General features: G+C 35.2%; 10 protein-coding genes and 1 long non-coding RNA gene across 17 annotated transcripts; 5 read left to right on the top strand and 6 right to left on the bottom strand.

Moving 5' to 3' along the window:
• Positions 1–8,157: 8,157 nt before the first annotated feature.
• Positions 8,158–14,717, top strand: LOC104894101 (WRKY transcription factor 72B). The gene is made up of 5 exons (XM_010680272.4): positions 8,158–8,506; positions 8,697–8,795; positions 12,105–12,767; positions 13,000–13,113; positions 13,521–14,717. Exons 1-5 carry the CDS (start codon positions 8,372–8,374, stop codon positions 14,364–14,366), a joined length of 1,857 nt encoding a protein of 618 aa, XP_010678574.1. The 5' UTR covers positions 8,158–8,371; the 3' UTR covers positions 14,367–14,717.
• An 11,144-nt stretch (positions 14,718–25,861) lies between these two features.
• LOC104894373 (uncharacterized) lies at positions 25,862–26,323 on the bottom strand. Its single transcript, XM_010680595.1, has one exon. The coding sequence runs from the start codon at positions 26,321–26,323 to the stop codon at positions 25,862–25,864; it is 462 nt and encodes a 153-aa protein (XP_010678897.1).
• Positions 26,324–29,134: 2,811 nt separating this feature from the next.
• Positions 29,135–31,799, top strand: LOC104894372 (uncharacterized). The gene is made up of 4 exons (XM_048645313.1): positions 29,135–29,690; positions 29,886–30,823; positions 30,995–31,323; positions 31,397–31,799. The coding sequence occupies exons 1-4, from the start codon at positions 29,135–29,137 to the stop codon at positions 31,797–31,799; spliced, it is 2,226 nt and encodes a 741-aa protein (XP_048501270.1).
• A 14,834-nt stretch (positions 31,800–46,633) lies between these two features.
• On the bottom strand, positions 46,634–47,233 carry LOC104894370 (uncharacterized). Its single transcript, XM_010680592.1, has one exon. It carries the CDS (start codon positions 47,231–47,233, stop codon positions 46,634–46,636), a length of 600 nt encoding a protein of 199 aa, XP_010678894.1.
• Positions 47,234–49,707: 2,474 nt separating this feature from the next.
• LOC104894100 (hypothetical protein) lies at positions 49,708–53,189 on the bottom strand. Its single transcript, XM_010680270.4, has 6 exons — positions 53,037–53,189; positions 52,839–52,935; positions 51,289–51,649; positions 50,328–50,796; positions 50,183–50,238; positions 49,708–50,032 (listed from the first exon to the last, which is right to left on the bottom strand). Exons 1-6 carry the CDS (start codon positions 53,077–53,079, stop codon positions 49,988–49,990), a joined length of 1,071 nt encoding a protein of 356 aa, XP_010678572.1. The 5' UTR covers positions 53,080–53,189; the 3' UTR covers positions 49,708–49,987.
• A 3,200-nt stretch (positions 53,190–56,389) lies between these two features.
• LOC104894099 (protein IQ-DOMAIN 31) lies at positions 56,390–66,548 on the bottom strand. Of its 6 annotated transcripts, none has more exons than XM_048644239.2 (10): positions 66,216–66,548; positions 66,040–66,071; positions 65,579–65,659; positions 65,394–65,500; positions 63,050–63,162; positions 61,743–62,039; positions 61,138–61,353; positions 59,170–59,247; positions 57,704–58,760; positions 56,390–56,736 (listed from the first exon to the last, which is right to left on the bottom strand). In XM_048644239.2, the coding sequence occupies exons 4-10, from the start codon at positions 65,422–65,424 to the stop codon at positions 56,705–56,707; spliced, it is 1,824 nt and encodes a 607-aa protein (XP_048500196.1). In that variant the 5' UTR covers positions 65,425–65,500; positions 65,579–65,659; positions 66,040–66,071; positions 66,216–66,548; the 3' UTR covers positions 56,390–56,704. The 6 variants fall into 6 exon arrangements, with proteins under 6 accessions (XP_048500196.1, XP_048500198.1, XP_010678567.1 ...); XM_048644241.2 differs by having other exon boundaries at positions 59,170–59,253; positions 61,153–61,353; XM_010680265.4 differs by having other exon boundaries at positions 61,153–61,353; positions 66,216–66,543.
• Positions 66,549–72,285: 5,737 nt separating this feature from the next.
• On the top strand, positions 72,286–74,393 carry LOC130591469 (uncharacterized). Its single transcript, XM_057394798.1, has 4 exons — positions 72,286–72,465; positions 72,824–72,992; positions 73,223–73,377; positions 73,464–74,393. The coding sequence occupies exons 1-4, from the start codon at positions 72,286–72,288 to the stop codon at positions 74,391–74,393; spliced, it is 1,434 nt and encodes a 477-aa protein (XP_057250781.1).
• A 3,824-nt stretch (positions 74,394–78,217) lies between these two features.
• On the top strand, positions 78,218–79,391 carry LOC130591545 (uncharacterized). The gene is made up of 2 exons (XR_008969303.1): positions 78,218–78,526; positions 78,773–79,391. It is a non-coding gene; the product is annotated as an uncharacterized LOC130591545 (long non-coding RNA).
• Positions 79,392–85,580: 6,189 nt separating this feature from the next.
• Positions 85,581–92,891, top strand: LOC104894098 (uncharacterized WD repeat-containing protein C25H1.08c). 2 transcript variants are annotated; one of them, XM_010680262.4, is made up of 13 exons: positions 85,581–85,923; positions 86,307–86,454; positions 86,759–86,812; positions 88,869–88,922; positions 89,146–89,265; positions 89,492–89,640; positions 89,727–89,874; positions 90,012–90,092; positions 90,458–90,570; positions 91,892–91,950; positions 92,144–92,234; positions 92,407–92,596; positions 92,733–92,891. In XM_010680262.4, the coding sequence occupies exons 2-13, from the start codon at positions 86,337–86,339 to the stop codon at positions 92,801–92,803; spliced, it is 1,248 nt and encodes a 415-aa protein (XP_010678564.1). In that variant the 5' UTR covers positions 85,581–85,923; positions 86,307–86,336; the 3' UTR covers positions 92,804–92,891. The 2 variants fall into 2 exon arrangements, with proteins under 2 accessions (XP_010678564.1, XP_048500202.1); XM_048644245.2 differs by having other exon boundaries at positions 85,586–85,923; positions 92,407–92,891.
• A 42,930-nt stretch (positions 92,892–135,821) lies between these two features.
• Positions 135,822–136,316, bottom strand: LOC104894367 (uncharacterized). The gene has a single exon (XM_010680589.1). It carries the CDS (start codon positions 136,314–136,316, stop codon positions 135,822–135,824), a length of 495 nt encoding a protein of 164 aa, XP_010678891.1.
• A 2,668-nt stretch (positions 136,317–138,984) lies between these two features.
• LOC104894366 (uncharacterized) lies at positions 138,985–140,226 on the bottom strand. Its single transcript, XM_010680588.1, has one exon. It carries the CDS (start codon positions 140,224–140,226, stop codon positions 138,985–138,987), a length of 1,242 nt encoding a protein of 413 aa, XP_010678890.1.
• Between the last annotated feature and the right edge of the window lie 3,953 nt (positions 140,227–144,179).

Below are 144,179 nucleotides of genomic sequence, written 5' to 3'. Positions count from 1 at the left end.
TCTCCTTCGTTCTCCCCAACGTGAAGTGAGTAAAACTAAAAAGAAACGAGAGGGATTACATTTTTGTAATAACTACAACTCAACGAGTTAGTCTGCCAAGTTATCGCATCACTTGATGCGTGCAATGTGACACATGGAAGGCTATAATTCTCACCCATGCGTTTTAATAGTATATAGGGTTGTTTCTAAGAGAAATCTCTTATGGTGAGAGCCTTGAGCACATCAACATCAAGCTTGTAAAAAGGAAATGGAGGGGCAGGGATTCCGTCACTTTTGGCATAGTGGGCCTCGCGTCGGGGGTCTGTAAGATGTGCTAACCTTACTAGGGCTTGGCATATGCCACGAATACTGATAGGTTGTTGTACACCTATCAAAAATAATTCCTAGCAAAACCTTCTAACAATGTAGTAGGGTAAGTAGGGTTGAATCTATAGAAAGATGCCCCTTTTAATCCAACTTCTAATGAAATGGGAAAACTAAACAAAATCAGAAATATGAGAATTAAGATTCTAAACTAATAAATAAGAAAATCAAACAAAAAACATCTAGGATAATTGTTCACCATGTTCATACTCATAATCTATCAGAATATCATCAATAACTCAATTAATATCTAGAGCACATGTTAATCCTAAAGTCGGGTCTTAACGCTCTCAAATCAACATATGCAGTATCGTCGCTGGTAAACCAGATTTGCTAATTGTAGGTAAGACTCTAAAGAGTACTATATTTCGATCTATGACTCGATATTAGCAAGATTAATTAGACAATTTATCGGGTTGCAAAATTAACAAAATAAACCTAATCAATTAGACATATCAATGACTAATCAAACCATCAATTACATAAATCAAGATTCATAACATATAAAGATGGATATCCAAACCCTAGAAAATAATAGTACTCAATCATGAAATAAATAATAAAATCTAAATATACAAAAGAAAACATGATTAATGAAATCAATGAAAGAAAGAAAATAAAATCATGAATTAATGAAGAAGAAAAAAAACCAGGGTTTACAAAAAAAACCTAGAGATGAAAAAGAAGAATAAAACTAAAACTAGAACTAAGAATAAAAATAATGTGTGAGAGAGAGAGAGTTCATCACAATAAGTGAATCTTGATCTAAATAATACTAAGTAACTTGATATAACTAGAAAAGTAAGTTACAACGAACATAAGAAAAGTCGAATAAATCATTAAATGAGCGGTTTTAACTCATTACGCACGTACAATAGCAGATTCCAATAAAAATAGTGTGAACTTCGAAAAGACATAACTCCTTGAGTATAAGTCTACTCGTGGCATGCCACCTATCGTTGGAAAGATCTTTAACTATAATTTTTGAATCCAGTGGAATTATTCAATTATCACAAGCACATCAAAAGTTATGGTTTAGTAGACATGACTCCTTTTCCACATTTCATCTACTGATTTTTTTGATTTGTTTTCGCTCAAACTCGTACTATAACATATCCAAATGATCCATAGGCAATGCACCTTCCTTCCAATCCTTCCAAATGATCCTAAACCTCAAGCTCAACTAATTATTCTCCAAATGCGTTCTTAATACCTGAAATTCATCAAAAACACAAAAAAATATACCAAATATGAATAAAAAAGCATAATAACGTAAGAAAATAATGTAATATAAACCTAAATATGAAACTAAATGCTTTAAAATGTAACCTATATACAACTAAAAACTATATAAAAAATGATATATCAAATACACGCGCACACAAGTCAAATCATCCTTCCTTGGTAAAGGTTAAGGAGTTCCATTTTCATTTCTTACTCTCTCAACTTTGACCTTATCTATAGTAAGAGGCCAATTTAGATTAAGGGGGTGTTTTCTTAATATAGATTTTCTTGAATTTGTTTGAACTGTACTTATCTAATCTAGACTAAACTTATATGAAATTATTGAAATTTATTTTATAAGATATAAAAACTTATTTGAACTTCTTGAAGCTCTTATAAGGTGTACGTAAAAGATTATCTGAACATATCTAAATTTAACTGAACTTATTAAAGTTCATTTTTTAAGATGTAAAAACTTATCTGAACTTATTTAAACTTATCAAAACTTAATAAAACTTGTTTGAACTTATCAAAACTTCTTAAAACTTATTAAAGTTCATTTTATTAAGTGTAAAAACTTATTCGAACATATGTGAACTTATCTTAAAAGTTGTATTAATTGTCGATATTGCTACTCTAAAATTACCAGTCTCATAACTTATCACTGACATCTCAACACTAAAATCCTAGGTCCCTCATTGCTTCCATACCTATAGTGTCTATAGTAGTAGGTCCCTTAAAATATAGGATAAATTTATTTAAAAAAACTCCAATAATAATTAATTCCCACCCTTTTACCAATAGATTCTGTAACCTATTTATCTCTATTATATAAGCCAAAGGAGGAGGTGTGGTGGCCTCCTTTAAAATGACTAGAATAGCCTCTAATAATTTAAAACAACGTTTTCTTTTTTATAGAAAAATAAAAAATGAGAATCAATGTAACTTGGCATATAGAATAAGTCAAAAAAAGAATGTGCAATCACCATTAATAATTACTTGACAAAATAGATTAACACAATCAATTTACAAAATTAATTAAAATCTTCAATAAAAGAAGTAACATATTCAGAAAACATAATAATTCATATTTACAAAGTTAAACCAATATCGTTTTAATATTTATAATCGTTAAAGAACTATAATAAATCGCTGACAAGAAATTATTAAATCATCGACCAAATTTTTCAGTGACGGTATTAAACAGTTAAAAACAGGTCAACTTCAATTTTAAAAAATAATTTCTATAAAGAACCTCAATAATTGAAATTACTACCAAAATAATTTTTGATTGAAAAAACATGCTCATTCATATATATAACTACATAAGGTTGTTGACGCACACATCGCGTGCATGTACGACTAGTATTTAATATTATAAGACCTTAACTATTACAATCAATTTTTATAATAAAAAGAAATATCTATAAAACCTATAACTAGACCTGTTAAAAACTAGATGCCCAAATCTAGTTTGGTATTTATATTGGGAAGGACTAACAAGGGGTATTTTTCATGTGTTTCTTGCTTTTCGCTAAAACATTTAATATAAATATAAAAATATTAATAACAAATTTTTTTTTTGATTCATATGAGCCACGAAGGCGGTACAAAGTACATTAATAACAAATAAGTGTGTTGTAAATAAGTGTTTTCAAGGCTAAATGTAGAACAAGAGAACAATCAAAATTTATGAAAGTTGTTGTGCTGTGGTAAACAAACCAGTGCTTTGAAAACGAGATTCGGTGCAACCTCGGTGCACAATTGAATTCATCGATTCATTCCCTAAGGTTTACAGAACTCTCAACCCACAATGACACTGTTAGGTGTGAGATAGAGTTACTAGAACTTACGCCCAAATAGAGGAAAGGAAGAAGAAGATAAGAGAGTGATGTGTATATATTACAAATTAGAAAAATGGTATTTATAGGAATAGAGGAAGAGATAAACCATCCAAAGAAATCAAAGGACTCAAAGAAATCCAATGACTTTATTCAATCCAATTAAACTAATGATAATAATGAAGGATTGATAACCCCCATAATCATGAGTGTAAGTTCTATTAACTATCAATCTAAGAATAATATCAAACAATAATAGAATATCAAATAATAAAGTAGGAAAGAACACACCAGAAATTTTACGTGGAAACCAAGAACTGGAGAAAAACCACGAATCTGCACTAGGAATCGATGAATATTAAGAAAGATTACAAAAGCACTCAAGAATTTCTCTTTACAGCTTTTTCTCTCTCAAATATGTGTTTGAGATGATGAATTTTATAATCATAATTAGGGCACTATTTATACCTCATTAAACAAACGAAAACCCGGAAAATCGAAAACCCGCAGCTCGACATCCTGCGGGCGCAGGGTCCTAGCCCGCGGGCGGACAGAACACTGATGAAACTCGTCAGTTTCGTCAGTTCTTCATAAAACCGTCATAACTTTCTCGTTCTCACCGGAATTGGACATTATGACCTATCATTGGAAAGCGCGCTCTCGGAACAAGCTATCACCTCCACTTTGAATCACCTCAAAATCATTTATAGATTGAAAGATATGTTCATTCAAAGTTAGCCTTATGTCCCAAATAACGTTTTCCTTCTACGCAACCTCATCTCCACACCCATACACCTCCATGAGCTTCATATACTACCATATACCCAACAATGAGAACTAACGGACTAACATAAATCAAATAATAATATCCATAAACCACAATTAAAAGGGGGTTCCCAAGAAGAAATCCAATGAGAAATCAAATTCGGAGACTTTCGACCTCCGCCCGGTCGACTAGGCGAGCTCGCTTGGTCGGGCACGAGGGCATTTTATCCTCGGCGCAACTCGAATGGTCAGGCGCGAGGGCATTTTCTTCTCGCTGCAACTCGCCCGATCGGGAGAATTTCGCCCAATCGGACTCAATAACTCTTTTTCGAGCTGTAATTCCAATAAAGGGCGCCGAATACAAATAGAAAATCTTTAAGGGAACGAGAGAGTATATTATCTCAAAGCACAAAATTAATTTCCACATAGCATGTGCAGAGAAGACCTTATGTTAGATCTTGAAAACCTCATTCCTTTTCCAATTTAGAAGGGCCGCCAAATATGGAAAAGATCAATAAGAGAAAGGCAAAATTTTATCAATGTATAATACTATAATATAAGATGTATAGAGTTGCCTTTAGATCACAAGGCAAAATGGCTTAAGATATTTGAAGACGGAATATTGAAGTTGAAGTTTGACCTTAAAATTAATATTGGGCTTCCTTCTCTCTCGGTTCCATGTGACTTCTGTCATGTACGAAACTTCAACGCTCTATCTTACAGAAAGTCTCCTCTCAGTACTAATTTATTATTGTTTAGTAGTATAAACCATTTTTTTCTTTGCTAAATACCCTTTCTCTCTCTAAGCTTACCGAATTTCAACTCTGATGTAAAGGATAATTGAAGCATAGCATTATCTTAAAATCGTTGAATAGGAGTTAATTGAATTATTCTAGCTGGAATTAATTTTCGATCATGCCAAACAACTTTTGAAAGGATTATTTAATTTATGAAGAAGCAACCAGTTCATAACACTTACAAACGCTTGTCATTTATAACAAGATAAAAGTAGTACTTCTTTTTTTAATAAAATTTGCAGCTTTAAAGGTAATATATATATATATATATATATATATATATAATATATATATATATATATATATATATATATATATATATATATATATATAGGCAAGATCACATGAAATGCTCCTTAATGAGAATGAAGAATGAATTCAACCAACGATTGGTTTAGAGTTACAAACTTATTCATTAGAGTTTATCCTCTAAAAATTTTGAACTCAAAAAAAAATTGTTTTTTTTTTTTCAATATTTATTTTTGGAGTTACATCACTTTTTTATTAGAGTTACATCACTTATTCATAAGAGTTATAACGTGTAAAATTCATTCTTATTTCTCATATAACTATGCATTCTCATATGAACTCATTTATATATATATATATATATATATATATATATATATATATATATATATATATATAATATATAATATATATATATATATAATATATATATATATATATATATATTATTGTTATGATTCAAAATAGTACCATCTTTTTAGAAGGGATCTTTGGCCTTTTCACAATGTTTACCAAATTATAATATAAACGAATTATGTATACGTATATATAAGAGCTATAAACTAGGCAATGCTCATTATATATGTAGTTTCATATAACTTTTGAAATCTCAAAAACATAATTCATAAATTGGAATTGAGCTTGAGATTGGGCTTGTATTGGCCTTCTAGAACTTAGGAAATAACCTCTAGCACAGAAACAACCCGAATCTCACTAAAAAAATTATAATTATGACCTGTGAGATAGTCTTATACAAGATTCTATACAAAATTGATGATTAATTACTTTGTAATAATATATTTACATATGGGTATACTATGATGACATAATATTGTTGTTGCTGAATTTAAACAAATTAAAGCAAGAAATGTGTTGTCGATCTATTACTTTTTGTTTAGGTAAAAGGCTTATGTATATGGAGTGTGGACCTGATGTTACTTGTTAGTACATGTAATTTATGAAAAAAAGTTATTATGTTAAAAAATATATATATAAAAGAGGAGTATGTGTATATTGTAAAGGGTGATTATGTGATAAAACATTATTTCTATGCTATATAAAATGAAATTTCACCATAAATCAATGTAAGAAGTAGGGCTGATTAACAGAGTGGTTCGGGTCGGGTTCGGGTTAACCCAAACCTAACCCGTTTATTAAACGTGTTGCAAAACTCAATCTTGACCCGACCTGTTTATTAAGCGGGTTACCCATATAACCCGTTTAACCCATTTACGTATTTATTACTACTAAATTTTTTATTAAAATTTATCAGTTTTCGACAATAGTAAATTCACATAAAAGTATGCATGATTAGATTTTCTTTTCAATTTTTGTATTATGCAATTAGTATTTTTAAAATTTTCACCAACTTTTCCACAACTTGTTAGTAAATTTGTATTTTAATGAGTTAAACATGCGGGTCAAAGCAGGTTGATTTCGGGCTAAAAATTACAACATTAAGCTAATTTATTTAATTAAATGGGTAAATCGTATCAATCCATTTACTTAAATAGCCCGAAAATCTCAACCCAAACTCGCTTATTTAAAGTTGGGTTCGGTAAACGGGTTGGGTTAGTTTTTAGTAAGAAGTGGACACTATATCATAAATTATTGTCACTATGATAGATACTAATAAATAAGTGTAAATTTAAGATTTTAGAAGATTACTATATGAAAAAAAAAAACACTATGTCATATAGGTGACTTTGGTCTACTAATACTATTAGGGCCTGTTCTCCCCAACTTATTTTCAGTTCAGTTCAGCTCCAATCAGTTCAGTTCAGTTCAGCTCAGCTCCATTTTTTTATAACCATTTTGTTAAATATTATTATTATGTTGGTATAATATATTTTACTAATTATTATTATTATTATTATTATTATTATTATTATTATTATTGTTATTATCATCATTATTATTATTATTTATTTTTATATCATTATTATTAAGTATTATTATTATTATTGTTGTTGTTGTTGTTTCTATATATTATTTTGTTTATTATAGCTCTACTCATTATTATTACTATTATTATTAGGATGAACATGATTTAGGTCAAAGCATAAATAAACCCACGTTTTTTAGCCCTTAAATCAATCAAACCCCGTCAAGACGGTTTATGATGTATTTTTCGCGGTCCAACCCAATCATTATTTTTATTACTAAATATTATTATATTATTAAATCTAATTATTAAAATAGTAATATTGATTTAATTCTTAGATATTATTGTTATTATATATCATCATCAAGTATTAATATATTAATACAAATAATATAAAATAATAATTATTAATTATCATTATTATCATTTATTATTATTATTATTAATATTATTTATTTATAACTATCATTGAAAAATATCCAAATTACTATTATTCATTATTCATTATTATTACTCATCGTTATAATAATTATTTAATATTCATATTATTATTATTTAAATATTATTTATATATTTATTACATTCAATTTAATTCAATTCAATACAATTTAGTTCAGTTCAGTTCAACTCCAATCAGTTCAGCTCTAATCAGTTCAGTTCAGTTCAGCTGTTTTATGCCGAAGAGAACAGGCCCTAGTGTATACCATGTCCACAGGAGACTAAATCTTTGTTTAGTGGGTCCATCTAATTGTCAATTACTTCACAATAAATAAGTAGTTAAAAGAGTTTGAAAACATATCTTGACTTGTAATTTATTAGTAGTAAAAAAAAATTCAAAGAAATACAGTATGTTATTGATTCCTTTGGAAATAGACAAATAAAATCTAAAAGACTAATATTTATATAATAATAATTATAAGGAAAATAAGAAAAAGAAAAGTAAATAAAAGGGAAGTGGGAGGGTAGTGTTGACATGTAAGATGTTAGTTAATAAGATGGGGAGTTTTTTAAGGCCATAAAGCTTATTTTATATACTTAGTCGATAATGTTATATATTAGTAAAAATCTAGTTGCAATTATAATAATTTTAAGTCAAACAGTTGAGGCTTCCTTGCTTTGCTTGCCTCTATTTTAAAAGGAGCAACTGGTACAAGCACAGAATTTACAGTTTGAACAAGACAAATTAAGAAGAGACAGAGAGAGAAAAGAAAAGAGAAGCTAGCTAATTAATTAAGTGCATAACGATTATGGAGGAGCAAGGAAGAGCCTCAACCAACTCTTCTCATGAAGAAAATAACAAGAAAGAGAAGGATCATAATCATCATCGTAAAATGGTGGAATCATCTCCTAGTACTAATAGTTTCAATGATGAAGCACAAAAGGTATACATATATATATATGTACATTTATTTCTATGTAATTCTCTATAGTTTTCTATATATGTATAAGAAAATACATGAACCCACCTTATGAGTAAATAACCTAGCTAATCAATATGTAATATTGTAAAAATTGTGACTGTTGTTATGATTTGTTAAGTGTATAATATATGGTTTCTTTTTATGATCACAGAGTGGAGGTGAGAATGGAAAAGATGATGGAAATGATAATTTGACACCATCTGCTTCTGAGAATGATAATAATAATAAGGTTTCAAATGGTTTGAAACAGGTAAGTCCTATTGATTTATATTATCACATTCGTAATACATATCTGTGAATTACTCCTGTAGTAGTATATATATATGTACTGTACGTTGGTGTTTTTTTGCAATCATCTTTCTTTTATGCAAATAATATGTTGGTCTAGTAGTTTGGTTTGTATCTCACAATCTCAAGATTGTGGGATTAAAATTCATTAGAGGCACTTTAGGAGTGGGAATTTCCTCTTACTGTTCCCTTTATTTCCAAGAGGCTTTGCCTGCAAATCCGGACCGAGTTGACCTATGAGAGATTCCGGTCGAGGCGCCTTCTTCTACCTTCAAAAAAAATAAAAATAATATGTTTTAATTTTTTTTCTTTATTATGTATTGCTATTTTTATCCATAATCTTACTTTAATTTCTTCCCTATATTTAATATTTCTAGCGCAGTATCGATCCTACCTCGTTCTCCAACTTACCAAGTACATTCATGCCTCGATTGCCACTATTTTTTTTGAAGTAATTATAATTATCTTTTAAAAGATAATCTACTTTTTCGTGAGGGAGGTGTTACATCTTCGGAGGACCACATGATACAAAGAAAGTGGGACTTAGAAATTGGTTATAGAAAAAAAAAAGAGACGTCTTTCAAGAGAAATCTTGCCTAAGACTACTCGTACAATAAGATATATGGATGCCTTATGTTAATAGACTTTACTGAAAGGGCAAAAATATTGAGGATTTTGTCCCAAATTTGATGTGAAATAGGAGTAATAGAGTTACTTTTGCTTGGAATTTTATTTAGAAGACGAGATTTGAGACCATATATCACATGATAGAAAAAGCAAAGTGATAAAGAATAGGGTCCTTAAAAGTTTTGCTTCTTAAAGGAAATAGAAAAGTCTTGTGTACGATCAATTTACTCTTACCTCATAATATCTTTTTCCCAAGTGTATCTTATATTAATCATCAATATCTCAAACTTAATTAAATCTAATTGTTAGTTTCCAATTAAGAGAAGTAACTTTTATTATATAACCATCTATTTTGTATAGCAACATGTGAATTTAGACACTACTATTCACACACTACCATTTCACCATCAATTGTGATTTTTATATATGGAAAAATTAAATAAAGTCATGTGGGGTCTTATAAAATTCATCTTAATATATATATCTAATATATTAATATTTTATATTTTTACTAAAAGATAATTAAAGATATTAGTAGTTAAAGTTGTGCATTGTCAAGCGCAAATACTCATATATTATAACAAAAATAGAATGGAGAAAATTTTATTTTAACTAGCTCATTGAAGGAAAATTAAGATGACGATAATATAATTTATGGGTCTTGTTTTACTGCTTTATGTTCCTTATTGACGTTCTCAGTTTGGCTTGCACATTTGTCAATGCAAATTTTCGACTCTAAATATATGTAATTACGTATTAGTAATATATTATAAAATTCAATTTGATATTATTAAAGTACTCATTGAGACGAATTAATAAAATCCCACATGACTATGTTTTTTTTTCTTAAATATTAAAAAATGCCAAGATTCCAAGTAGAAAAGTTAATAAGGAACGGAGAGAGTATATAATAAGATTTTGATGGCATAAATATTATAATTGTAAGGAGAGGAGGGAATTATTAGCAAAAGATGAGTTTTTATTTGGCTTTTGGTAGAAAAGAGTTTGTTGATTGGAAACATAACTTTAATTTGTAAAAGTAAGTATATATATAGGATCACGTGAAAACCCTTGCTTATGTTGAAAACTACAACATAAAATGAGCAAAAGTTTCTTAAAATGAGCGAAAATCTGCAAAATGAGCAAAAAAGTCGTTTCCAGTGGATCCTATATATATATATATATATATATATATATATATATATATATATATATAATGGTCGGGATCCGGTGAGAATAAGTCCCTATGTGAGAATGAATCTCATCCGTAGGTTTAGGCTTAATCAAGTGGCTCACGATTTTTCAAACAATATAAACTAATCTCATTTTCTCTCTCCTCCAAAATAGTCGGCTCAAGCAACTTTTTTTCTTTCTCTCACATGTTCATTTCTCTCTCTCTCTCTCTCACTCACGTTCATCTCTCTCTCTCTCTCTCTCACTCACGTTCATCTCTCTCCTCCTAGAAACCTGATTCAAGAACTAACAAAGAAGATCCAACTTCCATATCTGAAAGAAAACAAAATACTAATTAACCTAAAATTGAAGAAGATTACTAAGAGGAAAACGACATTGAGCAACTAAGCCTGCAAAACTATGAAAAAATATCATAGTGACCATGTGTTACATCATAATAACCCATCTACTATTTCCATATCATGGTGACCCCCTGCTATATCATAGTGACCCTATGCTGTATCATAGTAACCAACACAACCCTCTGCTATATATCATATATAGTGACCCTATGCTGTATCATAGTAACCACCACAACCCTCTGCTATATATCATAGTGACCCTCGCTCTGTTGTATCATAGTAACCAACACAATTTCTGGAAAAAATAGTGTGGAATCCGCAAATAATCGAACTAAAACTTTGAAGAACTAAAACTCCATGAACGACGATACAGAGGAGAGAGAAAGAGAAGATAGAGAGAGAAAAAAGTAGCGTGAAAGGGGTGGAGAAGAAGGGGGGTAAGGGTTAAACTAAATTACGAAAATGGCATTACTCATAAGTGTATTTAGGATGGTTAGATTAGATTAGATTAGATCCAAAGGTCCATATTTGTTCTCACACAAAAAAGTGTTCTCACATAGAGGAGGTGTTCTCACAAGAGCCCTCCTCTATATATATATATATATATATATATATATATATATATATATATATATATATATATATATATATATATATATATATAATATATATATATATATATATATATATATATATATATATATATATATATATATATATCAGCGTACTATTATTGATTTCGAATAAACTACCAAAACCTAATTTTGAATACCTCGTCGTTACACTTGGATATATAAGAATTTAAGCTTTTCATGATATAAATCACAAGTTAGAGTTCATTCATTATATACATAGGTGTATCATGTGTATTGTACACTCAAGACTAATTTTTGCTCATTTATAACTCTTCTTTTTTAGTATATTTGCTCATTTTTGGATGATTCCAAATGAACAATGAGTAAAAAGATAGCCTTAGGTGTATCATGATCATGGTACTCCCGAGTGTATGATAAATTTTCTGCTCAAGTCTAGTCCTTTATTACAACCATAAAAAGTGATTTTAATAAAAAGATATATTGATTAATAATAAGCTGCTGTATATTGTGAAGGTACCAATTATCACTACGGAAGAGAGAATCCAAGTGAAGCACAATTCACCAGAAAAGAGAGAGGAACTTGAATCAACAAAAGCTGAAATAGGTGAAGTTATGGAAGAAAATCAAAGACTTAAGCAATACCTAAATCAAATCACGAAGGATTATCAATTATTACAAAAGAAACTCCATGATATATCCGAACAAGACTCCAAACAAATTAAAAATGTCGAAACAACAATTCCACCTCTTCAAGTACTCTCAAGGTATGATGAGGATGATGAAGAAGCAGATCTTGTTTCCCTCAGTTTAGGAAGATCATCGAGTCTCGATTCGAAGAAGAGCAATATTAAGCCAAGTATTGATACAACAACTAGTTCACCTAATAATAAGCGTAAAAATGTTGATGAAGAAGCCAAGGAAAGAAGCTTGGATCTTGGATTAGAGTGTAATAAATTCAAAGCATCAAGTATGGTTGATCATCCACAAACCCTAATTCCAAGTTCAAGTACTCCAGATAATAGTTTTGATGAGATAAAAGATGGTGGAGAGGAAACTTGGAGCCCAAGTAATAAAGTTCTTAATAAGAGTAGTACTAGTGGAGATGATGAAGTGGTACAACAACCCCCTATGAAGAAAGCTAGGGTTTCTGTAAGAGTTAGATGTGACACCCCTACTGTAAGTAAAATACCGTATGCTATAACATTATTATATATACTTCTTCAGTAACAGAAAGAATGCAACAATTGGGTATTATTTGTGAGGTATAAAATATTCTATTGTTGCATTCTTTCTGTTACAAGAAAGTACCTAAGTTTTATGTTAGTTTTACACTTTTACTACATCATCTCAATAAAGTAGATATATTATGTTGAATAATCTGATCAATTGTATTTGTTTAATTATGTAGATGAATGATGGGTGCCAATGGAGGAAGTATGGGCAGAAAATTTCAAAGGGGAACCCATGCCCTAGGGCATACTATCGTTGCACTGTTGCACCATCTTGTCCAGTAAGAAAACAGGTACTGCCATTGTTGCAATATTTACCTTAAAATCGGAACATATATATATGAAAATCTAAATTATATTAAAAGAGCTAGTTTTTTTTTTTTGTCTATATTATTTTTCAAAATAAACAAACATGATTTGTATGAGCATGACTAGTGTAAAGTTCATAGGCAATATTTATCTCATGATAACTTAAAATCTTAAAAACAAAAATTGAAATGTAGCAGTTTCGATAAGGTCCTAAAATAACGAGTTTTAGTTAACTGTATACATGTATGAATTGAAAGTTTCCAATAAAGTTTATGATTATTAATAGTTTTTGAACCAACTTATTAATGATGTAGCTAGTATAATCTTCATTTTTTCTACCTTTACTACTCGATAGATAATATTAACCATGCAAGTTGATAACAAAATATAGGTGCAAAGATGCGCTGAGGACATGTCCATCTTGATCACCACATATGAAGGTACACACAACCATCCACTCCCCGTCTCAGCATCCGCCATGGCTTCCACCACCTCCGCCGCGGCCTACATGTTATTGTCTAAATCATCAACATCTTCAAATCCAGGATCACATCCTTCTACAACAACAATGACAACACCCATTGAAACTAATGGCCTTAACTTCAACATCCTTGAAAATAATTCCAACCCAAAACCATTTTATAATTTCCCTAACCCTTCTTCATATTCCACTACCCCTACACACCCAACAATAACCCTAGACCTTACTACCACTAACTTACCTTCCACAAACCAATTTAATAGGGTATCTTCAAATTTAACTCCAAGAAACCTCACTTTTAATTTTTCAGATAATAATTCTAATAATAATAGTAATTCCCCTTTACTCAATTGGTCAAATGGGCTGATGTCTAGCTATGGCACTCAATCCTACATGAACAAAACCCAAAATAGTTCACTAAACATAGGTTCATCATCAAGACCACCAACTTCTTATCCAACTAATCATAATTACTCTTCTAATCATGACTTACCCGACACAATTGCTCATGCAGCCAAAGTTCTTACTTCAGACCCAAGTTTCCAATCCATTCTAACTGCTACATTGACATCCTTCATTAGTGGCAATAATGGCAATGTTAATAGTGGAAATGTTGGAAGTAACACCAATAATCCTTATGAAGGAGAAGGTAATGTCAACAGTAGAAGATTTATGGAAAATATTAAATGGGGTGGCCTTAATACATCTTCTTCTGCAAATTCATCATTCCAATCTTCAAGCAAGGAGACACATTGATGATCTAGCTAGCTAGCTACTTCTAACTTGTTGAGCAATGTTTCTTCGGTGTCGAATTCGAAACCAGCAGGAAGCCTATTAATGTTTCTTTCTCTTCCATTGGTTTCTTCTACTTGGTGATCAATATTAATAGTAATTCTCTTGATAATCAACTTGATCATTTTAAAAAAATATCATAACATATTTGTAGTCGTGTAGATAAATAAAAAGCAAAAGATGGTTTGGTAGATTATGATTTTTGTGGCTAGTAAATAATTCTAGGGTTTCTTGTTTTCTCTTTTATCTTATGTATCTATCATATATACTTTCCTTAATTGATATCTCTTTTAAGATTTAAGTGATACTACTACATTCTTTATCCATCTTTTTAATTTTTCTGTAACTGAATGTAGTGCTATTTGTAAAGTTAATTGCAAACAGATTAATGCATAACAATTTGTTTTTTTTTTATCCATATGAGCCACGAAAGCAGTTAAAGTACAAATAAGGGGAGGGGGGATTCGAACCTGTGACCTACCATTCACAGCACCTCAATCTTAAACACTAGGCTAAGACATCCTTGGTAATGCATAACAAATTGTTGATAGAAAATAAGATTTATTATCTATCAAAAGGTTCCTAAATACAAATGCGTCAGTATTCTTTTTTTTTTTTTATGGAAATTAATTGACAGATATAGGGTAGTTGGAGATGAAAATTAACATACAAGTATCGTATGTAGTAAACATGATCCTAGGATTCCGCGGTGTTGTGGGCCTGTGGCCTGATCTTTCCAGTTTTGATTTTAGGCCACATTAGTTATGGCCCAAGGCCCCATATCGAGATCACCAAGATATTGGGCTTGGCCAACTATTCGCCAAGTTTTTGTTGGCACTGTTTGTTGATAAGAAATGAATCATTGTTGATAATTGAATCCAAATGCCAAGATATTTAAATGGATCCTCATGCAAGTGAATTTTGCATTATTTCTTAAGTTTATTTTTTGAAATTCCAAACAATTTTCCAAATTAGTTGAGCTTCAAATAGAGCTCCAACGAGTTTGGCACAAGTTTTAAAGTTCAAGCTTTTACATAGTGATGATGGCAAAGACATGACATGAACAGACACGAGATCTCAGAGTTAATGCTTTTTGACTTATTTATCTAAGGCTATGTTCAATTAGGATTTTTAATTTTGTAGTAAAGTCTCTCTCTAAGGTTCTCTAGGGTTTGAGTGGCAAGTTTTGGTTTTCCATCAGGATTTCTCGATTGTTCGGGTGGTGAATCCCTCTTTGGGGATTATTGTCAGCTCTAATGACTGATGATATAGCATCTAGGGTATTGAGTTTGCAAATTATCGAAGAAAAAGATGCGATCGTTAACTTAATTAGCCTTGAAACCTCAGATAATAATCTCAATCTTGAACTGGCGCTTGTAGGCAAGGTGATAACAATCCGAAACTTCAATTTTGAGGCTTTAATGAGGACATTAAACCAAATTCGGGAGATCTCCTCTGCTGCGTTGTTTCGTCCTATAGAAAATGGATTGTTCGCAATTCAGTTTACGTGCGGTCGTGATAAAGAAAAGGTTATGCATGGTCGTACATGGACGTTCGATAAAAACCTTGTTATGCTACAAGAAATCAATGATTCCACGCAACCTTCGAATATCCAACTTAATCGCTGCCCTTTCTGGGCCCGATTATACAACTTACCGATGGGGTGTCGAACAGAGGGTCATATTCGAAGGGTGGGAGGATGCTTGTGGGCGATGTTATGGAGGTGAATTCTGATGGCGTGCAGTGAGATACGTCGGCCCGAGTTCGAATTCTTATGGGTGTCAAGAAACCCTTGAGAAGAGTGCAGCGAGTATCGGTGAAGAAAGGGGTTTCGGTCCTCATCGAATTTAAATATGAAAGATAGCCCACCTACTATTATGGGTGTGGTTTGATCGGTCATATCAAACGCGATTGTCAGGTGAATCAAGAAGAGGATAGTAGGGAGGAGAAACAGTGGGGGGCTTGGCTTATGGCTTCACCAAGAAAACGGAGGCTGAGGTTAATGGAGGAGACACGATAATTTTTGAAACATGCTCGTCACCCGAGCTTTGACGAACCCTTAGCAACGGGGAAGGAGGTTCCCGATAACTCGCTGATACGGGCCGAGACTGAGATGCCTTCATCAAATGATATGGTGCAGCAGTAAGTAGTGATGGCAGATTCCGAATCGAGCATGGAGGAGGTTCACGAGAAGAGTGCTTCCATAACAGTTCCTCAGGAGCCAGGACCAAACCATTTTACATGTGATTAGTCTCTTTCTAATTTTTCCTTCACTGCATCTAAGGATAAGGGGGTTGGTAAATGCAAATAAATGAAAGTGAAAATTCATAAAACAAAGATGGCCCATGTTGATAAGCCACCTGGATTTAGTAAACCGGTGCATGGGGGGAACGGTGGAGAGAAAAGGAAGTGGCCTGACCCAATGATTGTAAATGAGGGCATTTGTGATGATGTGGAAAAATAACGTTTTAAAGGTGCAGGTGATGTTGATGTTGACAGTGTTTCTCAAACTGTTAAGGTGGTGGTTGGTAGTGACCAACCCGACTGGCGTTATGAACATTTTATGTTGGAACTATCGGGGAATGGGTAACCCCTAGACAGTTCGTCAACTCAGAATATGGAATTCTTCTGCTACCCCGACATATTGTTTATGATAAAAAAAGAGATTGCAGAACAAGTGAAGGATTGCATTGACTTTTCAAATGCTTTTGGTGTGTCGAGTGTGGGACGATCTGGAGGGTTGTGTATTTACTGGAAAAATGATATTATAGAATTCTCGTTGGTGTCATTTTCCCAGCATCATATTTGTGGAGATGTGGTTAGTAGAGGCAGTGTTAGGTGGCGGATTTGTGGAATTTAGGTCGGATGAGTCGAATAAGCACCTGACATAGGAGCTTATACGGCGTTTATGTCTGAATTCGATGGTCCAATAGTTTTTAGAGGGGATTTCATGAGATTTTGGCGTACAGGGAGAAAGAAGGTGGTGCAGAGAGAGGAAGAAGGGCAATGAGGGGTTTTCGAGAGGTTATAGATGACTGTGATTTGCATGATTTACACTTTGTTGGTCAATGGTATGCATGGGAGAGAGGTGATAGCCCAAAAACAAAGATTAGAGGGAGACTGGATCATTTTTTGGTATCTCAAACATGGGTGCAGTTATTCCCGGAGGCTTATATCGAGCATCTTGAAAGATATAGATCAGATCATGCTGCAATTATGCTTAAAAGTGTGGTGCCTGGTCCTCCTAAGCATCGAGAGAGATGTTTTAAATCTAAGATAAGATGGCTTCTTGAGGAGGGTTGTGAAGATATTGTTCAAGAGGCTTGGGGGGGGGGGGGGGGTTCAATTGGTGAGACAATTCAGGGATGGTTGGTGGTTGTTGCTCGCGGGTTAGTAGGCTGGAACAAGGAAGGGGCTCGTAGTCTGGCAAAAAGAGTCGATAAAGTCGAGGAAGAGCTTCATAATGCTCAAAAGGAGGGGATTTCAGAGAGGAACTGCAAGAAATATGGTCAGCTTGAAGGAGAGCTTGAAAGTTTAAATGCGAAATTAGAAGCACATTTAATTGATACATGAGATTGAGGGTGGTTGAAATAAAAGATGGGGACCGCAACACAACATATTTCCATCATAAAGCATCGCAGAGGAAGAAACAAAATAAAATTCATGGCCTTTATGATCCCCATGGCACATGGCGAATTGAAGAGGGGGAAATTGAGACGGAGATTGAAAATTATTTTCGAAACATTTTCTCGTCGACTGAGCCTTAATATGCATGAAGTGTTACAACATGTTAAAAGTTCACGAGATTCATTGGGCGAGGTTCTTTTTGTGGGTGTTCGAAGGCAGTGGGCTTGGTGGCCCCCAGATGTTGCTGAATGTAAGGTTATCTTGTTCGCAACTCGTCTTGCTAGATCTCATGGTCTATCTGATGTTATAGTTGAGTCAGATGCTCTCGTAGTTATTTCCAGACTGTCTCTATGTTTTTCAGATTTAGATTCTATTCTAGGGGATGTCATTTTTTTGAGTAAGAACTTTAAGTCCATTAGTTTAGTCATGTCAAGAGAGATGGGAATGTTGTTGCCTATAATCTTGCTAGAGTTGTGTCATTTGGTGTGGAGCAGTATTTGGAGAACCATTGCCTAAGGGAAGTTGCACCTTATTTGATGGACGTTTTGTCCCTTGATTAATGCATATCTCTTTTTCCCTCAAAAAAAAAAAAATTATAAGGCTATGATCAGTTCACCTTATTTTTAATTATTTCAAATTAGATCATATTAAAAAAATAAGTTCAGATCAAATCAGGTAAGTTCAGATCAAATCAAATCAGATAAGTTCAGATCATCAGATCAAATCAGATAAGTTCAGATCAGATCAGATAAGTTCAGATTATGTTTATATTTAAAAATTTACTATTATTGTTATTATTATCATGATTATTATGATTATTAGTATTACTAATGTTATCATTGTTGTTGTAATTATAATAATAATAATAATTATTATTATTATTATTATTATTATTATTATTACTATTATTAATATTAAGTTATATGATTATATTACTATCTACTAGTATATTTGTTCAAAAGGATTATTATTGTATTTTTTGTATTTATTTATTATTAATGTCATTGCTATTATTATAAAAGACATTGATATCACTATTTGAAACTCTTTGTGTTCAAGAACAATAATGTGTTTTTTGACATTTGTACGTGTTCTTTTTTATATTTGTTCTAATTAATAATTTTGATATGTGATATTCTTTTAGATGTCGTATATGTAACAAACATGACAATAGTATATGATGTTTATTTTTAAAACAATTTTGGCAGAAAAATATAAATTATGTGTTACTAGTTTATATAAAACATGAGCAGCATGGGATAACCTAATGGCGTTGGCATCACATTCAAAAAAATTCCTCAAAAGATTTCAACTTATATTTAAAAATAAAGTTTATATATAAAATAAGACAATAATATAAGAAGAATAGTTAACTATTTTGTTCAAGATCATATGATTATATATTTTTATAGGTTTATTTATATAAAAAAAAATAACAATTTATTGATATAACAAAGAACATGTTGTTAGTTAAATCTAAACATATCATCAATATAAAAAGTATATGCTCTTTTTTTTAATATCATTATATGGTGTTTTCATTACTACCTAAATTCTTATTATAAACGTACCTTGAACATGAACAATATGTTCTCTTTACCATGAACAATATATTTTTTTTCACCTAAAATAGGTGTTCTTTAATTTTTAATTGTATGTTCATAACTAATGTGTTGTTTTTCAAAAAAAAAAAAACTAATTATGCTATTATAAATTATTATATTATCTACATTATTATTATTATTTAATTGTTATTATAATATTATTTATATTATTATTATATATTATTATTATATATTATTATTATCATTATTATTATTATCATTATTAAAATTTGTGCATAGTAATAAAACGATAGTAATAGTAATACTAGTAATCAAATACAAACTAATAATAATATTAGTAATAATATTTTTTATAAAAGGTAAGTTTAGACCAGTTCAGATCAGATAAAAAAAAAAGGTTAAGATCAGATCAAATCAAATATATTTAGATCAATAAATTTAAGTTGAACTAAACATAGCCTAAGTATATGAATTTAGTTATGAAAATATGGGTGGTCTTAGTATTGGGAAGTTCAACTAAAACTTGCACTTTTTTACCTCCTAAAGTGAAACATTTACTAAAATTTAAATTTTTGCACAATGAGAAGGTTAGAATAATACAATTAATTATTTGAGATTTTAGTGTAGACTAGAGTTATGAATTTTTTCCTTGAATAATGCAAAAGTGGGTTTTAATTCCCAAAATATGCCCAAAAAAATTAAAATTCCCTACGTACCGTCCACGTAGGACGGCACGCGAGAATTTTTTTTTTTTGTTTTAACCCACGGAAACCGCTACTCAAAGTAGCGGTTTAATTTTAAAATAAACCGCTACTCTGAATAGCGGTTTATAAATATAAACCGCTACTCTGAGTAGCGGTGTATAAATATAAACCGCTACTCTGAGTAATGGTTTACCTGCGCAAAATATGGTAAGCAGATATCAGTTTTCATAATAAACCGCTACTCGGATTAGCAGTTTACAAAAAAAAAAAAAAAAAAAAATTTTTTTTTTTTTTGTAAACCGCTACTCCGAGTAGAAGTTTTACCTAAGTTGAAAAAAAAAAAATTCTCGGCACTTGTAAACCGCTACTGCAAGTAGCGGTTTTACTAAAAAAAAAATTTCTCGCGTGCCGTCCTACGTGGACGGTACGCAGGGAATTTTAATTTTTTTGGGCATATTTTGGGAATTAAAACCCACTTTTGCATTATCCAAGGAAAAAATTCCTAGAGTTACGCCTCCCCAATTTAAAATTTACACCCTCTGTTTTTTTTTTTTTTTTATCTTTCTTACTTTTATGTGCATATCTCCCAATGCACATCTTTGAACTTAAATATCTTTCATTATATAATAGTAAAAATTATGATGATTGAAAATTAATAATGTACTAATTAAGACGAATCAAACAAGACCCCACATGACTATATTTTTCCTTATAAAGTGAAAAAATTTAAGAAGATTCTATCTAAGTATGAATAGTGACAAGATTCTAATTAGTAACAACGATAAAAAAAAAACAGAGGGAGTATATCCTAAAGTAATACATGTCCACCTTAAGCGACCTCTTAAATAATCATATACTAGCCTTTTGTGCACGCGATGCGTGCAATGATATTTTTAAACCTAACTAAGTAGTAAACAAACCGAAAATGCAAGTTAGTATTTAAGTTCACCTTCATTTTTGTGAATAAGATTCTTTCATGTTCTTTTTATGTTGTTATTCATTTTTGTGATTTTGAATAGTTTTTTGTTTCTCAAGTCTTATATGCACATGTTCTTTTATAATTAGTATGATGTCCTTTACTAAATATCGTCATGTTCTTTAATTTTTTTTTTGATTTTATTCATTTTTGTAATTTATAATAGTTTTTGATATGGATTTCAGTAATTTCTCTATGATCCTAAAATTGTAACCGCAAAGTATAATACAATTTCATTTTTTTTTCCTTGTTTAACTTCTAAATTCTGATTTCACAAATTGATATTTAAGAATTTTCATCATTTTAATTTTTCTCCTTTTCTAAATGTTCACACTTTGAGTTTCAATTATATTTGAAAGGAATTTTAAGTTTTTCATACACAATCTAATTTCCAATGAAATTGTCATTTTTAATTTTTCTCCTTTTCTAAATTTGAACACTTTGAGTTTCAATTATAGGTGAAATGAAATTTCAAATTTTTCATACACAATCTGATATCGTATGAAATGGTTTTCGCAAATCAATGTAAAATTTTTTTTCTGAAAATGGATTTTTGCAAAAGTTGTTCGCAAAAAGGTTTGATATTGTTTTGTTTTTCAAATTTTATTTCTGAACATGGATATTCTGCAAAAATTTTGGGCAAAAATTTTATGTTGGAATTTTAAAAAAAGAACTAAATTTGTAACTTTTTCATCAGTGTCATAAATGAATCAAATTTCAGACACAACTTATTTTCTGACTTTATATGAAAAAGAATCAAATTTAAGTCTAATTATATAAAAACCCTTTTCAACTAATTGCTATTATCTCCATTTTTTCAACTACATAACAGTCGGCTAATGTGAAATAACTTTGAAGATTAGAAGAAATGTACCTATTTGAAAGTTCGCAAATTGCCGATGGACGAATGCGTGATATCACTGTCAAAATCTTATGTTTTTCTTAAATTTGTGTTTATAGGTAATTTTTGTGAGTACGTAATTGTGAATGGTTATTAAAAACAATGATTTGTAAGTGAATTTTGTGCATGTTTTTGTATGTATTGACGTCCTATAGTATATTAGTTTTAGTTTTTTTTTTTTTGATAATAAAGGTTGCTTGTATTTATTTAAACCAAAGAAGGTACACTACAAGTTTCCCACTGGAGGCAGTGGGTATTACATGATATCACCAATACAAGAAACTTATTACTTGCGTGCTTATTGAAATACAAGCTACTGCCACTATTATAGCCAGGCTAGAAATTCATTCTCCCTCTTGAGTCCTTGTTTTGCGAGTGCATCCTCGACCATGTTAGATTCCCTTCCCTTGTGTATTATCCGGAAGTTCAGATGAGATGATCTAGCTGTCCTTATGAAATTTAACATAAAGTTTAGTTGCCAGGGGCCTCCATTTGATGCATTACACCATTTCACGGCATTTGATGAGTCGGATTCAATGACGAAATGATTGTTGCTGTTATTCTCCCATTATAAGGAGATCTTTATTGCTCTGAAAATGGCAAAAACTTCTGCAGAGTTTATTTCCATTGGTGGTATGGGAGATGAGAATACGCATCTAAAAAAGCCGAATTCATTTCTCATAACTCCACCTACTGCACTTTTATTGCGAAGAGGGTCCACGCTTGCATCAACGTTCCATTTCATACATGAGGTAGGGGGTGGACTCCAAAAACTTGGTGTTCTGTTCACCTAACGGGGGCCAGGCAGAGTTTGTTTTGAGTTCCATCTCAAGCATGGAGGATATCGAAGGATTTGCTCAGGTGTGTATGGGAATTTATCTCCCTACCCCTTTATCCACCAACCTAGTCTCAATAAAATCAAATCATGAATCTGGGATGGAGTACTAGTATTGCCACTGAAAATTCGAGCATTCCGCTCCTTCCATATAGTCCACAAGATGATGAAAAAAGATGCCAGCCACACCTTTTTGAAAAAGGGATCAGCTTCACGAAAATCCCATTGGAAGAAGATGTCGCGCAGAGAGTGTGGCAAACACCATGAAAGTTCCCATATAGCCAACCACCAAGTCCATATTTCCCATGCAAAGCTACAGTGAAGAAACAAGTGATCTTCAGTTTCTATGTGTAAATTGCAAAATATACACGTTGCTTCATCGGGAGAGATGATCCCAATTCTCGCGAGCTTAGCGCGGGAGTTAAGTTTGCCCATGATCGCGAACCAAACAAAGAGCTCTATCCGGTGGGGTACTAGGTTTTGCCAAACCTTTTTCAAGTTATATGCAGGAATATATGCAGAGCTTTTATCAAGCTCTAAGGATAATGACTTCACGGAGAAGGTTCCCTTCTTGCAAGGTGTCCACACGAAATTATCTTGACAACTACTATCCAGCGATACCTGATTGAGAATGTCCATGAGATGATTTAAATCTTCAATATCTCTGGTGCGCAAATCTCTCTTCCAAGCCAAGGTCCATGCCCATGAAAGATCCATTCCGGAAGCCCATTGAGGAGATAGTGGCATTTGGATATCTTGATATTAAGAAGAGCCGTGGGTATATTGATTTGAGTGGAGAGTCACCTACCCATACTTCGTGCCAAAAAAAGGTGGTGGTACCATCACCCAACCACTTCCGTACACATTTTGAAGCAAGGGATTTTGCCCCATTATTTTGTAGAATAGCAGAGCAGATACTTCTCCAAGGTCCCCCTTTTTGTGGGATTACAATGTCGCTCAAAGAGAAAGGAGGAGAATATCCATATTTGTCTTGAATGATTTTCCGCCATAACGCATTTGGTTCCACCAAAAAACGCCACCACCACTTGAAAAGCAATGCAATGTTTCGGTTATAAAGATTACCAACACCCATCCCCCCGTATTGCTTCGAGAGCTCGATTAAATTCCACGAAACAAGCGGGAAATATACTTCCTGGTCAAACAAAGCTCAATTAGTTTTTGTAAAGTTTCCTGATCATTTGAGTGGTTTGCGTAATTTTTACAACGTGATTTTCTCAATTCTATGAGTGATTTGTAAAGCTTCCTCATATAAGTGATTTTTGAGTGATTGTTAAAAATTAATTTTCGTTGGCTTTGTTTGACCCCCATTTTGATATTCAAATTCCTTTTGTAATTTAGAAAGGGAAGGGGAGCAAAATAGTCAGTTCAAAAGATGACACCGTTGCTCCCCTTCCCTTATGTAATAGAGATTATCCACTATATCATGTAAAGAAGAATTACATAATCACCACAAATGACCTTCTTATTCCTGAATCGTCCTTAACTTCTCCGTATTCTCATGATACTGAGACTCTAACATCTTTGACTTTGACTCGAATTCACCATTATCCTCTATATCTATTGTGATTTTATTTTTATTTATGGCATAATTATGTTTCAAACCCAAACAATTAATGTATAGGCTTAATTATTAAGAAATAACTAATATACTTCCTCCATTTTAATTTATTTTAACTTTTGCAACGTACATGTAATTTGTTGATACATATTTAAAAGGCTATGTGAAGATGAAAAACAAAAAAGAGAAACCTATACTATATATATAATGGAAGAGATAGGGACGATGACTCATTAACCAAATCTTGTAACATTGTGATTGATATAATCCTTCATAATTAGTAAGAAAAATTACAATAGAAAAAAGGAAGTAATATATTCTATGTAATTGTTGTTATAGTACTACACTCTTTTTCTTTCCTATAGGGGAAATATCGTTGCATAAAAAAAAAGGGAAATACTACACTTGAATCCTATCTGTAGAGGTGTTCAACGGGTCGGGGGGAATTTTTAGCCTTCACCCGACCCATTTGTAGGAGGCTTTGGAGGGTCGGGCTAAAAAAGGATAATGCTGAAAATGGATTGTGTAGGAAATAAATGGGGTGAGCCGAAAATGAGGTTAAAGACGGTTGAAAATGTGTGATTTCTTTTAACCTCATACAATTCTTATACATATAAATTCATGGACAAAATCCTCCACCCTCACTTTCTCTCTCTCCCCTCCCCAAATTTGTTCAACTCAAAATTTCTATAGCAGTAGCAACGGGAAGGAAATTAAAGACGAAGAAAAATTTCCATTTCGTTCTCACTTTCTACAAGCACTCCCCCATTCCTACACCTTATCCATACGTTTAAAGACGAAGATCATGAAAGCATCAACAATGGCATAAAAAAATGTGAAGAAGATTTGATTTATATAATTACTGAACACAACCTAGGAAATCATGGAGTGATCTTCAAATCCAAAATAATCATGGTGAAACACATGTTGTATTCACTGATCTTCAAATCCAAAATATAATATGTGAAAGAGAAAGCGATGAAATGGAAAAAAATAGAGGATGGGGGAAGAGTCAGAGTGAGTTTGTGGAAAATTGTACTAATTATTGACTATTCAATTTTAACATTATATCACCCGTTCAAAACACTGCAAAAACAAAAGAAATTTTATAAGTTATTTAACGGGCCAGGTTGAGCGGCCTTGTAGGATCATGCTCCAGCCCAGCCCGTTTAACTTCTGTATGTGGCCCAGCCCGGCCTGGTAAATTAAGGCTCAGCCCGACCCGGCCCGTCGTGCAGATCTAAGTCATTGTTCATATGTAATGTAAGATCCCTATTCGAGCCCTTCAATCAACTCTTGAAACCCATCGACGAACTGTTGAAACCAACCACCCTCCTCCTCGTCCTCCTCCTCCTCCTCCTCCTCTTCACTGCTATTCTCCTCCCCTTCACCCTCCTCTTCCTCCTTACTACTACTACGACGTCTTCTTTTTTTTCGCTTCTTTTTATACGCTTTCCTTGCTGCCAACAAGCCAGCACCTATTGCCACACACTGCTTCTTTTTATCCATTGTTTTTTTCCCTTCTGCGTCAACAGCCAGTGCATCATCTTTATCATCCTTTCTCTGCATAAACTCCTTAGCCTTCTTCAAATACGCCCTGTAACCGCCTCCGCCGCCATTGGCAGCCTCATCAATGCTCTTAGTAATGGTTGATCCATCTGAACCATGATGTTTTTTAAGGTATTTCTCAGCTTTCTCTATCAGCTTACTATATTTGTCTTTGTTGCCTTCCATTCAGACTTCAAAGGACCATGTACATGCATCTATCAGAATTTTTATATCATATATTTGAAATGCCTCATTTAAATTATGTGAAGTTGTAAACTTGAATTCATTGTTAGAGTAAATCTAGGAACACCACAAATATGATGTATGGTAGGAGAGAATTTAGCGGATTTGAGGTTTATTAATAGACATTCTTATTATTTTCCTAGCTTTTATTTCTCAACTATTATAAATTATACTCCCTCTGATTCATTTTAATTGTTATGACATTTTACCTTATTCACAAATTGCATTTTGACCCTCGTTTGTGATTTATACATGAATAGAACATATATAGTAATGTGGATCTTGTTAGATTCGTGTTAGTATGTATTTTATTAATATGTACTTTTTATAAGTTTTACAAATACAAAACTAGATCGTCAAAGTTTTGCATTGGCATGCGTGAAAAGTGTAAGTGTAACAATTAAATAACTTACAATATGAATGTGGAATAAAAGAAGTTTTTACATTTAGGAGAAAAACTAATTAATGAAACAAAAAATTACATTAGCGATTATATAATATGAAAGGGAGAGAGTAATGTAAATTAGATATCAAATATAATACGTGGATTGCACATACCATAGTTTTACCGATATTAGTAATCAAAGGGTAGTACAATGAGATAACAAACTAAAAAAGTCAAAACATATATTGATTATTACTAATACAAGTATACATCAATGAATGTAACAAACATACAAGTACTTGGATCGATCAATATTGTTGTTGCAACATAAGAAAAAGGGCCATCAAATTAGTTATCCATATTTATGCTTTATTCTTCAAAGGCCTCTTGGATGCCTTCCAATAACTCAGTAAACCAACAACCTTCATCTTCATCCTCAGCATGTTGTTCCTCAATCTCATCTTCATCCTGAGCATGTTGTTCCTCACTATTACTACCTTGATTTCCATTATTATGTCGTCCTTTATGTTTCTTAATTTTCTTCAACATGGCATGAGCCAACTTTAGATGCTCTTTATAATCATGTTGACCATCAAAATCAGCATTATCTTCAACATCCTTTTTATTCTTGTTATCCTTTTTGTTCAAATGATCTTGTGCCTTTTTCAAAAACTCTATATGACGGCTGCCACCACTATCACCTCTACCAGTACTAGTGACAGCAGACGAACCCGAGGCCGTGGCCGAGGCCGAGGACGAGTGCATCGCTTGATACTTATGGAGATAGCCCTCAGCCTTCGCCAAGAACCTCTCATATGATCGCTTCGAGCTTGACTTTACATCGGGACCCAAGTCCATTATGATCAAGGTTGTGGTTCTCACTTCTGACCTGTTGGGGGAAAGAGAAAGAGGACTTGTATAAGCTTAAAGGAGAAATAATGTAGCTAGGGTGTGATAACTGATATGAGGGTATATATTGTGAGAGATTTGCAAGTTAAATTTAAATGGGGTGATGATAGAGAGAACCTTTGATCCGATGAATGTATATATAGAGTTATGTTGACTACTCACTGAGTCACTGTCATTGGGAAGCCAGGGAAATTAAAGCCTGATCAATTCATCAACTACAACTTGTATCAAGTAGGGAAGATGTATGCACGTATTACGAATACTGAAAATATATACCCACCTTTTGGTGGTACTAATTGTCTGATTATGTCAATCTCTCATCATTTTTATTACAAAAAAGAAGAGAAAATAATTTATGCGAATTCTGTACAAAGAAGGGGAGGGAGGATTCGGACCTGTGACCTATCGTTCACAATACCTCAATCTTAACCATTAGGCCAAGACATCCTTGGTAGGTTGTTAATTATATATAAATAAGTTTTTATAGTGTTTTCCAAAGTCATATAGCTAGAAAAGGTGGGCTCTATGATAAGCCTATTTTCCTCTCTTGTTTTTAGTTTTTAGTTTGTTTTCTTGTTTTGTCGAATATTTTAGTCTCTTTTTAGAATTTCTCGTAGACATAAAAAAATTATTAAGTGCCACATTATTTTTTATTTGACCCATTAAAGTAACTTGTTGGCTATTATTTAAGGAAACATTGATATGAATAATCCCAACTTTCATCAGTCTTCTTACAATAATCCCAACTTTGAATTATTATAGAATAATCCCTACTTTAGGAGGTACCTTCTAAAAATAATCCGAACTATTAATTTTTAACATATTATAAACCTAAAATGGATTGGTGCAGGCAAGAAAAAAGATAGCTTGGATTATCTTGAGAAGGTCCTCTTAAAAGTTGGGCTTATTTTAGAATAATCCAAAATCGGGATTATTTTGAGAGCACAGATGTAAGTTGGGATTATTCATGTGAATTTTTGATATGGGTCATTCTGTTAATAATAACCAACTTGTAAATCTGTTAGAGTTAGTTAGGAATAATGGTGCCGAAATCAGTTAGTTGTTTTGTAACTAACTAATACATGGGTATTCAGCTGATTGAAAAAGAATACCTATATATACTAGATTTAAGCTGTAAGAGAAGATCATCCAGAGAATTAAATACATTCTTCCCTTCTCTATCTTCTCTCTATATCTCTCTCTCTCTTTATCTCTTTCTATTTCCTTCTTTATCTCTCAATATCTCTCTATCTTCAGTCTAGAACATCTATCAACTTAGTTGTAATATCATGAGTAAAGCTCCTACATCAGTGGTATCAGAGCATGTTTTTCGTTCCTCCCTTAAACAAATAGAAACTGGTAGCAATGTTATAGAGACATTGCATTAAAGGTGTTCGATAAGAAAGCTAGTTGTTCATAAGAAAGATCTGCATATGCCTGCAACGAGAAGAGCTCAAATTATGGAAGAACATGTTAAGAGCTTGGAAAGGAAGTTAGAAGAGCAAGCAAAAACAATGCAGGAATTGATGCAGATGGTCAGGGAGATGAAGGAATCTAGCAATTCTTCTTATGCAAGTCCAAGAACACCTGTTAACACCAATTTCAGACAGCAAGGTATGAATCCAAAACTTGAATTTCCCAAGTTTGATGGATCTAATCCAAGAAATTGGTTAAAGAAGTATTGTAGATACTCTGCACTATGTAGAGTACCTGATGAACAGAAGGTTAATCCAGCCTCATTGTATATGGTGGATAGAGCTGAAAGCTGGGTTACTAGTTACTTGACAGTAAGGGCAAATGTAGAGTGGGATGATTTCATAATTGACTTGGTAGCAAGATTCAAAGACACTAAAAGTCTGAATGTGGTAGAACAGTTTAATAAACTGAATCAATCAGGAACTTTGGAGGATTATATTGATGAATTTGAAAGTTTGAAAGCCATTATGATGCAGAGTGGTCATATATTACCTGATTCCTATTTGCTAGAGAGTTTTGTGGGAGGGTTAAAAGATTCCAGTAAACCATTTGTTAGAGCCTTTAAACCTAACAACATAGTTGAAGCCATTGAGCATGCTAGACTATCTGAGGAACAGTTTGCCTTGTTGAATCACAAACCATACTATAAACCCATTACAGCCAAACCATTACAAGCAGTTCCTTTCACCTAGAATGCAAACAAACCTCCTTTATTACCTACACCTCCAAATACAGACAAGTCTCTCATTAAATACCAACCTAAACCATTTAAACACATACCAGCTGATGTGAGAGCTGCAAAAATAGCTAAAGGGTTGTGTTATTACTACGATCAACCCTATGAAAGAGGTCATAAATGTCAATTTAAAGAACCTCGGCTATTTACTGTGGAGTTTCTAGAAGAAGGTGACAAGCAAGAGAATCGGTTAGGGAATGATGATGTGGAAGAAGAACAGCAATTGTCCCCACAGATTTCAGTCAATGCCTTGTCTGGAAATCAAAGTTACCATACCATGAGAGTCCAAGGCTTGGTGAATGGGAAGCCTTTACACATTCTCATTGATTCAGGGAGTACTCACAACTTCCTTGATACTGATGTTGCCAAGAAGTTAGGGTGTCCTATAAGTGCAATAGACCCTCAGTCAGTAGCTGTGGCTGATGGAAATCATATAGCCTGCACACACATGAGTAAAGAATTTCAGTGGAGTTTGTTGAGCAAGAATTTTGTTACTGATGCTCTATTGATTTCTTTAGGCAGTTGTGATATGGTATTAGGGGTGCAATGGTTGAGTACTCTAGGACCTATTAGTTGGGATTTCAAGAATCTGGTAATGGAATTTATAATAGAAGATAGGAAGGTTACTTTGAGGGGTATTTCACCTAGTAAGCTGAAGATAGTAGAAGGTGAACCTTCTGGTAAACTATTAGCTACAGCAGCTCATATTTGTTTGCTTCTAAAACTGGAAACTTCTTGTTGTTCTATTAAGGTTACATCAACACATTCTGTGACCTATCCTGAATTAGAAGCTTTGAAGCAGAAATACAAGAAGATTTTTGCAGATCCAGTAGACTTACCCCCTAGTAGAGGTGTTTTTGATCATAGGGTGGTGTTGGAAGAAGGCAAAGGTCCTATAAACATTAGGCCATATAGGTATCCTTTGAAGCAAAGGGATGTGATTAACAATTGGTGCAAGAGATGCTTGATAGGGGCATCATTTAGAATAGCTCTAGCCCATTTGCTTCTCCTGTAGTTCTAGTAGGGAAGAAAGATGGCACTTGGAGGCTCTGTATAGACTACAGAGAGTTGAACAGGAGGACCATCAAGAATAAGTTCCCTATTCCAGCTAGATGAACTTATTGATGAACTTTCAGGAGCTAAGGTCTTTACTAAGTTAGACCTTACAGCTGGCTATCACCAACTCAGAATGCATGATGGAGATGTGTTTAAAACAGCTTTTAAGACACATACTGGCCACTATGAATTCTCAGTGATGCCATTTGGCCTCACAAATGCTCCAGCTTCTTTCCAAGGGTGGATGAATCAGGTTTTTAAACCATTGCTTAGAAAGAGTGTCTTGGTATTCTTTGACGATATTTTAATATACAGTGGGTCACTTGAAGATCATTGGAGACACTTGGAAGATGTTTTTGCATTAATGGAGAAGAATCAAATGTATATTAAAGCTAGCAAATGCACCTTTGCTACTGACAGGGTGGAATTAATACTTGGGGCATTTCATCTCCAGCAAGGGTGTAGAAACAGATCCTGAAAAGGTGGCAGTCATAGCCAGTTGGCCTACCCCTACTTCTGTTAAGGAGCTGCGCAGTTTTCTTGCCTTAGCAGGATACTACAGGAAATTTGTCAAAGGATTTGCACTTATTAGCAAACCTTTAACAAATCTACTTAAGAAAGGAGCTTTTCAGTGGACAGAAGAGTCTCAACATGCTCTAGAATCTTTAAAAATTGCTTTAACTACTGCACCTATCTTAGCTGTTCCTGATTTTAACAAAGTGTTTGTTGTTGAAACAGATGCATCTAAATATGGTATTGGTGCAGTGCTTATGCAGGAGAATCATCCCATAGCTTTATCAGCAGAACACTGGGTCCTAGATGGCAATCTCTCTCTGTGTATGAAAAGGAACTATTAGCCATAGTCTTTTCAGTACAAAAATGGGAGCAGTACTTGATGAGCAACCAATTTGTGATCAAAACTGATCAAAAGAGCTTGAAGTGGATATTACAACAAAATATCTCCACACCTTTCCAGCAATTCTAGTTGTCCAAGCTTATGGGTTTCAATTATAAAATTCAGTATAAGTGTGGGAAGGAAAATTTGGCAGCTGATGCCTTATCTAGAGTCCCTAGCTCTGAAATTCTTTGTATGGCCATTTCTCTCATTTCTTCTGACCTGAAATCTCTTATTCAAGCTAGCTACCAGACAGATCCATTGTTGAGTGATGTCCTTGCTACAATACATCAAGGAAATTCAGTTGATAAGTATGCCTTGGTAGATGGATTGCTTAGAAGAGATACCAAGATTGTAGTAGGTTCAGACCCTATATTACAAGCTAAGATTCTCCTATGGCAGCACTCTTCTCCTGAAAGTGGCCATGTTGGAAGTGAAGCTACTCTAAAGAAGCTTAAAAGCCTTTTCTTTTAGAAGGGCATGACAAAATCTGTGAGACAGTTTGTCAAAGATTGTACTACTTGTCAAGCTTCTAAGTATGATAGTGCAGCAAAACCAGGTCTCCTACAGCCTTTACCTATACCTGAAGAAGTCTGGGTAGACATCTCTATGAACTTTATTACTGGCTTACCTAAATCCATGGGCAAGGAAGTCATCTTTGTGGTGGTGGACAGGTTTAGCAAAGCAGCCCATTTCATGGCTTTAAGTCATCCATTTACAGCAATCCAAGTGGCTCAATCCTACCTTGATCATGTATTCAAGCTCCATGTGTGGCCTAAGTCCATTGTTAGTGACAGGGATTCTGTATTCCTTAGCAACTTTTGGAAGGGTTTGTTCTCTCTTCATGGCACTGAGTTTCCGTTGTCCTCGGCTTATCACCCTGAAACAGATGGCCAGACTGAAGTGGTCAATAGATGTTTGGAAACATATTACTTGAGGTGTATGTGTGGAGATTCACCCAAGGATTGGTGTATGTGGTTGCCAGTAGCTGAATGGTGGTACAATACACACTTCCACACCTCCCTTCAACTGACTCCCTATGAAGTTGTTTATAACCAATGCAAGCCCCTCCTATGCATCTGCCTTATTTAGCTGGAGATTCACCTAATGCTGAGGTAGATAGAAGTTTAGTAAGAAGGGAAACCATGATAGCCTTGGTTAAATTTCACTTAGCACGTGCTCAATGTCGAATGAAGAATTTGGCTGATCAACACAGAACTAAGAGAAGTTTTAACAGTGGTGATTGGGTATGGTTAAAATTACAACCTTATAGACAGCTGACTATCAAACAAAGACCTAATCAGAAGCTTAGTCCTAAGTATTATGGGCCCTTTCAAGTCATAGATGCAGTGGGAAAAGTTGCTTATAAGTTGAAGCTCCCTACAGATGCCAGAGTACATAATGTTTTTCATGTTTCTCAATTAAAACGCTTTCAGGGAACTCTTCCTATGGCTGCCCATATTCCTTCTTGGTTTCAAGGCCAAGCTTCTTCTGCTCCTGTCCTTCCCGCTGCTATATTAGAACATAGAACAGTCCACATTCAAGGCAAAGATCAGCTTCAATATTTGGTTCATTGGAAAGACTTTCCCTCACATGAAACTACTTGGGAGAATGCTACTGATTTTGTTACTCAGTTTCCTACTTTTGTTGTCTGATTGTTCTTGTGAATTTAGACTTGGGGTCAAGTCTTTTTCAAGGGGGAAGGTATGATATGGGTCATTTTGTTAATAATAACTAACTTGTAAATCTGTTAGAGTTAGTTAGGAATGGCGCCAAAATCAGTTAGTTGTTTTGTAACTAACTAATACATGGGTATTCAGCTGATTAAAAAAAGAATACCTATATATACTAGCTTTAAGCTGTAAGAGAAGATCATCCAGAGAATTAAATACATTCTTCCCTTCTCTATCTTCTCTCTATATATCTCTCTCTCTTTATCTCTTTCTATTTCTTTCTCTATCTCTCTATCTTCAGTCTAGAACATCTATCAACTTAGTGTTGGAACATTTATAGGGTAATGGGTTTGAAACTCATAAGGGTATGTACTAGAAGAGGAGGAGGTCTAGTATGCAAAAGGCTAGAGTGCATCAAGTGGCAAAACGCATTGATAAACCAAGGGAGACAGAAGACTGGCCGCGAGTCGCGACAACCGTCGCGAGTCGCGACCAGTGGCCCGTCGCGAGTCGCGACAAGCGTCGCGGGTCGCGACCAGCGCCTCGCGACTCGCGAGCTTCTTCGCGAGTCGCGACGTGTCTTCTGCCTTGGAATGCGAAAAGATGCCTTGACGGTTTTATGTCCGTTGTGATGTTATGGCCTCATTTTAATGACCTTTAAGGTCCTTAAATCAGCTGATTAAAGGCCTTTGATGGGTGATTAAAATGGGGGTTATGGTTAACTACTCTAGTCAATGAAAGGTTTATTCTTCCTATATAAACCTTGGGATTCCTATGAGTGAAGGGTTGAAGAAAATCAGAATTTTCTATTCTATACTCTCTCAAATACTTCTTGCTTAGCTTAAGAGAAAACTTGCAATCTTCTCTTGAGTGTTCTTCACAAACACAAAACACAAGTTCTTGTTGATTCACTTAGAAGACATCTAAGTGGATTGTTTCTCTCCATTGTATCTCATTAGTTATTTCGTGTTAACCCGGTGATCCTAGAGGGGCGAAATTAAACTAATAGGAAAGCGTAGTTTCCGTGCCTTGGAGTGGATATCCGGTTCTCTCATTGATCACACCTAACAATCTATTAGTTTAATTTCTTTCTTTTCGGATATGGCTCAATCACTCAAGGACATGACTATGAACTTCCAAAAGTTGGATAAGTTTGAGGGGGTGGGCTATCGGAGGTGGCAAAAGAAGATGCACTTCTTGTTGACCGCCTTGAATGTGGTGTATGTTTCAACTCCTATGCCACCACTCCCGGAAGATGGAGAGGAAGAGCCTCTTGAGACTACTAGGAAGAGGATAAAGTGGGAGAATGATGACTACATTTGTCGTGGTCATATTCTCAACTCTCTCACCGACCCGTTGTTTGATCTCTACCAAAATGTGGAGAGTGCAAAGGAACTTTGGGAGCTCTTGAGGCCAAGTACATTTCGGAAGATGCTTCAAGTAAGAAATTCCTTGTTAGTAATTTTAATTCTTTTAAAATGACTAATGATCGGCCTATTATGGAGCAATTCCATGAGGTTCATCATATTTTGAACCAAATAAGATCACATGGTATGGTGATGGATGAGGCAATTGCGGTTGCCTCAATCATTGACAAATTACCAAATTCTTGGAAAGATACAAAACATCTTTTAAAACATAAAAAGGAAGACATGTCCATGGAGCAATTAGGAACTCATCTTCGTATTGAAGAGGGGATCCGGGCTCAAGATGGGGTTAAGGATACTACTCCTAGTATTCCTAAATCTACCGTTAATTTGGTAGAGGTTGGTGGGTCTAGTAAGACCAAGAAATCCAACAACAACAACAACAACAACAACATAACAAAACCAATGTTGCAAACAAGAAGAGGAAGACCCTCTCTTGTTGGATATGCAATGGTCCTCATCTTAAGAGGGATTGTCCTTCTAACAACAAGAAGAAGACAAAGAACACCAACCTAGTGTTGTTCAAAACCAAGGTAACAATGCACATGTTAATGTAATTGAAGAAATGCATTTTGTTGCTATGATTTCTGAAATTATGTGTGTGCAGGTTGATGATTCTTGGTGGATAGATTCGGGAGCCTCTAGACATGTGTGCAATAACAAGGATTTCTTCAAGTCTTTGAAAGATTTGGATGATGGTCCAATCTTGTATATGGGGAATGATTCTACGGTAAAGGCTAGAGGTAGGCCAAGTAGAATTGTTGTTAACCTCGGGAAAGACTTTAACTCTCCGGGATGTTGTGTATGTACCGGAAGTTAGGAAGAATCTTGTGTCAGGAGGTCTCTTGAATAAGTATGGTTTTAAAGTTGTTTTTGAGTCGGATAAATTTGTACTTTCCAAGGGTGGTATTTTTGTTGGACAAGGTTTCTTTTGTAATGGAATGTTTAAATTTAGTATTGATAATAAAATTGGTACTAGTTCTATTTACATGCTTGATGTTTCTTCTCTATGGCACAATCGTTTATGTCATGTGAATTATCGTAGATTATATGACATGTCTAAAATGGGGTTATACCTCCTTTCGATTTAAAGTTAGAGAAGTGTCACACTTGCGTGCTAAATAAAATTACAAAAAATCCTTATCCTAGTGTGACTAGACAAACGGTATTGCTTGAATTGGTGCATAGTGACTTGTGTGACTTTCATAGTTCACCTTCTTTAGGAAATAAAAATATTTGTAACTTTTATTGATGATTTTTCAAGGTTTTGTTACATATATTTATTATTTACTAAAGATGAAGCACTAGAAAAGTTTAAGACCTTTAAAATCGAAGTGGAACTCCAACTTAATCAAAAGATTAAAAGACTTCGAACGGATAGGGGTGGTGAATATTATAATCCAAGTTATTTTAGTTCCATTGGTGTAATTCATGAAACAACCGCCCCATACTCACCTCAAAGTAATGGTATAGCGGAAAGGAAAAATAGGGTCCTAAAAGAAATGGTTAATACCATGCTTTCTAATTCGGGTCTTAATGACGGTTTTTGGGGTGATGCAATTTTAACTGCATGTTACATTTTAAATCGAGTTCCTAATAAAAGGAATAAGACTACCCCTTATGAACTTTGGTGTAATAAAAAGCCTAATCTCAATTACCTTAAGGTATGGGGTTGTAGGGCAATTGTCAAATTGACGGAACCTAAAAGGAAAACTTTAGGTGAAAAAGGAATTGATTGCATTTTTATAGGCTATGCGGTACATAGCAAAGCCTATAGGTTTTATGTCATTGAGCCCAATGACTTTGTCTCTATTCACTCCGTAATAGAGTCAAGGGATGCAATATTTGATGAGACTAGATTCTCATCGATTCCAAGACCAAAGGACATGATACCTAGTACTAGTTCCAATGTTGTAGATGACATTTCAAATGATCATGATACTACAACACCGGAAATTAGGAAAAGTAAACGAATTAGAAAAGAGAAATCTTTTGGACCGGATTTTCAACTATATTTAGTTGAAGGGTCAAGGGAGTCAATTTCGACTCAAATTTCATATTGTTACAATATGGAGGAGGATCCTAGGTCCTTTGATGAGGCTATGAAGTCTCATGATTCTGCTTTCTGGAAAGAGGCAGTGAATGATGAAATGGATTCTATAATGGGTAATCACACTTGGATTTTAGCTAATTTACCTCCCGGTTGCAAACCCCTAGGTTGTAAATGGATTTTTGTAAGGAAAAAGAAAATCGATGGAACCATACTAAAACATAAGGCCCGGTTAGTGGTCCAAGGTTTTAGGCAAAGATATGGTATCGATTACTTTGATACTTATGCTCCAGTAGCTAGAATAGCTACTATTAGACTATTGATAGCATTAGCTGCGATTCATGGTCTAGTAATTCACCAAATGGATGTAAAAACTGCTTTTCTTAATGGTGAATTGGAGGAGGAAGTGTACATGAATCAACCTGAAGGGTTTGTGGTTAAAGGTCAAGAAACTAAAGTTTGAAATTGTTAGATCTTTGTATGGTCTTAAACAAGCACCTAAGCAATGGCATCAAAAATTTGATGAAGTTGTGTTGTCTAGTGGGTTCAAAATAAATCAGTCCGATAAGTGTGTATATAGCAAATTTGATAATAACGGTAAAGGAGTTATAATTTGCTTATATGTTGATGATATGCTTATTTTTGGGACTGATTTGGAACAAGTGGAAAAGACCAAAGTCTTCCTTTCCTCTAGCTTCTCCATGAAAGATTTGGGTGAAGCGGATGTTATTCTAGGTATTAGAATAATAAGAGGGAAAGGGTCGTTTTCTTTATCACAATCTCATTATATTGAGAAAGTGGTCAAGAGGTATAATGAGTCAAATTCGACTCATTTTGCTACTCCTATGGATCCTAGTATTCACTTGGTTCCGAGTAGTGGTACTCCAATTTCACAATTGGAGTATGCAAGCTTAATTGGAAGCTTGATGTATGCTATGACTAGCACTCGGCCGGATATAGCCTTTGCTATTGGCAAGCTCAGTAGGTATACTAGTAATCCTAGTATGTTGCATTGGCAAGCATTGAGAAGAGTGTTAAGGTACTTGAATAAGACCTTGGATTATGTCATAACATACAAAGAGAACCTTCTATCTTAGAAGGTTACTCGGATGCTAGTTGGATTTCGAATAAGGAAGATTATTCATCCACTAGTGGTTGGGTGTTTCTTCTTGGAGGAGGTGCCATTTCATGGGCTTCCAAGAAGCAAACATGTATAACGGATTCCACTATGGCATCGGAATTCATTGCTTTGGCTTCTTGTTGCCAAGAAGCGGAATGGCTAAGGAATGTGTTGAGTGAGGTGGACTTATGGGTGAAACCAATGTCACCTCTTGCTATCCATTGTGATAGTGCATCAACCATAGCTAAAGCATATAGTGAAGTCTACAATGGCAAGTCAAGGCACATTGGAGTTAGACATAGCTATGTGCGGGAAATGATAAGGAATAGTTGTATAACTATTAATTTTGTTCGGTCTAGTTTGAACTTGGCGGATACGTTTACAAAACCGTTGTCAAGGGAACTAGTGAACAAAATGAACAAAGGGATGGGTCTTAAGCCTATTGATCAACCTATGGTGAAGGAAAACTCTATTTGATGTCTAATACAACGTTAGATCTCAAATTCAAGGAGGATAGTACTTCTCTAAGAGGTTGGGAGCACTTGTTTAATACATCCCGAGGTTAGTGCTTGTTGCTACAATGATAAAGAGGTTGAATTTTATTCTTAATAAATCTTTGATAAGGTGCTCAATTGTAGGAGCATGTCCGGAAAGATTTACCTATGTAAGCTAGAAGTTTGGCCGCTTCATCAAGTCTAAGGCTTGACTTGGAATGCTTATGAATGGATATGGACACCAAGGCTTCATAGGTGTCGGAGGTTTTAAGAACCTAGTTTATGTTTGTGTGTATTAGTAACTTCAATAATTTGTAATGGTTATATGATTCAAAGCTTTGTCTATCATTATGATCTAAATTATTGTAAAGATTACTTTTACTAAATGGAAATTCAATCGTTAGATATTTCCATGATGCATGAACATGTGTGTTTGCGATTTATAGCAAGTTGAAAAACTTTTCAACATTACCCTATAAATGGGAGGAGGATTGTTGGAACATTTATAGGGTAATGGGTTTGAAACTCATAAGGGTATGTACTAGAAGAGGAGGAGGTCTAGTATGCAAAAGGCTAGAGTGCATCAAGTGGCAAAACGCATTGATAAACCAAGGGAGACAGAAGACTGGCCGCGAGTCGCGACAACCGTCGCGAGTCGCGACCAGTGGCCCGTCGCGAGTCGCGACCAGCGCCTCGCGACTCGCGAGTCGCGACGTGTCTTCTGCCTTGGAATGCGAAAAGATGCCTTGACGGTTTTATGTCCGTTGTGATGTTATGGCCTCATTTTAATGACCTTTAAGGTCCTTAAATCAGCTGATTAAAGGCCTTTGATGGGTGATTAAAATGGGGGTTATGGTTTAGCTACTCTAGTCAATGAAAGGTTTATTCTTCCTATATAAACCTTGGGATTCCTATGAGTGAAGGGTTAGAAGAAAATCAGAATTTTCTATTCTATACTCTCTCAAATACTTCTTGCTTAGCTTTAGAGAAAACTTGCAATCTTCTCTTGAGTGTTCTTCACAAACACAAAACACAAGTTCTTGTTGATTCACTTAGAAGATCATCTAAGTGGATTGTTTCTCTCCATTGTATCTCATTAGTTATTTCGTGTTAACCCGGTGATTCTAGAGGGGCGAAATTAAACTAATAGGAAAGCGTAGTTTCCGTGCCTTGGAGTGGATATCCGGTTCTCTCATTGATCACACCTAACACTTAGTTGTAATATCATAAGGAGTAAAGCTCCTGCATCAATTTATCCTATTATTAATAAATGATCATCATACTTAATTACCTTCTGCTCTTTTTTTTCCTCTCAAAATAAAATAGAGCAGCTTTATATATATAGAGCTTTACATGGTTTAGGGCTTTTGAGTAGTTTTTCGGTTTTACCCCTCATGACCGTCATCATTTAAATGACCCAATTCTTTATATTGGACTTTGACCCATGCATTATAGATGTTAATCATTTAAAATAGGCCAAATTTACTCATAGGCCCAAATTAATCAATATTCGACTTTAACGAGTCGATATCACGAATTCACGATGTTGCTTTTAATAAAAAAAAAATTGCCTCCAATTAATAAAGTTAATTTCTTTTCAGTAAAAAAATGATAAAATCACACTAGAGTAACGATTTGTTGAAGAGAGACGATAATTAGGAGCCACCACGCCCACCAGCCAGCGGCCAGCCAGTGATGACCATTTCGCACACCCCTTACACGTCAACGTCTACCATCTGCGGACTACCGATGTGCAACATTACATGTACTCATTTAATAAAAAAAATTCTCAAATAGCAGTTGGTCATGTGCAGTTGCATCCCCTTTCGACTCTTTATATTACTTTTTCCGTTTCATAATAAGTGAAACACTTTTCTTCTTTATGTGAGAGTTTTTTTTAAAGAAGTGTTTCACTTATTATAAAACGGATGAAGTATGTGTTTTCCTTTATATAAAAACCTGCCAATAACTTCTAATAACCTTAGTTGATTATTAGAATTTTATGTCAAAAGTACTCTATCAAACTCATTGTGCAAAAAAACTATTTCTACAGCCGGGTGTACCGTAAATATGGTATACCTAATACTATTTGTTGCTCATTGCTCCTATAAAATGGTCGAAATGAGCAAAATGTACTTAAAAAGGAGAGTTCAAATGACCAAATGAGAAAAGTTTAGTCTTAGGTGTGTCATACACAGAGTACACTCAGGTGTATGATGAATAAACTCCTAAACTAATGTTTTTAAGACACTACTATATGCTATATTTTGGCATTTGGCTCACTTTACCAACGTTAATGTCAGATTATGATAATCTCCCTTGGGAGGCTCATTCTATTGATTAACAAAATATATAAAGTACAAGCTAGGGTTTACAAGAGATATTTAAGGAAATAAATATACATACAAAATATTTACATATTTACATTCTAACACACCCCCGCAGTTGGAGCGGGAGGTGGACGAACGCTCAAACTGGAGCGAAACTCATAGAATAGAGCCTTAGGAAGACCTTTGGTGAAGATATCGGCATACTGGTAAGCCGAGGGAACATGAAGAACACGGATGTGACCAAGGGCAACCTTCTCACGGACGAAGTGAATATCCATCTCGACATGTTTAGTGCGCTGATGCTGAACAGGATTATGGGACATGAAAACAGCACTAACATTGTCACAATATACCACGGTGGCTTTGGCAAGGGGGCAGTGGAGCTCAAGAAGAAGGTTGCGTATCCAACAAGACTCAGCAACAACATTGGCGACTCCGCGGTATTCGGCCTCGGCACTGGAGCGAGAGAGGGTGGCTTGTCGTTTAGAGGACCAGGAAATCAAGTTATCACCAAGAAAAATACAATACCCGGATGTGGAACGGCGCGTGTCAGGACACCCACCCCAATCTGCATCAGTGTAAGAGAGAAGACCCGTAGCAGGAGTAGAAGAATAATGCATGCCAAGATCTAGGGTACCCTTAAGGTATCGGAGGATACGCTTGAGGGCATGAAAATGGGGCTCACGAGGGTCATGCATGAAGAGGCAAATCTGCTGGACCGCGTAGGAGATATCAGGGCGAGTGAAGGTGAGGTACTGGAGAGCCCCGGCGAGTTGTCGATAGAGTGTGGGATCCTGCATAGGGGGGCCGCTGGAGGCGCTGAGTTTGGCCTTAGTGTCAACTGGAGTAGCACAGGGGTTGCAGGAGGACATATTAGCACGGGCAAGGATCTCCTCGGCATATTTCTTCTGAGATAAAAACATGTGCTGAGAAGTATGCTTAACTGAAATACCAAGAAAATAAGAGAGAGGGCCCAAGTCAGTCATAGCAAATTCAGACCGAAGGAGATCAATAATCCGGGTCCGTAGGGAGTCGGACGAAGTAGCCAGAACAATATCATCCACATATAATAACAGGTAAGCCATGTCACGTCCACGACGAAAAATAAAGAGTGAGGGATCACACTTGCTGCTGAGAAAACCAATGGACAAGAGATAAGTAGCAAACCGTTGATACCATGCCCGGGGTGCCTGTTTCAGACCATAGAGAGATTTTTGCAATAAACACACATGCTTGGGATGAGTAGATTCCTGAAAACCTGGAGGCTGAAACATGTAAACAGTTTCCTGCAAATGACCATGTAAGAAAGCATTTTTCACATCAAGTTGGTGGATGGACCACCGTCGGGAAACAGCCAGACTGAGAACAGTGCGAATAGTGTTAGGGCGGACCACTGGGCTGAAAGTCTCATCACAATCAATGCCCACTTCCTGATTCTTACCATTAACAACCAAGCGCGCCTTATAGCGCTCAAGAGAACCATCAGACCGGAACTTATGTTTAAATAACCACATGCAACGAATGACATTCGCCTCGGGAGGGCGCTCAACCAAAGTCCAAGTACTATTTTTAATTAGCGCATTATATTCATCACACATGGCGGCTTTCCAGTTAGGATCCTGCAGGGCTTGTAGGTGGGAGCGGGGTATGGGAGAGAGGGACGGTGGGGTTTGAATGTTGAAGAAGCGGTGGCCACGGTAGGAGTTAGGCTTGTAGATGCCGTGTTGACTGCGGGTGGCGGGTGGGCTAGGCGCGCGAGGAAGCGGACGGGTGGGGTTAGGTGTGGGAGATGGTGGTGGGCTGTTTGGAGGAGGGGGGCTGTTTGTGGATGGCGGGCTGGTTGTAAGAGGGGGGCTGGGGTCACGGGCTGGGCTGGTAGGTGGAGTGGACGCAGGGGAAGGGGGGGGGCGAGGGTCGAGGGGGAGAGGGTGTGGGTGTGGGAGCTGTGGGCTGGGCGGGGGAGGGAGGGGGCTGGGGAGAAGGAGTGCGGGTGGGCTGGGCAGTAGGCGGAAGATATATGGTGGGAGGTAGGAGTGAGCTGGGCTCGTCGGCAGTAGTGGGCGAGGGAGGGGGGGAAGTAGAGGAGGGGAGGCGGTCCGTGAAGGGGAGGACGAGGACGGGGGACGGAGGAAATCGTAGTCCGTAGAGAGAGGGGAGTGGAGAGAGGAAAAGGGGAAGGAGGATTCGTCAAAGGTAACATGACGAGAAATGATAATTTTCTTTGATGAGAGGTCAAGACAACGATAGCCGCGATGAGTGGGAGGATACCCAAGGAATAGGCAAGGGGTAGACCGAGGGCTAAGTTTGTGAGGCATGGTGGCACTGATGTTAGGGTAACACAGGCAGCCGAAAGTGCGCAGATGAGTATATGAGGGTGAGCGATTATAGAGGCGATGAACAGGAGTGAGGAAATTAAGTGTTTTAGTGGGACGGATATTAAGGAGGTAAGTGGCCATGTGGAGAGCCTCTACCCAAAAGGAGGGAGGGAGAGAAGCATGAAAGAGTAACGAACGAGCGACATCATTAGTAGTACGGATCATTCGCTCGGCTTTCCCGTTTTGAGAAGATGTGTAGGGGCAAGAATGACGGAAAACAATGCCATGTTGAGCACAATAGGTTTTGAAGGTAGTTTTAACATACTCAGTGCCATTATCACATTGGATTGTTTTTATGGTAGAGTTGAATTGATTTTTAATGTGAGCTAAAAAGAGAAGAAAAGTGGAGAAGACTTGAGATTTTGATTTGAGAGGGAAAACCCAAAGATAGTGAGAGTAGTCATCTAAGCATAAAAGATAATAACGATAACCAGAAGGACTAACAATAGGAGACGTCCATAAGTCAGTATGAATAATAGAAAATGGTGCAAAAGTAGTATTATTAGATGGAGAAAATGGTAAACGACAATGTTTGCCTAATTGACAACCATGACAAATGGGGGAAGGGGAGTCCTTATTACATTGGATGCATTTCTGAACTCTAAGAAAATCTAAGATAGCATTGCCGGGATGACCAAGTCGATTATGCCAAGTAGAAGAAGGAAGGACAGCAAAGGTAGATGATGGTGAAGCAGATGTGGAGGAAAGTGGATAGAGATCCCCAGAACTAGTACACCTCGTCAAGATTGTCCCCGTCCTCAAATCCTTCACAGAAAAACCAAAAGGGTCAAATTCGACAGATACATTATTGTCAGCAGTAAAACAACGGACAGAGATAAGGTTTTTGACAATGGCAGGGGCATATTGTATGTTGCTAAGGATTAGGGGAGGGTGGGGAGAGGGTAATGTAGAGGTGCCGGTTCCTTTAACTGGAATTAATGTACCATCACCAACCATAATGTGAGAATTACAAGTACGCCAATTAGAAATAGAAGAGAGAATACCTGGATCATTCATGAGATGGGTGGAGGCGCCGGTGTCAAAGTACCAATTTTCATCAGGAGCTTGAAGGGTCATGGCATTGAATAATTGGGGCAGCTCGGTGGGAATGGGGCCCTCGGCAGCAGATGGGGCGACAAAGGCCTGCTGAGTAGGCGGGAGAGTGGCAGGGTGCGACGAACCAGGAGCCGGACCGAGGAGTCCAGTACCGCGACCGTGTTGAGGAGGCGGTGGGCGGGGGCCCATTGTGGGGTAGGGACTGGGTGGAAACGCCCAGTAGGGCTGCCAGGGTGCATAAGGAGCATAGGGGGGGTACCCATACCCGAAATACGGAGCAGGAGGGCGAGCATGGTGCGACGGGTTGCCACGCCCGCGGCCGTGGAATCTGCCGCCACGACCGCGGCCTGGTTTGTTGCCAGAACGACCACCGCGGTGGCCGGAAATCTGAGGAGATGGTTCGGTGGGGAGAGCAGGTTCAGCAGCGACGAGAACGGCGTTCGAGGAAGACCCGGATTTTTTAGAAGAGTTCCGGCGGGTTTCCTCGAGCGCCACCATTGACCGAGCATTTTGAAAAGACGGGAGGGGTTGCGACTGCTGGATAAAGGTCGCGACGGTGTCGTATTCCTCTGTAAGACCCGCCACGAGTTGCAAAACGAGGCGTTCCTCAGAGACAGGATGGCCGAACTGGAAAGTTGGTCGGCGACGGACTTCAATGACTGGCAGAAGGCAGTGGAGGAAGAGAAGTCTTGCATTTTAATGGTCCCGAATTGATTTTCGAGATGAACAATACGAGTTCCTTTGTTGTCTTGAAAAAGGTCACGTAATTTTTCCCAAGCCACCATAGCAGTAGCCTTTTCATCAAGAATGGCAAAGAGAAGGTCCTCGTGAATGGTTCCATAGATCCAGGTAAGGACGATGGAGTCAAGTCGGCTCCATAGGTCGTCATTGATATCGGTAGGGCGAGTGACGGTGGAGTCGATGTGATCCAAGACTTGATACGCCCGGGCGGTGTTGCGAAAGAGGGTAGCCCAAGTATTATATTGGGGTTTTTCCATGGTGAGAGTGATAGGAATGGCTTTTTGGTATGAGACATGGATAGCAGGATGATAAGAAGTGGAAGAAGAAGAGGGGGGAGCAGCATCTTTGTTGCTGTCGTTAGTCATGGAGGCCGAGAGAGAGGTAGGAGACGAGAGAGAGAAAAAAAATTAGGGTGGCTAGGGTTAGGCTCTGATTACCATGTCAGATTATGATAATCTTCCTTGGGAGGCTCATTCTATTGATTAACAAAATATATAAAGTACAAGCTAGGGTTTACAAGAGATATTTAAGGAAATAAATATACATACAAAATATTTACATATTTACATTCTAACAGTTAATAACACGTAATTAACATGTGTATCGTTTTCACTGTAGTTTTTTTTTTTAATTCCGTTTTATCATAAATTATCTTATCAAAAACAAATTTTGCTTGAAATTTTAGTTTATAAGACATTGCGTTGCACTCTATGGTAACTTGACTTTCTTTACCCACATTGACCAACACATGATGGACTTCTTTTTTTTCTTGTTTCCTGTCCTTTTCCTCTCTTTTCCCGTCATTTCTCCTAATTTAATATATCTGTCCTGTAATCATTTCAGAAAATTCCCAATCAGTTCAAATTAGTTTTGATATATAATTCTAATAAACTAGACAAAATCGTAAAATTATGTTTGAAAACTAAGATGGTAGTATGGTACATTGGAAAAATTGAAATAAAAGCTATATACATTACAATTGTACATCCAAAAACTAAAATGTACATTAAGATGGTAAATTAGATTGTATCCATGCTAATGCACGAGATATATACAATACTATAATATGTTTGATGTATCTGAAACTGATATGTAATCTTTCTTTATTACATCCTCTTAAGTATATGTTATGTATACTAAAATGTTTATATTAGTTATGAAAATAAAATCTATATTGAATGATGAATTATAAATGGACATATAGTAGATTATTTAACATAAATTGCTATATCACTTAATATCTTTTTTCTAATAGTAAGAGCAATGATGTAGACGGGATTTGATCAGATGCCACCTCTTAAAACTTTAACCAACTAAGCTAGTTGACATCCACAAATCACCTTAATTTATGAAATTGGTATACTAAACATGGGTATAAATGAAATATCATAAGAAATTACAAATATAGTAGTAATAAGTTAGTAACTACTACAATACAGAATCATGAATACAAAATCACACATGGTTGAAGTTGAACTTCGTTGTTGCTAGGAAAAGGGCCATTAATTAACCATCTTGGATGAAGCTTCATTATTCTTGTAAGAACTCTTGAACGCCTTCCAAAAACTCAGTAAACCAACCACCCTCTTCTTCCTCTTCCTCCTCTTCTTCTTCCTCGATCTCCTCTGGCTCTTCTTCAGCATGTTCTTCCTCATTATTACTTTCTTTTCCATTTTTTCCTCCTTTATGTTTCTTTACTGTCTTCAAAAGCGTTTTTAGATGCTTTCTGTAGTGATGACCACCAGCATCATCATCATGTTCTTCACCATCCTTTTTATCCTTCTTATCCTTTTTGTTCACATCATCTTGTTTCTTTCTAAAGAAATCTAAATGACGGCTGCCACCACCATCACCATTGGTGACAACGGACAATCCTGAGGCCGACGCCGAGTTTTTTTCCTTTTTGTCCAAGAACTCTTGCGCCTTCTTCAAAAACTCAATATGACGGGTGCCATGATCAGCACCACCACTAGTGACACCAGACGAATGCGAAGCTTGATTCTTATGGAGATAATCCTCAGCCTTGGCCAGGAACCTTTCATATCTTCGGTTCGAGCTCGACAATTTTGCATTTGGACGTGAGTCCGTTAAGTTCGAGCTGGCTGTGGTTGTGGTTGTGGTCGCGGTCATCTTGGAGGAAAAGGAAATAGAGAGGACTTATATGTATAGCCTAGAAGAGTTTGTCTTGTAAGAGACCGTCTACTTTTAAATTAAACTTAAAAGAGAATGAGAAAGTAGAAGTAGAGATGATATGAAGAATATTATGAGGAGTTTTGCAGGTTAGAACTTAGAATGAAATGAATGTATATATAGAAGAATAAGAATAGAGTGCATAATAACGATGTTGAATTGTGATTTAAGAGAGTCGATAATAAGAAAATTAGGACGTAGCAGCCAAAGATGACCATTTCGCACACCACTACTCCACTAACCTTTCTATTTACAGAGTCATATTATATGTTTTTCGTTTTGTTAGAAACTTGATAGCAACTTCTAGTTACAACTTTGATCACTTATTTATTGTGTTTTAGCGCAGAACCAAACAATTGGCTTTTTCATATATTGGAGATCATGAAAAGAAATTTGAGTAATGGGAATGTTGAAGGCTTATCTATTTGACTGATTCTTGACAATGAAAAAGTTGTGAGAACCAATAATTATTTCTTTTCAAAACCCTGGTTGATAAGTTTATTCAATATTTTATATCAGTGTACAACAAATTGGCTTAACATATTTTATAAGAGTATCATTCAGTAATAAAAAGTCAATTGTTGTGGATGAAGAATATTTCTTAAATTGGCTTAGAATATTTGACTTTCGAGCTCCTTTTGGTTGTTGAAATCTATTTTCAATCTACACACATATATTAAAAGGTGTGCATAAACAAGAAACTGTGGCACGTGGCGCTCTTCCGAGGGAGTTTTAGTTCATGTAATCCATGTACAATAAAAAAAATTAGAAATTGCATAATATAGGGGTTTGATCCCGAAACCTCAAGTACATATACTAAAGTCTTAACCACTCGACTAAGTTGTATTTAGTGTTAGTATTATATTAAAAAAATGAAATTTTTTCTTACACGGAGCATAGTCCGAGCCTAATAACTAGTTACTCTTTATTTCAAGATCACAATATTTACATAATCGTTCTCTATATGAAGTTATTAAATGAACCAAGATAAGTATTTCATTACACAATTTTGGATAAATTTACCAATCTTATCTCATGTTATCATTCAAATGTGGTTCTTGTTATAACGGACGTGAGAGAGAAACAAATTATGAATGCAAAAACCAATTAAAATCAGACAACAGATTTACGTGGTTCACCAATTTGGCTACATCCACGGCAGAGAGGGAGAGAATATTTTATTATGTGAGAAAAACCAGATTACAGAGAGGACAGAGAGTTTTTTTGTAGTGTAAAACATAGGTTAAAATAACCTATTTATACTAAACGGCTCAAAACGCGTTTCTCGCATCAATCGCCGACCCGGGCGAAATCCGCCCGACCGAGCGGTCCCCAATCTCCCAAACGTGCTTGCGCGCCCGACCGGGCGAGATCCGCCCGACCTGCCCGGGCGGAGCGCAGGACGAAAACAGTTTCGTCAGTTCTTCGTAAAACTGTCATAACTTTCTCGTTTCTCAGCGGAATTGGGCATATGACCTATCGTTGGAAAGCTCTTGGAACAAGCTATCACCTCCAATTTGAATCACATCAAAACCAATTATACATTGAGAGATATGTGCATTCAAAGTCAGCCTTATGTCATTCCTGCTTCACGCATTCTACCAACCACCTTCAAGGCACCATTCAAGTCACTATTCTTACAGTTCTCACCAAATCCTATATATTACATTGTTTTAACACTTTAATTTTTGTACTATTCATAACAAATTTTTAACCAAAATTGTTTACTCTAGATGTTTTTAGATTTACATCGATGAGATTTCTAAATAATTAACTTTTAATTATCCGTACATATAGATGATTAGGTATATTAATAACGAGATATACATGTTACAAGTGTGAAAGTTAAAGTGCGGCAACTTCAAAGACAAAGACATGATTAGGTGCTACTCCCTCCGTTTCAAATTATAAGGCATGTAAACCACTTTTATGTATATTAAGAATTTAGTTAGTTTTAGTTAGATTTGCATAGGTAATAAGAATTGACATTAAATATTGTATTGATAATAGAAAATAACCTATAATTTTATCTTGATAGTATATATTTAATTTTACATTGGTAATGTAAAACGCCTTATATTTTGAAATAAATTTTTTTAGCTAAAATGTCTTATAATTTGAAAGAGAGCGAGTATATAACATCTCACCTTCTACACTTCTCCAATGACTACTCAAAATAGTGGTAGCTCTTCCAGCTCATCACTCAACCTGGTGGCGGAGGCTCAAATTTCATGGGAACAAGGTGAGGGGTTTGGAGAGGTGGGCTATTATAAACTCATGTTGAATTCTGGCTGCGATGTTTGGCCTACAGTGAGGACTGAGGTCTAGCGCAAAGGATATTTAATGGAAGTGGGGATTGCATTGCACATTCATCATATTAACTGATATTGAGAGAGGGGAAAAGGAAGCCAACATCAACGATAAATTGCAATCCTAATATTAAGTATTAACATAGCACTGTACGATATGAGACACACAAATTTGCAAAGATTCACGCTCACCTAAAAGAAAAAGGCAAAAGGGGAGGGGGGGGGGGGTTGTATCTTGTACTGCAAACTGATATTTGATCTTTTCTACAAACAGAAACTAGGAAAGCTCTCCACTAAAAAAACAATGAAGACAAACCTATACTAACTATATCAAAGACATCTTAGATAGCCAGTAGCCAGCATTCTTGGTGCTGATCAATATGCTTTACTTGTCTTCTGTGACAAATACCTCTGCCATAAGAGGAGCATCCTGCAGAATTAACGAAAATATTCAGAACAGCATTTTCTATGCCTAGTGCAAGAGAAAAGGGAATGCGTAACAAGCATACTACATACTACTAGCTTTGGGTGATCTACTTTCATTAGTTAAGGAAATGTTTAAGGCAGAAATTTTTGTTACCATGTTTTCTTTGTTTCCCTCCAGTGTTTTCTCCATGTCCTGTGGTTTGGCTGTGACTGGAGTGCAAGCAAACAACCATCAAGTCAATCTGCCTGTATATTCATTGAGCACAATATCAAACCATATTAAAAGTGATGCCAAGTACCTTGTTCGGAGACTGGTTTCTCATCCTGCTTCTTGATCTTCTCACTATTATTTGACTCTTGCTTTCCTGTCTTTTGAACTTTCTTCTTGATGTTGTTGGCCGTAGTTTCTGTTACTGGTCTCGGTTTAACAGGATCACGGTTAACAGATGAGCGCATCTTAGCCACTGTATTAAGCCTTTGCAGATTTTCCTTGGAAGAAGCTTTTGCTGAAGAAGCTTGAGTGTCAGTATTTAGAGGTTTCGCTTTGAACTTTTTGGTTGCTGCTGTAGATGAGGTGCTCTGGACATCCTCACCCGAGAGATTAGTTGCATCATCAGGAACATTAGAGCAGTTTACAGATTCTTGCAATTGTTCTACAGTTTCTGAGATTTCATAGCTGTCAAATAAGCTTTTGACATTCTCTCCAAGTTCACCAAGGTTGTGCCTCAGCACATAGGATTTTAGCTCCTCACGCAGTCGCTGCATTGGCTGAACAAGGACATAAAAATCAGGAAAATGTCATCGAATCACCAAAAATCTGTGGTTCTGTCTTTTACATGGCAATAATATGTTTAATTTTGTTCAATTGAAAAGAAACATAAGCAGCAGACAAATATTAAGCATAAGTGCATCAGATTGCAAAAGTAGCCAAACTGTAAGGCTGAAAATGGTGTTCATTGTTCTAGAATCTAAGAGCAATATAATGTCTAATACGACTTCAGGGCTGACTTCGCATCTAACAATTCATACATCAGTCAAGCAACTACAGAAGCCTCACCAAGGTGCACTACCTTCTAAAAATCCAGAACCATTTCATGCATCATGTCATGTCCGAGTTTTAAACCTGGAACTTAATCTAAAGTAGAACGGCACTAGAACCAATTGTGAATGAAACTTTTAAGTTCATTGCCAACACCCAGGGTGGCGACAATAGCATTTCCTACACAATACACCACAATATGAAAAGCTAAGATGTACTACCTCGGATCCTGCTTCAAGGGCTAGCTTGAAAAAGGCAAGAGAAATCGAGTGTTTGTTAGCAGACTCTGAGAGCTTAATTTGTGATAGCCAATATGATGCTGATGACAGGATGTTGAACTTCCTACGTGTCGATGACCTAGAAACATCAGATTGTGGCGTCTCACATCTTTCCTGTGCATAAGCCAATCTCTTCGACCGAGTTTCTGAAATCGGAGTGATGTTGCTAGCAGATTTCTGCCGAGGGGTCACAGTTGATTTTGAAGGAATTGACAGCCTCCTTGGTGGCTTGGCAGCTTTCTCCTTGTCTTTGCCCGAGAGCTCAAGAACACTCACACTTTTACTCATGTTGGAAGTCCTCCCTCTAAAAACAATAACAAAATTACGAGATACAACAAAAGAACCCAACATCATCAGAACAAAACTGTGGTGCATTTCCTTTATGAAATGCAATTGAAGTGCAAAACTCAAGCAGAATCCATGGGGTTTAAATACATTAACATTTTCACATCAATTAGAGGATTAGAACCATTCTACAACTTAAAGCTTGGAAATACCCAAAGAATATCCTTATAACTTCACCCAAAAAAGATAAGTACAAGGACAAGAACTGGTTGAGCTATCTAAGATACCACAATGACAAATCTAAGGCCTCAACAACATAACCACTATTGAAGAAAACATCCACTTTAAGGCTTTGTTCTTTTGAACTTAAATGGACTGAACTAAAATGAACTTAATTAGTCTGAACTGAACTTAATTAAAACGGTGAGTGGAAACTCACTAAATTGAACTAAATTTGCCTGAACTGAACAAAACTAAATTTCTATTAATTCAGTCAAAAAAAACATAGTCTAACTCCGAAATGTGCCCAAAACACATCTAGAGAAACATCAACACGATCGTAATATGATAAAAGAACAAAAGACATAACATAAACGTACTCCCTAAAAGAGTACTACATTTCGGATTTTGAATTGCCCCAAATTTCCTTCTAAGTAACATAACCCCCACATTCTTTCTACTTTTCTTCTACCCCTACCCCACATGCAAAATCAAAACAAAACTACCTACACACTCACGGTCCGTTTGGTAGTCGTTAATAAATTGCGGTAATGGGAATGAATTTTAAGAGTAATTTTATTAGGGAAGGAGAGGCATTTTTTCTCATGGACAAGCAATCTGACCCCTAAACTTGTGTTTTTGTCTCCAAGGGGAAGCAATTTTCATTACCACCTTACAAGGTGGTATTGGATGGGAATGAAAATTCAAGAAGGAAAGTGGACATTTTAGGATGAATTAGCATTACCATGGTAATGGACAATGATATTTTTCACAAATTTAGACACAAATTCATTCACATTACCATCATTTATGATCAACTACCAAACGGCCCGACTCAATACAAGTCCCAAAAAAAATGTAACAAACAACAATGTGCCAAACAAAGAGAGACGGAGAAAGTCGTATATAATTAAATACGTGATCACATGACAATTTCATACATTAAAAACAAAAACGTTACACGGACATGAAATTAAATAGAAAAGTACCTTTTAGAGGACGAATTACTTGCAATTTCAGGTGATTTATTAGTTTCATCCTTCACTTTCGAAGCAGATCGCAGTGGATACCTAAGCTTCGATTTACCTTTTCCAATTTTCAAAATACGAAATTCCCAAAAAATAATCGTAAGAAGTTAAACCCTAGAAAATTGATTGAAGAGAGAGAAAGTAAGAAAGTAAACTTACCAAAAGATGAAGATGATTGTTGATTTTTCAAGGGTTCCTCCATTTTTACTAATGTTCTTTTTTTTTTAGAGAGAGAAGTTGTAGAGAGAGAATGAATGTAATGTTAAGAGTGAAGAAGAGAAACCTCCTCACTTTATTTACTCATTTCGGCGGGAAAATTTCGGAGGTTTTTTTATTATTAATTTAAATTTTTAAATCTGAAACGGTGTAAATCAAAAAGATTATTGTGGTTTTTGTTGACGTGTTGTGTGATGATTGGATAGAATCAGGGGGAACATTGAAGAGGTTGATGATGTTATATTAAACGGTTGGATTCGCGGGACCCTCTATTTTTTTTTTTTTTTGTGACGCTCCCTTTGTATACTTTTTCTTTTAAGATTTTGAATTTCAAATTTAAAATAATCCTCAAATAAGGAGAAGTTTAACGATAACAAAACTACTGATAAAAATTTAGCAGTTCCTGTCAAAAATGTTTTTGAAAAAATAAAACTAAATGTAGGAATTTAATGCAGAAAGTATGAGATTTGTTGGGGGAAATAACCAGGAATTGAAGTTTATTTTGGAATTTTTGATTCGAAATACATCTGAAATTTTTTTAATATACTTTATCTGAAAAATTGTTACTCTAGTCGCAGAATCGCAGTAGGGGTAAACGCAACCGGGTATCCGTTAGAATTTCATAGACCTGGACCCAGATCCGGATCTAGTGGGTATTAGAAATCTGAAATTGGAATTGGAATTGGAATTGGTCTAACCGGGTCCTAAATTTTTGGACCCATACCCGGAACCGCTGGGTACCAGGTCCAGAACTGGGTACCCAGTTGTAAGTTTAACAACATATTAAGATGTGTCAATTGAGCTACAAATTTTTTAAAAAAAAATAAATGGGCCTAAAGGCTACTAAGTACTAACTTTGTATTTAGCAACAATTATCCTATTACAATTTACAAGCACCTCACTGTTTAGATATTACAAAAAACCAATTCTAAGTACCGGGTACCCAGATCCAGACCCGCTCCCACCGGGTACCCAGATCCAGACCCGCTCCCATCGGGTACCCAGATACAGAACTGGTCTAACCGGATACCCACCAGGTACCGGGTCCGACAAAATTCTACCCAGAATTGGAATTGGAAGCAACTGGGTCCCTTTTTTTGGACTCGGACCCCGTTGGATCGGGTCCGGGTCCGGACCCGGCAGGTCCATACCGGGTCTGGGTCTGGGTACTCGGAATTTCTGCTCACCCCAAACTCGCAGTAGTTACATAAATTAACTTAACAATTTCTCAATCCGTGATTAATCGCTTATCTAAGCATTCGATCTTTCTTGCGGGGTTTGATATCATTCTTCATAATATTTTATCATTTTGTGTATGTTTCAAGTCTATTGTATGATCCCATGTTAAGCGAGATGGGAACTCTGTAGCTCACCATCTAGCAAAGCCCATCCTTTTTGGGATGAACAGATTTGGGAGAACCACCATCCTCAGGAAGTGGCTCCTTATGTTTTGATGGACTCTTTGTCCCTTGAACTATGATATCTTGCATTTCCTCTCAAAAAAAAAAACTTAAGGATTGTACGTCTTGGACCTTTATCTCATGAAATTGTGCAATATTATGAACATAGGTGGATACATCTGTTTTTGCCATAACAAAGGCATCAATAAGTAATGTTTTTACCCCTCAAAAAAGAGTAATGCTTTTTAGAATAATTGTTTTTTAATAAAATCTCTCTTTTGTAGCCGAATTCTACTTTGTCTTTGTCTTGTTAGCTACACTTCTTTCATTAATATTGGATTTACTTAAGGCCTTAGAGCATGAATGATGCTATCTCAAGGATTTCAATATTCCACTTTTTTAGTATGTTTTTTCTTCTTTCACTCCATTGTCTCTTCTCTTTCTGTTTTTATTACAGGAATAGTCTCTTCTATTCAAATCAAAGCAATAAATACAAATAGCTTAATTTACATGAAGTAAATTTGACGTCGATCTATGCCTCACTAGCTCACTATAGGCTATAATTGTTGAAGCAAGATGAGTTGGAGAGAAAAGAGAGTCCATTAACCTAATACCAAAAGTCATCAAAGTAAATGCTCTTGTATTCGATCTACATTTATTTGATTTTTTTATTATTATTAATTTTGTGTTATTGTTTTTATTCCAATGAAGGTCATGCACTCATGCTTGAGTTGGATGCAAAATTGTTCTCACTTGTGAATTGCGTTCACTAAAATTGGAGTTTTCACTCCTAGTTTTTAGCTCATTTGATGCCCTGCATTGTTGTAAAATCATGATTAGTGATTATGGCAATTATGTTTGAATCCTTAGATTTTAGTTACTCAAAGTTATGTTGTTGAAGATAGAAGTATTAGACTTGGATAAATGGATAAGTTTTTGATGTTGACACGTGAGTCCTTGACGGCTCGTTTGGTAATTAGTTATAAATGATGAATGGGAATGAATTTGTGTGTAAATTTGTGAAGGCTATCATTGTCCATTCCTATAGTAATGCTGATTTATCCTAAAATGTTCACTTTCTTTCTTGAATTTTCATTCTCATCCAATACCACCTTGTAGGTGGTAATGAGTAGTAATGAAAATTGCTTCCACTTGGTGACAAAAACACAAGTTTAGGGTTGAGATTGCTTGCCCATGGAGAAAAAATATCTCTTCATGGAGATTTTAAAGGTGCTTTCCTAAAAAATTACACTCAAAATTCATTTCCATTACCACAATTTATTAACAACTATCAAACCGGCCATAAGTTAAGCCATGAAGGTGCGATGACCATATTCCTCGTTCTTTATAAGATGTATGAAATAGCTATGATTTTTTATTGTGGAACGTTAAATTAGAGATAACACTAAAAAGCAAAGGGTTATACTTATACTTCCTCCGTAACCAAAACAACAATTGGGTATTATTTATGAGGTATAAAATATTCAATTGTTGCATTCTTTTTAGTCCAAAAGAAGTAGTTGTGATAAAAGGTTCAAAACCTTGTAACAAACTTTACATCTTTCCAATGAGATGTCCTTCAATAGACTCAATGAATTATCTTTTGTCATCTTTAATTTTTATCCAATTCCTCCCTACAAAGTAAATCATTGAAGTATCTCCTTTGATACATCAAATATTTACTAAACAGTTGCTTTTTTAATAATAATGATTATGATTATATATAAATATTTACCTACAAGTTATCAATGTTACAACTACTGTAGATGAAGGCGCACAACTTACTGTTGAGGTAATCTGGTTCATGCTGCTTCACAGGTCTATTAAAGGCTTACTGGCTTTGGTTCATCTCAAACATCAACTAAAATCAGGATGAACAAACTAGAAAAACAGACATGGAAGAATAATGAGAACTCTTTATAGAGTATGAACTATACATAACCTCAATATCACATATTCCACAATAAGACAACATAGTCCAACAGCGAAACTTTTAGGCAGTATGAAAACAGTGAAGCCTGCAATTTACATTCATTCAGAGGCACCCAACTTACATAAGAAAGCCACTAAGATATCAACACCACATTTTCAGCAAGTTATAGCAAGTTCTTTTACCTAAATAACACTGTAATTAAGGGCCACCACACAAACTGCAAAGAAAATTTAACCTTCGCCATCATACTTGAAACCTGAGTTATGTAAGCAGTGCCATCACCTTCGCCATTGTGCTTGAGAACCCTTCCCTGAAAAAGGTAAAGGACAGATGAAAATGGGATTAAGTTACTCATAAGTCACGACAAGGAGAGTTGGACCACATAAGCAGAAGCTGAGGTTCCATCGCAACCCCAAGCTTTGATTTGGCAATTATCTCTCCATTTTTCTAATGTGGGACAGATAACTCACAACATGCAGATGCTTCTAGGAACTAAAATGCAGATGATTAATGGCTAAAATCACCATGAAACACAGGTACTTTGACGTTTAGTCCTGGAACATATTCTCCAGATGCTTAGCAACGCCAGGACAATTATATTATCATGACAAACGTGACATTAGGCTTGTGCAGATTTTAACTTTTTTGCGTTGATGCCACATTAGCCAAAACAAAACCCACAAGGAACTCTAGAAAGAAATAAGATCATCTGCTCATTCATGCAAGCAATGTAAGACATAGAGACAAAGCAAACTAAATATCATTAATCAAGATTAGAAACAAAGCAATGAATGTGTTCTAAATGGTCACAGTATTACACAGAGTGCTAACATACGGTGGAAAGTACTGAACTTTATTCCTATGTTTTCATCTACCATTAAAAAAGGCGGGTACGTCAGTACGTGTGGTTATGAAGAAGCAAGGACCCTTGAAATATTTGCTCCAACATTGGATGCAATACCAGAGACCAGAGTATACACAATTATAAACAGTTCATTGTGGTACATGTTACTAGTAAATTCAAACTCAAGCTCCAGTACAGTTCCCTTGATTTAGTATCTTATGCCAAATAAGCCATTGAAGTATATAATCCCTTATCCCTATATTGACCTATGTTATTCGAGACTACGGATTAGAATGAAAGTAACAACGTAACCAGGCTTTCCAGGTCAATTGCCAATGTTTTCGGGACAATCTCACTTTATTGGAAAAACACAAGCAATAAAACATAAATATAACCAACATGGATATACATATAGATAATTTAAAAGGCTTACCACTCCCATCTCTAGAAGACAGCAAAGATTTATCACTTTTGTTTCCTCCTTTTCCACCACTACCTTGGAGTGGTTTCTGTATCCTTGGTGATGCTGAATTGACTTTTCCATTTGGTGCAGATGGAAGTGAATGACGTCGGGTCTGATTGTTTTTCTCAGCCTCATCTTGGCTAATTTTAGGGGATCCTTGTGCTCTCAGCTTTGCCTTGGCAGACTGAGTTGCTTGCATATAGCTTGGAAGCTTCGGGGTGTTCTGCAAGCCATCCTCCATAAGTTCCTGCTTGGCTGGAAAAGAAGCCCTTCTACTGGATTTTTGACTCTCGTTTAACATAGCATCTTCTTTAGATTCTAAAGCACCATTTGCCACAGGAGTATTTTCGTCCTTCTCGTCATTCTCAAAAGACTCTGTTTTGACCATGGTTCCATCATCGTCAGAGAACTCAACAGATTTTTTTGTTTCTAAAGGCTCCTTAGTTGTCTCTTCTTCAATTGGATTAGAAAATATAATCGTCTCTTCCTTGACAGTTATGCTTGTTTCTACCTTTGTATTCTCAACAAGGTTGACCTCATTTGGAGCTGAAACTTCCTGAACATTGGATACTGTTGCTTTTTCTTGGCCGTGAGTTGACTTCTCAATTACCTCAGTCTGAGGCTGGCCAGAGCTTTCAGTTACAGGGGTGTGTACCTTTCTTAGACTACGCTTAACCTTCTCAAGCTCATGCTGTGGATTTTCTTGTGCAGAATCTGCTGGATGGCTCACAACTTTCTTTGGATTGCGTCGTGGTTTCTCTACTTCAGATGTGGACTGCGCTGACACGTTATCAAAAAGGGAAGGAACTTTACGCACGCTGCGTTTTGGCCTGCCTGTTTCCCCATCAATGGCTGGTGAGTTCACCTGCTTTTTCTGGACTCTTGAGTTAGTAACTTTTTTTGGTGGGGAAACTGGTTTCCAGGGGCAGGATATTGACCATCTCTCCAACCATTTCTGGACTGAATTTGGATCTGTCACATCATATTGGACTCGCAGAGGCATCACTGCAGGTGATGGAGCTAGAAGCTGTATCAATAAAAACAAGTTGGCAAGAGTAAGAAACACAAGAAAGCACTTAATATGATATCCCCCACTATTGTAAAATTTACACATCACCAGGCCAACGAAAGTATTGAGACTTTATAGAAACGATACAATGCTTAACCAATAAAGTTTACTTGGTCCGTACACCAAAATTCAGTAATGTAGAGCATAACTGGGCAGATGTGCATGCCTTTGGTTAATTTCAAAGCCGCAGAGGAAATAATGATTTGGGGAGGGGAAGGGGGCTGGACAAGATTTCCAGTTTCAAACTGTAATTTACCCGTTTCACTATTAACACATCCAACTATTAGCAAGGTACTAATATATCTTCACAAAGTTCTCATGATATAATTTTCATACACTGTTATGGTAGGAATATGTCCAAGCTTACTTTTCTTGTAAACGCATTCACTGACAAGCTTGTTACGCCAGCAGACACACCATCTCCAAAAACCCCAATTTTGCCATCCTGAAACTTTAGCAGTATTAGTAGGAAAGTAACAGCAAAGAGCAACAATAACTTTCAATAGCACCAAAGCTTAGAAGAAAAAGATCTTGGCTTTCGTGGGAGCTAATCAATTGATGTGGTCAATGTCAACCAGATTTTATTTGTTGCCAATCATATATTTCTACCAGTATTTAGTTCGAAATGATCATCTCACAAGAGGTACGATTTTTATGAATTGGTAGAGTGCCGTGAAAAGGATTCAAGCATGCAAAATTCTCATTCACAACTTATCAACTTACTCCTACACATTCATGTTCTGATTTGCTATTGGGAAATGGAAATAATTTCTCTACATCGTTTTCTAACCAATTATGCTATGATATACTCATGTGACTAACTCACATATTCGATGGATAAGGTCAATTCACCCACTAAATCTAAGCCAATTTCGCAATCACCCAATTTCAATAATAAAATTATACTAGAAGGTCATTTAAATTACTAATATAAGCCTTTTTGGCAATTAGTCAGTTTCCAAAAACAGAATTACATTAGCAAATTAAGGTAGCAGTTAGCAATCACGATTTTGTAAATTGTATTTGACAAACTCGCGCTTAGCAATTCCATAAAACACGGAAGAACATTTTTTCCAGAGTGGTCCCAAAATGCAATACAAATGTTGTTTCTATAGCATTTTGGAGAATTTGCATTTGGGATCCAAGAAAAACTCTTCACCCAGCATGTGATAGCATTTTGACTAGGTGAAAAAAGCTAATGATGGAGAACACTATTTGTCATAAATTGCTCTAAGAGGCTTGATAATGATTCAAACAAGTGCGCGGTGGATAAAGTAAAATGGGATACCCACATTAAGAAAAAAATCCAAAGCAATTGTTGCAAGAGTCCAGCAGCTATCTTTTCAAGTGGAACACACCCTAGCCATATGCAAAGGCGACAATTCTGCAAAGCTTCAAGATTCTAGGCCTCCCTTCTTTCTCAGCAACTATATTTTTCATACTTACGCTTACATTATTACACAAGGGTTTCCAAATTGAGGAGGAACTTAAAGGTTTAAGGTTTAATAAGAAATTTGGGGATTCAAATGTAAGACCTCATTTGGAAAAACCCATTGGATCTGATGAGTTCTAATTCCTAAGTCGTAGCTCCGGACATTTTATTTACATACCAATAAAGTCCTAACTCGAAGTTACATTCTACTTTAAACTATTATCTATGACAGCAGGAGTACTTGCTAGCTTTAAACTTTTGTACCAAACAATTTGATAATTATCTTAGATGAAATCTGATAGCATAATTACATTAGGAATGCAGTTTACTAGCTATCCATGTTTTATGATATTCTCAAAATTACAGAGTTTGTTGGATGCCTTCCATGAACACAGTTAGTGTGGGATGTATTCGAGAGAAACTCAATTACTTCTAGCTCAATTCTGCAAAACCTTATGAAGAAAAACTAGCCCAATGACTTAGCGAGCTACCGAAGAAAAAGTAGCATTAGAGCAATTTATATCAAGCGTAAGTAGCAAACTGTCAAGCACAAGAAGAGGAGTATAGTGGAACTGCGGAGCAACTCATCAACCATACATTTCTAGCTCAAACCAAACATGAAAATTTCAAGCTCAATATGGACTAATCAAGCAGTAGTCAAGTACAGTTGGCTTATTAAGTGGCCCACATATCTTGGGTGTGCAGCATGTTTAATTAATGAATCTTGAAAAGCCTTTGAATACAACCATGCATCAGTCAAGCCAATCAACAAGAAAAGGAGTATAGTGGAACTACCAAGCAATTCACTTGCATAGCCAACAAGGCACCACAAAGTAAATCCATCGAGAGGATTCCTATTAACAGAATTAAGTAAAGTATCCAGAAAAAAAAATCTTATATAACCTTCAAGAAAGTTACCGGAGGTTTCGAAATACAGATTTTCTGAACTTCAAGACCCGAATCAGAACATCTAATTTTTGACCCACGAACGAGCGCTTGCAGCTTGACAATGCCTACTATGCAATATAAGGTTGACACGGCTTGTCTCCTCACCAAATGTCCACGAATAAGAGCCTGAAGCCTTATAATGCCTTTCAGAGCCTTGAATGCACGACGAGCCTTCACATAATAAGCTCAAATCAGGAAAAGTGAATAAACACCAATAAATGCTTGCAAGTTTGAACTTTAAAGCAGGCCATAACAACAGACCAGACATGCACACACACACAAAGACGCAAAGACAGGAAAAGCAAGCTTAAGTAAAAAATTTCAATGAACCAATAACATCAAGCATTCAGAAAGTTGCATATCATAATTCACAAGTGCAGATCAAGTATCCAGTATTTACAAAGATTAAATTAAAATTAATGCTACCCAACCATCATAGTCATTAACAAGTATGAGGTAAATTCTTCTTTTATTAATACTACTTTGGCGTTATCCAAGAACTGATATCATAAGCAGGAAAATGTACATGAATGAAATGCTATCATGTCAGCGAAAGTTACCAGATAACCCCTAAAAGCAGCCTGCGCCTTTGTTATAGCCTTTTCTTGCTCTATTCTCTCAGCGTCAGTTAACATGTCCATTTCCTTGGTTTGTTTTGCATCAGTTAATTGATCTCCAGATATAGGTATTTCCTCATCTGGCTGGCTTAGAGAAGATTCCTTGTATTCTGACCTTAAGTTGTGGTCATCCACATGAACTGCATTCAAAGCACCATTTGATACCTCTGGAGGATTAACGTCGTTATCAATTTCAGGGGACGTCACGCGAACATTCACCTCTTTCTCGTTGGTGGATTTCTTAGCAGAACAAAAAGCACAAATCAGATTAAGAAAACAAATGTAGATACTTTCATTACAACTAGGTTTGACTATCACCATCCACTAGTGCTTGATTGATGCAATCCACAGTATACAATTTAGAAATGTTCCAAAATATCAACGAAAAATCGTAAACTAGTATAAAAAGAAACACCAAAAGTATTGTGCAAAACCTATGTACATTTGAAGATGGTTAAGCAAATTCATAAGAGAAAATCACTATATCCTGGCAAGTTTCTCCATAATGTATCTTGTTCATCTAATTGCGCTAACTAATCTCCCATCCTGATCATATTACATATCTTTAATCAATGTTGAGCATGCTGTGTTATGAAGGATAGGAAGTATATTATATTATACGGAATTCATAATTATATTAGTGTTATCACATAACATGCCAGCTACAACCTGACCACTTTTTTTTTTTTTTTTTTTTTTTTGCAATTGACCACAAGATATTTCAGATATCTAATTGAAGCCTTCTAGCAATTTTTTTCTCCAGACAGTCGTTGATGAACTCAGATGAAGCATCAAGAATCTCAATCATCCTAGTACTCTAAAGCTAAGCACGCTTGACCATGCTCTCAGCACCGGAATCCAGATCCTTCCCACACCCCCTCCACCCCCCCCCCCCCCCACCCCCCCCCCCCCCACAAAAAAAAGATAAAAAGAAAAGAAAAAAAAAGAGGGTGCAACCTAATTAAAAAAAAAGAGGGTGCAACCTAATAATTGAGGCACTACCTTTAGCTTCTTTAAATTTCCATGCATATAATATCACATTCAGTAACAAAAGAACAAATAATCTAACTTATCTGCATAATAAGACTCCTATGGAAACATAGGTAGCTCAATACGATATGTACCTAGCTCGAGGCCTCCAGCATACAAGAGAGATACTTGGATGTTATATCAAAGCATATTCTTTTACATAATAAAGAGAGAGAAAAAGGGTAAAAGTACCCTTTCTAGTGCATGGAATGAATATGTACCTCTTTGCCCTTCGCAAAATTGGATTTGGACGTCTTTTTCCCAAAAAATACGGTCTTTATCCATTTTCCTGGTGACTTCCCCATTGTCGAATGGACGGGTGAATTAACAAAACCTTCAGCACAGAGAAAACTTGAGGCATTGAGCAAAGAAAGGTAGCCAATTGAAAAAAAAAGTCTACGATATAGGGGGAATGAGAAAAGTAAACGATATAGACCACATGGTAACAAAAACACCGCACAAGCTCAAAAAAAATAAAAACAATAAGCTTAAGTTCTCTGATAAATGCAGCTAGCGAATCAGAATGAAACCACTGAACAAATTGGTTTCTACAGCATTAAATGCATCACCAAGAGATTTTATTAAAAAGCACATAGGATAACTGAAGAAGCATGCCATTATCAGAGTGCATCTAAAATCCTACATCAGGAGCTGTCTGTCCATTGAGGTCACATATAAGTTTTTAGAGGAAAGAATTCCCAAATGAGTATACCTCCACAGTACAAATCACTACGGAACACCAGGAAAATGTCAATGTCCTCAAGGAGGTGCAAGGAACTCTATATTCTGATCAGAAGCACTGTATGTATAGCTACATCATAATGTTATAATTACGCTGTGGGTAGCAATGGCTCATATTTGTTAACTATAAACTATAAAGGGTCACTCGCAGTGCTAGTGTGCTATTATTTATTTTGAGATAGTAAGTAATTTCGGTATATCTCATATATGATCTGTCATCATAGGAACTTTCCCGCGGCAGTTTGAAGTTTGAACTGCAAACGGCATCCTTCTTTTTATACCCCTGAATCCACAAGTACCGGCAGAAGCCCAAGAAACCACTCGATCTCTTATACCCCCTGGAAAATCTGTTTCCTGTGCTACTAACACTTTTGAAAGGTTGCTCTAAGCACATGATGGACTATCCAACAAGGCAGTGCTACTTTCTGAAGAGATTCATAAACGAAACAAGCACGACCAAAAATAGCAAAAATTATCTTTGCGCTTATAACCACGTATATAAACTACCTAAAGACCCATTTGAAGAACTTTTAAAGCAATGTTGTTGGCATAGCTACTTCTATCTTAAGTAAAAATAAAGTGGTTTATTTTGTGTCAATTATGCTAAACTTCACAACCTCTTAAGCGTTAAAAATGCAATATCTAACCAAAGTTCTAGATAATTCACCCCAATTGTCATTCATCATCAATGTTTGTTTTATGAGCAATATGAACAAGAAAACTCAACCACCAAAACTGTTTACTTCTCATGACAGAATTCCCATCAGAACGCACATCCTGAAATGTCTGGAAGTTACCATGATTATAACATCCCCTGCCAATCGGACCAGCAAAAAGAGTAACCCAAGTCCCAACCATCAATTTATTTATGTCCTCCATAAGTCGTCCTCATTGATACCACAGGATGGTATCATTGAACTCACCAGAAGAGACAGTACGGAAGACTGGAAGCACAAACATTGATGCTAGTAACCAGAAAGAGACAATAGAGGGTAATCTAAGATTGCACATGCTAGCAAAGCAACTACCATCTAAAGGTGTCTCCATACAACTCAAGGCAAGGAAAATCAGTCATACAAAGACATTTAACTCCATCAGTCCATCCAAGATGGCATCACTCAATTGCTAAAGATAGCCCCTTGAGAATTCGACTCACTGCAAAGTTTCAATCTTGAGATATTAGTACATTGAAACATCTTCCTTAAGCTTCAACTTCCCTTCATCATAAACAAAGGAAGATGTGTTCTCTTATACTACTTACATTGTCTATGGGAATAAAAAACAAGAAGGTTTATCTACAATGCTCCAATTTTCCTAGACAATCTCTGTAAATTTAGTGTTCATTATCACTTTCTTATTCAATCTCTTTTCTCTACTAAAGATGAAAAGCTTGGAATTAACAAACAGATAATCCTTTTAGTTCAGAATGACAATAATCAGTCCTCGCCAAAATTCTACCCCACAAAAATTTTGCAGCAAAGCAAGTTACATACCTTCAGTATTGAAGTATACCAACTGGGAGTTCGTCCCTCATTGAAGTACATATTAGGGATAATTAGTTCAAATAAGGTCAAAGTTCAAATAAGGGCTAAAGAAGTTCCAATGCATTCAATTAAGTTCATATATTTCCATATAAGTGAAATCTAGGTTTATAGAACGCACCCTAAGTGGTGTAGCATGGAATCTCACTAAGGCTTTTACTCATCTATTGTATACTACAAATTCAAGCTAAAATTGATGGAGGCACATAGAAGTCCAAAGTTAAAACAAAGTGGGATATTCAAGGCCTTAAACAAGCATATAAGCAAGTAATCACACTCTCACCCCAGAAACGGTAGTGAGCCACTCCAGCCATTGCCAATCCATATACATGACATTAGGTTACCCAGATTTCTACATGCTCCATCAATTTGGGCACTCTTATTCAACATCTATAAAAACATGAAAAACATTAAAGCCTTATAATCCTAAATTTGAATCGTATCGTGTCAAAAAGGCGAAACCCTTACATTAATCTCACACTAGATGCATGTGGAACTACAGATCACCATCCAACATGCAGTCATTTGGCTTCCAAATGCATCAACAACCTTCAGAAATAAGTACAATGGTGACCCATTGTCCCATTCATCTATTTAATCAACTCAAAACAGAAACTCCCCAAAGATAATTTCTTAAAAAGTTCCCATTTTCATACCCATCTATAATCCCCCCAAAAAAAATCCCTTAAAAACAACTAAACATCAAAAAACAGCCAAGAAATCCACACAAATCACCAACCAAAAATAGAAACACAACAATAAACCAACTTCCAGAGTAAAGATCTACTAACATACGAACACCAACATACAAGAAAGTACCTTAAAACAAGCAAATAAATATAAATACCAAACATAACTACAGTTCCCTTAATTAAAAACATTTAATTAACTGTTAACAGTGTTTAACCACGTTCAGATCTGTAACTTACCAAACAAATGCAGATACTTCAACCCACAAAATCTAACAAATCACCCAACAAAAAAAAAAATACCCAGAATTAATTTCAGAAAAAAAAAAAGAAACTTTTTAAAAAAACATGCTTACAGTTTCTATAAAAAACTATAAAAAAGAGGAGAGAGAAAAATAAAAACCATGAAAGCAAACCTTGGGAGTTTAAGGAAAGGTGATGCAACACAACACAACACAACACAACAATTGTTTTTTCTTTTTTTCTTCTTAAAGTTCACTGCTATTTTACTTGCTACTCTGTACTGAACACTGAAATATGCCTCCAATTTTCTTTCTTTTTTCTTTTCTATTCCAGTTATGGCAGTGAGAGGAATTAACACTGTGTAGATGGGTTCATGGTAATACTACATCAGCTCGCATGTTTTAGCCGTCAGATGGGGTAGTTGTGATGATATGATGAAATCAACGGTTATGATTTGGAGAGAGAGAATAGTTGTATTGGGACTGACAACTGTGTGTAGTGTAGTTGCTTCGGAAATAAGGGAGTGTGGGATTCTTTGGCTTTGTAATGCTGAAATGACATATATACCCTTTAGATAAAGTTTTTATTTTTTGACAGTTTTACTATTTTAGATTCTCACCCAATTATGTAAAAGATAAAACACAAGTCAAGTTAATGAGTTATGGGCGTTGTTGGTAAACTGGGGAGATTTGAGTATAGATGAAGAGCCAGGCTGGATTGCAGACAAAACTAGTAAAATCAGGCAAATTTGGGAAACGTAGAAATGCGGAGGTTGGTTGAACAACCCCCCCATAGAGGGAATTAAGAAGACGATAAATGCAAGTTTTCCACATTTTTTCCTTGTATGGAGGGATGGCGACAATGAAGGTCTCCTAATTATATTTGCATTTAATATTGTTTACAAGTGAATATTAATTTACTTTTAATAGTTTAAATAAATTACTTTTGAGTTAAAATAAGTCACTTTTAAATAAAGTGTAACTTTTTACCTTTTATATCACTTATATATAGAGCCTAGAGGTAGTAAGAATTTTCACGATCAGCTAATCTGAACTAGACACAAGACTAGTGGGTTTTGTTAAGGTTTTTAGATCGTTTATATAAACGGGTTGACTCAATACAAACCGTTTAATAAACGAGTTGGGTCAGTGTTTTGGTTGAACATTTTATCTTGAACTCGGCACGATAACTCTTTTAACTACCACTCTATTATCAATATTATTACTAGTGTATTAGTTGGGCTTGAAAAAATTGAAAAAATTAAAAATATTTTTCAAAACTGTATAAGATTTATTCATCGGGTGTTCAATTTTGTTTCATTTTGGGTAAAATATTTCTATATATAAGACGGTTAAGAAATTAATGAGGTACATTAATTGTTTAGTTTATGCATATATGTGCGCTTAATAAAAAGGTTGTGTTACTCTGTTTGTTAAATGGGTTTGGTTGGGGTTGAATGTTGCTGACCCGTTTAATAAACGAGCATGATTTGGGAGTGTTGTTGACCCGTTTAATAAACAGGTTGGGTTAAGATTAAGGGTGTTCAACCCGTCATTTACCCACGAATTGACAAAAAATTGACCTGACATGACGCATTTACCAGCTTTACTTATATATAAGCAAAACTCATTTAGGGTTAAATTACTTTTACCTAACAGGTAATTTTTTCAGGGCCGGCGGAGGGGCGGCGCGACCGGGGCGACCGCGCAGGGCCTCCGCCAGTTAGGGGCCCCAAAATCTGGTATAGTATATTATAATGATGCATCAAACAATGACAAGCAAAATTGCTTTGGTTTAGTGGTGAGTGCTTTTAAATAAAACCCTCTAGTTAGGGGTTCAATTCTTCACATTGACAATTTTTTGAAAAAGCACACATTAGACATGGAGACACAACTTCCCACAATAATTACTATGTTTCCCCATAATAATAATTACTACTGTTTTCCATAATACTAATAATCCTTTTTTTTCTCCTTTTTTGGCCTTTTCACATTCTTTCCCTCTTAACGCATACTTCAATTCTTTTCTTTCCACTTTTTTTTTTAAATATTAATTAATTATATTGTTTCTTCAGATTATTTTGTTCTTTCAAAAAAATATACTAGCAGAAAATTTAGTTTTAGCCATCATCTATACTGAGTATTGTATGTACTACGTATATATATATAGAGTCAAAAAAAAGGGCCCAATTTTAAAAAATTGCACAGGGCCCCGAAAATCGTTGCCACGGCCCTGAATTTTTTAGTTTAAACTTAATGGGGTCACTTCCATATAAGTGACCTATTTAAGTAAATAGTTACTCATGTCTCACATTATCTTATCGTACACTCATCTCAACAATCAAGAATTTGTGTTGTCATTATATATTATACTTCCTCGTTTTTTAAAAAGTGAAACACTTATTTTTTTACCTTTGTCAAATCAGTCGAATACTTATATATATATATATATATATATATATATATTATATATATATATATATATATATATATATATATATATATATATATATATATATATATATATATATTTGGCCAAACAGGAAACCAAAGTTGGTTTTCCTTCCTTCCATTTATTCTAGTCGGTTAAAGGGGTAAATAAACCCACCTTCCTTCTTTCTCTCGTCATTTCTCTCCAAAGATCCCAAACCCCAATTGATGAAAACCCGAAAACCCAAACCCCAGTGAAACCCCAACCCTATTCGTGTCTATCTCCTTTATTCGCTTGTTCTGTTCGTCGGCGTTCTTGTTGCTCGCCAGAGTCCTCCTTTCCCTCCGTTCGTGTCGTTGCTACCGGTGACGTTGTTATTGTTGTTATCCTGTTTTTCTCTCTCCTCTATTGTGTTGTGCGTGTGGTGCTGCTCGCAAGCCACCACACTGCTGCTGTTGTTCGCGGCTGGTGGTTCTTTCTTCGCGCCACCGTTCTCCTCTCCTTCCTCTCTTGTTCGTGGCCGGTGGTGTCGCGCACCCCTGCTGTCGGTGCTATCCGCCGCTGCAGGAATCGAGCCCTTCTTTTGTTGTGTCTTCCCTGCTCTTCAAGCAGAGGTAAAGACTAATTTATACTATGTTTTCCTCTTGTTTATGAATTTCTTTTTTGTGAATTAATCCCAAGTTGATGTTGTTTGTTGTTGTCGTTGATGCGCTGTTGTTAATGTTGTTGTATTAAATTTTTGGAGTAGTTATTATAGGTGGTGCATCTGTTGTCGTGGTGGTGGTGTTGGGTTGTTGATGTTTGTTGTTGCTGCTATCACTTTGTTGTTATGTTGCTATAGTACTGTTGTGGTTGGCGTTATTGTTGGTGGTGGAGGTGGTGTTTTGATTATGGTGTGGTTGTGCGTTCTTGATGCTGTGATGGTTGTTGTAAGAGTTGTTATTGTTGTTGTGAGCCAAGTGTAGCTAGTGGTGTTATTGAAGTTATAGTTATTAATTAAGGGTTAAGAAAATTAGATGTGATTATGATTTCTAGTTTAGATTAGTCTAAGTTTGGTTATTGATATATTATTGATGTCATTGTGAGGTGATTCTCGGAGGATGATCATGGAGTGGAGTATTATTCGGAGATTAAGGAATTGGATTGCGATTCAGGTAACTTTTATGTTCACTAATATCATTTACTTATAAATACACTATATAAGCCTAGAGAGAGAAACCTAGAGAAACTCCATCTTCTCTCTAGGAATCAATGGAACAGTAACTGAGCACCTATATATATTGTTCTTCTTCTCCGGTGTGTAATCGCTGGTGCCATGGCAAGAGGGAGAGCTAAGAAGAGTGCTCAGAATGGCAAGGGTAAGGCCACGAGACCGTCGTCCTTGCCGGTTAAAAAAACTAAATCAGTTGATGAAGTAACAGGAGTTAGTGAGCTTCGAATTCCAAGTCCGATACCAGAAAAGGAGATTATGAATGAAAAATCGATTGAGGAGGTGAATCAAGGGGTACCAACGCCGGTATTGATGGAAGAGTAGCAATTACTAGAATAGAGTATTATCTCGGAATGGAGGGGTGTGATAACCAGTGGAGCTAAGAATCCTTCTACAGCTAGAAGAATGTCATGGGCTGATGATGTGGAGCAACAAGAGGACAATCAGGTGAGTACTAAGTCTCCGATAGTTATGATTGAGTCTGACGATATTCAAGAAGAGGTAGAATATTGGTCATCGGCGGTAGTATGTTATGTGCTAAGAGCCAACCCACCTTTTAAGGTGATGGATGGTTTTTTTAGGCGGATTTGGGGACAGCTAGGGATTGAAAAAACAGCAATGGTAGGGAAAGGAATATTTATTGTAAGGTTTGATTCAGTAGAATCTTGCTTGAAGGTTACCACTGAAGGGTTTCAGTTTTTTTATCAAAAACCATTGATAACTCGTATGTGGGATCCTGATATGCCCCTTGATAAGGATTGTATACAGAAGGTGCCCATTTGGATCAAGTTACCTGGACTAGCATTGAAATATTGGGGAGAGAAGAGCCTTTATAAGATTGTTGGGCTTGTAGGACATGTTGTCCAAATGGATAAGGCAACTAAGATGAAAGATAGATTGCAATATGCTCGGGTTATGGTTGAGATAAAACTTCAGCAAGACTTCCCTGATGTTATCCTTTTCTGTAATGAGCATGGAAGTGTGGTGGAACAACAGGTGGAGTATGAGTGGCGACCTACTCTTTGTAAAAAAATGTGGGGGGCTAGGCCATAGTGAAGAAGAATGTAGGAAAGGAGAGCCAGTAAAGAAATGGGTACCCAAAAAACAAGTGAGGGTTGATAAAGAATGGTTTCAGATGGTAGGTGGTGGTGGTGCCACAGTTGAGAAGATACCAGAGGTACCTGTGCATAATTCCTTTAATGCTTTGCTGGATGATGCTGAGGTGAACAAGGAGGATGAAGTGAAGGAGCAGACTAATGAAGATGATAACAACAGGGTGATAGTCCAACCAGTGGAGGAAATTGGGGACAAAGGGCAGGGGTTGATAGCCCCTATGCCCAATGGATAGTATACTATCATGGAATGTCAGGGGGTTGAACAGCAAGGCCAAACAGATTGAGGTGAGAGCATTCATTGCTTCTCACAACATTAAGCTGTTCAATCTCCTTGAAACTAGGGTGAAGACACCTAATTTGGGTAAAGTATACCTTAACTTGTGCCGAGGTTGGTTTTTTACCCATATTAATGCCCACCATGAAAATGGTAGGATAATTATAGGTTGGTGTCCAGGTGCTTTCCATGTGAACATATTGAATATGAGTAATCAATTCATTCATTGCGAGATCAAGCCTACACAAGGAGGGAATGGTTTCTTTTGCACCTTTGTGTATGGCTTTAATGAGTTTAATAGTAGGAGTCCTTTATGGGAAGGCATTAAGGAGATTGCAAAGAAGGTTGATGGAGGATGGGTGATTATGGGGGACTTTAATGCCCTGTCAAGTGTTGATGATAGAATAGGTAGCTCTGTTAGAGTGTCTGAAGTGAGACCTATGATGGATTGTATGAATGAGTGTGGTCTAAGTGATGTAAAGGCTACTGGCAGATACTACACATGGAGTAATAAGCAAGAGGGTACAACAAGGGTATTTTCTAGGATTGACAGAGTTTTAGCTAATACAGTGTGGTTGGATAGTTATGATCAGGCTGCTGTATCTTTCCTACCTGAGGGTAATTTTGACCACTCTCCTGTGTTGCTAAGTGTCTATGATGTGCCAGTGATTCATAGACCGTTTAAATTTTGTAACATGTGGGTTCACTATCCTGCTATGATGGATGCTGTGAAGGAAGCTTGGAGGAGTCCAGTTTATGGGTGTCCCATGTTTATTGTGGTGGAGAAGATGAAGAGAGTCAAAAGGGCTTTGAGGGCTCTTAAGAAGGAGGGGTTTGGAGAAGCTGAGGCAGACCTTATTAAAGCTACAGAAGAGCTAAAGAAGGTCCAAGATGAGATCCATGAGAATCCTAGGAACATAGATAGTATAGCACTGGAGAGAGATGCTATGGAAAGGGTTCAGAGGGCAAAAAGGTGTGTTCAGACCATGTTACAACAACAAGCAAAATTGACTTGGCTGAAATGTGGAGATGATAATTCTAAAATCTTCTATCAGGCAATTAAAGCAAGAAGAAGACAGAATAAAATGCATGCCATTCACAATGAAGCTGGTGAGTGGGTGAACTCTCATGAAAGAGTCTCTGCAGCATTCTTGGACTATTATAAGAACCTTTTTACTGGTAAGGAGTAGAAGCAGGTTGTATTCAATACACTGATGAGCAGAGGTAAGAGTTTAAATGAGGATCACAGGAGGATCATTCAGAGGCCTATAACTAAAGAGGATGTAAGAAGAGTAATGTTCAGTATCCCTGATGATAAGGCACCTGGGGCTGATGGGTTTAATAGCTGCTTCTATAAAAGTTGCTGGGAGACTGTTGGTGATGATGTTAGTGAGGCAATCATTGATTTTTTTTAGAATAGGAAAGCTGTTGAAGGTAATCAACATAACTACCTTAACTCTTGTTCCTAAAGTTACTGTTCCTAGCAATGTAACTAAATTCAGGCCCATAGCCTGCTGCTCAGTTCTTTATAAATGCATCACTAAATTGATTAGTGAGAAACTTAACAGCATCTTACCAGATATAGTATCTTATAGCCAGGGAGCATTTGTTGCTGGTAGAAGTATTCTTCATAATGTGTTGTTGTGTCAAGATTTGGTGAAGTTTTATAATAGGAAGGGCACTAGAGCTTGCTGTTTGATGAAGCTTGACCTTAGGAAAGCCTATGATACTCTAAATTGGCAATTTCTGCAGCAAATAATGGAAGGTGTGGGCTTTCCTACAAAGTTTATACAATTGATCATGATCTGTGTTACAACTCCCCAATTTTCAATCATGGTGAATGGGTCTCTGTCAGATTTCTTTGGGGCTCAGAGGGGATTGAGGCAAGGAGACCCCATGTCCCCTCTTCTTTTTGCTCTCTGTATGTACTACTTAGCTAGAGTGATTGATTATATTGGTGAACCAGAAGGGTTTAAATATCATGCTAGATGCAAAGAATTGAAACTAGCCCATCTTTGCTTTGCTGATGATTTGCTCCTTTTTTGCAATGGAGACTTTAGATCCATTTACACACTATTGCAGGGTGTTCAAATGTTTTCTAATGTATCTGGTTGGAAGTTAATAGGAGTAAATCTGAGGTGTATTATGCAGGGATGAGTGATGATGATATTCAAAGAGCTAAAGATGTTAATGGTTTTCAAATTGGACAACTGCCATTCAAGTATTTGGGTGTTCCTATTGCCACCAATAAGCTGAAGGCTAGTGATTGCCAATCAATGATTGACAAGATGATAATTAGGATTAAAGTCTGAGCACCAGGAACCTGTCATTTGCTGCAAGATGCCAGTTGGTGAATAGTGTCTTGATGAGTATTCACACATATTGGGGGCAGCTGTTCCTTATTCCTAAAAGTGTGCTCACAGAAGTGAATAGAATATGCAAATGTTTCATTTGGAGTGGTACTCATAATGATACTAAACCTGGATCTGTTAAATGGGAGTCTCTTTGCAAACCTAAGGCTGCTGGGGGGCTTGGATTGAGGAGCACCATAAATTGGAATATTGCAGCAGTAGGGAAGTTAGCTTGGTGTATTGCACAAAAACAAGATAATATGTGGGTTAAATGGGTCAATGAGATGTACATTAAGGAACAACAGTGGAGTAATTATATTGCTCCTGGTACTGCTAGCTGGGCTTGGAAGTATATATGTCAAGCAAAGGAAGAAATGAAGGTGAAGCTTGGTGGAGACCAGTGGTTACAAGACATAAGGTACAACATCAAGAAACATTATACAGCACTTAATGGAAGTGACATAAGAGCTCCATGGAGTGCTTATGTTTGGAATAAATTTTCTCAACCTAAGCATAGAATTATCCTATGGCTAGGTGTGCAAAACAGGTTGAAAACCAAAGATAGGTTGAAAAGAATTGGAGTTTCTGATGATGATGTGTGTACCATATGTGGGCAACATGGTGAATCTGTGAAGCATCTGCTTTTCAAATGTCATTACAGCAGTCAGTGCATAGAACAGGTGATGAACTGGCTGGGAGTGTCTTGGAATGCCAGAAATGTGTTTCAGCTGTGTAGATGGATCAGAGGAAGATATAGAGGCTCCAGCTTCCAGAAAAAAGTGGTGCTAGCTGCTATTGCTGCTACTGTGTACACCATTTGGAGAGTTCGTAACTCTGCACACTGGGATGGTGTTGTAGTGACAAGTAGCAAGTCAGTCCAGGAGATTAAGCAGTGTGTGAAAGGTAGAATTAAGCAGCTTATGAATGGCAAAGTAAAGGATAGAGATAGAATTTGGTTTGATAATGTATAAGTTGGGTTTATCCAGTGTGTAGGGTGTTTTGCTTTGGCAAATGGCTAGGTGTAGCTCTTGTTTGTGCTTTTAATCTACTTATCTTCTTCTTCAAAAAAAAATCATTTACTTATGCCCCTATGTGTGTGGATCTCTGTTTTGTTTTTATAATACTTAAGTTCGTACTATGGCCATAGTTATGAATGTGATGTTGTGAGTTAATTCTGAAAATGTTATTCGATGAATATGAATACGAATACGAAAACTGTTTTGCTGGCTTAGTTTATGAATTGAAAATAGTAAGTGGGCAAGGTATGAGTGGAGGATGGTTATACGGTTGGCTACGCTCCATTGCGAACTTTGGGGGTAGTGTATTGCTGGACTCTCTAGCAAAGCTTGGAGGTAACTTTTGTCTTTTGTCCAAGCCCGTCTTGCCACTGATTTGTTTAAGAGAGTGAGCTATGCCAGCGTTGTTACGAGATGAAAATGATTTGAAAAATAAAATATTTATAATGGGCAGAAGTAAAGGTTACGAGTTTTTCACTCATTTTGGAATTTTGTTTGTTTTGTATTTCTTCCCTAAATTTGCAGGTTTGGTATCAAAAGCTCGGAAATGGAAGTGAAGCGATATTATGATGTCGCCGTAGCTTATGGATTGAGTTTGTTTCTAGATAGTGTATTTGAGAACAGTTATTTATTGTTCCTTTGTATATAACTTTTGGGAATTATAGTTGAGTTATAGGTATGATTGAAGTCTTATATAAAGGATTTTGTTTTGTGGGCCAATCACCCACAGCTCCAGGATCGTTTTATAGGTTACTAGAATTTTTTGCACGCGATGCGTGCTTGAATTTTTTCGAAATAGAAACTCGATTTTATTCGGCATAAGAGTCAAAATTTGAACATTAGACATACGAAGTATAACTGTTTTTATTTGCAAAATTTGATTGGTTTAGTTTTTGTCACTTAAGTCTCTCACCATTTTTTTTTTTAACTTTTCAAAGTTAAATTCTATGAACAAAATAGAAATTTTATTGAATTTATTTATGATTTCGAATATTATAATTTTTTAGTTGATTTTTGAATTAAGTACAATACTTCATAAATTATAAAGATAGTGGACACTTTGATTTCAAGTCAATTGTTTCATAGGTTGTAGTTTGTAAGTGAAGTTGTAATTTAGAAAGGAAAGAGGGGCAAAATAGGCATTTCAAAAGAGGACACCATTGCTCACCCCTTCCCTTATATAATAGAGATGTTTCCGCTGCGAGTAAATATTTAATTCAGGGCTTATTAAACATTGATTGTGATTAATGAATCTTAAGTGTATTTACCTAGCAGCTCGGGAATCGGGCTGTTACAGATGGCCTGCACCACCTTGCTCGACGTTATCATCATCGTTTTGGTCCCATTCGTCGTCGGTAACATCTCCATCATTGTTGCCATCAGATGCTCCATCATCACCATCTCCGGCATCATCATCAGAGTCATCGTCATAAGAGTTATCATCATCAGAGTCATCATTATCATCATCATCATCAGAGTCATTACCATCAGAGTCATCACCATCAGACTCACTGGTGTCAGAATCATCACCAGTGTCAGACTCATCAATGTCGCTCAGGCCTCCATCGAAAATCATCCAATGAACTATCTTATCCCGCTTGGCCTGATAGACAACGTCTCTGACCATTTCCTTGCTGTAGAATTGGGAATTCATCCTCATTTTCCCGGTGAACCGACCCCTATCCATAGGTATGAATATGAAGAGTGTCGAGAGTTGTCTCAGATACAGCAGCAGCATAGGGTATTGTAGCGTTCATCAATTTGACAGTAAGTAATTGATAGGCAGAAAGATCAGTTGACGACCTTTTCCAAGATCGTTTAGCCCATTTGATTAGCTCTCCCTAACCACGTAGTCACCTTGCTTGTCGATCATTCAAAGTAATATTTGTTTACGACCGGATTGTACTTTGTAAGTTAGGTGAGTGAGAAAACAAAAAAAAATGAGAGAGAAAATGATATAAGTAAAACGCTAGATTGAAGATTTAAACTAAAGTTTGAATTATACATCTCTTTTTGTGGAAGTTTCATCAATAGAATTTCGCTTTACAAACATCATGCACAAAAAAACTCATATATCGAAAGAGGTAGGATGAGGTCATACGTAGGTTCGCTCTTATCAAATAAAAATATTCTAGATCAAACAATTGTTTATTTTTCGGTCTGGACCGAAAAATCAAACATTTAAAATCTTGGATCTAATTAGGGCAATAATAAGTAGGTTCACCCTTAGGCCTATAAAATCTCAGAAACGGGGTAGGATATGAATTGTGAATGGCCTCCAAGTGTTCGTCAATTTTACCACCAACCGATGACGCCGAATGCTTCCTCTCCAACACCATTTTTATCGTCCAACGAACATTTCTGATCCTTCTAGGAATTTTGATTCTAGCCCTAGCCATGATCGATCTAGTGTAAGTGTGAGAGAGAAAAACCCTTTTGCTTTTCGCTTTTTCGTCGAAAAAGTGAGTGAATGCCTTCTTTTCTTTTTTCGTGATTTCCCTCTTTTTATTTGTTTTGTTTTTAAAGGAAAGCGAATTAAGAGGCAGGTTTTTTTCTTTCTTTTTTTTTATTTTTTTAAATACTCCATTTTAGGTGCGTTCTTTTCAACTTATTTAAGTGCTTATTACAAAAATATTCACACCAGAGCAGAGCAGATCAGATAAGAAAATTTCAGATCAAATAAGAAAAATTCAGATTAGATTAGATAAGAAAAATTCAGATCAGATCAGAAAAATTTTAATTATAAAATTAACTACAATAAGAAAACTTCATATCAGATAAAAAAAAATTAGATCAGATAAGATAAATTCAGATCAGATCATATCAGAAAAATTCAAACGTACCGAATGCACCCTTTATGTTTCTTCTGTGTTCATGTAAATGAAATAAAGAAATTTTTTTATCTCTCAAGAAATACTCTCTTGTTGCATTATTTGGATAGAAGTATTTATTTATCATTAGGCTTCGCAAAGTTTGTCCGAATCTGAAAAATCGACCCGGCCTAGTTCTTGCGATCCCAAAATCGATATGGTGATCCAAAAATCGAAAACATCTGGTTTGATCTGAATTACATTCATCCGACATGGTCCATTAATCCTGTGGTTTGAGGAGGTTTGGGTTTAGTTGGTGGTGGCTTGAGAGGGTTTAAAGGGTGGTTTTCGTGTTGGGGTGTGGCAGGTGGTGGTTTGAAAGGTGGGTTGGACTTTGGTCGGCGGTGGTTTCGGGGTTAGGCTTAGTCGGTGGTGGTAATAACAGGGGACCATGTCAGAAATGTTAATAAAAAAATGGGTCACATGACATATGTTATTTAAGTCGCCAACACACTAAAGTCAACGCTAGAAAATCAAGATCGGTAATGGTCACAAAGAATTTTCTAACTAGGTAGTTTTGGACAAAACATTTTTTTAATCATTTCAACTTTATGTTGCATTATTCAAGCTTTTTGTTTATTTATGCCTAGAGTTGTTCTATTGAGCTTGAACATTGTCAATTGAAGATGCAACTTGATAATGTTTTGTTAATTTATAATTTATAATTTATAATTATGGTAAATGTTAAGTTGATTTAGAGATTTAGGATTCGAATTTTTACGTAGGATCCATTGGATGTGGATCTTAATTTTATAACTTAATATATATGAGTCAATAAAAGATTCGATGTATTCATAGAATCAAATATCCTTTTGGAATAATCGCGTATGAGAGGCCACCATTGGCCTTTTGGAGGCCTTACATGAAAAATGCTCTACTTTTGTTATATGAATATGGATATATTTTTTTGGAAGATATCTATTAATATATAAAGTGAAAGTATTGGGTCAGACCGTCTGACCCAATATTCTCGTCAGACGGGCTGAGCCCAGTTTTATAATATACAGCAAAGGAGAAAAGAAAGAGGAAAAAGAAAAAGGAAAAGAACGTTCAAAATAGAAAAATCAAAATATCCAAAACTACAGACCCATTTTCTCTCCTTCTTCTTCGCTGAAACTTCCCTTGCTTTGCTGAAACAAAATTGTGATGTTTTTGGATTATGATGGCACTCTCTCTCCTATTGTTGATGACCCTGATCGAGCTTTTATGTCTGATGCTGTAAGAGTCGTATAATTTTTTTAGTAATTAGTACCTGTGTTGCACGGAAATGACTTTCGGACACCAAACTGAAACATGGAAACAGGTGTTTATAATGATATTCCGCCGATGAGGAAGTTTCCCTGAAGATTCTGAAGTATGAAAAAAGTTTCGTGACGCGACTTTCATGAAGTTTGCGTGCAGTATAGATTAGTACTTACTACTTAGAAGGAGGTTGATTTTTTCCATCTTTTTTGGAAAATATAGATGAGGAGGACAGTGAGAAAATTAGCTAGATATTTTCCCACAGCAATTATGAGCGGAAGATGTGGAGACAAAATGTACAGTTTTGTTAAACTGGCAGAAGAGGAATGAAGAAGAAGGAGAAAGTGAGAGAAAGCAGAGGTTAGTGTTTTTTGGTTTTCAGTTGGACTTTGTTTTGTTTCAGTTGGACTTTGTTTTTTTTCAGTTGGACTTTGTTTTCTTTCAGTTGGAGTTTGTTTTCTTTCAGTTGGACTTTGTTTTCTTTCAGTTGGACTTTGTGTTTCTTTCAGTTGGACTTTGTTTTGTTTCAGTTAGACTTTGTTTTTTTTTCAGTTGGACTACCTGAAAAAAAAATGAAGACTACCTGAAAAAGAATGAAGACTACCTGAAAAAAAATGAAGACTACCTGAAAAAGAATAAAGACCAACTGAAATCCAAAGTAAATCTAACTGAAGTACAAAAACCAACTGAAAAAAAAAAGACTAACTGAAAACAAAATGAAGACTACCTGAAAATAAATGAAGACTACCTGAAAAAGAATAAAGACCAACTGAAACCCAAAGTAAGTCTAACTGAAGTACAAAAACCAACTGAAAAAAAAGAAGACTAACTGAAAACAAAATGAAGACTACCTGAAAAAAAATGAAGACTACCTGAAAAAAAATTAAGACTACCTGAAAAAAAATTAAGACTAACTGAAAAAAAATTGGAACCACCTGAAAGTCGTCCGACCAAAGATTATGGTCGGACGAGTCCGACACAATACGTTCTCATATATAAAAGCAAAGAGGAGTTTTTCATCGATAAATTTCCCTTTCCAAAAATACCCATCCTTACTTTAAGACCTTAATATAGGAAAATCTAATAGAGAAAAAATAAAATAAAAATAACACTACGATTCTCCTAATTTTAAGGGGCAGTTATATCCCATTAACAAGTTATGTTTATTCACACAAAGAAAAAAGGAAATAAATAATAAAAGATAACTTTTTGTGAGTAAAGTTGTCTGTTACTTTTTTATTTTTTTTGCACATATTCTCTTAGCATTTAAGATCTATATTTTTTGTGTTTATATATATAAACATCATTTAAAGTATACATCATCTGAAATAGAATATTCATTAATTATCTTAATTCCTAACAATTAAAATAAGATATTTATATTAAAAAAAAAATTGTTTAGTTTCTTTAAGTATATGGATTTTATTTATAATTCAAATCTACTCTAAGAGAGAATATGGACCAAAATTTTGTTTAAGTTCTTTGTCGTTAAAATCTATTGGACCAAAATGCACCTTATCACTTCAAAAATTGAGCTAAATTAAACTACTTTACCATTTTCAAATAAAAACCTTCATTTAAAAAATATATATATAATACCTTCCTTGAATAAATAAAAGATATCTATTATGATTCTCTATTATGATTTTTTAATCTTCTTTTAAAAAAATTACATTAAATTTTTCTTTGAATTTCTTATACTAACCTAAGGCCTGTTCGGCAACAACTTTTGCTCTACCTTTTAGTGTTTTGACTAAGTCAAAACACTAATTAAATGTTTGGCATAATAGAGGTTTGAGTAGCTGTTAGAGTTTCAGATAGCTTTTGGATAGCTTTTCCAAAACGTTATATTTTATAGCGTTCAGTTTCTGTAAGTACCTTTCTACTTTTTTTTAATTTTTTTTTCAAAGGAAAAAATTTCACTTTTTAAGGATAAAAATTTGGAATTAATAGAATATCATATATTCAGGATAAAAATTTGGGATTAACAGAAAAAAATCCCACTTTTCTAACTCTCCTGGTTTCGTTCCCCTTATATTTTTCAATGTTGATTAGTATACTAATATGGCTGCAAGATACGTAGATGGCTTGGTGCATTATATTCTCATTAATATTTTTATATTATTCATGGTTATGTTAGATATGTAGATGACTTTATCTAATAACAAAGAAGGGACGAACGAGGTATTTTAGTGGACTGATGAAGACATTGTCATCCTAGTATGAATCATATAATAATTAATCATATATAATTATAATTAATATTATAATTAAAAAAATATGTTATTTTTATCATATATAAGCATAACAGCTACTTGTACTAAACACTTATATTGTAAACAACTACTTTCACAGCTAAGAGCTAACAACCACTAGCCGACAGCTAACACCTACCCGAACCACTAACAGCTACTCCAACAGCCAACAGCTATCCAACAACTACTTTTGCCGAACAGACCCCTAGTATTTTTTAAAGGAAGAGTAGATTTTACTAAATGGATTGAAATATATATTTTTTGGGAATTGCATGACAGGCCACCAATCACCATTGGCCTTTTGGAGGCCTCACATGAAAAATGCAATACTTTTGTTATATGGATATGGATATATTTTTTAAAGAAAGGGTAGTTTTGGTTTTGATAGTTACATAAATTTGGAAGATATTTTTTAAAGGAAGAGTAGCTTTTATTATATGAATTGAAACTAGAGAAAGAGATCTGTCACCTTTGACTAGGGAAAAGGAGATTGGGTTCAAATAAAGTTTGATGATGAATAGGATTAATGAATTAGAATTTCTAACATCAATATAAATCATTTTCCTAATGACCTAATCTACTTAGAATTTTGGGTTCCTCAATCCCATTTAAATTTCTTTTCCGAATCAAATTAGTATTTCAAACATTTTTCAAAGCATGCCTAAACAAAATATTTTAAATTTCCTTAAATCCTTAAAATAATTCTTTCGTCTTTCAAAATAGTCAACCTTCTTTAAATAAATAAATAATTTCAAACTAAATTATGTTTAAATATAAATATATAAATACTAAAATATATTTATAAAATCCATAAAATTACGGGGGATTACAGGCTATCTAAACAAAATCGTCAATTTTATTGTTATGATTACCTTTATCACTTTATGTAGGTATTCTTTCGCACCATATAACAAAAAGTACTCACAATTAGGGGTGTAAGTGGATTGGACTGGATTGGACTTTGCCAAATCCAAATCCAGTCCAAAGTTTTTTGGACTCGAGAAATTGAGTCCAAGTCCGATCCAAATATTTTTTGAGTCCAGTCCAATCCAGTTCGATAATTTTTTTTCTTGAGTCCAAATCCAGTCCAGTCCGATTATTATATCTTTTTTCCCGATTTAGATTCAATGATTTACACCGTTTTTTGAGATGCTTGAGCATTTGACATCTGATTCAATTATCAATATCCACAAATTAGATTGAAAACTTAAATTAAAGTAAAATACTATGAATAAAAAGTTGAATTAGATGCTTACCTTGATCTAAGTTGAGAGAAAGCAGAGAGGCTGAGAATTAATTTGAGGGAGAAATTGAGAATGCGAGAGTCGAGACAGCGAGGTAGAAAGAAAATGAAGAGTAAGAGGAAGTGAGTAGTAAGGACTGAGGAGTGAAGTGAGATAGAATTAGTCGGCTACTAGCCTGCTAATGCAGTACTGTTATTATAATTTACTTATTTAACAAATGGAGCTAAGTGCAATAGTGTGGCGCCAAGTAAAATTGTCTAGCGCCAGTTGAAATATTTAGAGAAGGAAGGTTGAAAACTCCAAAATTTTGAAAATAGTATCAATTTTTTTAATATATACATTATATATGTATTAAATATATATTATATTATATATGTATTAAATATATATTATATATAAAATATATTTTTGGACTGGACTGGACTTATTGGACTCCAAAGGAATAAGTCCAAATCCAGCCCAAAAATATTTGGACTCGAAAATTTGAGTCCGAGTCCAGTCCAAAAAAATTTCAGTCCAGTCCAGTCCGACAAGTTTGGACTGGACTGGATTGGACTCTGGACTTTTCATAGTCCGCTTACACCCCTACTCACAATCCTTATACATTTCAAAAGCACATAACAATATCAAGGATAAATATAAGAAGAAATCTAGCAAAGATATGAAAATAATTGCGAAGCAAGTATAACCAAAACATATAAGCATGAAACAATAAGCAAAAAAGTGTTAGGATTGGTGGTATACTTGATTATATATTTGCAAGCAATAATAACATGAAATTAATTAGCACAAGAAACACACAAGAAGATTTAACGTAGAAACCCGAGAATCGGGAGAAAAACCACGAATCGATGCACTAGGACTTTCAATGATGTGTATGATGCAATGTATTACAAGGCTTCAAAGATCTTCCCGATCTAACCTAATCACCTGAACCTGTGTTTATCCAAACACATTGAGCTCTATCTCTCTCAACCAATATTGTTTCCATCCCATGACTTATATTTATAGCCAACTATGAATGAAAGAATCCTACTAAGAATTAATAACTTAATCGTAGATAGAATATAATACATGTCAAATAATATCTACTTTCCTAACTACAATTCTACTAGTGTTAGGAAACTATAATACTTGACATACTTGGATACTTGACAAAACATGAAAGATATCCATAGCCCAACAATACAGTGATGTTCTTTACACCAGACTGAACTGAATTGACCAATGGACCTGAACTAAACTAAAACTGTGAGAGGGATTTGTCTGAACTAAATTAAATTTGCATAAACCGAACTACAACTGTGAGAGGGATTTGTGTGAACGGAGTTAATTTGCATGAATTGAACTACAGTGAATTTGTTTAAACTAAACTGAATTTGTTTATGCTAAACTGAATTTGCATGAACTGGACTACACTGAGTTTGTCTAAACTGAACTGAATTTGTATGAATTACGCTGCATTAAATCTGTCTAAACTGAACTGAATTACACTGAATTTGTCTAAATCGAACTGAATTAATCCGAATTTTTATTAATTCAGTCCAAAAGAATATGGTTGCCTTCTTGACGTAGGAAGGTTAGCGGATAAGTTCGATGAAGAAGTTTGTCAAAATCACCTGAAATGATTTCTACTAATCGGGCCGACGGAGTCCAACTGCTTATTGTAATACCTTTCTAGAAGCGGAACGGGCCAACGAGTCAAACACACCGCTATGCTGTGACCTATAGGCTTTTTAAGCCATTCGAGTTCGTTTAGGGCCCGAAAACAGCATTTTAATTATTTCCTTAATTACGTATTAGGATTTTGTGTTAAGTATTTAAACATTATTAGGTCATTATGAGGAGGTTTGATCTTTAACTAGTTATTAGGCCCGGGCTATGACTTGGGTAAGAAAATTTTTATTTATTAATATTGTACTTTGATATGATAGCACTAAATACCACTTGGTCTAGTGGTTAAAACTTTAGTACATGAACTTGAGGTCATGGGATCAAAACCTATACTATGCAATTTCTAATTTTTTTATTGTACATGGATTACATGATCTAAAACTCCCTAGGGAGAGCGCCACATGGCACCTTTTCTGATTTACGCACGCCTTTTAATATATTAGTATAGATATCAAAAGAACATTAAATCGTTCAATATAATGAACATTAAGTTAAAGCAAAATAACATCTTTAATAATTAGATCCAATTATAATATTCTTTAAGTATTTTGAAATGTTTATTTAAAAACAATTTGAATTTTGAAGAACTGGCAAATGTTTATTAAGTCTTCAAAATGTTCATTTCAATATAATGCTATGTTCAATCAGTAAACATGTTGAATTTTAGAAAAATTTAATAGTTGAACAACATTAAAATGTTCATCTTTAGCTCGTAACTGTATTTTTAACTTGCAAATGTTCATTTAATTGAACATGATACTATTTTGTTTTAAAGCATTTTGAATTTTGAATAATTCGTATATGTTCATTCGAAGATTGCAATTGTTCAATCAACACTAGTACGTGTTCATTATGCTATAATGTTCATTAGAATAAATTGGATGTTCTTTTATTTTGCCTCTTTGTACTGACGCGCATGTCCCATTTTTTCCGCGTCCTCACGATGTTCATCCTTGTATCATGTTCATATCTAATTTACGTTTTTGTTGTAATATCATTTATTCGATTGAAATATCTAATTCTATATGAACGAAAACAAGTATTATAACTCTATGTCCTCAAAGAAAATATGCTCTAAGTTAATATACCCAAAAGTTAGATATACTCATAATTATACAACTAATTGACTACCTCAAGCATGATAATGTCATATGATGTATCATATTTTTATATAGTTTTTAGATGCATTTAGGTTGCATTGTAGGAGCATTTAGGTGCACTGTGGTTATAAGCGCATACAATTACTTAATTTGCAAAATATTACTCCTATCGTGTGATTTTGGTATTTTTGATGAATTTTAGGTATTGAGAACGTAATTGGCAAAACATTGTTGGACAAGCTCAAGTATTTAGAAGAAATTGGAAGGAAGCTATGTTGGTAAGGATAGAATATGTATATGTTTGAGTGCAAATTGGAGCCAAGCACATGAAAGTTGGAATTTGATAAAATAATTATGCAAAATTAGTCATGTTTACTCTTTAACCCATAATGTCTGACTTGATATTGATAATTGGGACTTACACAGATTAATCAATGGTTCAGACCTTTTAAAAATTGTCACCCAAAGTTAAGACGTCTATTGTCAATTTTTCCAATAATTTATGGTTGACTTTTGATAGTGTTTATGATAGATAGGGTCTACGGTATGGGTCTAGGACTTAGGTTCAGATTATAAAAGTTGAAAATTTAGGATAAATATAAAGATTTTTCCTCTAAAACACAAAAGACAAAAAATATTAAATAAATTTAATGTCCAAGTGTAGGGTTTGAGTGTAAAATATTAGTAATGAGACCCATACCCTAATAAGTTTTCTTGAACCTAGACCCTTAGAATCCAAAAAAATTAGAACCAAACCTTAAAATTAAAGACGAATTTGTTAGGATTTGTTAAGATTACGAATCCATGTTGATTCCTATTTATAAGACGGAGGGAGTACTTGATATACAAATTTTGTAAATGTCGAAGATGAAGTCACACCCCTTCGTCTCGTTGGGCCAAACTATATAAAGAGAAAGAGATTTGATAGGTCTCTATCTTACATATCCCAATCTCAATCAGATAGAGACTAGCACTTCGTCCTCTTCTCAATAAGAATCACTAACACTCGTCGTCTCCGTTGCAACAAAAAAAAAAGAACAAAAATTCACAGGGAGATAATTTCTTGATAGGGACAGAGAAAGAGAACGACTAAACTAGCCGTAAGTACAATTTCTGCTCTCTTCTTTCAGTTATTCTCTGAATTGCCTTCTTGTTGGGTAAAGTACAACAGTAAATGATTTTATTTGTACAATTGTGAAAAATTCGATTTCCCTTATGCACTATTTTTGTCGTTTAATCTCTTGTACTTTTCTTGCTGTAATACATGTGAATTATGGCTCTAATTTGAGAATTCATGTAGTTAGTCAATAAATATGTTTGATGTTTGATAGTAGAGCCTTAGAGGTTGATGTATTATGATGATAACCTTGTATTAATAAATTTGTGCATGAAAAGATATGGAAAGTTTTAAACTTTGATCTTGTTTATCATGAAAGTATATTGTAGTATGATGTTTATGTCAATTGGTTTATCTGGGTGGTAGGCTACTTGGAGGACATGTTAAAAAACACATATGGCTAAATCGAAATCATCTTCAGACACAGAGGGTGCTATTAGTGATGATGACGGACACGAAGAGGTTTTTCTAGATGAATCCGACATCATTGATGAGATCCTACTAGATGATGAAGGTGTTTCTCTTTCTATAGTTTGGTTTCCATAATTCTTTCTATACTTCATTTGTTTCGGAATACTTGCAACCAAACTCTTTGACACACGAATACACGATGATAGATAAGGTAAATGTACATGAAGTCCTAATTCAAATAATCTAACACACCCATAAGTAGCCAAGTGGGTGATAGGTTATTGAGTACATTGTCTATTATCCTCCCAAAAAACTGCGTGCTAAGGAGCTTGGTTATCGAACAACTGAATTATGTAATTGCTCCTATCTCGAATACAAATGTAATTGTTGCTTTTGTATAAATGCAGATCTGCCTGATGTTGATGATGATGAATATGATGGTGAAGAAGTTGTCTCTGAAGGTATTTCCCACTTTATTGAGGGCCAAATTGAAATTCGGTTGGACATGAGCATTGAGCAGTCCCCCTCCCCCTGTGAAGTAAAAGGGAAATAAAAAAGATCAAAAAATAAAAAGTACCTCTTACCTTACTTTGAAATTCTGAACCTGCAAGTATGGTTTCAGCTCACTAGATTAAGGTTGGCTTCAATGTGAAATTACAAAAACATCTTTTGTCTCGTTGTTTATAATCCTACTACTGTCCCCCACTTGGAAATAATTGTCACATTGTCCCATTTTCCTACTTTTTGTTGATAGTTAAGGGCTTTATACAATTTTAATGAAAATCCTTGTTTATAGTTGGATCATTCCTAGATATTCCCTCTTACTCGGTGTTAGTAAGGAATTCTACGAGAGCTGATACAATCTAGAATTCTATTAGAAAAGCTCTAACTTTTTATGGACATTCTAAAATAATATGTCTAGTTATTGATTCCGGATAGAGGGAGTACATAGATGTGCCAAAACTCATTATTACTCATTATTGATCCTTTCTGAATTCTCTAGGTGTAAGTTTGGTTTGAGTGTAGCTCCAATTATGTGTGCTTGTATACGTATATGCACACTCTTGGTCAATAATGAACTTCACACTTATTATTTGGGATGTCCCGTGATAAACTTCACCATTCCTTTACCTTTCTTCTCTTCATACAATCAATATTTCTTTTTTCCTTCTGTTTTCCAACATACTGTCTTACTATTTTCTTTTCTCTATATTCACTTTTATGTTCTAATCTACATTTAACAACTTCCAATTTGATGTTGGCTCGCACACGCTTACACACACACACACATAAGGAGACACATATATATAGATATAGACACTCTCACAAATATGCATATATATGTACATTTCCCCGGTCATAATGCTTTCTCATATCTCTAAACTAAGAAGTGTGGCTCATGAGGTTTGCTAGTGGACATTGTTGAGCTCTAACACTTTAGGGTTTGAGCAAAAAGATTGGAAAAATCTACCCTTGGTTGTTTCATGGGTGCTAATGTCTAAGGTGATTATGAGTGATGATCACAATGCAAAACAATGTCCTTGGTCTTCATTAGACTCAATTAGGTTGCTCCTAGTAAGTTTTTGAAAATTTTATGTAGAAGTAACTTGTCCAAAAAGAAATATCGTACTTATTAAATGCATAAGGGTCAATGTTAATACTATCTCATACACTCATCATTTAAAAGAAATTCTACATAGCGACCTTCAAGTTTCAACTTTTCTATATGGTGGCAAGGGAAATTTTTTTATACAAAGTGGCTCCCAAGTTTGGGAAATTCTACATAGTGACCTTATTTCATGGTGGCTAAACAATTAAACGCTAGCCATTTCTGTGTCCTCCCTCCTCCTCTTTCTCTCTCCTCCCCATACCCTTCTCTCGCTAAACCACAACTAAGCCCACCACGGCAGCACCACCACCGCCCAACAACAACCAACCCTAGAATGTTTGAAAGAAAACTCATTATATTGTATACTCGTGTATGTCCAGTAAGGATTACCCCATCCAACCCTAGTATGTTTGTAATGAGCTCATGAATGAAGTCAACTATCAAGCATTGCTTAGGAATTAGGGGCACTTGTGATATATAGTTCTACCTTGACGGGAATGATATAATCATATCAAAGATCACATAATCTTGGTCCATTTCGGTTCATTCACTGTTGTGATCCTTGTGGATACAACTTTTGGTTGAGACCAACAAAAGTATACTTCGTATCACTTAATGACGCATGAAAATTCTGGCAAGATTGAAGCACAACTCATTTGATGAAAATTTGAAACTACAATAATACTTGTAATTTGGACTATCACTTTGAATGATCTTATTTTACAAACAATATTTCTACCTTCAATAATGCAATGGAGTGAGTATAGGCTCTGAGAGTCATTGTTGATTTCTCTCTCTCTGAAGTTCGCTTTTAGTTTTAGTGTCTAATTAATCCTTCTTGATCTTTCCTAGTTGCTACATAACTAAGTTACTATTTGAGTTCTTATGAATTTTCATTGTTTGTGCAGATATGTCGTTGTCTGAACCAGATGATGCTATTCATGTATTCACACATCACAAAAGTGAGAACCATGCGTTTATTATTTATTCTTGAAGTTGTAGCTAGGGAAGGAAGAATGAACATTATGATGTTACCCTGGTTTGTTGCATGGAATCTTGTGAAACCATGGAGAACTAGCAATTGCCCTTCATAGGTTTTATTGGAAGTGTTTGAAAATCTGTGTCAAACTGTGCTTTATGAAATTTTCTTTTTTTTTTTTATTTAATATTTGTCAACTATTGCAGAATCACTTTATGCTGTTGCCTGCAGCCCAAAAGATGCGGCATTAGTGGCAAGCGGGGGTGGAGACAATTTGGCTTGTCTTTGGAGGATTGGTTGTGAAAAAAGGATAGATGAGCTTGTAGGTATGCATCTGATTAAATGAATCTTTTGTGTTTGCTTTGTCTGTCGCCCATCTCACTTGATATCATGACGCAAAACAATTTTGTAACCTAAATTCTTGTTTATTTTACATTGGTTCACTTGTACCCAATGTTCCTTGGGAAACATCTCTTTCTTGGTGAAGGCAACGTGAGCAATTTCTGGCCATTCATTTGTTTGCTGAATAATATTCAAATTAATTTATTGTAGGTCATGAGGAAAGCATTTCTAGTTTAGCCTTCAGCACGGATGGCCAGTTGCTTGCATCTGGAGGGCTTGATGGGTGTGTCAAGATATGGAACATTTCAGGCAATCTCAAATGCACATTGGAAGGCCACGATAAAGACACGGAGTTTGAGGTGGAAAAAAATAGTAGTTGAAATTTTGTATTATTGTGCATCATTGTGTTGTTTAGGGCCTGAAGTTAATACCTGTGTATCTTCAGTGGGTAAGATGGCACTCAAGTGCTCATCTAGTCTTGGCTGGGTGTACTGATGCAACTGTATGGCTGTGGAATGCTGATAGAGATGCCTGTCTTAATGTTCTCTGTGGTCATAGTCAGTCTGTGACTTGTGGTGATTTTACACCTGACGGTACTTGTCTAAACTCTATCATACTCATCTTTAAGGACATTCTTTTTTCCCTCTTTCTGTGTCTGTTCTTATTATGCCTTGATAGCCTGAGAGGGCACAAAGTTCAAATTTTTACCCCTTTGTTTTGTTTTGTGAAGGAAAATCTATTTGTACCGGCTCTTTGGATGCCACCTTGAGAATATGGAATCCTAGAAGTGGTCAGAGTACTGTTGCTAAAGGTAAGCATTTTATGACTTTGGTTGAGATCTCCAGTGAAGCTATGTACTTAGCAACTAATATATAGGCTCAACAAGGATTCTGAATAATTTCTTAGATTTAAATCCAAGATGATGACATTATATCTTTCTTATGAGTGGAGTAATGCAGCTGAGATGATGATGACATTGTATATGTACGTACTGAACGAAATATTTCCTGTCAACCTGGTTGGTATTCCATGGTTTACTAGGTCCTATTCTTAGAAGCTACAATTTTGCTATTGTTAGAGCTCTCAACCTAGAGGCTTAGACCATTTAAGTTGTAGTTCTTTCCTTGCTCTTTTATGATTTCTTATTTTGTTGGTTTCAATGTATATGATCTTCAGGCTATATGCATGCTTCTGCATTGAGCTGCTTGGCATATACCTCGGATTCAACTCTTGCTCTAACAGGAGCAGAAAATGGTTTTGTCAGTGTAGTGAACATAGCAAAAGGAAAGGTCAGTCATCTCATTTTTTGGGTATCTTCTTGTTTTCTGTCATTTTGCTTGCAATATGTGGAGATTAAATTATGTTTTTTTTTTTATCATGTTCTATATTTGTTTTGCCAATTCAATGTGTTCCCTTTTCCAAGTTGCAATAGGTTAATTTTGGAATTACAGTTGTAGATACATGTAAGCACTAAGCTATTTTACACGTTTGAGAGTAATAGAATTGCATAAATTTTTGCTTAGCTTGTGAGACTAACCTAATTTTAGATTGTTTATCTTCATATGGTGGGTGGATTATGTCCCTTTAAACCTCGAGGCAGTAAGCAGTCGAATTCTCTAACTTAATTAACTAGGTGGAATTATCTTTTAAGGTTCATGTCATGGTGATTTAACCCATCTCCTTTTAGCTTAGATATCGTGTATGCATCAGGCAACCACATGTTTGAAATTATGCACAAATACATTGAGCTCTTGAAATTTGAAAGGTGTGTTGCAATCAACATTGTACATCATAACAGAATTTTGCAAGCTGATGTCCTTGTTTATTGAATCTTTATGAGTGCCAGTCTCATGCCTAGGAGAGCAAGAAGCATTCTTGTGTTTTGTCGGATGGCCCTGGAGCCTCTTCTGGAGAGGGAAGGTAATAGGGAGAGTGAGAACAGCATTCAGAAGAACTGTGGGAAATAGAAGAGATAAGAGTCCTGAGAGAAGGGAGTTAGTGATCTAACCACTTAATTTCAATCGATGCTAGGGAACAGCGAGAGTCTGATTCGATTGTGGCGAGAGGAATGAGAGAAACAAGGTGATGAAATGGAGGTTGCCACCTACTTATAGTTGGTGGCTTTGCCAGCAGGAAACAGGGATTCTGACCCGGGGGGGGGGGGGGGATTTGGAAGAGGATTCACAATAAAATGAGAGGGAAAGTAAAACAAGAGAAAAGGGGTCGATATCTTGATGATGTACAGGTGAAATGAAATGTTCATAATTTTATCTTAGTCAATTGGTGGTGTGTCTATGGCTTAATCTGCTTACTATATGAAAAAGGTCTAGAGAAGGACTACATTTTCTTTTCTTTCTTATTTCGATTTGAAACTTCCGTGTCAAAGGTTTATTTGTTTTTTGTTTCACTTCAAAGTCAATTAATCAGCATTCTATAGTGTGATTACCGTGCTCTCTTTTATGCTTTTGATGTGAATATGTGATTGCTGCCATAATCTCCTCCAATAAGAGTTTATGCTTGAAAGGGGTGGCAACCTTGACATATTTGGTAAATTTGCGATCTGCAATAAGGATAAAACTAAAGATAGTTTCTAATATTTTGCCTGGGCAGGTTACCAGCTCAGTATCATCTCACTCAAGTTCAGTTCAATGTATTGGGATTTCATCAAGGTTGTATGTTCTCCCTTTATTTGAGATTCTTCACCTACAACTTAAACTTAGAATTTCCTCAAAGTGTTGGATGCAACTCCTGTTAAAAGCAAATATATAAGGGTTAGGGAAACAACATTAAGTACAATTAGATTTAGTAGAACGATTGCTTGTTTGCATTTTCATTGACATTTTACACGCATGTTGACAACAGCATGCCTTGGGTAGCAACTGGAGGTGCAGATGAAAAGCTTGTTATTTGGGATCTGCAACATTCAGCATGTCGCAGCGTTTATGAGTACCAGGTAGGTTGGGGGGGGGGGTGAGTACTATTATAGGTGTTTCCGTCCTCTGGAAGGCAATTCAAATTTTAATTGACTCTTAAGTTTTAACAAAGAAAAATGTCAATGTGGGTGGTCTTAGCCTCTTGGGTGTCTCGTTTTCTTGTTGTTGATGTTGGTGTAAACACGGATGCAGGATGACGTAAGTTGCTTGAAATGGCTTGGTGAATCCAGATATGTTGCGTCAGCATGTGGCGATGGGCAGATAATCATTTGGGATACTCGATCAGAAGACCATGTAAGGACCTTCAAGGGTCACTCAGAAAGAATCCACGAACTTGCTGTGTCTGCTGATAACAACTTTCTTGTTTCAGCTTCAGAGGATGGTACTGCTCGTGTGTTTGACATATCAGACTTCAGATGACAATCACAATAAAAAAAATGTTTATAGGATGACAATCTAATATTATTTGTTGAGGGTAATACTGTATCACTAATTATTTTTCTCTTATTCTCTTATAGGATGCCCTGTTGTCCAGTTACTGACCCTTATCACCTTATGTGGTAAAATAATGTCTGCTTTAACTATTTGATTGTGCATGAAAGATGATAGAACACAATTATTCATGGTATTATAACTATTGCAAGGGTAATTGAGGGCCTTCTCTCTTTTTTATTGTTTCCGAATTTCTTCTTTTATACCAAAACCACCCTGTGATAGTGTGATAGTGTGATAGTGTGATGGACGAGGAAGGATTTTCATATATAATGCTCAAATACAAAAAAAGTAACTTTTACTAAGTTTGAGTTGAACTTTTGACCAACCACTCAGAGTCCCAAATGATTTTATCTATTTATTATATAATTTATATCACAAGGCTCAATTTTGTGAATTCATGATGATCAATATGCATGAAATGAAACTGTATACAGTATACTTATCTTATTATTTGAAGATAATTTTTTTTGATAACGAAAAATCGTACATTAATTAAAAGACGAAGTACATCCTAATGCTAATACAACCCAAATTAAAACAAAGTCACATAGAAAGGGGGGCGTCACTAGTCAGTGTTGATGATGGTGGATGCAATCCTCGGATGGTTGATGGAATTGCTGGAAGAAGCGATTGACGATCACGATTTGGGCAACGAACAACCAACGGCCAGCGTCGCGTCTCGTCATATGAGTAATCCCACCGATCTGTCATCACTTGGGAGTCTGAGCTCATGACCATGTGAGGAGTCACGTTCCATTGTGACTCACTACTCTCGAGCACTATTGAAGATAAAGTTGATGAGCAATATTTATGAAGTAGACATATAGTTGAAAGTCGTCCAATGATCAGAAATGTACATACTATAGGAAAGAGGTGATAATCAGATTAAATTGCCAAAAACAATTGAAAGTCATCTAGATCTGATGCAATACTCCAAACAGTACAATAGTTCACTTCCACCACATTTATTACACAAAACATTCAAATACATGTTATTCCTATGATATTTGCACGAAAAAACATATTATTCCTATGATATTAGTAGCTACAAGAGGAATGTCTCCTTGAATCAATAACAAAGTAACAACACCAGGTAATAGTTAACAAAGCCATAGCAACATTTTTTTCAGGTCTCCTTGAATCCTAGCTCCAAGAATTCACCAATCCAGCGGTAATAAACTTGAATCCATTTGTACCTATAATCAGCGTTAAACTCCAATAATGGACCTAATGATAAGGCCAAAGTTCGAGGGTGACGATTTACATCTTTCACCTTCAACTGTAAACCTTTTATCGTCTGAACATCACCATAGATGTAAGCATTAGCAGCCCTTACTCCATATCCATCAAGAATTCTATCCCTCATTCTCCCCATTGGAAAAGAATTCAAGAATCCCTCAATATCTTTCAATTGAAGCTTCCTACTTACTATCACGTTCCTACGCAACAAATCCACCCCAAGAAAGTTCCACGCACCTTCCAATGGAGTTCCCATTGGTATCCATGGAATCCGCTCTTGCGTTATCTGAATATGTAGATTCTTCATAATACCGGCCTCATCATTGTGGTCGTCTTTCCATTGATAGTAGACGTCAATGTCTACTTGTAGTTGATGTCCATAATCATATGCGTTATATGGAGTAAGCTCAAACTTAGCATTCAAGGGGTCTATGCTTTCAAGAATATCATAGTCAAATTCTTCCGAATTCGTGATTAATGCAGCATTATCAGGATTCATGCGGATCTTATCGTCGTCGCCATGATCAAAGATGTAAGTATAGTTAAAAGAAAGAGTAACCTCAGTTTCGAATTCAGGTTCATCATCAGGGTCATCTAAAATGGCTACTAATACGCTGTGCTTAATAATGTCAGCCGTGGTTTCAAAGCTTGCTGATGAAAGAAACTGCCTAAAAATTCTAGGATCTATAGAAACATTTAAGCATCCAAGGGTTAAAAGCCTTTCATACCTTAAATATGCAGTACCCAGATAATTCCAATGGCCTTCCATGATTAGTGAGAGGAAAAACAAAAAGAATATGAGAGGTAATGTAAGAAAATCGCAATGCAGAGTGAGAGTGAGAAGGTGAAGAATAATTCTATGTAAGTAGTTTTTACAAGGAAACAGAGAAAGATTTAGAGAGAAATGTTATTATTGATATTAAGATTATTACAGCCTAGAGTAAGCTATACTTATATAGCTAGTTTTCGAAGGGAAATTAGAGTTGGTTACATAGTTTCAAGAAATGGAGGACAACAGTTACAACGTTAACTAATCAATCTAGTTGAGAGGAGAGAGAAGCTTCTTGAATCACTTGAGAAGCAATGGGAGCAGGTAGCTTGTAATGAGCTTGTGGATACAACACTAGTCACAATTACAACTGGTGTAGTGTATATATACGAGTATTGTGCCAGCCCTTTGCATAATTGTGATTAGGGATAATAATTTTAGTCGTCACCATTGTTGTTAAAGTTCCGATATGGATCTTACGATCCTACGATTCTACGGTCCGGAAGGACCTCATCGATCCCGATCCTACATAGGATCTTAATTTTATAGGATCTTCCGATCCTACCCAACCACAAAAAATCACATGGTAGGATCTTAATACGATTCTACGACTCTACGATCCGATCCTATCCTTAAAAAAAATCATAAAGTAATTTCACATATTATATTCATCCTATTAGATTTTGGTTGCATGTTACTTCAATCTTATAGTATCGACAAAATATCACCATTTGAGCGAAAATTTGTTGAAATGATCAGAAACTTCTTAAAATGATCAGAAACTTCTTAAAATGAGTAGATTTCGAGTAGCTTGCAAGTGTGTCATGTTAAAAACAACAATAAGAAAGAAAAATGTTGAATTTCGGCATTTTTCTATTGATAATGGGTATTCGAGTTTCTCACGAGTTATTGAGTTGCTCAACTTGACTCACCAACATATCGAGCTGATTTTTGATCGAGTCGATCTAGAATAGCTCGCGAGTTGTCTCGTCTGATTGCCACCCTTACTTCCATTAATAAGAAATAATTACTGTTAACTCCACTTTTTACACTTATTTTGGCGCATTTTGAGGGAGATTATGTTGTGATTTGGATTGGTTTTAGTGGATTTGTGATCAAGTGATAGGAATTGAGGAGAAATGTCAAATTATTTATGCTCAAGTGATCAGAAATAATTACTGTTAACTCCAATTTTTACACTTATTTTGGCGCATTTTGAAGGAGATTATGTTGTGATTTGGATTGGATTTAGTGGATTTGTGCTCAAGTGATAGGGAGATTACCAAGGTGTACCTTTTACCTTCTCCAAATTACCCGGGTGTACCTATCGCAAGGTACACCCAGGTGTATGTTATAAATTCCGATAATTTATTGTCCACCAAATCACTACAACAAATAGTTCCATTGATACAAAATTTGTCTTCTTAGGTTACTAGGGCAAATTTAAAATTGCTCTTCCGTTACCCTTGTAGTCCCATTGTATTAGGTTTTAAGAGCAAAATTTTATATATTTGCCCTCTTTGATCATCGAAAACGGCAATACTTTTACCCTATTTGCTCAAATAAGGAAGGCAACACAATTGTCTTATTTGATCTGCAACAAGCACGACAAAAATAAGATATGTTGCCCTCTTTGTACTTTATCAAGCAAGCCAACCATAAAGTATTGCCCTTTTAGTAACCATCTATATACTCCACTGTTTGTATTTGTTAGTGATATCACCGGCCACCTGCTCTCATTGCTTCTCCACTGATTCAAGAAGCTTCTTAACCGACTCTAATTTCGCTTCGTAACTAGCTATATAAGTATAGCTTACTTTTGGTTGTAATAATCTTAATATAATACTCCCTCCGTCCCAAAATATAGTTCCCATTTGGGTTTTTTCACGGTAATTTAGGCAAAATGAATCTTAGTGAATCTTGGTTTTGCATTGGAAAGTGACATGATTAGGTAGTTAGGAGATTTAAAAACAATAAAATTAAAAGTGTTTCTGGTCAGAATGTTCACGTTATTAAAAGAAGAAGTTGAAGGTTACTACAATTAAACACTAATTTTATTCAAGGCTACTTTGATTACATATGCAATCCATACCTTTTGAAACTGACCAATGAGAATCCTTAAAACCACATTTTACAACCAATAGAATTAAGGAGAAGGGAAGCACACGGATTGTTCCTAGAAAAAAAAATTTGGCAGAGTAAAAAACTTCCCTCCAAAACTTAAAGTCTAAAAAAAAAAAACTGTTGGTTATCAATCTGTTCTTATATAAATAGTGGAATATTACAGGGGACTTGGCACAAAACCAACCTCCTCAATCATACACAGAGCATAAAAAAAAAAAAACCTCACTGCATCATTGCCCAGAGCTTCAATGGCTTCAGACTTCAACCTTAACGATGCATGGTCTCCTGAAGACTATGTCAGTGATATTGATGAGAATGACCACAATATTGAAGGGGACTTGGGTGAAGGTGACCCTCAAAATGAAGGTCAAATGGAACCAAATGTCCTTTTTGACCTTAATCAACCACCTGAAAATCAGCCACCAACAGAAGGGGGCAACCATGAACAACCAACTGGGCAGGTTAGTCATCATAAGCGTCGTAGGCTCAGCAGTGAAGACAGTTCCAGTGCATGGGCTTCTAAATAGAGCCAAGGAGGGGAGATTGCACTTTGGGTCCATCAATGTAGCCTCAACTGAGTTCAATGTCACAAGAAAATGCATCAGCAACATATGGAAGGAAGCAAAAAGCATAGTTGCACAGGAAGCAGTTGCACGTTTTAGTGTGGCAACAAAGTTACATTTGAGTGGAAGAAAGAGAATTCAGGTTGACAATAATGACATTGTGAATCTTAGCATGGGGCAGAGAACATGTATAAGGGACTTATCTGCCATGATTTCTGTGTCGAAGAGTACAGTACATAGAATGATTAAGAGGGGGGTTATAAGGCCTCATACCAATCCACTTCACCCTGGTTTGAAGGAACAAAATAAGATAACCAGGTTGGAGTGGATTTTGAATCTGCTATATGGGGATGCACCACACAACATGAAAGAATACGACCCAATGTATGATTTCGTCCACTTAGATGAAAAGTGGTTCTATCTCACAAACAAATCTCAGAAAGTGTATTTAGCACAAAATGAAAGGGGTAAGTACAGGGCAGTAAGTTCAAGTAAGTTCATACCAAAAGTGATGTTCACTGCTGTTGTTGGCAGGCCAAGATATAATGATGAGGTCATTGCACATTTGATGGGAAAATAGGGATTTTTCCTTTCACTTATCAGGAGGCAGCAAAGAGAAAATCAAAAAACAAGACAAGGGGACATTAATCACCAAGGTGGTGGAATCTGTGAACCAGAAGGTGACTAGGGACATGCTTATCAAAACATAGTGCCTGCCATAAAGGCAACATGGCCACAAGATGGCGGACCGAAGACCATTTTCATCCAACAAGATAATGCGAAAGCCCATATCACACAAGAAGACCCCGAGTGGCAAAAAGTCTATCAACAGGATGGATTTACATTCATCTTACTTCAACAGCCTCCTAATAGTCCAGATCTAAACATTTTGGATCTTGGATTTTTTAGGAGTATTCAATCTTTAATGCACAAAAAAATGCCAGAAAACGTTGACAAGATGCTTGAAGCTGTTCATGAAGCTTTTCATGAATTGGACCCAAAAACTCTAAGCAACGTATGGATTTCACTTCAATATGTTATGAATGAAATACTCAAGTGTGGGGGTGGGAATGACTACATCCTTCCACATGTCAACAAAAAAAAAAATGGAGGCAGCAGGAACATTAGTTGAATCAGTCAAAGCACCAATGTGGGCTGTGAAAGAGGCATGGGACAAGGTGAAAGGTGAAGCTTCAACATCAAGGACAGCAATGGAAGACTAGGCTTTAGTAGGAAAAAAAAGCTTAAGTTGTTAAGTTTTTTTTTAGTTAGGTTTTATTACACTCAAAACATCAGAGACTTTTGGTCAGTAAGTTTTTGGTTAGTTTTTCATGGGTTTATCTTCTGTTTTTTTTTGCCAGGAAAAATGAAAGTTGTTTAGTTGATGATTTGTAAGTTGTTTAACAGTGAGTAACTTGTTTAACAGTGAGTAAGTTATTGTTTAGTTTATGATTTTTAAAAAAAAGGAGTAAGATGTTCAAACTTGTTAAACTTGATTGAAACATTAGAAAAACATGTGAGTAAGTTGATTAAACATGTTAAAACTTAATGTGAACAATACAGAAAAGAATACAAAAGCTTTAAAACAAGTTTTTTTTGGCAAAAGTCAAGCTTTTTTGTGATTATCTCAGAAGTCCCCATTTATCATAGACAAATGCACTCAAGTTACAAACACCATAAACTACCAAATGCCTCCAAAAAGTCTTATAAGACCGGTGGCAAATTTGATGTTTTAGTGAATGCAACTTTATTGCATTTTTTTTTTCTCAATTTATAGGTTTTCATCATTGAATCATGTCAAACAAACAGTAGAAAAATATGGGATGTTTAACCTTTAAAACAATACACAAAACTTTAAAACAAGTTTTTTGGAGTTTAAAACAGGAATGAGTGGTTTTTGTGATCATCTCAGAAGTCCCATTTATCATGGACAGATGCACTAAAGTTCATACACTATAAACTATCAAATGCCTCCAAAAAGTCTTATAAGACCGGTGGCAAATTTGATGTTTTAGCGAATGCAACTTTAGTGCATTTTTTGTCTCAATATATAGGTTTTCATCATTGAGTCATGTCAATAGAACACCATAAACTACCTAATGGCCTCCTAAAAGTCTTGTGAGACTGGTGGCACATTTGATGTTTTAGTGATTGCAAATAAGTCCCCAAATATCAAATCACAAATGTAATAACAACAGACCTCAACCACAACAAAACAAGTCCAAAAATGACAGAGCTCAAACCTAAAAAACACCATACATGAACAACCACCAGCAAATTACTCCCCAAATATTAGATCACAAGTGTAATAACAACAGACATCAACCACAACAAAACAAGTCCCAAAATGGCAGAGCATAAACCTAAAAAAACCATACATGAACAATCACCAGCAAATAACTCCCCAAATATCAGATCACAAAATGTAATAACAACATACATCAACCACAACAAAAACAAGTCAAAAAATGACAGAGCACAAACCTAAAAAACATCATATAATGAACAATCACCAGCAAATAACTCCTCAAATATCAACAACAGACATCAACCACAAAAAAACAAGTCCTAAAATATCAGATCTAAAACAAAAAAACACCATATATGAACAATCACCAGCAAATTACTCCCCAAATATCAGGTCACAAGTGTAATAACAACAGACATCAACCACAACAAAACAAGTCCCAAAATATCAGATCTAAAACAAAAAAAACACCATATATGAACAATCACAACAAATAACTCCTCAAATATCAGATCACAAGTGATAACAACAGACATCAACCACAACAAAAGAAGTCCCAAAATATCAGATCTAAAAAAAAAAAAACACCATATATGAACAATCACAGCAAATAACTCCTCAAATATCAGATCACAAGTGATAACAATAGACATCAACCACAACAAAATAACTCCCAAAATATCAGATCTAAAACAAAAAAAACACCGTACATGAAAACCCGTAACTCAGATCTCAAACATACTAACAACATACATGCACAACCAGAAAATAATTCCCCCAAAATATCATATCACACACATAATAACAACAGAAAATGATGATCGCATAAGATAAGTCCCAAAATAGCAGATCTATGAGTCAAAGATAAGATCAAGCATAATTATTTTATTTTTCATACTTCCAATAACATTAACTAAAAGCAAGAAAAAACATAAGCGTAAATCAACAAACAAGTTCCAATTCAGTAAGATAGGGGATCATAGAAACTTAGCTAGACGACTCTGCATCACTTATATAGCGTTCTTCACCATGGTCACTTTTTTTTGTAGGAGTTGAAACAGAGGTAAGAACTTCAGCCTTTTTGTCAATATTGCCGGATTTTTCAAAAACGTGATCTTCCAAAATAATGGTCTCAGTGGCGTTTTTTTCATCACCAAACCCTACCTCATTTTCCCTTTCAACTTCCAACAACACAGTTTTCTCAGATTCAGAGGAATCGTCTTTAAAGGGGACTTTTTTTGCCATTGGACTATAACTATGAATACCTTCGCGTTCTTTACCCAACCCGCAGTAAGGATATTCAGAACATGAGTATGAATCAATGGGCACATCGTCTTTGGAAGAAAAGGAAAACCCATAACTCATATTGGACAAAAATAGGGGACTGTTGTAGAAATTTCAGATCTAGAGAATTTCAAGGTTGAAGATGAAGATGAATTGGAATCGCAACTAAAAATTGCAAATAATCAGATTTTTTGGCCCATTTTTTCCACAGACCACATGAACGTTTTATATGAAGGATCAAAGAGATGATATGATCTCATATTGGAAGAGAAAATGGAATTTATGTACAGAAATTGAGAATGAACCCTAGGTGAACTTAATGAAAACAACATTTTCCAAGAAGAAGAAAGAAGACTAAGAAAAGTTGACCGAGAACAATGAGATGAGAGAGAGAACTTTCTAGGGTTTGAACAGAGAAATAAGAGAGGAAAAAGAAATGGGGTTTTTTAGGAGAGAGAGAATGAGTTAGGAGAGAGAGAATGAGGTTTGTAACGGCCAAAAGTGTAATAAATGGGGAAAATGAATACCTAGGTTAAGTGGAGAATTCTGAAATGAGATTCCAAAGTGTATTAAATGAGGGCCCATATTCCAATAGTAAACTGAGGACAAATCCGAAATTTTAAAAACCAACTGAGGGTATTTTGGACAGAATCTTGTATGTATTTTTAGAAATGGGAACTATATTTTGGGACACGTAATAAGGAAATGGGAACTATATTTTGGGACGGAGGGAGTAAGATTTCTCTCTAAATCCTTCTCTTTTCCTTCCAAGAAAGTAGAAACTACAATAATATAAATTACTTACCTCTCTTCATGTTGTTTTTCTCCTCTCTCTCTCCTCCCAAATTAAAGTTGATCATGGAAGGGCATTGGATTTATCTGGGTACTGCATGTTTAAGAAATCAAACCCATTTAGCGAGACCTTTCTTTGAAATCATTACACCTCCTCATGCTTTTAAGCAATTTCTTTCATCAGCAAGCTTTTGGATCATAATCATTCTTAGATACGGCGTAGCATGCCCGGCCCCATGGCACACATCAGAATAGATGAGATTGGTGAATCCGAATTCGAAACTTCTGTTACGCTTTCTTTTAACTATAATTGCACCTTTGCTCTTCGCAATGGCGCTGTCATCATCGACATTAATCCTGATAATGGTGCAATAATCTCGAGATCGACTCAATTCTGGACTAATCTTGAAAGCTTAAACCCCAAATTTGTTAAGTTGCAGCTTAGACCATATAACGTGCATGATTATGGACATGAATTAGAAGTAGACACATGTATACTATCATTGGCAAGAAGCAATTTTCAAAAAAACAAAAGCAATTCAGATCAAAAAGAACAATTAATTAATTCCAAAAATACAAATAATTCTGAAAACGATTTATTGGTCTTGCCAGATAAAAAAGATAATTTAAAAAACCCCATTTTACATCTTCCGATGAAGCAAGAGCCCATCCCATTCATACAAGTTTCAATTTCAAAAGATAGTTCATCACCCTTTCTTGGGTGGATTTGTTGGATATGCGCAGGCAAATGATAAACGAGCTTCATTTCGACCGAATTAATGGATTCTTGGATTCTTTGCCAAGGGGGAGAATGAGGGATAAAATCTTGGGTGGATTTGGAGCAAGGGTCTCTAATGTTTATATCAATGACTTTTATCAACCGCCGCGCACGCATGGTTTACAGTTGAAGATGAGAAGACATAAGGATAACTCTCTAATTTGAATCTGACAGTTGAAGATGAGAAGACATAAGATGATAATGGTGCAAGTATTGTTTCTTTTGTTTTGAAAAATTGAAAGTTATTCTCAATCCTTCATTAATTTAAATCTGACAGTTTTTTTTGAAAGGGTAAAAAGCAAGCAGTTACATATTTACATTAATATTTTTTCAAAAAGAATTCTATGCTTTTTTTACCCTCATTAATTATTTTAGATACTTAAAGAAATTCAAGTGGACACCAAAATCCTCAAGAATTCTCATATATAATTGAGATAATTACTATTGGATATTATCATTCAAAGTATGAGTTAGTTGAAATCTATTATATTTCCTCGCTAAAAGCTAGGCCAGTATGCTATTGCTAGCTAGTAAAACAAAGTAGCATGTTTATATTTATTTAAGGAAGTTAATTAAAGAAAGCAATTAATTATAGAATTTACCACCCACCTTCTGATGTTTTCATCCATGATAAACCCCTTTCTTTTCAGTTTTTGAGCATGTTTTGTTTTTGTTTTTAGGTATGAGAAATTGTTCTCATTGGTTGAAGTCCGAGACTCAACATGAAGGTATTCAAAATGATAGACTTTCTCATCAAAGCTGCTTGATTCAGCCAATACAAGGGAGTTGTGTTGTATTGCTCAATCTGGTTCATTGTAGTTTCTTCGAAGACAAATTTGATTGTAGTTACTGGTGACTTTCAATTAATGAAATTTCTCTTAAAAAAAAGTTAATTAAAGAACAAGTAGGGTCTAGTGGGCCATGAATCTACTCACACCTTGTTTGATTAGGGTCTAGTTGGCCATGTTTCTACTCACACATTTTTTGCTTTTTTTTTTGGTAAAATGTAAAGTGTATTACCAAAATCAGTGCAAATCAACCAAATAAAAACACCACAATCTACTTACATCAAACAAGCAACAAAAGTACAGCCAACACATAACAACAAAAGACAAGGAAATTCAGAAATTTAAACTATCACTAGGGAATTAAGAAGGGAAAAATTCTGAAATCACCGAGAACAAATTGAAATTCATCTTATCTAATTTGGAACAGTTCAAAAGAGCAATCTTGTTGAGATATTCTAGGCATAATTTGTTATAATTTATTAGGATTATTTTCCTTAACTTGTTTTCCTATCTTTTAGGAAGTATTCTTATCTTTTTGTATGGGCTTCCCTATTAATATACAGGGAGATTGTTTCACATTAATAACACATGTCAAAATCTTCTTCCTTCTTCTACATTCTGTCATGGTATCACAGCAGGTTCTGCAAACCATCATCAAAACCTAATTTTTTTTAACCAAAACTATTCGGCATGACTGGCGAGGATGCCCCTCCGCCACAGCCGCCCAAAATCTAATTTTTAACTAATAATATTCTTATGAATTGAGTAATATTAATAATAACAAGTAGAATACTCATTTTATTTATTTTAATTGCTACATTTTCCTTAAATGTTCCTTTTTTGATTGCTACATTATTTAAACTTATTTATTTGGAGTTTTTCACCCACCATAAGTAATATTCTCTATGTTTTCGAAAGTTCTTCCTACTTTAACCAATTTCCTCTCATAAAACTATTCAAAATAGGAACAACAAAATAAATCGGAGGGAGTATTACTTTTCTATCTTTTGCTTCTTTCACCAAAAATTACTCTTTTTATCACTTGTCTCCCCTATTTTATATTCAATGGGTCAAAAAATTCCTACAAAAAGCTTAAAAGTAACATTGCCAATAGTAATAATAATAATAATAATAATAATAATACTAATAATAATCATGATAATAATAATAGTAATAATAATAATAATAGTAATAATAATAATAATATTTTTAATAATAATAATAAAAATAATAATCAAAATAACAATAACAATAATAATAATATAATAATATAATAATATAATAATAACAATAATAATAATAATATAATAATAATAATAATAATAATAACAATAAAAACAACAATAATAATAATATAATAATAGTAGTAATAATAATATAACAATAATAATAATAATAATAATAACAATAAGAGCATAATAATAATAATAATAATAATAATAATAATAATAATAATAATAATAATAATAATAATAATAATAGTAATAATAATAAGAGAACGTATTGTGTCGGACTCGTCCGACCATAATCTTGGTCGGACGACTTTCAGGTGGTTCCAATTTTTTTTCAGGTAGTCTTCATTTTTTTTCAGGTGGTTCCATTTTTTTTTCAGGTAGTCTTCATTTTGTCTTCAGTTAGTCTTCTTTGTTTTTCAGTGGGTTTTTGTGCTTCAGTTAGACTTACTTGGGTTTCAGTTGGTCTTTATTCTTTTTCAGGTAGTCTATATTTTTCTTCAGGTAGTCTTCATTTTGTTTCAGTTAGTCCATTATTTCTTTCAGTTGGCCCATTATTTCTTTCAGTTGGTCCAACTGAAAGAAAAGAACGTCCAACTGAAAGAAGAGAAAGTCTAACTGAAAGAAAAGAAAGTCTAAACTGAAAGAAAAGAAAGTTCAACTGAAAGAAAGAAAGTCTAACTGAAAGAAAAGAAAGTCCAACTGAAAGAACACAAAGTCTAACTGAAATAAAGAATTAACTGAAAGAAAAACTAAATGAAAGGCAGCTTCCTTCATGCTCTGCTCAAACTTTCCCTTCAATTCTTGCTCCTTTTCAGATTTCTTCGGAGCCTTCCCCACATAATTACCCAACTGAAAGGCAGATTTCAGATTTCAGACCAACTGAAAGACCAACTGAAAGGCATTTCATCGAAGATCTGGTGTGCATCCTGAAAACGACCATTTGACAAGTAATACCCAGTTATCATCGCATTCCAGGAAACTACTGTTCGGCGTGGCATTGAATCGAAGAGCTCGACAGCCAATCTGTATTGGCCTCTTCTCATGTAATTTGATATCTGTGTGTTCCATTTAATAATATCTTTGTCATCAAATTTCTTACCATTTAATGCCTCGACGGCAATGGCAGCATCATATTCTGTTTTTTTTATTTTTTTATTTTTTTATTTAAGGTGTTTTGGTGGAGCATTATCGACGGCGTGGATGGAGCACTGTCGACGGCGAAGAGCTTTTGGGTAGGATTGGCAGCATCCGTGACGAGACCTTGTTTTGGGCTCAGCCCGTCTGACAGTAAGTATTGGTCAGACGGTCTGACCCAATACTTTCACTAATAATAATAACAACAACAATAATCAAAATAATAATAATAACATAAAATTAATAAGTTGTAGTCTGAATTGAACTGAAATGAATAAGTCTGAACTGAACTGAACTGATCTGAACTAAACTGAACGGAATTGAATTTCTATATATTCAATCCAAAAGAACAGAGTCTAAATATTTGAAAAATACCACACTAAGAATGAAAGTATTTGAATCCCACAAGAATGTACTTGTAAAAATTATCCACCCTCTCTTTTATCTAATAACAAAAAGTTCAATATTTGGCGCACTTTTTTCTTTCAAACAAAAAAAGAAAAGAAAGAAAGAGGGTGTACAATTAAAAATTAAACCCAGGCTATGAGAGAACAGAGAAGGGGTTACAATGACAAATTACCAAAATGAATTGGAAGTTTACAATCAGAATTTTAAAAAAACTAATACGAACCTGATGCACACAAACTTAGTTTGTACCCGATCTATCTCACGTGAGTTATAATGATTACAACTCTCAATGTATTTTGACATGATATAGTGTGTTTTTTTTTGACACGATATAGTGTAATGTTATTCTGAACAATTGTTTTTGTATAATTGAAGAGAGAAAATCGCAAGTTTTTGGAAAGTGGGGATGAGTAGTTTGTAGCGGGTCCTGAACCTGGTGCACAATATTTTTAATGTGATTCGGATCAACACAAGTAGGATTGTCACAATTTCACTTCAATTTCTATTTTTTTACGTCACAATTTCCCTATCAACTATCTAAATCTAGACAAGTAACTACAAGAATGTAACGACATTACACTAAAAAGAAAAAGAAAAAAGGAAAAAACTAGAAACACAACTCCTAAATCCTAATTAACATGAAACAAAACCACGGAAAACAAATTTACTTGAATCTCTCCCTCATCTTTCTGACGCAATCTTTAGACAATTTTTATTCCAAAATGAACCCATAATGATGAGTAAAACCAATGAATAATGAATCAATCAACGGTACATGTTCGGATGCCAAGCTCTAGGAGGCCACCTCTCCATCGATAAAAAACTTGAACATGTTTGTCACAATAATCTTGATTGAAGTCTAAAAACTGACCAAGATCTATGATTAATTTCTGGTTATGTTCATCAACAATATTAAGCTTCACTTGCAAACCAGTAAGATTCTGAGCTGGAACATTTGAGTAAACAGTAGAAGCCCTAATTCCTAACCCAACACTAAGTCGATTCTTCAATCTTCCCGGTGGACAAGCTTTCAAGAACTCATAGGCATTCACCTTAAAATCGAGCCGATTCTTTTCCTGGTGATCTCTATCAAGCAAAATCTCTCCAAAACAACCCCACGTCCAACAGAATAGGAAATCATCTGGAACCCACGGTTGCATTATAGGCCTTGGTTCTTGAACCATTACAAGATGGAGAATCTTTATAGTCGCTCCTAGAGGGAGTTCTTCAGTTTTTTCTGCTGTCAGTTCGTCCCATCGATAGAAAACTTCGACGTCGACACCGATTGCGTGACCGAAATTAATGGCGTCGTAGGGTCTAATGGAGAAGAAAACGAAGAGAGGGAGTTTATCTTCGATGTGGTACCCCTTTAAGACTAATTTAGGCAAGTTTGTTCTAGCGTTGTCAGGTTGTAAGTATCTTAAATTTGGGTTTTGTTCTGTTTCAAAGAAGTAAGCGTAGAGACAGGTGATAGTTAAGGGAATGTCGGAGAATGAATATGTGCAGTCTTCTCTGTAGTCGTAAACTACAATGACTTGTTTTCCGTAAAGAATGTCCAACATTGTTTCTTGGGTTGCTGTATTTAGAAGCTCGTGGAATACTTTGGGTGGTAACTCGATTTTAAGGTATCCTTGCGAACATTCCGAGTATGTTCTCACCATTCCAGAACCCAGATAATCATACTCGCCGCTAATCATCCTTCCTCAACTATTGATATTGATGATGATGATGATGATGATGATGATGATGATGATGAGAGACAAAGTCAGACGAAATTATTGGAATAATGCAGATTTGTGAGTGTGTGATCTAAGGGGAAATAGATGAGTCTTTTTTATAGAGGTGGTTGAAATGGAAAATGGTGAGGGAATTTTATTTATAGCTCTCCCAAATGAGTGGGGATTGGGTATTTTTTTTTTTTTTTTTACAGTTATTAGGCTATGGTGGGTTAGTTAGTTAGACGGTTAGACCTTCTTTTTCCTGGTAAAAAAACTAATATGAACCCGGTGCACACTAATTAGTGTGCACCCGATCCATATCACGTGAGTTTATGATAGTGTAGATTGATATGATATAGTGTATGCTAAAATGATATAATGTATATTAAAATGATATAGTGTATATGCGAAAATGATATAGTGTATGTTAAAATGATATAGTGTATGTTAAAGTGATATAGTGTATGTTAAAGTGATATAGTGTGTGTTAAAGTGATATAGGGTATGTTAAAGTGATATAGTGTACTCCCTCCGTTTCCTAAGGATCTTCCCACTTACTGTTCCTACAGATACCAAGGAAAATCAAGTTGTGTGGGGCATGGTGTGAGTAAAGTAGGAGAGAGAAAGGGGTTAAGATAAATAAACAAATAAAAAGGGGTTAAAGTAGGAGAGAGAAAGGGAGTAAAATTGAATTAATAATGTAATGGTGGACCATATGATAGTGACATGAGAGGGTAGATAGAGAAATTTGTTTTGCCAAATAAGGAATAAAGCAAAAGAGGGAAGATCTTTTGGAAACACCCTTAAACGGAAAGTGGGAAGATCTTTAGGAAACGGAGGGAGTATGTTAAAGTGATATAGGGTCACGTGCCTGGGCCTGGTCCACACTATTTTTAGTGTGAACTGGGTCCACGCAAATCGGATTGTTTTCCTCAACCCAGGCCACCTCTCCATCTTTGAATGGCACCGTGCAAAAGCTAGCCTCCAAGATCTTGAATTCTTTCAAGTGCCTCCGATTGTGATGTGTTAAGTAATAAAAAAAGTACCGATATGTGAATCAATACGAGATAAAATAATTTAATCTCTATTCTATATGGGAAGAGGGGTAGGACACCAAAATATTAGAAACCCCATTTTACCCTCATTACCTCTCCATTCTAACTACTTATTTTAATTAAAAAATAAAAAAAGAAACTACCTAATTAATTTTAAAAATAAAAAAGACATTACAAAAAGAAAAACCATCAACAATTCAATTATCCCTAATTTATTCGATATAGTTAACAATTAATTTAATTTTTCTACATCGTATTTTCGCACGCATCGCGTGCATATAAAAACTAGTATAATATATTTGAATAAAGGTGGGTGGAGTTAGTAGTTTGTAAAACCCGACTCATTGTATGTCCGTCCTCGCGTTATGTTCGGAAAAAAGTAAAGCTAAATTATGATAATTAATCTAAGATAACATATAATGAAAATTGTTTAAAAGCTTCACTGAAGAAATATTTGGCATATTCTATGTTTAGCAAACAACTAAGACTATGTTTGGCAAAACTGATTGAAATGGAGCTGAAATTGATAAGGTGGCTGAAACTGATTAGGCAGCAGCTGAAACTGTTAAGGTGCTGAAACTGATAAGCTAGCTGATTGCATAACCTGTTTGGTAATATCATTTATGACTGTAGCTGAAATATCTTTTTAGACTTAAAAACAAAAAAAAAGAAAATATCTTTTTAAGCTTAAAAAGATAACAAGAAAATAATAATAATAATAAAAATTCAGCACCTGATCTCAGAAGCTATATTTTACTCCAACTCAATTTCAGTCAAATTTTGGACTTAAATTTTATTTAAGTTCCTCCACCAAACACCACTAATCATATAAGGTGACTTAAAATTGTAGCACCTTATTATTTAAGTCACCTAAAATACTTCCCCAAACAGACCCTAAATAGAGTAATAATACAATTTCTGTTTGGGGAAGCATTTTAGCTACCTTAAATGATAAGGTGCTAAAATGATTAGTAGTGTTTGGGGAGCACCTAAAATAAAATTTCAGGTGGCTAAAATGACTTAAATGATAATTTTTTTTAAAAAAATTACCTTTTCAAAATTAGGTGACTGAAATTTTGGAAAATCTTTCCAAAATCTTGACAACAACTAATTTTGCTAAAATAATTTATCAACTTAATCAACTAATTTTGCCAAATAGTTAAATTAATTAGTTACCTTATCGGTTCTAGCACCTTATCTGTTTCAGCTTTATCTTATCAATTTCAGTTAACTTATCAGTTTCAGTTAATTTTCATCTAGTAATGCCAAACAGAGCCAATAACTAATAATTTAAAAGTGTTGGTTGTGTACCCTATTGAATATATATTTTGATAATTTTTGAAGAAGTTGGTGTATATATATATACTTTGTTCGTTTCATAATGTTATTCATATTTACTATTTCTCACACAAAAGAAACAATACTTCCTTCATTCAAAATAAGTAAAAAACTTTTCTCAAAAACCTCTCACATAAAATAAGTAATTAAAGTATTTCACTTCTTTCAAAACGAAGGAAGTATAAAATATGGGAAATTCCCAATGGTAGCTAGGCTCCTATTTTTTAAAATTCCCAAGATTCAACTTATTTTTTTTCCCATTGCTAGGCTTCAACTATTATTTATTTACTAAATGTGACATTAGTGATAATTTTTCGTTAACAATCGTATTTTGACGTTGATTAGGCGTTAACCCCCCTAAGTTAACTATGTTAAACCTAGATTAGCCTCTTTTTTTTTTTTTTTTTTTTTTTTTTTTTTTTTTTTACTGTTGCCACACTCCCGCTTCATTTACCGTCCTCTTCGGAACTCTTCATCTTCCCTATTGGAACACTCATCATTCAATCGCAACATGGTTTCTTTTTGGAATTCAATTGCAATAGAAATTTATTTTTCTCAATTAAACGCAAGGAAGTAAGGTATAACTACACTGAACTGAATTCTGTTAATTTTATTTGATTGATGTTCCTTTGTTTATGGTATAATTCTCACTATTCGTCTCTCTGTTTCTGTGAATACTATGAGGACAAATAATTGGTTCATATTTCCTTGAATATGATACTTAATTATAAAGCTGAAAAGGCATAATGGATTTATTTTTAAAAAAAATATGTATTTAAAATTTTTAATATATAACTCAAACTGGTAATTGGCATATTGATATGAGTATATTTTGATGTCAATCTCATGAGCTTCGATTTTGTGGGCACTGACCCACGTTGCAACTTTCAAAGTTAATCAATCTTTTTTTTATGGGAAGTTAATAAATCTTTATTGACTTCAAAATTTGCAGTTTGCACTTGCAACTTCTAACCTTTAATTTTTACTATTTGTCTCTCTGTCCATTCGTCATTTTCACTTCTTCGACTTCATTTTCTTTGACTTTTTTTTCACAGAAACTTCTATTCACTCCCTTTGCTTTTTAGTGGTACTTCTTAGATGAAAATAACTAGTCTTTACTTTAAGTTAAAGCCACTAAAGCTTTTACTTTTCCCCACAATTGAATCAGTACTTGTTTCTACAAATTTTGTAAACTAGTTTGAAAATCTAATAGGCTACTACGAGTATTATATTATAGGAAAAATTATTTTAAATAAGTCAACCTTTGCGCGGTCTTTTCATTTTAAGTCTACCTTTTAATTATCCCTGATTGAGTTAAGCTTGTATGTCTTTTTTCTTCTTTTGAGTTTTAACTTATTTGTGACTTGTTTAGTAGGTTACTTATGATACGTGTTACAATGTCCCACCCCCACTCTCGTTTCCCTCGCCTATTTTAAAGGAAAGGACATTGTAATACGTATCATGAGTGACCTACTAAACAAGTAACAAACAGGTTAAAACTTAATAGAAGAAAATAGGCATACAAGCCTAAGTCAATCAGTGATAATCAAAAGGTAGACTTAAAATGAGAGGACCGCTCAAAAGTTAACTTATTTAAAACAATTTTTCCTATATTATAAAGAGGCATATATCATTGGTAAATTAATGTCTTAGACCTTTATACAAGAGTCACAAATCTGCAAGTACTAGACTAACAAGTCCAAACATTTCATTAATTCATTCTTTTTATGATCTAGACAACTTAACATGAAATTAAATTTAACATAAGTATTAGAATTAAACATGAAATTAAACTTTAGGTCTCATTAATGCTACATTTGGGTAAATTAGAAAAGTTGAGGCTTAGCAATGGCAAAAAAAAAAAGTTAAATCTACCATTGAGAATTCTTAAAAATAGGAGCCTACCATAAGGAAATTTCCCATAAAATATTAGTGATAGGATCCAGGGATTACTTTTTGAGGAAGAGGCTGTGTGCGTAAATTATAGGAAAATTGGATTTAATAATCCAACCACCTTGGGGGTGTGTCTTCTCGTAATGATCCTAGGTGACTTTTGACCTGAATTTCAGGTAATTTTTCTCCTCTTCCTACTCACTTATCTCTCCTCGACCTCCTCCTTCTTCTTTACCCGACCACCACCACTTGGAAACCAAAAGACCTACCCTCCACCCAAAACCACCAGCTGAAACAACCTCACCCATGCAATCCTCGACGTGAGACAACCACCTTATCTAAAAACACCAGTGTATCGAAACAATCCCACCCCACTCGAAAAACCTTCCTTGAGGAGAAGAGTGGTTTAGGGGAGGGGAAGAGCGGCAACAGTAGAGGAGAAGAAACCAGGTTGAATTTCTTAGCAAAAGCCACAACTCCGTTAATTTTACTTTTTCCCAAAGATAACGCGTAGCATAATCCCATTGTATTAGAAGGATATACAATGAGTCGAATTTTACAAACTCCTAACTCGACCCACCTTTATTCGAATATATATATTAAACTATTTTATCTCGCATCAAGTCACATATCTGTACTATTTTTATCACTTAACACATCACAATAGGAGGCACCTGGAAGAATTCAAGATCTTGGAGGCTTTTGCACGGTGCCATTCAAAGATGGAGAGATGGCCTGGGTTTAAGGAAAAGGAAGGTCTAACCGTCTAACTAACTAACCCACCATAGCCTAATAACTGTAAAAAAAAAAAAAAAATCCCAATTCCCACTCATTTGGGAGAGCTATAAATAAAATGGCCTCACCATTTTCTATAACAACCACCTCTATAAAAAGGCTCATCTATTTTCCCTTAAATCACACGCTTACAAATCTGCATTATACCAATAACAACCACCATCGCCTTACTTTCTCTCTCTCTCCTCATCACCATCAATAGTTGACGAAGGATGCCTAACAAGTTTCATTATCTGGGTAGAGGATTGATGAGAACATACTCGCAATATTCGCAAGGACACCTTAGAATCGAGTTACGACCCAAAGTATTCCACGAGTTTCTAAGTACAGCAACCCAAGAAACAAGGATGGACATTCTTTACGGAGAAAAAGTCATTGCAATTTACAACTACAGAACAGACTGCACATATTCATTCTCCGACATTCCCTTAACTATCACCTGTTTGTACACTTACCTCTTTGAAGAAGAACAAAACCCCAATTTAAGATACTTGAAACCTAACAACGCTAGAACAAGCTTGCCTAAATTAGTCTCAAAGGGGTACCTCGAAGATAAGCTCCCTCTCTTCGTTTTCTTCTTCATTAGACCCTACAACGCCATTGATTTCGGTCACACAATCGGTGTCGACATCGAAGTTTTCTATCGATGGGACGAATTGACAGCAGACAAAACTGAAAAACTCCCTCTAGGAGCGAATATCAAGATTCTCCATCTTGCAATGCGTCAAGAACCAACGCCGCCAATGCGGCCGTTTCTTCCACTTACTCACTCTTGGACGTGGAGTTGTCTTGGAGAGATTTTGCTTGATAGCCTTCAGCAGACAAAGAATCAGCTTGAGTTCACGGTGAATGCCTCTGAATTCTTGAACGCTTGTCCAGAGGGATATTTGAAGAAACGACTTAAATCTGGGTTATCAATTAGGGCTGCTACTGTTTATTCAACTGTTCCAGCTCAGAATCTTACTGGTTTGCAAGTGAGGCTTAATAACCAGAAATTAATCATAGATCTTGGTCAGTTTTTAGACTTCAATCAAGATTATTGTGGCGAACATGTTCAAGCCTTTTATCGATGGAGAGATCGCGTCATAGAGCTCGGCATCAGAACATGTACCGTTGATTGATTCATTCATTGGTTTTACTCATCATTATGGGTTCATTTTGGTATAAAGAATGTCCAAAGATTGCGTCAGAAAGATGAGAAAGAGATTCAAGTACATTTGTTTTCAATTCCGTCGTTTTTTTCCATGTTAATTAGGAGTTGAATTTCTAGTTATTTCGTCCTTTATTTTTCTTTTTTGGTATAATGTCGTTACATTCTTGTAATTACTTGTGTAGTTTAGATAGTTGATCACGGAAATTGTGATGTAACAAAAATAAAAATTCAAGTGGATAGGATATAAGAAATGATTGTAGACTTCCCAAAGCTTTTTGGTAATTTCTGATTCTCACCTCTTCTCTGTTCTCTCATAATCTGGGTTTTTTGTTGTACTTGTACATGTACACACTCTTTCTTTCTTTTTTAAAAGAAACAAGTACACCAAATATTAAACTTTGCTATTAGATAAAAGAGAGGGTGGACATTTTTTATATGTACTAATAGAATATAAAATATAATTGGATTATATTTTGTATTTAGATATAATTTGTAGAATTAAACTTCTATCTAGATTAGGTTTTCTAAAATAGAAATTTAATTCTATAAACTATATCCAAATACAATTTATAATCCTATTATATTTTAGATTCTATCAAGTACATTATTGTGGCCCTCAAAATAGTTTCTTTCTTAATGTGGTAAAAATAATTATTTTGATATTGCGTCATGCTTTTTTTTGGCAAAAGTACAAACAGTTCAATCTAAATTGTCATAGGAGTTTGTCTCGTAAGAGACCGCCTACTTTTAAAATAAAATTAGGCAATGGTAAGTCCAATATAAAAAAGAGAACTAGCCCAATAGTAACTAGATTAAATTCTTTCGGTGATTAGTTTAATCCATTTAGTGACTAGGTCTACTTTAATTTTATACTTCCTCCGTTCCATAATAAGTGAAATACTTCTCTCTTTTATATGAGAGCTTTTTTAGAGAAGTGTTTCACTTATTATGGAACGGAGGAAGTATTAAAATTAGACAGTCTCTTCAAAGGGTTTGGTACAACCGATTGCCAGCACCAAGACCCCTGAGAGATGTTGGGAGCGAGACCATGCTCTAAGACACCAAATGAAGGGCTTTTTTTTTTAACCGCTCCAGAAGAACCCCCTTCAGAGTTTCACCATCTTTGCAATGATACCTTTTTGTTATTTCACTAGGAACACTACAAGAGGGGGCCGGGGTGAATTGTAGTGTAGAACTTATTGCCCAAATAATGCGGAATTTAAAATATAAGCAATAAGGAACTGAAAGTGCAAGAGAGATTTTTACATGGAAACTTCTTGTCTCAATACAAGAAGAAAAACCACGACCTACTCAGGATTTAAACTCTTCACTATAATAAGAAATCTCCTATGATTCAACCTATTACATACTCAAGTTCCACTCAGAACTCCAACTCTCTCACGATCTCCACTCTATACTCTAGACTTAACTCTAAGTCTTTCAAGAGTTCCCACAACTCTTTACAAAAGGTTTACTCAAACCCTTCACCCCTAAATAGACTTCACCCTAAGTCTACGCATACACAATAAGAACTTACTCAAGTTCCTAACTCGAACTTACTCAAGTTCCTTACTCAAACTTGATACAAGAATTCACTCAAACCCTTTAATTTACCAAGTTCTCATTACAAGACTTCACTCAAACCCTTTAACCCAAACTCAAATACAAACGCTTGATAATTTGGTTTAACTCTAGTACATAGAAACTGAATAACTGTAAAGGAACATGGTACTCGTAGGATCTTGAAACTCAATGGAACTGACTCAAACAAGGAATAGAAAATTTAATTCTTTTGTAACACTATTCCTTAAGCCATACTTATGGAATGACATAAGTCTAACACTATGGAAAGACACCAGTCAGATAATTTGAAACTCAATTGAACTTGTATATTTATAGCAGTCTTTTAGAATAAATGTGGGATTAATCATGTGTTAGTGGTTAAACCATTATCCCATGATGTTCCTTACCGAAGGAACACGTTCCTTAAACATCCCATGATCTCCATGATCACTGTTAAACGTGGGATGTTTTAGTTACTACTCCTTAATTTTAGCAACCACTTTAAGCATTACTTAAAAATCTGATTTAATTAAAAATATTTTAATTATCAAATATGAAATTAAATCATTTTAATAAAAATATTATCTTTAAATTTCTTCCGTAAAAACCGAATAATATTTTTATTATCTTTTGAAAAATAAAATCTTTTCCTTAAAAAGATTTTCCATAAAATCAGATTTTTCCTTAAATAAAACGGTTACCTAAAATCTAGGCATAATTTACTCAATTGACATAAATAACCGTTGTAATGCTCCATCCTAAGTCTATTTCCTTTTAATAATTAGTTCCTTTAACTTAGATTAAAAGACTACCACGTCTGTTTCTTTAAGAGGAACAGACAGACAATTTCTTTAACAACACTCATATACGTATTATAAATCTAGCTTTTATATTTCCAAAAACTGAAAAGATAAAATTAAATTAATTAAAATCAGATTCCTAAGAAACATTTTATTAAACCTATTTTATTTAAAACTTATCTTTTATTTTAAAACTAAAATTATCTTTTATTTTAAAACTAAAACTTATCTTTTATTAAAACTAAAACTTATCTAAACACCATGCAATTATTTATAAATATTTAACCACGTAGAGATTTATTAAGAAATAAACTCTAAATAAATTCTTATAGATTAAGATAATAATATGCATCAGATTTATTGACTCTTAAATACTTTTGACTCTAAGTTCCACGAGTTCCTTTGACCTTACGAGTTCCTTTAGACCTTGTTCCATTACCTTTCATTTTCCATATACTTACATGAATCCTAGAAAATAAACTCATATTTTCTGCCTTCATGCTCCATGCTGCTCCAACTCAAGAACCGCATGTTGATAGCTCCACCTTTGGAACTTCAGTGTGCTAGTTCCTTTAAGAAACTTCGCACTCATAGTTCCTGCTCAGGAACTTCTTTTAACTCGAACGTTATATTCGTGCTGTCCCTTTCAATGTTCCTCATAGGATGTACCGAGGAACCGCTCTATTTGTGTTCCTTATAGGAACTCTTTTAGGAACTTCACTTGTGGGAAGACCTTCATGATGTGATATATTCAACCTTTGATGACTTATTTCATGTTAAGGTAATATGCACATCTCAAATTAGTTAGATAATCATCCTTTGTTTACAATCATCAAAATACTATATGACTCAACACTTTTGGCATGGAGAAAAGGGAGATAATCAGATAAAGTATGTAGGCAAACTAGAGAGAGATGCCTTGATCAAAGTTAACCTTCCACCAATCGAGAGCATCGTTCCTTCCATGTGGCAAGTCTTTTATCCATCTTTGAAATGATAGGTTCCCAAAATTTTAACCAAGACGGGGAGCCACCAATCGGCAAACCCAAGTAAGTAAATGGTAGAGAGTCGGTCATACATAGGAGCGAATAAGCCACATTCTTGAGCCAAGAATCATCCACCTTTATTCCAATTAGAGAGCTTCTATGGAAATTTACTTGCAAACCTGAAAGCAAGTTAAAATATGATGAGGGCTTTTTTTAGATTTTGGAGGTACTCAATTTTATGGGGGCAAAAATATGAGAGTGGCATCCGCGTATTGCAAATGAGAGATTTTCATCCCATTTCTACAAATTTCAACCCCTTCCCATAGATGCAAATCGATCGGTTGCTTTTTTAATTATTAGGCTCAATGACTCAACAATGAGAGTGAAGAGGAAAGGAGAGAGGGGTCCCCTTGCCTCAATCCTCTATGAATCTTAAAGGAAGAAGAAGGGGAGCGGTTAATGAGATACGATGCCGAAGCCGAAGATACACAAGACATAATCCATGAAAGCCATTGTTGTTGAAAATTCATTTGAGAGAGGACCCATTCGAGAAAGCCCCACGAAACGCTATCGCAGGCTTTATGGAAGTCCAACTTGAGAAGCATACGTACTCAAACCTGATTTAAATGCTCCATTGATCTAATTCCTTGTCAATTTACATCCTCTTGCTAGACCTTTACCAACATCTTCCGTGAACTAATGACAACAGGGTTATACTTGATCCAAATCACAACTGCTGCATAAATTTACAGAAATATAGGGTGCTGCAGTTGACTAAATTTGTGAATAAGAAGAAGCAGGCAAGCACAAGTTAGGCAGTGAATGCATGCTATCCTACACCTTTGATGACATTGGCTTATGGGTATTCATCTCTTATACAAACAGAAATCAAATCGGCAAAAAATAGTTCCATAATTAGAATCGTCAAATTAGAAATTGTCTTCCACATAAAATTACTTTAAGTTCCATGTTTATTTCCAATAGATTAACTTGCATAATTAATCATCACTTCCTCGGTCACAATTAGAAATTTAGAATATAACCTTCGTTACATGGCTCCGACATGCTTAGTTATAACCAAGTTCGACAAAAGTTAAATTACATTTTTGGTTATTAATAAGCACTTCAAGTTATTCTACTTCCTCACCATTGCTTCTTTAAAATTGTTTTTGCCTTCTTGTAGCTTGGAGCCTACCCTAAACAACTATTCAACAAGCAAGAATGCGGGATCATTAATTTCGCCATCATATATGCTCGCCGACCGCAGAATTGCTTGTTCTTTTGTCTTTTTGGGATCTATATAACTAAATGTTTAGCTTTTGAATTAACATGCAAGCTTGTATATAATTACTAAATGTAAGTGCGATTTTTGCAAGATCAAACAACAGGACGATCTAATGTAGGAAGAAGAAAATATCAAAAACATTCCTAGGGTTATAAAACATTTATCTTGATGCTTGATTTTTAAACTCATCCTCAACAACTTCTATGCTTGCCTTCTTTGTATTTTAATTCATTAATGTCTTGCCTATGTTGTCCTAGACAAAAGTCATTAGCCTCACCATTAACGATTCTAAAAATGATGTTAAGATATCTAAATTGGGCAATTTCTAACACAACAAGCATATATTTACACTTTGTTTTAATTAGTGTGCAAATGGACATTGGCCTAGCTTAAACTTACCGACTACGGATATCACAATTTTATTATTTGGGGGCACCGTGTGCTTAGGCATGCGGAGCAACGACTAGTAAATTAAAAGTGTTGCTTGTGTACCCTATTATATATATATATATATATATATTGATAATTTTTGAAGAAGTTGGTGTATACTTCCTCCATTCCATAATGTTATTCATATTTACTATTTCTTACACAAAAGAAACAATACTTCATTCAAAAATAAGTGAGAAACTTTTCTCAAAACCTCTCACATAAAGTAAGTACTTCACTTCTTTCAAAACAGAGGAAGTATAAAATGTTGGTAAAAGGGTTCGGGGATTACTTTTTGAGGAAGAGAGTGTGTGCGAAAATTAATGGAAAATTGGATTAAATAATCCAACCTTTCGGGACCTTGGGGTGTGTCTTCTCGTAATGATCCTAGGTGACTTATGACCTGAACTTCAGGTAATTTTTTTCCTCTTCATACTCATTTATCTCTCCTCGACCTCCTCCTTCTTTACCTGACCACCACCACTTGGCAACCAAAAGACCACCCGTCCACCCAAAACCACCAGCCCACCACCACCACCACCAGCTGAAACAACCTCACTCATGCAACCCTCGACGTGGGACAACAACCTTATCTAAAAACACCAGTGTATCGAAACAACCCCACCCCACTGGAAAAACCTCCCTTGAGGAGTAGAGGCGACGTAGGGGAGGGGAAGAGAGGCAGCAGTAGAGAAGAGGAAGGGTAGCAGTGGAATAGGCCGAATTTCACAAACTCCTAAACTCGACCCACCTTTATTAGAATATATATATTAAATTATTTTCTTTCGCCTTGAGTCACATATCACAATAGGAGGCACTTGGAAGAATTCAAGATCTTGGAGGCTTTTGTACTGTGCGTCTGTGCCATTCAAAGATGGAGAGGTGGCCTGGGTTTAGGTAAAAGGAAGGTCTAACCGTCTAACTAACTAACCCACCATAGCCTAATAACTGTAAAAAAAAAAAATTCCTACTCATTTGGGAGAGCTATAAATAAAATTGCCTCACCATTTTCCATAACAAAACCACCTCTATAAAAAGACTCATCTATTCCCCCTTAAATCACTCTCAAAAATCTGCATTATACCAATAATCTCTCTCTCTCCTCCTCCTCATCATCATCAATAGTTGATGAAGGATGCGTAACGAGGTTCATTATCTGGGTAGAGGATTGATGAGAACATACTCGCAATGTTCGCAAGGACAGCTTAAAATCGAGTTACGACCCAATATATTCCACAAGCTTCTAAGTACAGCAACCCAAGAAACAAGGATGGACATTCTTTACGGTAAACAAGTCATTGCAGTTTACAACTACAGACCAGACTGCACATATTCATTCTCCGACATTCCCGTAACTATCACCTGTTTGTACGCTTACATCTTTGAACAAGAAGAAAACCCCAATTTAAGAATCTTGCAACCTGACAACGCTGAAACAAACTTGCCTAAATTGGTCTCAAAGTGGTACCAACTCGAAGATACACTCCCTCTCTTCGTTTTCTTCTTCATTAGACCTTACAACGCCATTGATTTCGGTCACACAATCGGTGTCGACATCGAAGTTTTCTATCGATGGGACGAAATGACACTCCCTCAAGGAGCGAATATTAAGATTCTCCATCTTGCAATGTATCAAGAACGAACGCCGCCAATGCGGCCGTTTATTCCACTTAATCACTCTGGGACGTGGAGTTGTCTTGGAGAGATTTTGCTTGATACAAATCAGCAGTCAAAGAATCAGCTTGAGTTCACGGTGAATGCCTCTGAATTCTTGAACGATTGTCCAGAGGGAGATTTGAACGAACAACTTAAATCTGGGTTAGCAATTAGGTCTGCTACTGTTTATTCAACTGTTCCAGCTCGGAATCTTACTGGTTTGCAAGTGAGGCTTAATAACCAGCAATTAATCATAGAACTTGGTCAGTTTTTAGACTTCAATCAAGATTATTGTGGCAAACATGTTCAAGCTTTTTATCGATGGAGAGGTCGTGTCATAGAACTCGGCATCAGAACATCTACCGTTGATTGATTCATTCATTGGTTTTACTCATCATTATGGGTTCATTTTGGTATAAAGAATGTCCAAAGATTGCGTCAGAAAGATGAGAAAGAGATGCAAGTACATTTGTTTTCAGTTTCGTCGCTTTTTTCCATGTTAATTAGGAGTTGAATTTCTGGTTATTTCGTCCTTTATTTTTCTTTTTTGGTATAAATGTCGATACATTCTTGTAATTACTTGTGTAGTTTAGATAATTGATCACGGAAATTGTGATGTAAAAAAATAAAAATTCAAGTGGATAGCAATATAAGAAATGATTGTAGACTTCCCTAAGCTTTTTGGTAATTTCTGATTCTCACCTCTTCTTTGTTCTCTCATATTCTGGGTTTTTAGTTGTACATGTACACCCTCTTTCTTTCTTTTTTTTAAAGAAACAAGTACACCAAATATTAAACTTTGCTATTAGATCAAAGAAAGGATGGACATTTTTTATAAGTACTAATAGAGTATAAAATATAATTGGATTATATTTTGTATTTAGATATATTTTGTAGAATTAAACTTCTATCTAGATTAGGTTTTCTAAAATAGAAATTTAATTCTATAAACTATATCCAAATACAATAAATAATCCTATTATATTTATATTCTACCAAATACATTATTGTCGCCCTCAAAATACTTTCTTTCTTACTGAGGTAAAAATAATTATTTTGATATTGCGTCATGCTTTTTTTTTTTTTGGCAAAAGTACAAACAGTTCAATCTAAATTGTCATAGGAGTTTGTCTCATAAGAGACCGCCTACTTTTAAATTAAAATTAGGCAATGGTAAGTCCAATATAAAAAAGAGAACTAGCCCAATAGTAACTAGATTAATTTCTTTCGGTGATTAGTTTAATCCATTTAGTGACTAAGTCTACTTTTATACTTCCTCCGTTCCATAATAAGTGAAACAATACATTTATTATGGAACGGAGGAAGTATTAAAATTAGATCGTCTCTCCAATTTAATAATTTTTGCATGACTAGATACGAAAAAGATTTGTTATAGTACAAGCATCCTTCTGCAAGTGATCAAATTATATTTGTATTATTTATTTTTCCCTATACTTTATGTTCTTCAACCTTTATCTATTTTGTCTCAATGAGAAATTCTAATTGGCTCTGTTTGGGAACCTATTTCAGGTAGCTTAAATAACTAGGTGCTGAAATAAAAAGCTACCTTAAATAAATAGAAGTGTTTGGGATGGAACTGAAACTATATTTCAGTCCTTAAAAGTGACTGAAATTGAGACGCTACTCAAAGTAGCGTCTGAATTTCAGGCACTGAAATTGCATTTTTTTTATTTTCTTTTTCTTTTAAATTAGATTGATTTTTGAGAACCATGAACATGAACTAGGAGCAAGCATGCATTAATGGCGCCACTAATGTTGCATCGATGCGAAGTAGAGGAGAGAGAATTTGGGGTTTGTGTTGCTAACACAATGAAATTTAATTGGTGGATTTAGTTTTGCATTGGGTTTGATTTTTCCATGATTGAAATGCCAACCTTCAAGAACTGTTAATGGAGGTTGAAGCATTGCTTCGCCAACGTTAAAGATTTTTCATTGCTGATACATTGGCGACCGTAATTTCTCTTTCCTATGACAATGGAAAATCATCTTCTTTCACCGTATATCAAGAACCATAAAAATAACTTTTTCATTTTGGGTGATTGGATTTAGGATGCACTTTTATGTGTTCATTAAAAGAAAACCACAAATTCTTTTGCAAATCATCAACTTGTAAATCCACCGATTCTCTCTCATCCACTATCAATCTTTGCAACGTATAAACCTTTTCTCTTCTTTGTGATTTTAATTTTCTTCAATTCTCTTTTGGAAACTTGTTTGATGAGTTGAGGGGTATTGAAAAAAATATTATAAAGATCTACCTATATAGTTGAGATCTTGGTTTTTTTTTTTAAGAAGTTGATTCATTTTATGTAAAACAATAGAAGGAGAACCAGTGTTGAATTATATATAATAAAAAAATTACAAATTTTAAATAATTAATCACCTTATGCAACTAGTTTTGCCAAACAGTTAAACTAATCAGATACCTTATCAGTTTCAGTATCTTATCAGTTTCAGCTATACCTTATCAGTTTCAGCTACCTTATCAGTTTCAGCTACATTTCAGGCAGTATTGCCAAACAGAGCCATTAAATGAACAGTGGACAAATACATTTAAGACAAAAGTTTTACCAAAGACTATCATGGATACCAATATGGAAGATGTCATCCATTATTTTAAGCATTCTATTGTTCTTATTTCCTTTCATTTTTACATCATAATATCCCCTAATCAAGTATCTTAAAGCAGATCAGTAACTACAAGAATATCAATATAACGAAACAACAAGATCGTCCTAAGTCCTAACTAATTAACATGAAAGAAACTATAAACAACTGAAAACAAAACCTACTTAATTACATTTCTGCAGTTCTGCCTTTTATCAATTGATACCAAATTAACAATCTCCATGCCCAGCATCAAACAATCACCAATCCAACAGTAATGAACTATAATGGTTTTGCCATGAAAGTTTCTGTTAAAGTGTAAAACTGGACCCAAAAATAATTTGACAACATTCGGTGGCCAACCAAAATTATCCATCTTCAACTGCAAACCATGTATAATCTTATTAGGGGTATACACATTAGTAGCCCTTATTCCATACCCTTTCTGAAATCGATCCCTCAGTCTCATAGCCGCGATTGTTTGAGGAAAAGAAAGCGCAAAATCGACATCGAAACAACTTTCAAACTCGAGTTTATTAAACTGTATCCTTGTGGGATCAAGAACATCATAACCAAGAGGACGCCAACTACTTCTTGGTGTTGAAGGTTCAATCGGCAACAATGGGATCGATTCTTGATGTAGCAAAAGACGCAAAATCTTGCTAGAAGAGTTTAAGCTTTCTTCCCAACGATAATAAACCTCAATGTCTACTCCAATTTGATGATGATATTCAAATAGATTTAATGGCGATATCACAAATTTAGCGGATACGATAGATAAAGACAGACGGTTTGAAGGTGGAATTGTGCGCAAGAAAGATATATAATTACGGGGTGTTAAACTGGTATTTTCGATGATATTGTTGTTGTCGCGAAACGTGAAGCGGCAAAGGAAATCGCAATAAAGATTAATCGATCGGGAAGTAATACCATTGTCACCTCTGAAGTCACACATGGCTGGAACACTATGGTTACCATTATAAATGTCGTGCCTGGTTTGCATGCTTGTTGATGAAAGAAACTTGTCGAAATGTTGGGATGATATGTTGATTGATACTGGGGTACTCCTCAGATCTTCTGGATGACTGTTCAATACAAATCCTAGATATTCATATTGGTTTTCCATCTTGAATCTTGATGGTGTGTTATTAGAGGAGAGAGAGAGAGGGGATGACATTGAGATGAGAGGTGAGATTGTTAGTACAGATTACAGAACATAGTTTGATTTGGCGGCGGTCATATATATAATATATGCAGGGAAATTTGAAGAAAAAGAAAAAGAAAAAGAAAAAGAAAAAAAGACTTGGAGTGAATCTTAGAGTCCACTTTACATGATGCACAATCTGAAGTTGCCTAATAATTATTCCTCTCTTTTTTAACCTTTTGCCTTTTTTCTAATATACTCCATCCATCCCATTTTTTTTAGGTGTCCTAAACAAACTATATCTATTTCTTTTTTAGTTCCCATTTCTAATATTTCTACTTTTATATATTTAAAAGTTTCTGCTCATATTGAATTCTTATTCACTATGAACTGAACGTATATCCATTTAAATTCTAATTTATGAACTTTCACTAAATCCAAATTTAATTAAATAACACAAAATTCCACGTATTTTATAGTCTCTTCAACCCATAATATAGCATTAGTTTATTTAATTAGCACCGATTTTGCTAAAAAGATTTTTATTTTTGGGATTCAATTGATCCGATTTTCACCCAAAAACGGACCAGTTAATTATATACTGGTCCGATTTTTGGTGAAAACCAGATAAGTTTGTGGATAAATGATCCAATTTTGTCGGACCAAAATCGGATCAGTAACCCATATTTTGACCGGATCTTATGATGTTTTCTCCATTAGTTGATAATACTATGGTACCGCATAATAAGATCATCTAAGGATATCATCTTTTAAGCTTTAGAAGAATGTTCTTAATCAACATAAATGAATTAAGTAATATAATGATGTACATCTTAGTTTGATCATCGATTCCATGTGCAGTCTTTCCCCTTTTAGGCAAAGTTTTAGGACAAAGTTCAGATAATAATTTGTTTTAGTTTTGATAAGTTCCTATCCGTTCAAATCAAGTTTAATAAGTTTTAACTACGTCCAAATAGCTCATGCATTTAAAACCGTTGGTTTACTTACTATGGACTAGTATTGTTCTGAATTTACGCCGAATTTTCTCCATATCGTGCAATTAACTTTGGACATTTACCCTACGTAGACATCGACGTGACGACGTCTACTATCTTTGAAAAGAAGACAAGGATTTTATGGAGGTATATGCAGTCGAATGGTGACGAGCAGGATCAGATTGAAATGTTTCTAAACTCATCTATTAAAAGTGCATTTGCACGGGTAAGTTTTTTTCTTTACATTTTGTTCACGGTTTCTATTAAAGCTGCATGCATAAGCTAGAATTCAGTAAATATTGTGGTACGGTCAAGGTGTTTAAATATTGTTTTATTTATATATTGTTTTATGGGCTCCATTTGATTGTTTCTCAGGTAGCAATGCAATACTTGCCAGAATATAGGGAATGTTTGGTTGACTGTAAATTATTATTTTTCTTCTAAAAAGAAGGAAAAACACAAATTTCTCTATCTCCCTTGTTAACCTTTTACTTCCTCTTATCCATTCTCTCCTTTCCCTATCCAATTTCCGTAGCCTTTTTAACATTGAACCAAACAAATAGAAACTATTTTTGCAATTGTTTTTTTTTAAAATTTATATTTTTATATATATAATGTTTTACCCGAAAAGTCATTTTTACGTCAAAAATGTTTTATATCCTACCAAATGGAGCTTTAAGCTTTCTTTGTCTAAATGTCTAATGCTGTCGCTTTATGCATTTTGGATCTTATTGTGCTTGGCCCTCCTCCAGGTTTTATGTTTCGAGACAACATAGAATAGGGTTTTATGCTTTCCTTTGAAGAAGAATGACAACATTAATTATTCGTATAAAACTATCTAAGAGAACGTAGGATAGGGTTCTATGCTTTGCTTCCTTTGGTGTTATTCTGTGTAATGTTTGACTAAGCATGCGTGTTTCTTCGATTGATTTTGTTAAATAACACTTTGTCCTTTACTCATCAAGTAATCTATTTTCTTACTTTGATTAAGTTATAACTTTTTTTAACAAAATAAATTATCTATTTTGTGTCCCTGGCCTGCAGGCAGTACATACATGATGTTGACACAAACTCAGAGGCAGTACACGAACATCCATTAACATTGCTTGCTGATGAAATGAAGAAGTTGTTACAGAAAGAGACTACATTGTTTGTCCCGATTCTGTCTCGGTGGCATCCACAAGCACTTGTTGTTTCGACTTCTCTTCTTCAAAAGCTTTATGGATGAAATTGGTAAGCTTATACCAGAGATGTCACTTATTCTTTTCTTATTCTACTCATTCCTAGAAATTTTGTTTTGCAAAAGTGTGACAGTTTTTTAATAATTTCTCTAGAAACCATTTCTTGATGGTTCTGAGCAGTTGACCGAGGATGTAGGAGGAATGATAAAACCATAGTAGTTATGGGCCAAATGGATCATAGCAAAGACTAAATTGCAAAATAAAATTTATAAAAGAGTATCCTAAAAAGTTGGATGAGAAAAAATGAAAAAACATTGTTTTGTTGATGGATGATTTGACACATTGGAGGCAGAAAAGTTGGACAAAAGTTGGACAAAAGGAACTGATGGGATGATTCCTCATCAAGATCTTGACATGTTACTAGTCTACTACTAATTTGGTAGGAGTTGGATGTCTTTATATTATTGTCACGCTTATTAGATGAATTGACACAATTTTGTACCTTGCTAATTTGGATCTTGTGTTCTACTTGCAATCTCACTTAATAATAATATGAAATTACAATATTATTATTATTATTATTATTATTATTATTATTATTATTATTATTATTATTGTTATTATTATTATTATTATTATTATTATTATTATTATTATTATTATTATTATTATTATTATTATTATTATTATTATTATTATTATTATTATCATCATAATATCAAATGTACTTCTCACTATTCTAAGGACATGTTCTCCCCAACTTATTTTCAGTTCAGTTCAGTTCAGTTCAGCTCCTTTCTTTTATAACCATTTGGTTGAATATTATTACTATGCTGGTATAATTTATTTTACTAATTACTCTTATTATTATTATTATTATTATTATTATTATTATTATTATTATTATTATTATTATTTATTTTTATATCATTACTATTACTTATCATTATAATTATTATTAGATATTCATATTATTATTATTTATATATTTATTACATTCAATTTAATTCAATTCAATTTGATTCAATTCAATTCAGTTCAGTTTAATTCAATTCTGTTCAATTCAGTCCAATTCTCTCACGTGTTGAGGTCTGACCTTCGTTACACCAAAGACACTACAAAAAAGTCCATTTAGAGACGGACAAAATTCGTCCCTAAATAGGTCAAATTCGTCGCTAGATGGGCTTAGAGACGGATATTGTCCCTCTCTAAAACCGTCGTCGCTAATTCGAATTAGAGATGCATTTTGGAAATCCGTCTCTATTTTGGAAACCCGTCTCTAAGTTTAGAAACAGAATTTGGAAATCCGTCTCTAAGTTTAGAGACGAATTTTCAAAATCCGTCTCTAAATTCACTGAAAATTTAAAAAATAAACGAAATTAACAACAAGATAGTTCCCAATATTATCGTGATTATATCTAGTGACCTATTATTATCTATATATCTAGTTCAAGTCGATCTCATTACCAGTTCAGAATATTCCTCAAGTAAACCCGGTTCAGCTCTACAAGGGAAAGGATAAGGGGAATCCACAATCGCAAGAACCATTGTTCGTAGGAATCGAAATTGTGACCTCAAAGAAACGAGAAGAAGCTCCAACCAACTACACCAAATACAAGTTGTATACTTCTCTACATAATATTGGTAATATGTAGAAGAAATATTAGAGACGGATTCTCAAGATCCATCTCTAAATTAGATATATGTGCAACATATCTACAAGTTATAATAATGTAATAGAGTTTCGATTACGATCACAATCAATACATGATTAGTAAACCAATATATCTACAACTTATAATAATGTAATAGAGTTTCGATTACGATCACAATCACTACACAATTAGTAGAACCACATATCTACAAGTTATAATAATGTAATAGGGTTTCGATTACGATCACAATCAATACATGACTAGTAAACCACTATATCTACAACTTATAATAATCTAATAGAGTTTCGATTACGATCACAATTACTAAATATATTAGTAAAACAATATATCTACAACTTATAATAATGTAATAGAGTTTCGATTACGATCACAATCACTACACAATTAGTAAAACAACATATCTACAAGTTATAATAATGTAATATAGTTTCGATTACGATCACAATGAATACATGATTAGTAAACCAATATATCTACAACTTATAATAATCTAATAGAGTTTCGATTACGATCACAATCACTACATGATCATAATCACTACAATCACCGGTTTCTTGTTACAATACACTTGTTTCTTATTACCATACACTTGTTTCTTGTTACAATACACGTCTTTCTGGTTAAAATATAATTGTTCCTTATAAAAAGACACTTGTTTCTTATTATTACAATACACCTGTTTCTTGTTAACATACACTTGTTTCTTATTCCAATACACTTGTTTCTTGTTATAATACATTTGTTTCTTGTTATAATATACTTGTTTCTTGTTAAAATACAATTGTTTTTTATAACACACTTGTTTCTTATTATTACTATACACATGTTTCTTGCTAACATACACTTGTTTCTTATTACCATACACTTGTTTCTTAATACAATACACTTGTTTCTTATTATAATACACTTGTTTATTGTTAAAATACAATTGTTTCTTATAACACTTGTTTCTTGTTAGCATACACTTGTTTCTTGTTAGCATACACTTGTTTCTTGTTAAAATACACTTGTTTCTTATAACAATACACTTGTTTCTTATTATTACAATTCACCTGTTTCTTGTTAAAATACATTGTTTCTTATTACAATTCACCTGTTTCTTATTACCATACACTTGTTTCTACACTTACCCATACAGACTCAAGTTTTTAACGCCATACGTTTATTAATAAACTAATATGTATAGTAATATGTGGTCGGTTTCATTGGACACTTGTTTGTACCAAGTTTGAAGACGTGTCTTATAAGATATTATGTGCTAGAAAGGTATTATGAATTCCAACGGTAATATTTCGAAAATTATTAAAGGGACCCTTACTTCGTATTTATGGGGTTGAAAGCGACAATGGTAGGAGAACATTCACATGCATCTGTTACTTAGTCGACGTCATTCACGGGGGGAAGTCGGCGAATTAAATGCAATCACAATCTGGATGTTGTTCTTTGAGTGACAAAATATGGTCCGAACTACGGGAAGAAGTTCCATGGTTGTTCAATGTGGCCCGTAAGTTGTCTAATGCAGTGAAAATTAAACCTTATTCATTAAATTTATTATACTTATGTAAATTTCTAATATAAATGAAGGAAAAAGATTGTGGTTTTTTCCGGTGGGATTTAGAGGTGGTCGACTCTGGTGCCATGACAGCTATATTACTCGAAACTGAAGTCGAATAGGCAAAACAAACCAAGAAAATTGCAAAACTCAAGATAGAGAGAGATCACTTGAAGGAGGAAGTATGAGATCTCAAAATTGCATTTCATGAATTGAAGATCGCCGATAAAACGAAAACAAGGAATGAGGCCTTTAAATCGTGTGTTATTATGGGGTTGATATGCCTTATTCACAAAATTATTCACAAAATTTCTCCAATAAAAAATTTGACATAATTTGTATTTAGTCAATCTTAAAGAATCACATGCACATATAGCTAAATCAATTGATTAAATAATTTATTGCCTTTATAAAGTTTTAACCATTAATATCTTCAGTTATGACTAAAATAATTTATAATAAGTCATATTTGAAAACGTATGTGGTGACTAATCTAACAAATTCTCATATAATACTATATTTTTCCAATAAATATATATTTTATCCGTTTCTTTTTAATTTACTCACTTCACTCCGGGAGAGAAATAATGAGAAAGTACAAAAGTATGAGAGAGAAACTTAAAAAGTGGAGAGAAAAACTAAAAAGTGATAGAGAGAAACTAAAAACGGGTTAAAATATTAAAAAATGGATGATATGGGTGGAAAAAAGGAGAATATCCATGTGACTTGTTATCAAGAATAAAAAAAAGTAACAATGTGTAGATTAAAAAAACAGAGTGAAAAAGAAAAGTGTGTAGATTGAAAAGAAACAGAAAGAGTATCATAAATGATAGTCAAACTCAAAGTGAAACATGTGAATGATACAAGTACAAAAATTTATAAAAAAAAATTATAGTACTAGAATGAAGATAATTAAAATCTAATTAGACTCTAATATTTTAAACTGAGAGAATCTACATTGAACTAAATTGACAAAAATTGAAATGAAATAAACTAAACTGAATTAAAATGAAACAGAACTCAAATGAATATAAAACAACACGCTAGTACTAAGTACTAGCAGTAGTTAACGTCCGGTTATGAAATTAAAGGTTCAATATGCAAGTTTGTGATCATAGCAAGACATGATATAATAGATTATACTATGAGTATATTATAAAATAATGAGGTGCACTATGGTCGAAGTTTCTTTTAGTCAGGAAAAATGATGAAAGTGAAAGAAGAAGTTTGCCTGTTTTCACTTTCCTAGCAAGTACAATGTGTCAAATCATCCCATTAGTTCAACTAAACAATGCTTTTTCATTTTTCCTCATCCAACTTTTTAGTATACTTCTTTGTAAATTTTATTTTGCAATTTAGTACTTGCTGTGGTCCATTTGGCCCATAACTGCTATGATTTTATCATTCCTCAGGATGTAGTATCTGTATTTCCAACAGCTCATACTCTTGAGCAGCATATTCTAGGGCTTTTGACTTCCGTGTTTGGTGAAGTTACTAAGTCATACTGCAAAAAACTTGGAAGATATCAGGTGAGAAGATGGTACTAACAATATTTAGTTTCATTCAAATACAGAACTAGGCAGAATTGTTACATTACGTGTTTAGCATACAAACTACTTATAAAATAAGTTAATGCATACTTTCAGCCTTATGGGGAATATGGCTAAGTTTTTATAATGCTTTTTAATATGAAAGAATTTCCAATTTGTGTGTCTTAAACTGATTAGAAGGAACTGATTTTATTGGAGGAAATCAGGCTAAAAGCGGAAGACTTTTATTGGGTGGATAATGAGGGATTGCCATCAACCATGTAACGGTCAAACCGTTACAAATCTCCAACAGTCACAAAACCACCACACACGCGCTCAGTCCCGAGTTCAAAACTTCAATTAAGTTAAGTTTATTCCCCAAGGCCCAACAGGTGAGGCAAAGATTTGGTTGAACTGTCAGCCATTGCGAATGAAGTTAATTGCTTTCAAATTGTTGGAACAGACAGTTCAATATGACAGAAGAGATATAATCTGAAGATTGTGTCGTGGTAGGAGACCAGTGACTTGAAAGCAATTACGGCCCGACAACGGTGGTAATCGATCTTGGCCGGAACGATCCCCAAGGTTAACACAGTAGCCTAGAATGGCACCATTAGCAGACCAAGCTTTGGAGAAAAGCACGAAACCCAGAAAAAGGAAGAAGAAGAAGAAGAGAAGAGAGTGAATGTTTTGTGTGTCTTAAACTGATCAGAAGGCACTGATTTTATAGGAGAAAATCAGGCCAAAATGGTAGACATTTATTGGGTGGATAATGAGGGATTGCCATCAATCCTGTAAAGGTCAAACCGTTACAAATCTCCAACAGTCACAAAACCGCCACACACGCGCTCAGTCTCGGGTCCATAACTTTAGTTCAGTTAAGTTTATTCCCCAAGGCTCAAGGCCCAAGCCCCAAGGCCCAACTGGTGAGCCAAAGATTTGGTTGAACTCTCAGCCATTGCGAATAAGTTAATTGCTTTCAAATTGTTGGAACAGACAGTTCGCAATGACAGAAGAGATAGAATTTGAAGACTATGTCGTGGTAGGAGACCACTGACTTGAAAGCAATTACGGCCCGACAACGGTGGTAATCGATCTTGGTTGGAACGCTCCTTAAGGTTAACACATTAGCCTAGAATGGCACCACTAGCAGATTAAGCTTTGGAGAAAAGCACGAAACCCGGAAGAAGGAAGAAGAAGAAAAGAAGATAGTGAATGTTTTGTGTGTCTTAAACTGATCAGAAGGCACTGATTTTATAGGATAAAATCAGGCCAAAAACGAAAGACATTTATTGGGCGGATAATGAGGGATTGCCATCAATCCTGTAACGGTCAAACCGTTTCAAATCTCCAACAGTCACAAAACCGCCACACACACGCTTAGTCCCGGGTCCAAAACTTTAGTTAGGTTAAGTTTATTCCCCAAGGCCCAAGGCCAAAGGCCAAAAGCCCAAGGCCTAAGCTTTGGAGAAAAGCACAAAACCCAGGAAAAGAAAGAAGAAGAAGAAGAGAAAAGAGTGAATGTTTTGTGTGTTTTAAACTGATCAGAAGGCACGTATTTTATAGGAGGAAATCAGGCCAAAAACAGACATTTATTGGGCGGATAATGAGGGATTGCCATCAATCCTGTAACGGTCAAACCGTTTCAAATCTCCAACAGTCACAAAACCGCCACACACGCGCTTAGTCACGGGTCCAAAACTTTAGTTAAGTTAAGTTTATTCCCCAAGGCCCAAGGCCAAAGGCCAAAACCCAAGGCCCAAGCTTTGGAGAAAAGCACAAAACCCTGGAAAAGAAAGAAGAAGAAGAAGAGAAAAGAGTGAATGTTTTGTGTGTTTTAAACTGATCAGAAGGCACGTATTTTATAGGAGGAAATCAGGCCAAAAACGGAAGACATTTATTGGGCGGATAATGAGGGATTGCCATCAATCCTGTAACGGTCAAACCGCTACAAATCTTTGTTACTAGAGTCTTTAATATCATTTTGGTGCGCATTCATATAATTTAGAAACTTTTAAAAATTTCATTATTTTGTCTTATATTTTGTGTCATTATATTTGTATCCCATGTCAGTCTCCTTCAATTTCATGTCATTATAGATTCATTGAAAAAATGAAGATGAAAATATTATCATAAAGAACAAACAACAACGACAATGAAATTATTATCATAAACTTTAAATTTTTTATTAATAAATAAGAAACTACAAAGTACACGAAAAACCTAGCAGAAAAGAAAAAAAAAAACATCAACCATTATGTCATTAGGTCTCTGTTTGCTAGCCAAGATGTTACCGCCCTAGCTGCATCCATTATGTCATTCTTAGCTTCTATTTTTGCCAAAGTTCTCCATTCATTGGGGACTGTCCTATAATATATCGACATTGTTTCTTAATAATTGACGATCATATATGTAAGCTAGCCACCCAAAAAATACGGTCTTGCATCAACATTTCCCGTAAGTCATGCAACCTTCCCATGCCCTGCCTCCTCAAACTGACTTTCTAACTTCATAGCAGATCTAATATCTTCGTCGGATATGCCAAACTCTATTAGCGCATGCATACCCCTGGAAGCCATCCTTAGTTCCACATGGACTTGATCTCTTTGATTTTATAGCCAAGATCAAGAAGTATATTACGAATCATCGTGAAGCTTCTTCCAATAGGCCTCCCCTTGTCATCTCCTTCCACAGGCAAATTGTTGATAATACATGTACATGGGCTTGCAAGAGTCTCCATGACTGAGTCTATTTGTTTGTTAATTTTTGTAAAGATGAAGAGAAACTTTTGGAGGGGGTAGACAACTTTTTTTTTTTTTTTTTTTTTTTTTTTTTTTTGGTAAGTAAGCTAGATCAATATATTAACCACCACAAACATTACAACCAAACAAAGCTGCTACAAGCCAAACAGTAGAAAGGCTAATAGCAAGCTTCCTAGCAAACAACTTACAGCTTACTTACACACTTCATTGGATATTTCTCTAATCCACTCTCTATCTTTCTGACTTCTCTTCTTACTGTAACTACAATAACATCTTTCAATTACATTTAATTGAATTCTATTACAGACACCAGCTACTGTATGAACTTTATTGTTCCAGAAAGCTTCATTTCTTGTCCACCATACATGGTATAAGATTGCTGCCACACAAGATGCATAGACCTGCTTCCTGAATCTTGATTCTCTACTATGAGATATATCCCTGAGTAGTCTGGGTACATCAGTACTGTTGTTATTCCACCTCAACCAACTTTTGATTTTCTTCATCACATTAGCACTATAACAACATCTAAAGAATAGATGTTCCTGAGTTTCATCCTCACTATCACAAATAAGGCATCTTGATGAATCACAAATTCCAACTTTGCAGAGTCTTTCTGTTGTTTGCATCCTATTGTGCATCACCAGCCACATCATGAATCTATGCTTAGGGATTACTAATCTGCACCAGACAAGCTTATCCCAGTGTACTCTTGCATAAGTACCCACTAACTTCTTGTATACATCTTGTACTGAATATCTTGCCGTGCTGATGAGTTGTGACTCGTTCATGAGAGCTTTGATTTCTTCCTTCACAGCACACACCTTCTTCCAATACCAGCTACATTCCAAGGGTGGTTTGTAATCCCACCACCTACTGTCTTTAATATAGATGGTATTTATCCATTTAAGCCAAAGGTTATCTTTTTTTGCTGAAATAGCCCATGTATATCTCCCCATAGCTGCCACATTCCAGGAGACAATATTTCGAATTCCCAGCCCACCAGCATTCTTTGGGGTGCACACTTTGAACCAAGCCACATAACCCCCTTTAGAGCTATAATAATTCCCAGACCACAAATAAGCTCTACATATCATTTCTATGTCTTGCAGAACTTTTTTAGGGAGAATACAAATTTGAGCCCAATAGACATGAATGCTGTTAAGCACAGCATTAACCAGCACAAGCCTTCCCTGATATGAAAGGTTCCTGCTGCTCCAGCTTCTCACTCGAGCTGTCATTTTCTCTACAAGAATTTTACAGTCCTTAGATGATAGCCTTTTAGGACTGATTGGGATCCCTAAGTATTTGAAAGGGATCTGACCAATCTTGAAACCAGACACCTCTGCAATTCTTCTAACCTCAACTGGATCCATACCAGTAGTATAGATCTCAGATTTGTTTTCATTGATTTCAAGCCCAGACACAGCAGAGAAATGCTTAAAACCTTGTAACATTATGTATGCTGATCTATATTCTCCTTTACAACACAAGATCACATCATCTGCAAAACACAAGTGATTCAATTTCATCCCTTTACACTTTGGATGAAATTTGAATAGAGTATTGTCTCCCACCATTTTCAGTGTTCTTGTGAGGTACTCCATGCAGATCACAAAGAGAAGAGGGACATGGGGTCACCCTGTCTAAGTCCTCTTTTGCCTGGGAAGAACCCACAGCTTCCACCATTCACAAGCAAGCTGAATCTTGGCGATGTAACACATTCCATCACCATCTGGACAAATTGATCTGGAAATGCTAAAGCTTTCATCATACTTTCCATAAATTTCCAATCAATAGAGACATATGCCTTCCTCATGTCCATTTTAATGATACACCCAGGCTTAGAGTTTTTCCTTCCATAACCATGCACAATGTCTTGACAAACCATAATATTATGCCCAATGAATCTCCCTTGTATGAAGGCACCTTGATTATTCTCTGCTATTATATCAGGTAGCATCGTCCTCATTCTATTGCATATAACTTTAGTAATGCATTTATAGACCACATTGCAGCATGCAATTGGTCTATAGTCAGAAACATTACTTGGGCATTTAGACTTAGGCACCAAAGTTATCAAAGTATTGTTCATATCTTTCAACATCTTCCTATGAATAAAGAAATCTTTGACAGCAGTTATGATATCATTACCTATGATTTCCCATGAAGCTTTATAGAAAGCTGTACCAAAGCCATCAGGACCAGGTGACTTATGTAACACCCCGATAATTCTTTCTTTCTAGAAAATACTTTTATAACAAATCTAGAGAATTACCCAGGCATTATCGCCCGTGTGATAACGTTTTGGCTTACTCAGAATTTTGCAGCGGAAAACTTACTAAAACAAAACCAACTTTATTAAACTTATGAAATAAGAGTCAAACAATGTTTGAACTGAAACACACCAACTTAAAGCTAATGTTTGAAATATAACTTCCTAGAAACAACTTAAATACGACTAATGTCACAAAAGCCTCTCCATTCCAGATTTCCCAATGGTATGCATCTTCGAACCTGTAATGTCAATGCTTTCTTGACTCTGCTCCCCTGAAGGATCACCACAGGATCAATAGGCAAAGCCATGATCACAAACACAGACAAGCACGTAATCAGCAAAGCTGAGTACTACATATCAGACACAAATAATCCTAAGCATGATACTACAAACGTAACTTGTAGGAATAAATAATAACATAAATAAGTAATACTCTACAACAACTTTTACTGAACTACACTAGACCCAACTTTTATTACTTTAATGGAATAGTTATTGGACGAGTTGACCAACCAAAAATAGGAAATACGGTCATGACTCCGTAAACCAGAATGACCTACGATATCGAGGAACCTTTGAACTAAAGAGGAATGGTGATCAATCCAACCCTCGAAGATACATATCACGGCGGACTATGTACCCCAACCCTTAGTGTCCAACTCTAGACGTGCACCAGTCTAAAGTCTATAACTTATTCTCGTTTCACTTTACGTTAATATAATTATTACTTGTGTTGACACCACAACAACCAAATAACACATAATTCAATAATCACATAATCATAACAACATTCTTTTTATCTTTGAATTAACAAGTGATCCATAACTTATCAATCAAGACTCCTTTTTATTTCTTTTTATCCTTTGTTGAACCTAGCCAACATAAATCCATACCTTTATATAGGTATAATCCATACTTACCAAATAAGATCCACGGTTCTTATAAGATAAATTAATAACTCCAAGAATCTATGTAACACATGATTTCAACTTACTTAAATTAATCCACTTACGAATTAATACCAAAACTGAAATTATTGTTTGCATCAAACTTCCATACAAACAAGTCATACCCATACACATTCTCAATTTACATGCAGCACACAGGCAAGTAACATGTAAAGCAATCATAGTAAATCATATACATGACAACAAGGTCCTATACATGATACTAATAAACACAATCATACCTAAGGCATGTTCCTAAACCATATAGCACGTAGACTATGTACGTACCTTGTATAAACGCAACGGTAGCCACTTTTAAGCTCTAAAAGTCCCCTACATGAAATCTCCGCCTAGAACATAAATAATCAAGTAAATACTTGAACTAAAAAAAAATACAGCAACTTTAAAACGTCCAAACCCTTTTAAACTTCTTTAAAAATCGTTTTTATAATTTAAACTCTCGTTATTTTTAATCCCTAGTATAGATCAACGTTCTAGTGATTAAAAACCATTAAAAACCTTAAAATATTAACTTTCTGAATTTCCAGCATCTATAAAATTTTCTAAACTTTCTGAAAATATTTTAAATGCATATAAAAATCGTATTCCAATCAAAATTCATATTCATACTTTAAATATACGATTTCTAGTGATTTAAAACCCTAAAAATCACATCTTTCATGATTAAAACTAAAAATAATAAATCTGAAATTTTTTCTTTTATACATATGAGAACCGAAACAAATTCTTCATAATAAATAATAACTCAAATCGTAATCATGCAAATAGTAATAAAATAACAATAAAAATTAGGACTTTAATGGAATCTTAAAGGAGAAGTAAAGAAAACAACCGAAACAAAAGGAGGAAGAGCAGGCGGCGGCTGTGACAGCAGCAAGGAGGTGGCGGCAGCAGTTTTGGCTTCAAGAAATTATTCGTGACGTTTCTTGTTCAACAAGAAACGTTACTTAGCGAAGAAGAAACGATTTTTGAGAGAAAATATGAAACTCACGCTCAAGAGGAAGAGGAGAGAGAAAATGTCGAGTGAGAGAGAGGAATTTCGGAAATCACGTGCAAGGGAGGAGAGAGAAAATGTCGAGTGAGAGAGAGGAATTTCGGAAATCACGTGCAAGGGAGGAGAGAGAAAATAAAGTGTAGGGCAAAATATTTGGGTTTTTAGGATATTTAAATAGGCTAATCCTATTGGGCTTAGGAAAAGGAATTTCAATAATTAAAACTTTGATGACTAACAAGATGGGCTTATTAGGACTTTAGTCATCAAATTATCCTTTCCCTTTTTATTACTTTTGGGCTTTCGATTCCATTAAGTTTTCTTTTCAAATATGCTTTTAATAATTAAACTCTTATTTAAAACACGCTTAATTTAAAATATTACCAATTTTATTAAGCTAAGAAAAATATTTTTAGTTGACTTTTAAAATAGTCAACCCTTTTTAAAAGTCAAATCATTTTCCAAACTCATTTGGATTTAGATATAATTACATAAATAACTTAATATATTTATGAAAATCCTTTAAAAATATGGGGGATTACAACTTATCAGCTGGGATTGAAAAAAGAGTTTGCTGAATCTCATCATCAGTGATTTCACTCATGAGCTCTGCTTGCTGTTCTGAGTTCAAACAAGGCCCCTGAGCAATTATTTCTGCACTAATCACACTGGAACCTTCTTTTGCTGTTCCTAGTAAGCCTTTGTAATATTCAATAAAGGCTTCAGCAACCTTTTCTCCTTCCACCCAGGTACCATTAATATCATGTATGCCATAAATTGCATTTTGAGTCCTTCTCTTCCTTATTGCTCTATGAAATAAGGAAGTATTCTCATCACCCATCTTAATCCAGTCATATATTGACTTTTGTTGCAAGAATGATATGTAATGAGCATGAACTTTCCTATACTCACTTGCTGCCGCTTTTTCTTTTGCACAAAATTCACCATCTTGCCTTTGCTGAAACTGTTTCTGACACTCCAGTAAGTGTTCATAGGCTTTGCAATCAGCAATTTGTATGTCTTTGAATCCCACTTTATTCAACTCTTGCATCTCAGCTTTAACTCTTTTTAATCTTTGCATCACACACAACATAGGAGTTCCATTCACTGTACTGCTCCAAGCTTCTCTAACTCTTCTCAGGAAATCAGGAGCTTCACACCACATTTTATAAAATCTAAAAGGACTTGCACCCTTTCTTTGCACTTGGTGAGTCTGCAACAGCATAGGAGAATGATCAAAGAGGCCTTCAGGCAGGAATCTAGTCTCTGCTGTAGGAAATTCTTCACACCATCTCACATTACAAAGCACTCTATCCAATTTGCAAAACACTCTGCTGCCATCAGTTTGCTTATTATTCCATGTATAATAGCATCCTGAATACTTCATATCCTCCAGCTCACAATTTGTGACACATCTTCTAAAAGGGATCATATCATGATCTCTAACAGGACCCCCTATTTTCTCCTCCCTTTCTAAAACACAATTGAAATCTCCTAACACCACCCAAGCCTCCTTCATGTTCCCTGCAATCATCTCCAAATCTTTCCATAGCTCCTCCCTCAATTCTGCTGAGTTAAAAGCATAGACAAAAGTACAATAAAACTCCTTTGTATTACTAATTGCCTGTACTTTGCAATGAATCATTTGAGAAGATATATAACATATATCCAACTTGAAAGAATCATCTTTCCAAGCCACAATAACTCTTCCACCAGGATGATGAGAAGAGTTAGTGCACAAACACCAACCACTGAATATATTTTGATACACCCTACCCATTTTTGCTACCTTGACTTTAGTCTCAATGAGACTAACTAATCCCAGGGTCCTAGTACTAAGCAAATTCTTAACTTCTTTTTGTTTGCTTATACTAGAGATTCCCCTGACATTCCAGCACATGATGTTATCCATGTTCCTTTTGAGGAGAATCCCTTCCCCTCTCTGCATCACCTATATTTCCATCAACTGTAAGCTTATTTTTCACTCCATCATCACCCATATCTCCCAACACCTCAAATGCATTCTTCAGTTCTGTATCTTCCACACTCTTCTCAGTCTCCTTTCTTCTATACTGCTGAGTAACCACAGTAAACTTCTTCTCTACACTTCCAGAAGCTACATTCACCTTAGCTACACAACTAGGATCAATATTCACCTTAACCACATTGTCCTCTTTCACTATATCTGCATTCTGCTGAGTAGTTTTTACAACCCATTTTTTTACCCACCTCAACCTTCCTCACCTGCTTCCTACACTCCTCAGATGGATGTCCCAAATTCTTACACACTTGGTAGAATTGTGGTTTCCATTCATAGTGTACTCCAGCCACCATTTCAACTCCTTTCTCATTTATGAATGTGATTTGATCAGGAAATTCCTGATACACACTCACTTCCACTAAAACGCGAGCAAATTGCAATCTATCACGTTTAGCTGTTGCTTGATCCACACGCACAAACTTTCCAACTGATTCCACAAGTTTCATCAAACACCTTTCATGCCAATATTTGAAGTCAATACTCAATTGGATCCATGTAGGAAGTATATTAAAATCTTCCTTCATCACATTCATCTCTGCATCCCACGGTTTCACTATAACAGGTTTATTATCAAAAAAATTTGAATTCCCTGCCAAAATTTTATCTCGCTGTTCCATTGTTGCAAAGCGCACAATATACACCCCTTTTTTAAGCACAGCTACCTTATCAACCCCCTTATTCCTCCAGATTCTTCTGATGTAACCTTCCATCACCATAGGAGGTGGATTTGCTCCAACCACATAACAAACCACCGATGAACTCCAATAATCAATCTCAGGTTGAATATCCTCCATATTTATCTTAACAATTCGTCGCTTGCTCAATTCACTATTAAGATCATGATCAGAGTTAAGAGTGTGAGTAATTACCTCATCATCTACATTTTCTTCATCTTCATCCGAGAATTGCAGAATTGGTACTGGATTAATCACGCCACAACTTCTATCCGCCCAACTAATTCGCTTCTCACCATTATTTCTACCATCCTTAGTTACTGAATGAATAGATGACAACCATTCAGAGAAGATTCGATGCGTTTGCTGACTTTGTTTTAAGTCGCGAAGATCCTCCTCCTCAGTCCGTTCCACAGTCTCTACCTCCATAGCTGCTACACCAAGCAACTCCTCCATTGATTTTGTCTTCTTTGCATTTGTATCAGACGTCGGTCCTTTAGGCTTATTATTGTTTTTCCGGTTCTTCGAAGTTCTTGCCATGGCTACGATTTTCATCGAGAGAACTTTTCTAGAGAGAGATCACAACGCCATTAGACAACTTGTTTTATTGCAATCTAAATTCTATTTATATAGAAGTATAAAATACCCCCCAAAAAAATTCTCTATATTTTAATATTGGGAAAATTCCTCAGGTACCCCTGAGGTTTGGCGTAATTCCCAAATTACCCCCCACATTTAGGGAATTCCTCAAATACCCCTGAGGTTTGTGTTTGGGCTCAAGATACCCTTACTATGGATGGAACCCTATTTAACGACGTTTGATTTTCCTTCTCTCTCTCCCCGAATTTCTCTCTCCTCCCATTCCGCCACCTACTGCCAAACCCCCTCCCTTACTCCAGCGTCGGCGACCCTACCCCCTCCTTTCCCCATTCCCCATTCCCTTACTTTCGACGTTGGCACTGGCCAGAATAGCAAAACAACAGCCTAGGGTGGTTTCGAGGGCGTGTTAAAGGATTTGGGGGCGGTGTATCTGGGTGGGGAAGGGGAGGGGGTCGACTCACGATGGGAGACAGGGAAGAGGCGCCATTTTCGATAGGGGGAAAGGGGGGAGGGGGTGGTGTCGGGGTGAATAGGGTGGGGGAATCGAGAATGAGGAAGGGGAGGGCTAGGTGGGGTGTCGAGGGTGCTGTTTTGGGGAAAGGGAGAGGGTGGGTCGTCGGGAGGTGCTGCTGCTCTGGGCGGCGAAGGGAAGAGGGTGGGGTCGTCGGGGATGCTGTTGTTCTGTCCGGCGAAGGGAAGATGGTAGGGTCGCCGGTGCCGAAGTGGGTGGTGGTCGGCAACCGCCGATTTTTGGTCGCCAGCCGGGGGAGAGGGGTTGGCAGTGGTGGGGGAATGGGAGGAGAGAGAAAATTGGGGAAAGAGAGAGGGAAAACCTAATGGCGTTAGGGTTCCGTCCATTGTAAGGGTATTTTAAGCCCAAACACAAACGTTAGGGGTATCTGAGAAATTCCCCAAATGTGAGCGGTAATTTGGGAATTACGCCAAACCTCAGGGGTACCTAAGAAATTTTCCCTTTAATATTCTCATATTAATATTCTTCTAGTCGACGTGATATTTGAATTATGCGAATTTGACTCAATTGGTTGTTATTTGGATTTTGAACCCAGGTTATCCAAATAACAGTATGGGTCAACCCAGATTTTATTTTAAATGGGGGAAAATAATTAAATTGAGTAAAATAGGATTTTAAACTCAAAATAATTAATTAATTTTACTTCAACATTTCATAAAATTTTCATACCTACACGACTACACCTTGCATTTCCTTTATTGGGTGTATTTTATTTCTTTTATTTCTCACCTAACATTCTGCTTACATCATTATGGATCATTCGAAAACAACGCCTTGATAATAATCTCTATTTTATATGAGAAGAGAAAGGGGACACCAAAATAATGAAAGCCCCATCTTACATTTCCTAAATTACACAAATTAGAATCATTATAATAAAATTACAAGTGTTAAATTAATTTATTGTAGTTTTATTATAGTGATTCTAATTTGTGTAATTTAGGAAATGTAAGATGGGGCTTTCATTATTTTGGTGTCCCCCTTCTCTTCCCATATAGAATAGAGATTATTACCAAAGCGTTGTTTTCGAATGATCCATAAAGATGTAAGCAGAATGTTAAGTGAGAAATAAAAGAAATAAAAATACACCCAATAAAGGAAATGCAAGGTGTAGTCGTGTAGGTATGAAAATTTTATTAAATGTCAAAGTAAAATTAATTAATTATTTTGAGTTTAAAATCATATTTTACTCAATTTAATTATGTTGCCCCACTTAAAGTAAAATATGGGTTGACCCATATTGTTATTTGGATAACCTGGGTTCAAAATCCAAATAACAACCAATTGGCCGGGTCAAATTCGCATAACTCAAACATCACGTCGACTAGAAGAATATTAATATGAGAATATTAAAAGATAGAGAATTTTTTTTTGGGAGGTATTTTATACTTCTATATAAATAGAACTTAGATTGCAGTAAAACAAGTTGTCTACCCCTCCAAAAGTTTCTCTTCATCTTTACAGAAATTAACAAACAAATAGACTCAGTCATTGAGACTCTTGCAAGCCCATGTACATGTATTATCCACAATTTGCCTGTGGAACGAGATGACAAGGGGAGGCCTATTGGAAGAAGCTTCACGATGATTCGTAATATACTTCTTGATCTTGGCTATAAAATCAAAAAGATCAAGTCCATGTGGAACAAGGATGACTTCCAAGGATATGCGCTAATAGAGTTTGGCATATCTGACGAAGATATTAGATCTGCTATGAAGTTAGAAAGTCAGTTCGAGGAGGCAGGGCATGGGAAGGTTGCATGGCTTTCGGGAAACGTTGATGCAAGACTGTATCTTTGGGTGGCTACCATATATGATCGTCAATTATTAAGAAGCAATGTTGATTATAGGACAGTCCCTAATGATTGGAGAGCTTTGGCAAAAACA

This window comes from Beta vulgaris, chromosome 5 (genome assembly GCF_026745355.1).
Source record: "Beta vulgaris subsp. vulgaris cultivar EL10 chromosome 5, EL10.2, whole genome shotgun sequence".
Lineage (NCBI taxonomy): Eukaryota > Viridiplantae > Streptophyta > Magnoliopsida > Caryophyllales > Amaranthaceae > Beta > Beta vulgaris.
Note: the sequence above shows the minus strand (reverse complement) of the source record. Positions and strands in the feature narration are given on the sequence as shown.

Coding starts and splice junctions, on each gene's coding strand:
- LOC104894372 (XM_048645313.1), top strand. CDS start 29,135: ATGGAAGAACATGTTAAGAGCTTGGAAAGGAAGTTAGAAGAGCAAGCA. Junction 29,691..29,885: donor GGGAGGGTTAAAAGATTCCA/GTAAACCATTTG, acceptor CTCCAAATACAG/ACAAGTCTCTCATTAAATAC. Junction 31,324..31,396: donor TTAATGGAGAAGAATCAAAT/GTATATTAAAGC, acceptor TTTCATCTCCAG/CAAGGGTGTAGAAACAGATC.
- LOC104894370 (XM_010680592.1), bottom strand. CDS start 47,233: ATGACCGCGACCACAACCACAACCACAGCCAGCTCGAACTTAACGGAC.
- LOC104894098 (XM_010680262.4), top strand. CDS start 86,337: ATGGCTAAATCGAAATCATCTTCAGACACAGAGGGTGCTATTAGTGAT. Junction 86,813..88,868: donor TGAAGAAGTTGTCTCTGAAG/GTATTTCCCACT, acceptor TTGTTTGTGCAG/ATATGTCGTTGTCTGAACCA. Junction 90,571..91,891: donor TGAACATAGCAAAAGGAAAG/GTCAGTCATCTC, acceptor TTGCCTGGGCAG/GTTACCAGCTCAGTATCATC.
- LOC104894101 (XM_010680272.4), top strand. CDS start 8,372: ATGGAGGAGCAAGGAAGAGCCTCAACCAACTCTTCTCATGAAGAAAAT. Junction 8,796..12,104: donor TTTCAAATGGTTTGAAACAG/GTAAGTCCTATT, acceptor TATATTGTGAAG/GTACCAATTATCACTACGGA. Junction 12,768..12,999: donor TTAGATGTGACACCCCTACT/GTAAGTAAAATA, acceptor TTAATTATGTAG/ATGAATGATGGGTGCCAATG.
- LOC104894100 (XM_010680270.4), bottom strand. CDS start 53,079: ATGGAGGAACCCTTGAAAAATCAACAATCATCTTCATCTTTTG. Junction 52,936..53,036: donor ACAATCATCTTCATCTTTTG/GTAAGTTTACTT, acceptor AAATTGGAAAAG/GTAAATCGAAGCTTAGGTAT. Junction 51,650..52,838: donor AGTAATTCGTCCTCTAAAAG/GTACTTTTCTAT, acceptor TATTGTTTTTAG/AGGGAGGACTTCCAACATGA.
- LOC130591469 (XM_057394798.1), top strand. CDS start 72,286: ATGAGCAGAGGTAAGAGTTTAAATGAGGATCACAGGAGGATCATTCAG. Junction 72,466..72,823: donor TTGGTGATGATGTTAGTGAG/GCAATCATTGAT, acceptor CAATTTCTGCAG/CAAATAATGGAAGGTGTGGG. Junction 73,378..73,463: donor AGATGATAATTAGGATTAAA/GTCTGAGCACCA, acceptor TATTGGGGGCAG/CTGTTCCTTATTCCTAAAAG.
- LOC104894099 (XM_048644239.2), bottom strand. CDS start 65,424: ATGGCTGGAGTGGCTCACTACCGTTTCTGGG. Junction 62,040..63,049: donor ATTTTGCGAAGGGCAAAGAG/GTACATATTCAT, acceptor TGTTCTGCTAAG/AAATCCACCAACGAGAAAGA. Junction 61,354..61,742: donor CTGCTTTTAGGGGTTATCTG/GTAACTTTCGCT, acceptor TATTATGTGAAG/GCTCGTCGTGCATTCAAGGC.
- LOC104894367 (XM_010680589.1), bottom strand. CDS start 136,316: ATGTTGAAAGATATGAACAATACTTTGATAACTTTGGTGCCTAAGTCT.
- LOC104894373 (XM_010680595.1), bottom strand. CDS start 26,323: ATGGAAGGCAACAAAGACAAATATAGTAAGCTGATAGAGAAAGCTGAG.
- LOC104894366 (XM_010680588.1), bottom strand. CDS start 140,226: ATGGGTAGGGTGTATCAAAATATATTCAGTGGTTGGTGTTTGTGCACT.